The following is a 144,179-nucleotide window of genomic DNA, read 5'->3' on the forward strand; positions in this document are numbered from 1 at the left end:
CCAAAGCGCGTAAACATGGAGGGGGGCTTTTCCACTACTAAGCTTTTTACAATAGATGTCTATTATTCAAAATAAGGAAGGCAGTTTTATAAGGCCTGCGAGTGCACATTTCCCAGTCTGCTGCTTCTTAAATTACCAGGAATGCAAAAATAACCAATAGTTTGACCTCCTAAATCACAAATTGGATAGGCTTACCATTAACGGACGTTGTAAATGTGTTTCCCATTATTTAGTTCATTTGGTGTGTTCAGCAGTGAGCTTTTGGATGTTTTGGGGTTTTTTTGAATTCTTACAGAATTACAGAAATCATTTGATAACTTTCTTTCCTGGAGTTTGATTAGGTCCTCTGGACCTACAATAAGAGAAACTGAAGACTTTATAATGAAAGTTGGGTGGAGTTATAATCATAATCTGCTTGCTATAAAAACTAATGGGTGCATATTATAAAGTATGGGCATAAAGAATATAGTGACCTTCATAAATAAGACATATCCATCTTTTATAGTTGGTGACTGGAGACAAAGATTATACCAGCGAACTGTCCCAAATTGAGACGTGCTATATACAGTTTACCAGAGATTGCTTTTCTGCCTAGGAAGGAAATAATTTTCTGGGAAATGTCTGCAGAGGGTGGGATCTGTAAAAATTCTGCCTGTTGCTCTGATCTTGTTCCCATTTAAATCGATGATAACATTGTGCACTCTTTGTGGAAGACCTGTCTGAGCAACGTAAGCGTGTATCTTTTTTTATTGCATCTTGTAAAGTTCCTATTTGTCATCCTCGTATCTCTTCTCATTTTTTAATTTGTTGATTAAGTTTTATTTTTTAGTAGATCTTCATAACTCATGATTAGCTTTTTGAGAAGCAGAGGTCCATTCATTGCGGACATTTCAGTATAGAAGTAATGGAAGTGAGGGCAATGCTGTGGTTTTATGAAGTGTTTGTAAAAAGCTTTTTATAAGAACATTTACAAAATTTTTCTGTCTGATGCTGTGCTTGTTTGGGAATATTTTCATTCTTCATTATTTTTATCTTTTAAATATTTTTGCTACTTTTATTTAGAATTTTCCTATCTGCAACTGTAATAAATTGTAAATGGAACAGGAAGGAGTTTTACTGGAACAAGGAAGTTTCAAATATGTTATTAAAGCAAAATTCCTGTATTTCATTTCTGATGAATCAGGTTCTATATAAGGAGAGAAAATGTGTGTCCTCTAAGTCATATCTGTATTTGGGGTATGAGTCGGGAGAAATTGAGGGCGTGTTGTTCAAACCGTGGCAGGCTTGGTCCTACTGCCCGTAGGCAGACTGTGATCACATTTTGACTCTAACCAGCCAGGCTCTGTTCCTGCGAAAACTTGTCTTTGGTTAGTTACATGTGTGCCAAAGCATTTGCAGAGTTAGACCTGCTGTCATACTTGTCTTTCGTGTGCTTGTGTGTTGGTTGAGAGGGTGAGTCTGAGGTTCCCAACTGATGAGGACAGTCGCCTTCCTTACCGTTGCACCTCTCGTATGGAGGAGATGCGGTCAGCAGCTCTTCTGTGGCTGACAGCTTTGGAAGGAGATAGGTGGCTTCACCATAGCCATAACTATGCTTTAAATATATTTATCTCATATAGCCTGATTGCTACCCAGTTGGCTGAAGGGCGTCAGTGCAAAAGGTGACCTTCTGTTAGCTGACTGGGCTTTGAAAGTCCGGTGCATAGGAGTGTACGCAAAATTAAGTCCTGATCTCAAAGGGTGAGAACCGTTTACCTTTATTTTTCATCTGGGGGGCATATAAAGTGGCCTGCTGTCAGGCAGAGGAAATGAGAGAGAGATGAGATAGACAACTGGAAGGGCAGGTGGTTTTACTGCTTTTGTGACAAAACTGTCTTCTGCCTTTGATTCCTTTAAGGGGAGTATGTAATACGGCAAACCCCTACTTTATTTCAGTGCATGCAAAGGTAAAATGTGTTTCATTAGAATGAGCTTCTAAATGTGTTTCATTAAAATAAGATTTTGAAAAATATTTAGATGATGACGGCTAGATTCTCAAAGATAGTTTAAAGAAACATGCATAGCATTCTGCGAACAGATAAAACGTCATCTGTAATTCTTTGGATATATTGCCTGTAATATGCACTGTCATCCTCTGTTTAAAGTCTTATCAGTAAAGCATATAGAATAAAATTGTTATCAGTAACAGAACATTGTTCAAAAATGGCTTTGTCAAATGAAAGGCAGGACCAGAAACAGACAGTATTTAACTGTGCATCTGCTTTTAATGGAGATCTGCAAGGAAAATTCACATAATGAATGTTCCTAAAATTTTGTTGGGCTGTTTCTAACTTTTTTTAAGTGAACATATTTATAGAAGTTGAAGAGCAGATAAACCTAAAGGTTCAAGATTCCACTTTAAGTGGTTCCATTGGTTGAAAGGCTGCTGATGTAGCCTTGTCTCATGGAGTAGACAATTTCCATATAACCAGTCTGTGACCAGTTCAGTCTAAGATACTGGACAGAGGAGGCAAATCTCTGAGGTGCATTGAAGAAAGAAGCAGTTTATGTACATATACAACACAGATAAAGGTGTTTTGCTGTCACGTCCTTTTCACTGGGTTTTCTCCATGTGTATTTAGTGAAGTAATTTGAATTTTCTATTTATTAGTAATTTCTTTGGCTTGTACATCCTAGTTACTCAGTGTGTTCCCATTGCTTGAAGTACAGCAAAATGCAGAACAAAAAGACAGTCTATGACCCTAAGAATTTATCATCTTTGCGTATGATGAGGAAAAATGTATGTACACGGTAGAGGAGAGTAATAAAAGAATATTTGTCTACAGAACAGCAAGTGGTCTCAGCATGCAAGCAACTTAACCCTTGTCAGATTATTTTGGAAGAGCCATCTGTAAAAGAGGGATATGAGCCTTGTGATATGCATATACTGAAATCCTGTGTAAATACCAAGGTTTCAGTGCAGCCCGGCTATTCAGGCAATAAATCTTACTGGAACACCTTTTTTGGCCTGTAATAGCTCAGACAATGAGTAGAAGAGTTTGCTGGCAGCTGCTGAGGACAGGGTCTGTTGAAACTAATGACACGTGGTTAATTAATGCCACGTCTGTGCATTGATTCAAATTCATCACACAAGCCCATATGTGTATTTATATTCAGATGTATTTATTGTTTTGAAACTATTTTCTCTGGATAGGATCACTGTCTATGTGAGCTTGTGACATACCTGTCTGTACCCATTTATACCACATTCCAAGGAAGAAGAAAACTCATGCATCAGGGTCCTCACCAGGCTGGTTTCCACACTGAAAGAAAATGGTGAGCAATGGATAACCAAATGTGCATATGTTGTTAAAACAAAATCAGATTTCATTAAGGTATTGGCTAAATACCTACAGACATGTTTGTTTCTTTTAAAAAAAAAGCACTTGCAAAAAGAAGATGTAAGGTGGTAGGAGAAGGGCCAGGGCTGGAATTTACAGTGGGAAGCCCTAAATAAAGGTATCAGGAATTAGGTTATCGCAGTATCCAAAAGAAAAACAAATGGAAATGAGTTTTTAGGGTCACAACGGGTGAGCAGGCTGAGGGTTATCTGCTGAAGTAGTGAATTCCTGTTTCAGCCTGAGGAGATAATTTCTGATAATATCCCTGGTGACCTGTGAAGCTTCTCCGTCAGTGGAAATGACAGGAGGGGGTGAATGACCTATAGCATCACCTGCCTTTGCTTTCGGTAACAGATGCTAATACACACAGCATCTTGGTGGATAGAGGGAGGCGTAACTCACACTTTTGCCTTCCAAAGTGATTCCAGCCAAATGTCTGTCATTATCAATACAGCTGTCACGCTGATCCTTGAGGGTAAGAGCGAATGGTGGGTGTTCGTTTACTTTATGGAACTTGTGGGGGTTTTATTGCTATGTGTTTTTTTAAAGAAACTACTCAACAATTCCCTTTATAGCCAAGCAGCACATTAGTGCGTAGAATAATAGTGCAAACAAATGCTTCTACAAGGCAGAGGAAAGCAATGCTGCTTTTTTCTAGGAATTTAGCAGCATCCAGTAATCACAGTGATATATGCTAGGTTCATACGTTCTCCCAGGGAGAGAAAGCAAGGGAATAATAACAGATGCTAGGCTGGGTATCGGTCTCTTGTGATAATAAAAACAACATTGAAGGTTTCAAGTGGGGAAGGCCTAAATGCAGAAAGTGTTGGAAGATCTGGTTGAAGATTAGTCTTAAACCTCACGTGGGGGAAAGGGAGGCGAACTCTTTTCCATAAATCATCCAGATACTTAATTTGATATCAAACATGAACCTTAACATGTGTCATATAATCTAGTTTAATACACATGGGTCTTATTAAAATAGTGTGAGCCAAGGACTGTGCTGATTTACACAAGTTTGAGCAAGTCCTTTGCAAGGCAGAAAATGTACATTAATTTAGAGTGCTTTCATTTAGAGCTAGAACTTGAGCATGTTTTTAGCAGTTCTAGTAGTTTTCCTTATTAAGGAACTGATCCAGTGCCTGTTCGTGTCATTGGAAGGACTCCTGTTGCTTTGCAAAGGGACATTCATCCCCTGAGAGGTGGGTGGTTATCTGAGGCATGGTGTTTAGGCAGAGAGAGACGCCCGAGCAACCATGACTCTGAGTCCAAACCCGGAGCTGCTTCGGTCTGGGTTATAAAGCTGGGTGTTGTGAGCCTCTCTTTTTTTTTTTTTTTTTTTTCTTCTAATGACTAGTACCTCTTAGTGGGCTGACTGTTTCAGACCAGATGTGAAGTCTTCGGTTCTGAGCTTGGAGAAATAGTTCGTTTGGAGTAAGCACACCAGTTATGTTGTAGCTTTGTGACCGGTACCGAAAATCAGCAGGTTGAGTAGACCGCTGCCATTGAATGAGGCTTCCTCAGTCGCGATTATCAGCCTTGCTTCTCCCACTCGTGCACCGAGAGTGGGCTCCAGGCTCTGCCTCATCTCTACATCGTTAGTCGCCACTGGAAGTACACTCAAAAGATACCAGTAGTTACAGTGTGCTTAATAGGCTGACAGAGGGATGAAAATGCACAACAAAAGCAAGTAAAGGAGGCAGGCTGATTTCTTGAAAGACAATTCGGCAGCAAAGTATGATTTGAACCATCAGCTAACAGGCAAGCCTTAAAAAAGCAAGCAAAGTAACTAAATCAAAGTATACGAAGAGAGTCCATTTTTATCTAACTGAATTATATCGGTTTCACTGCAGTAATTTTGGTATCGTTATCCATGATTTATATGGTGTGAGTTAGGTCATACTCTACTCCATTGTGAGATGTGGTGTTTTGTGTTTTTTTCCAGTTAAACAGTTCAAAAGTGTATTTGGGAAACTAAAGAAATAAGTATGCAAGAAAATGTGAGAAACTTCTGAGATTGAGTGAAAGGAGGATTCAATCTGCAAAATATTCTGAAGACAAAATGCATGTAAAGTATTTGTGAAGATATATCAGTTCATAAAACAGTATCTGTAACAGCTTAAAAATGAAGTGAAATCAAGGAATACAGGAACTGCAGGAATCCCTGCAGGAAGAGAATTGCTGGTTGTGGTTGAAGTTAGGAATTTTCAAGCTGCCCTACTCCAGTCAAAGGACAGAAATAAACTTTTTTTATACTCTGACGTTTTACAGAATTCCTACAGGAATGTTCATTTAAACAAACAAAAAAAGAGATGATGATTCTGGCACAATGGCAACATCTTAATTTGACCTATGAGAAAAGATTCCTGCAGGAAGCTGGAAATGACAAAGATCTTAATTTAAATGCAGGAAAATTCCGAACTTCTGTGACCGAGGCACAGGGAACTCAACACTTTTGAAAACAATTTCTGTGTTAAAAATACGGATGATTTATTGCCATTGTTATACGCAAGGGAACTTTAATCTTCTGGGATACCAGATCAGTATTTCTGATTAATCAAAACAAATACAAAAAAAATTAAGGTTTTATCTGTATGATATACTTGATCAACAGTACCTTAGTCCTGTTTGAAGCTTCATTTTTTTATTTCACTTCTTGCATCTTGAAAGTATTTCAATCCTTTGTACAAATTCGTTGTGGCACTGAGAGTGCTCTGTTTCCCAAGTGTTAATCATAGTGAATAATTTGTCTTGTGACGGGATATGATCCAACATTTAACTGAGGGAAGAGGTACAATTTCGTTGAATTTAGCTCCAACTGAATCAGGCTCAAGGTGTTGCAAAATCGAACCTTCAGCAAACACTTCACAGTGGCTTTGAACTGAGAGAAAAATAAGAGCTATATTCTGATACCTTTCCTCCAGCAGAACACTTTTCTTTATTCCATAAAAAGTGACTTTAATGGGACTCTCCATAAAGTGAGGTATTAACATCAGGATTATAACAATGTCTCATAAATTTGATCAAAACTTACACACAAAACAAAGGGGGTTTTTTCAGAGTTATAACCAAGACAAAAGGGTTTGCAACTGCTTTAATCATATCACTTATTATTGGAGGGAATCTCGCAAACATAATTCACGGGACTTGTGGGCTAATAACATAGTGTGGTTCAAAAAAGCCTGAATGGTAGCATTTGGATGTAGCTAATTTTTAATAGTTTCTTTCTATTTAAGCATTTTCATTGAAGTTGTAACAAAAATAAGTGTATTGTACTTAGCTGGAAGGTCGCTACCCCAAATAGCTGATTAAACAGTCAGTATTCTCCATCAAAGAGACCGAAGATGAAAATGTCAGAATGTGAGCCTAATATATTAGGATGCAATAATTTTAGAAACTTCATTTCTTTTGAGTTAGTAAAAAAGTAGGAGGAATTACAAGTTCTCCTAAGTAAGAGAGAATATTCATATAGTAGATTGACCTTTGAAGCAACACTGATGATTTAAAACAAATATAGGATGCAGAGTTTCCTCAATTGAAGGAGAAATAAGACCTTTTTCCTTAGCTCTACAGCTCTTTCATTCAACATAGTGCACTGCCTGCTCTCTTTTTCTGTCTGCATTCTTCACACCCTGTCCAAAAGATGCACAACCTCATTCTCTTTAATTCCTTCTCAAATACTCTGTTCAACGTTACCATATGCCACACCCCCTCTAAATCAGTTTACCTCTGTGGCTTTGCAGACACCTTTTTTGGAGGGGTGGGACACGTGCCTGCATTTTTGGTTTAGACACTTAAATTTTCTGAAAATGCTTAATGCTTTTCCTTATCTGAAAGCAAAAATCATTACATGCAGCAAGATCAATAGCAGAACCTTGGTGAAAGCACAGAAAATACAAAACTTTGTGAAAAGTAGATTGAGAAGTCATAAGAATATTTAAAACTTACATAGAAGTTCTTTCTTTTTAATAGAGGATTTGCAGTACACATTATTTCCGATACCTCTAGTTCGGCTTCTGAGAGGTGTTTTTGGTTTTGGGAGGGGTGTTACGACTCTTTTAGTAATTATTATCCTTGTTGTATGAAGCTCAGCGACCGATGAAATCTTGTGTAGTGAAGATTATATATGAATAAGAAATTATATGATAGCTAACAGTTGTAATTAAGGGTCAGTATTTTTTTTTCCGCTTCCATTCTTCAGTTAAACAGAAAAAGAAAAAGATACGATGCTGAAGGTATTCTATTTTATGGTGGCTGTTACAGAACAACGAACCTTGCAAATTTCATTTCATGGTATGAGAAAAATTTAGTTGCACTAAACCCATGTACTTCAGTTGACTATAATTTTGAGCAGTCAGAAATATTGCTCAAAAATCCTTTATTTCAATATCTCACTGAAAACGTGATCTGTAGGAAAAGATTTTAACTATTTTCCATATGTGGTTTCTGTAAGTTCATTGCATTACAGCTGTTACTTGCCACCCTAAAACGGGCTGTTATGAAACTTGATAAAAGCAGAAGAGAACAAACAGTCCAGTCTTTAAAGATGTTCATTGTCATGAGTGGGAAGATTTTTTGTTTATAAATCCACACCATTACCTTTTTGTATTTATTTCACAACGATGCTAATTCACATATAAAACTTTCAGACCTTGCAATCCTTAGACAAAATGTCATTAGTTAAGAAATCTTTGGCTACAAAATACATTAAATACGAACACAAAACATAGGGTTATTTTTATAGAGATTTTTATTGCTTGCTTTTTTGACTCAATATGTATAGGTTTGTATTCTCAGGCATTCTTAAATCAATGTCTTCCTTACTGCACATTTGCCATGGATATATTAGAACTGTTCATATACTTTCATTTTTTATGTGTAAAAACTGCTACAAACACACACACTCATACAAAGAAAACAATGCACGATTTGGGTAGTCATACTGTAGAAGCTGTTCAAAAAATGTAGGTCCTCTTGGGAAAAAAAATCATGTACAAAATTTGCTAATAAATAAAGAAACTTACTCTGGAAGCATATGTTAAGGGAAGGGGGAGCAGAGGAATTGCTGCTTGTGGCTTTTTTTCTGAATTTGTATTCGAAGTGTTGAAATATTTATCAAGCATAAAATCTAGGTAACTCAGAAATTTTATAGCAGAGTAGTAATCTCATTGAATTTTTTTTAATAGTGTTTCTTACTAATGCTGAACTTAAGGCATCTTAATGTTGACTTAGTAAAATCCTGCATATGGCATTTTAACTGAGACAATACATGCTAAATACAAATCTAAATAATTTGGTTTATTTTAATAATTTTTGTTACACATAATCAAAATTTCTCCCCATAATTATACTCCTGAACAATTCTCCTCTTCTATATGCTTAAATGGTTGCTAGTTAGAGAGATTTAGATTTGTTACTTATACTCTACATGCTTTTTCTGAGTTGTTTGTCTAAATTATGTTAGATACAGTTTTACATTTTCAATGAGGTAAGCCATGGCATACATATATCATCAGTTCAGTAATGTTACTGCGTTCAAAATTGTTCGGTGTGCAGACTAGATTAATACACAATTTTACTGTGAACATGAGCAACTAAAGTCTTTATCACATGAATCCGTTGCAGACTTTTTGAGACAGTGCTTCAGTCTCTTTTCCCACTCCAGCAACAATTTTATTCCTGTTTCTAATCCTAAACGGAACCTCTGTTGATGACTCATCATTGATGGAATTTTCATTTTGCTTGAAATTATCATGTTGGGGGAATATTGTCAATTTACATAAGCTTAAGTTTTGACCTGTGGTTTATGTCCCAGTATTACCACTTTTGCTTGAGGCGCAGAGTTGAGGACTAGAAAGGCCTCAACTGGGGGAAGAAACCCATGCCTATGCTAATTTGGACAAATACCTTGCCTGTCTTTCTGCTTCTCTCATTTAACTTGCAAATATGTGATCGATGGCACTTGCCTATCTCAAACTTTTTTCGAATAGCACTGCGCCAGGGGAGGTTTAGACTGGATATTAGGAAAAATTTCTTTCCTGAGAGAGCGGTGAAGCATTGGAAGAGGCTGCCCAGGGAGGTGGTGGAGTCACCATCACTGGAGGTGTTCAAGGAACGTGTGGACGTGGCACTGTGGGACATGGTTTAGTGGGCATGGTGGGGTTGGGTTGATGGTTGGACTTGACTTGATGGTCTTAAAGGTCTTTTCCAACCTTAATGATTAGAACAGTAATTAAAAAAATGCAGCATTTAATCCCTTTGGTTTCTGGATGTAGACTCAGATAGCAGCTCTGCAGGCAAGACTTTGTTACGAAGCCTTCCTTTTATGTACGTTACGTTAAAGCACAAATGAGGCTTTGCATAATCATCCACTGGCATATAGAGAGAGCTCACAGCACAGAGCACTAAAATAATCATTTCTCTAAACTTGGTAGGGCAGTAAAAAATATTTTTCCTGTAGTTGCTTCTGCGTTGGAGGCGTTTGTAAATTTGGAATAAAAAGCTTCTTTAGGATTTGATCCAAACAGATAACAGATTATACTGTTGCTTAAAAAAACCAAAACCATTTATAACACAGTTGCCAAGTTTGAGAAAGAGCCCAGTTAAACCTATTTAAGTCCTCTCTCATATATCATTAGAGATTTCCCATTCAAAATCTCTCCATTAATGTTATTTATGGACCATTCAAAGTAATATTATTTTATGTTTGGGGGAAATAAAACTTTGGGGATTAAATATTTTACTTGTCAGTGTTCATTCCAGTAAATGTATTTTTCCCTAGCTAAATGCTAGAGTTCTTAAGATAATAGTTTGCACTTGTAAATACTTGTATTTGTGACCCTGATCTCTCTTTTCTCATCAAAAATGAAATAATTATGTTTCACAAATGGGTCAGCCAGCCAACCTTTCCTACATTGTCCCACCAGTTCTATTTTGGTTTTGCTGTAACCTGAAGCTGGTATTTTATAGTAAAATCAAGAACACAGCTACGAAGAATTGACTCCTGCTAGCAAGATGCTGGCTATGACTTTATGACAGCAGAGATAAATTAGGTTCAGTCACATGCCACTCACACTTGCCCAAATCCTGTTGGAGCACAGGTTCACTCATGGGTGGACTGGTAATACTGAACACAATTTCTCCTGGTCTTTGCAGATTTTAGAGCAACAGTGGCTGGCACAACGCCAGGAGTCATCATCCAGCTCAGTGTTCTTGTAGGGAAGATCAGTTCTTCCAGCTCCAGCCCTTTCAGTTACTGGCACCTCTGCTAAGGATTGAGTGACAGTTTTGGTTGTCATTTGTGTATCTGATGTACGTAAGAGTTATTGCAGATGCATGACACAGCCTTTGTACATGTACATCATCCCTGCAAGGTGGTTCTAATGAGCCCAACAAATCCAGCCTGGGACTGAGTCTCTTGGGTGCCATGTAGGGTTGATTTTGGTGTACCGAGGAAGCTTAGCACACCTGGTGTACGCTGCACTCCTCGCACGCTGCAGGTTACCTGCGCCTGAGCCGCAGTGCTGGTCTCTACCTGAGCAGTAGTGATTTCTTTAGGGCTGAGTCTGACAGCCAAGACCCAGTCAATCACCAGTGCGCCTCCAGTTTCAAGCTTTATTTTTTGTCCATTCCGTAGTACTACACATCTATCAAATAACAAGTAATGAATGGGTCAGAAAAGCATTTCCGTGCTGTATGTGTAAGCAGAGGAAGCTTCTGGCTGATACCCATGATTAATCATACAATGCAAAGAACCTGTGTTCAAAACCCAACAAATTGCAGGTTGCTTCACTGATGTGAAGTAGATCTTTGACAGTGCACAGTGCAGGAACAGAGAAATATAAATTCTAGATTGATTTTATATTGTGCAGGTTACTGGGAGGAAAAACTGTACTTGAGCTGGATAGGGATCTTTCATTTGTTATGTTACTATATATAAAAGACCTTTTTTTTTCCTTTGTATGATGTGAGTGTATTTTGCATCATGACATAATACATTTGTGTTGCTGTGGAAACACAATAATGTTATTTTCGTTGTCCTAGGAAACACAGAAACAACACCTGATAGCAGCTGTCATACCAGTTTGGATGGATGATTGTTTTCTCTTCTGTCCAACAAAAATCTTCCATTCCCCACTGTACCTGCAATCGCAGAGGTTCTTGTGATTATTATCATTATCTTTAAGTATCCATGCACACAAAATGGGACAGGCACTCCATGCATGAAAATATTCAGTCTCTGTGGTAAGGGCTTTTCAGTCTATGGCACTGGTCCAGCAAGTCACTTTTGCCCTTGCTTAACATCAAACCTGTGAGAAGTCCCACGGAAATCGAAGGGACTGCTCATGCGCTTAAAGAGAACTACATGCATAAGTGCTTTGCTGGACTGATGCCGAACTAAAAGTAAATGACCAGCCCGTGGTTCAGAATGAGCGTTTGAGAACTTTCTCAAGTTTGTGGCTATTGATTTTGGTTTTAAATACGGGAGAGGATGTATTAGCTATCTGTGAGTTTCCATGTTTCCAGCAACTCAGTTGCGAAGGAAAGTTTTACCATTTTGGGGAATAAAAGAGTTAGACAGTAAAGTTGAGGGGCAGTTGTACACAGGGGAACTGCGTACACCATGGGAACGTGTGTGTGTTTGTGGGGTGGTTGTGGCTGTTTGCTGGGTGTTTCAGCAAATGTTCAGCTTTTTGTCTCTTCTGCTGCTCTTCTGTGAAAAGGGAAGTAATGGGCTAACGTTATTATTAAGTTATTTTATTATCAGTGAAGCCCTGTATGTAATTTCTAGCTTTTTGACCATGTGCACAATTATAGAGAGAGCTTTGATTTTTGTCCCCTGTGTCTCCATAAAATCTGTTTTCACAGAATCCTATGGCTGAATAATTTTCTTTATTTTATAAAGAAACTTAGATTAATTTTATAATACTGCATGCGGATGTCAAATGTGTAAATATAACTTCTCAGTAAAATCAGGTTAATGCTCTGTTACACGTGGTTAGAAAAAAATCTCTTAGGCCATAGATTTGTGTCTTATACACTGTTGCTCATATGTCCATATATACTTACTCATGTTCATTCTCTTATGACCATATTTGAATGCCTGTGGCAAAAACAAAAGCCAAGCATTTCAGCATGTAAGAATATCTTTAGTCTATATTTATATGTGGGCCAAAGTTCCTGGAAGAAAAAGTTGATAGGTTCAAGCATGAGTCCAGTATAATGATAAATTTTGACTCCCTATAGATTGCTTAGTGCTGAAAGAAAAAATACCCTGGAATCCTGCTGGCCTTTTTCCCAAAGGGCCTGACCCCAGTTACTCCTAGTTACTGGCTTCATATAGTACTGTCAGTAAGAATAACTGCTCTTTTTTTCTGTGCAAAGCTTTGCAATTTACCTGAAGTATAGCGTATGTGTGTGTGTGTGAGATAGAAGCAGGGAGGGAGGGAGAGGGAGCAAAGAGGGAGCGGCTGGACTTGTACTTCGAGAAATGGTTTCTTTTTCTTTCTGGAAGTCACTTCTTCCCTTGCTATTGTTCTAGCATTCCTTTCTCCACAATAATTGTCATTTCTTGCTCACTCTAAGATGAGCCATATGCGAAAAAGAAGACAGACTATGCAGTAGCCCAAGTGTAATTCTTGGAAAAAAACGTTAAGTGCCTCTGAGACCAAATATTTTTCATTAGAAATGATGTTCTGTAGGGCCTTCATTCAGGTAAACAGGCTGACAGAGACGAAAGGAGAAAATGGAGAAAACAGTTAATAAAACCTGTAATTCTTACATGCTTTAGCTGGTGGAGGAAGGGCATAGTTGTCTAATTCTTCAGAGATGGCTTGGGTGTGGTGGACGTTTCTGGCTTTGTTCTCGGTGGACGCGGAGTTGGGTGTCAATAGCACGCAGAGCAGCACATCTGCATTTTCTGGCCTGGGATTGTTTATTTCATTACTACATCCGTTTGGGGGGAGTAGAGAGAGAGTGAATCTGCTCCTTAGGGAAGAAAATCCAATGAAACGCTTGTGCCAGAGTTGTTCCGTGCTCAGTGCACAAGCCATGTAACACTCGAACCGTATAATTGAGAGCTGACTGTAGTTCTCTTCCATATTAAATTAATTTATGTAGGTTTCTTCAATAATGCATTTTAATTTCATAGTGTGAGAGTGAGAAAGTAATCTGCAGAGGAAAAGTGAATGCATTTAGTAAAACCTGAGGATCCGCGTGATGCTCTGCTACCTCCGTGGCTGTGCAAAGGGCGTTCCAAGGACACGGTGGAGGGGCTCCCGAGCCTCGGTGCCGGTGCTTCCTGCAGAGCTGGGGGACCTGCCAGGGAATGATTCAGACCACCTGAATTAAGGGCTTAGCATCCTCCCAGGACTGTCAGGAGCCCAGCTTCCTAATGTAAGCACTTGGTTTAGATGCTTTGTAAGAAGCATGGATTCCTCTGATATTTCCGAGCTGAAGGTTTGTGTCTGAAACTGGTGGATCTACATGTGTCATAAATCAGCATAGCTCTGTATCAGGTTTGATTCTGGACGACGTTTCCTAGTGCGGACTGAGTAGTTTACCACCAAGGCTAAATTTATTGTTCGGCTTATGATGCATAGATGTAAGCAGAAATCCTGGCAGCACTGAATCTAAGAGCAAAATTATTAGGCTTCAGCCTACCCTTCAGTTTCACAGAGATTAATTTAATCTCCTGTTAACTTTGAGGGGCTTGAGGGCACACATCCCTCGAGAGTATTTACTCACTCTTCCCTGCTGACCTTCCTCCGTAACTTCTTTCTGATTTGTTTTCTCTCTTTCATAGCTTAACATCTCTACTGCGCCGTCCCACAGGATTCCTAGCACTTTCAATTTATCAAGCACCAAGGAGCTCTCTTTGTGTCCTTCAAACCTCTCCTTGAAATGACTTTCTTCTGTGCAAAACTTTCCCGGTAAAACTGTTTTCATCTGTGATATGCTCCTACTTCTTCAGGTTTTTTTCATATTTGTCTAGTGAGCAAGATGTGACAGTAGTTTAGATTTTAGTGTCTTGAATCATGTCTTTATCTTGCATTTTGGTGAAATACTAGATATCGTTACATTTCTCTACTCCTTTTATTTCTTGTTTCTTTGATTTTTCCATAAAAGAACCCCCAGTGTCAAATCATGATGAAAATGAACACATAGTCTATAAAGAAATAGTATCCTAAAAAAGGATTGATTCCCATTGCAATCAAAGGAAATCTTTAGCGTGGTGTATGGGCACAAATCAAGATCCAAAGATTTTTATGATCTATAACCTTCATAATAGTCATAGAAGGTGTCAAAAATATTGTTCGATATGATAAGGCCTAATCCTATGTATGACAGGTCCCTTTCTGCATTGTGTTCTTTTTTTAGAGACTTGATTGGGAAAAAAATATTGACCAACCAAAACAAGCTCAAGAACAAAGACCCAAAAAGCATGAGAGGAAGGAAGAAGAAATTTAGTCCCTAATAAAGAGGTGAGATTAAAATACATAAGGATTCAGTGATGATGAAAGGATGATATGCCTGTAGTCTACAGATTTTGAGGTGATGTAGCACAGAAAAGTGTAAGCAAGAACAAGGAAGAAAAGCTAAAAAAAGAAGCATATTGGGTAATCTGCTTTACAGGAAGATTCATTGATTCTATTGTAGAAAAGGGTAGAAGCACCTTACCCTATTTAAACATATACTGAAGAAACTATAGAAACAGGTGAGGGGTTAGCTGACTTAGAGGACTCTATCACAAAATCGAGTTGTCCTTACAGGTGTTGCCTATTTCTTTGAATAAGCAATAATGTGATACTGTCTTTTTTCCAATGTCAATGCTTCAAGTTATTTTTTGTGCACCATAAGCTACTGGTTAGTCTTGTCATTGCAGTGCATCAATAAGATTTCTTTTCTTCCTCGTTAAATTTGTTTCAGCAAACTGATTCTCCAAAGATTATTAAAAATGGGCAAACTATAGTCAATGACTACGGAATTACCATTTGATTACTTTATGTAATTTCCATTTGTGTGTAAAGCTTTCCTCTCTTATTCTCGGTACTTCTTGAAATAACACAACTGTCCCAACAGAACAATGCGTGTTTTGGTGGTCAATACTACTGTTGTAATAGTTGCAACCAAACACTACATAAGGTAGCGCATAAAATTTCTGCCCGTGTATTTCAAAGTCATTTAGTACAAACACTCTGGCTGTTCTCATCTGGCAAAACTCCCACTTACTTAATGGGGTTAGGATTTCATCCTCTATAACATTTTGCTTTTGTTTTTCTTTTCAAGCGGATGACAAAAATTATAACATTGAGAACAATGTAAGCATGAAGCTGAAAAAACAGAAGTGTCTTTTTTAATGGATCACCAAAACATGATACATAGTTTTGAGTTGCTGCTTAGGAGGTTTAAGTGGGAGAAGTTTGGTACTTGTATTTTGTTCACTGAAATTACTGCACATCTGTATCATACTGATATAGATGTATATATACATACAGTGCATGCTGATATTTTCTTTGGCTTCATGAAAAGGTGTGCTTCCTTTGTAGTTATGTCTTCGTCCTTGAAGTACTGCAAATAAACAGTGCCTCTTGGGTAAGTGATTTTAACCAAATTGTTATCTTAGTCCCTTGCAAGGTTTTTCTCTTCTCTGTTTCTTTCTACACTGCCAAGTAGTGTGTCCAGTAGGAGTGGACTTGTAGAACAAAATGGTGCGGAGGATCTGACAGCCACATTTTAGCGTGTGCAGAGTTACTTCGGAAAAGCTGTAATTTGCTCCTATAGACTGATTGCCCATTAGCTGTTGGAGTACCTCTGCTGCCTTAGTTTCATCCAAAGTGAGTCCAGGTTGTTCTCGAATGGGAACTGAAGCCACGGGTAAGTGCTTCAAAAGCCCACTCCTGAGCCAGAGCATGTAATGTTTGTGTGTATGAAGACTGTTCAGACACACCCCTTTTTGCCTTAGAGAAGTACTTTCTGGTAGGATTTCTTTACTTCTGCCTTGCCTTTCTTTTCTCATAAAGTTAGTCATCTTACTCTCTCCCCTCATAGTTTTTTCTTTGTGCTGTGATACCTTCTCTTTCCTGCTTCTGCATAATTCCTTCACTCGTCTTTCCTCAACCCATTTGAGTTAGAGCCTTATCCTTTATCATAAAGTAAAAAAGGAGGCATTTGTTTGTAACATATGGCAGAAGATACATGATCTGTTACATCGTTGTTGATCATGCAAACAAATATTTCTAGTCTGTAAATTGGTCTTCTCTATTACGGTTATTAGAAAAGCGTCTGTTTACGCTTTTACATGTTCACTGATTTTTTTATGATGAAGATCACAATTAATGTGTACCAGAACTTGATTAGGTATTATACTGATGAAATGCAACCAATTTACATGCGCCTAAGTCTCACTGGCAGTTGTTGAGGACCGGGTTTTGTTATTATGATAAAGAAGGTGGATGGGTTTGCTAGGTAAACAGGTATGAGTACAAGAGAGCCTAAAACTTTGTTGGGTATTTATTAAAATTTATGTAGTTTGATTAGTCTGTAGTTTAATGTAGCTTATTAAACTATAGTGTATTTTATGTAATTTATATAGTCTAAATGTGAGCATAATACACAGCAAAAGGCAGATCTGCAATAAAATTCGATGGTGGTAAGCAAAGGGACAAGTTAAAATGAAGGAAAACATTATGATTTGCACATATGAAGATGAAGTGATATGATCAATGATCAGAGAATATGAAGGACAACTTAGGAAAGAGCTGCTGCTGAAAGAAAATTTAAGCAAACCGATAGACCCCAGTGTCTCCAGCCTGAGACTTGACAGGAGAGCTGCAGATTGTCTTCAAGTGTTTTCTGGCTGTCTCTGTCTTCTATGAGCTCTTGTTGTCTTCCGCCCTTCCCACAAACTGGGAGTTAGTAAACAAAATCTAAACCAGTAATCTAAAATCTAAAATTTAGTAATCTAAAATGAAGAAGAGGGGAGCCTGAATGAATTAACAGTGATGAGCTGAAGGCACGGTACTTGCAGATGAGTTTAACAGTTGGGCTACTTAATAGCGTAGATGTGTATTTATAGCAATGCAGCTAGAGGCATGATCACCTGGGGATTTAATGGGTTTTTACTCATAGAGGTTTGCACTGACAATCGGTTGGTCTGGATCACATACCTGTCTTGCAGGTAATACAGACTGTCATGGGTAACTCATTAGAGTGACAGTGACCAGGCTTGCTAATTGGAGAGGAAGTTCAGAATACGGCGAGGTATGTGAAGGCACAGGTCTGCCATCCTCCCAGCTCAGCGTACCCATCTTCATGCTTTGTGGTACCTCACTGTGCTCCACCTAATAGCCAGGAAGCAGCTCTTCGCTTATCATTATAACTAAAATCAATATGGGATGAGAATAAACAATACACTGTGGGACTCATTATTTGTCTTCCAGATGCAGGGGGTGAAGAAAATATGGGAGTTACTGTTTACCTTACAGTACTCGTATTCTGATGGCCACAGTCCAGGCCCTGACTAATAGCTTTGAAATGTTGAGGATAGAAGTTAAACAGGCATCTAGATCCTGAACCCCACTAGGGAACCCCTGATTAGCGCGTGGAGGGCGAAAAGCAAGGGGAGTGCTGAGACTTGAAACCTGGCCAAGAGCATAAAACCCACACGGCTTGTGGCTATTGCAGGTAATAACAAAAGGACGGTGTCCATAGGAGGGTAAAAGAGACGGTTCAGGGAAGGGCAAGTCAAGAAACAAGAAGGCTGAGGAGGCAGATGGGGGGGTCTGGCATGAGAGGGTTTGCTGCACATTTCGGTCATGGCTTAGGGAAGGCATGGTGACTGAGTAACGGATCTGCACTGAGACTTGCCGATACAGGCGCCTCAGTCATTGCTGCGTAGGACCATGCAGAAGAATGATGGTCGGTGCAGACGGAAGCCCTGAAAAGCCATAAGTGCCTGTTCAGAAAGCTAATGGGTAAGAACATTACAAAACCTGGCAAACACTGCTGGGAGTTTGTTTTATAGCTTTATTGAAGGAAGTTTCCCAGGTTTCCAGGATGCTGTGCTCTTCTCATACTGTCTAATTTTTCATTATGCATCTTTCTTTTTTTTAACTTACAAACTAAACATAAACCAGAGATTTCTCCAACAATCTGTCAAACTCTGGTGACTTTGGAGCAAAAGCTCTGTAGCTTTCTAGTGATCTTTTACTTTACCCCACATATCTTAAAAAGTTGGTTTTTTTTAAGTTTCTGTAGTAGAAGTATATGCCGATAAGCATATACCTGGCACAGCTGAGATCATCTGAGGTGTTGCTATAATTACATTCCAAAGATTATCTGGATCTTGGTGTAATTATTCAGTTTAAAAACGCTGTTAGCAACAACACGCAGGAGTTTGGGACAAATGAAAGTCTAGGTTGTGTTCTATTTTTGGGGTTTGTAAGAAACCAAGTATTGTAGCTGTGTACTACCTGACTAGTAAGGAGAAACTCAAAGAGAAAATGGAAGCATCTTATTAGGCTATGAGTGAAGAATTATAGCCTGTGCTAGGAGTATAGACAGCTCTCCCATTTAAGTCAAATGACTAATGGTAGGAATTTTCTACATGGTGAGACCATGGTACTTTCTGCCGGAGTTCAGCTTGAGAAAATATCTCATCGCTATCAAACGTCCTTGGAGAGGAAGTTTCCTTGCTTTTGTTCTTGCAGAGGCTTTGCTGATTGTGTTATTTATGAGAGACCAACCAAAGCCAGGCACAGCTTGCTGGACACTGTACAAATGGTAGTGTAAAAGATAATCTCCCTCCCTTGAAGAGATAGTATATAAATAGACAAAATGGGAAGGGAATGGTAGGGAGAGGGGTAGTACATAGCTATCAATGTTGTGATGATAAATGACATGTTAATTCTCCCTTTTTGGCAGGGAATGTTATTCAGGGATTAGAAAGACAAGAAAAAGTGGAGATTTGTGGGAAACAATAGGGAAGGAGAGGAAGATAAGAAGGGCAGCTGTGGGGGACAGCAGAATTGAAGGGACTGAGATGAGAGTGGAACAAGCTTGGATCAAGCAGCCTGTTGTCAAGGGCAGTTTAAGTCCAGTCAGAATCGAGGAAATATTTTTGGTATCAGCAGTCCCTGCGTTAGCTTTTTCTACAGCTGCTCTGCTGGCTTCAGTGCCTGGTTGTTGCCTCCTTGCAGTTTCTTTTGGAAAGCTCGTGTGGCTTGAGTCGGAGGAGGTCACCTCTGTGGAACACACATTGCCTTTGATAGCAGGTTGTCCAAGCCCTTGGCATGGCATGCTGCGGGGCAGGGGAACGGGCCCTCTCCTTTTCTCCGGGCTGAGCCCTTGAGAAGCTGTTCTCCCAGCTTGAGTGAGAAAGTTCAAGGCTTTTAAATGTACAGAAAGTAACTTGCACTTGAGTAAAAAGTGTGGCGTGGTATGCAGGATTTGTAAGTGTAACAAAAGTAAATGGACTCTTTTTATATCCAGTGTATTAGAAGTTTATCAATAGGGTTTAAACTCAAATTGCAATTCTGAAAGTATGTCTGCTGATGATATGACAGGTGCAAGTGTTGCAACAGCAATGTAACAATTACAGCAGTCATAGGAAGAATTTATTTAATGAAAATTGTTGAAAAGTTCAACTCAAAAGCCAGGAAAATTGCTAAAAAGTCAGTGTCTCTGGAAATCTCACTTGATTTGTCCTCATTAGACATCTCAGTCAAATGACAAATCAAAAGTGCCCCCCATGTCAGGACTGGCAGCTTAGGGCTTCTGAACACACACCCCTAAATGAAGTGTTTTGTTTCTGCCAAGCACTTATCATGTAGAAACGAATACTGGGAAGTTTGCTTATTTTCCTGGAACTGTAAATTCAGTTAAATCATTGTGTTCAGTTAAATAATTTTGTCCATTTTAATGTGATCTCATTCAGAGGCAAGAAGATTAGTTCATCTTACTGCATATACAGGAAAAAATACAGTAGAAGTCTAGCCCTTGACATTTGATATATAAGGTTAAATTCATTTAAATGCTTAAAATTTTTTATTAAGTGCAAAATATGGATATTAGATTGTTGGATTTTTAGATTCTGGCTAAGAACATGCCTTGCTTGAGAACAGCTAAGTAGCGTAAAGATCTTTCTTCATCCTATGCAATGTCTAGTATATTCAAAAAACTTTTTTATGTATCATGTTAAAGTGGCTGTCTTTCCCTTCACTCCCTTCACCAATCAAAACCAATTCCAAAATATTGTTTCTCAATTTGTGTCACTAAATACAGATTTGTTTAAATTTGTCCTTGGTTTTCCTAGCTCAGGTGCGTTTGAAAAACAATGAAAAGGGCTCTAAGGGACAAAACTAATACAAGTAGAACTCTGGGTTTTTTTGTTAGAAATATGATGTGAATGTTTGAAAATCTTCAAAAGCAGTTGAAAATTGTTTAAATTATATAGAAGCATAGTTCTTAAGACCCTTTTTTTTTTTTTTGAGGGAAATGGGCTTGTTAACAGAAGCAAAGAGAAAAAAGGGAAAGTGGTTTTTAGGTTTTTCAGTGGAAAGAGTGATATAAAGAGACATATGATGGTACAGCTGATTAAAAAACAAAACAATGTTAATTCCAACATGATATTGTTATCTTGAGAACTGGGTGAATCACCTCAGGATTTGAAATGAGCTGTAGATTTTGTCCCTCTGTATATCTCTAGTGCTTTGGGGATTGTTTTGAAGACGGTGAAGGTAAGAGACATACAGCTTGGCTGCAAAAAGTAAGGGATGCTTCCAGATAAACTCTGAGTCATTGACCTCGTATTCCCCTGATGCATAGGCTTCTGCTAAGCGCCTTTAAAAAGGGAAAGTTTTGTAAACTTAGGAATAGATAAAGGATGATATGTAAAAGCTCAGTCTCCTGTTACAGCCCAAGTATAGCTGGGTCCAGTGTTTCTCCCAGAGCTCCAGGCTCGGTCAGTAAATACCAGCAAACAAAAGCCGGTGGGCAGATGCAGTCTGACTTCCTAGAAAACACCTGAAAGGCCCTTCCACCCCAGCATCGACCTTCCCGGTTCGTGAGTCTGAACACCCTTGCCCTTTCCACTGCAAAATCAACCAAACAGCAGAGAAAAAACTGTCATGAGGAAAAGCAACTTTCCAAAAACTAAAAATAAAGCAATTTCAAGGAATAAGATCCAAGAAATCCTGAGCAGAAGTCTTGCCCCTTCAGGGGAATGAGTAATGTGATAGTTTGGTGAGACTTCTCTGGTTTTAACCGTTTGGTATTGGAAAGGAAAGACTGATAGCATTAGGAAGACAGGAGGGAAGGAGGGAAGTTCTACTTAAAAAAAGCATGACAGTCATATATAGAAGATGTTTCCGTGTCCAACTCGCCTTTTTGAAGGCTGGTGTCATTTTATGGTCAAAAGCTATATAGTGTTCGCTTAATTGATGGGTGGCAAGTATTGGTTTCCTTTAGATCTCATTATATTTCATATAATGTAATGAGTTCCTGTATTGCATAGCTTATTTTGACTTATTTCTTTTTCCTGAGTTGGTAGATAAATGGCTCTTAATAACCACATGAATCAGCCTGGTGCACAGGGCACCAAACAGGTGTCGTAGCATTGGTCAACAGGGCCCAACGTGCCCAAACTCTGTGGGCTCACGCAGAATCACACCCGTATGGGTCTGTCAGTGTCAGAGTTGTCCCTTTGTCTGAGCAGGGATACACACATCCATAACCTCTTCTACCTATGGCAGGCGCTTGCTCTTCTCCTCCCAGGAGAAGTGGACAGCTCTACTGGACTGCACCACTCAGCTTATCCATCACGTCCTCTTGAGGGCTGCCTTGCGTTGGCTATGAATGAAATCACTCCACCTTTCCATGTGGTCAGGGTTTTTTATAAAACCACGGGTGCGCATGGCCTCTTCCTTTCCTGAGCAGACCCCTCCTCGTGGGCCATGAGGTGGCTGGTCTGTGTCACCTTCCTCAGCGTGGTGCGGCTCAAGCTGATGTCTGTGGCCCAACTCATGTGGCCACGCCAGTGTGTGAGCAGTTCCTTGGAGAGGCACCTGTCAGGAGGAAAGAAACAATGCGCCTCTCCAGCTTATTTTCACCTTGGGCCTCGTTATAACAAAACAAGGATTGCCAGTTGGACCAAAGTTGAGCCGAGCTGGGAACTCTACTTCTCTGGGAATAGATCCAAGACCACCAACCATGTGTGCAGAGCATTTTACCATCACATCATCAGGACAAGCTGGAGTTCCCTTGGTCATGGCTGGACTCGGACCAGGGTGCTTCAGGTGAAAGGTCTTGGGTTTTAAAATTGGCTTGACAAAGTGCCCTGTTCTTCCCCCCTTCCTAATTAATGGTCCTGTCTAGACCCTTCTCACAATCGACTCCTCCACCTCCTTAGCTGGCCAAAGCCTGCACCTGTCCCCGCTCCCCGTAGCAGGCTGTTTTTAATTCACAGCCCCAAAATCTCCCTTCCATCAGTCCAGGGTTAGGTTGCTGCATTTTGCAGACAATAGATAAAAAAAGTAAGATTGACAAATGAGTTTAGCATATGACTGTCATGCATCATTTATTTAAAAAAAAAAAAAAAGACTAACTGGAAGGTCCATCTACCGCTTGTTTGCCTTGCCCATCTGGGAAACGGAATTTAAATTACTGCATTGCTTTAGGAGCAGTTTTTAATCCCAGTATAGTGAAGTCATACGTTTTTTATGGGATGGGAACAGCAGATAATACGAGTTTCTGCAGTTCGCATGATACGGAGTGTGATGGGAAGATACACTTTAAAATAGTGTTGTCATAGATGGAAACGTACAGCCACAGAAACAGCAGTTCTGCCTTCCTGGGAGCAGACACACTGAAGCACTGCTATCAGCTTGCTTGCGTTTACAGGGTGTGTATCTTCCCAGACACCTGCGGCTTGATTCACATTCTCACTGAAAAGTGGGAATAACTTCCCAGAGCCTGTAACAGGCGCACGTTTATGCAGAGTATGAGGTTTTTCACTCTTGGTTTAGTACAGTATTTTTCTAGCCTCTTTTTGATTTGCAAACTCCTAATTTTTTTTCCAACTTACTGACACCAGGCGTTCTTTCTAGCTTAAGCTCTCTGAACATGGGGATTTCATGGACCCCAAGCTGAAAACTCTTGTAGTGTGAGGCAGGACAGTGCTGTGTTTTCATTTTGCCTTAGGAATTGTTAATAGAATAATCCCATCTGGTGTTTGTGTTTCCAATTATATATGGTAGTAAAAATAGTAAAGATCATAGACCTTTAGCTGTGAACTAGGATGCCATTGTGCTAAGCACAAAAAGTCAGTCCCAGCACCAAAGAGTTTAGACTTCAAGTACAGAGGGATGGCTGCAGGCTCAGGCGGGAATGGGTAAAACAAAGCAGCAAAGATGCTGCCAAAGATGCTTGTGGGTATCCTGGTTGTTTACAGGGACTCTTCCAGAAACAAAGGGTTAATGGGAGTGAAAACTCTGGTTGAAAATGTAATAAGCAGTCAATGAGGGGGGCATCAGCAGGCAGGGCTCTGGAGGCAGAGAGAGGGAGAGGTGCTCAGGAGGGCATGAGAGGTGTCCCTCGAGGGCCCGGGCAGCTCTGTACTCTGTTAGAGCTATGAAGAACAGAGTACAAGAACCAGATGCGATGAGAGGCAATTTATGAAGTTTTGACTAGAGGGGTACAAAAACTGCACCATGCTAGGGTTAGCGATGGGAATCTTAAATTATGGATAGTGATAGATCTTCCAATATTGATCTTATGCAGTATTTGACCCACTCTTCTCTTCCTGCCGTCTGTACACTGCTTAAACCCCTCCCTTCTGTGCACCAAGGGTACAAGTCATCTTCTCTGTCTTTACCCGTCTGAAAGCTATAGGTCTGATGTGAACTCAGAGTCAAAGCTCTGCATTTACTCAGTGGAGAAACAGAAGCAAGCAGCAGATGCTGATCTACAGGAGCAGGCTTTAATGTGGGGTAGGTGAATTATTTTCTCAGTGTCTCTTGTCTGTATGACTAATCTTGTCATGTCACCTAACCTTCAGACAGTTAAAATTAGCTGAAAGGAATCCTGTGCCAGGTCTCCTCTTTGACTAAATCCCTTATTAAGTACCTGTACATTTTTGAAGCATTAAAAATAACAACTTGAAAAATGTAGTAAACTTCAAGTTCCCAGGGATACGCAAAACTACTCTTTCTAGAGAGAATGTATTTTCTGACCCTTGTACCAAACAGAAGAAGGAAAGTTACAATCCATTTCCCATTGCTAATGTTACCCTCCTAAGAACAACTGGACACCACTTCTGTGATGGGAGCTTAGACAGGGAGGACTGGAGTCTACAGTTCTTGCTATGACCTGAGGAAATTTTCTAAATATCAATGTTGCAGTATTATTTTTTGCAAAAAAGATGCAGCACCGATAATCAACACATTGTTAGTATAAAATGTATTTTTATCTAGAGCTGAGCAACCATAAAAATCCATGATCAAAAATGTTTTCTACTCCCGAACGGAAGCACTGAAAGAAAATAATAAAAAAATCTTTGCCACTGGTTTTTTTACTAGCTGTAGTTCTGATGAGCTTTAAACTACAGCATTTATCTTAGTGTCTCCACAGGTACTAATTTAAATGTCAACAAAGCTGATATGAGCATTTAACTCCAGATCACTTTAGCAGTTACCGTGCTTGTCCCAAAATCCTAAACAGTCTCACCAGCTTCCCCAGATGCAAAAGCCTCAGATGTCCCCAGTACAGCTGTCAAAAACCTCCTGCTACCTCTCTTTGGTTATTCTATAATGCTAACATGTGCTTTCAGCAGAAAGGACCATGATACAAAGGCTGATAAGGAGATTGAAATGTGAGTGGCTTTCAGTGTGGAAGTAGCGTGGTGAGGAGAAATTAGTACATACTAGATGTCTCTTTCATCTGGCAGAAAAAAAAAAAAAATCCAAATAAAAACAAATGGGAATAAGCCAGATGTATTTAAATATGGGACAAGCCACCTCCTTTCTTGGTGACTTCAAATTGAGATGACTTTGAGGGAAATATTATTTGACATCATGTGCAAGTTGTGCTTTAGGAAAGTGTTTGTGACTGTGTTTAAAAGGGCCAAGTGGGTAAAATACAGTAGCTTACTATGCACAGGAGTATTATGATGACCTGCTGTTTCTTTCTGACATGAAGAATTTTAAATTCTTGGGTAAGGTTACCTTCTCTCAACCTCTCATTACTTTATAGCACTTCATCATCATCTTCACAGTAATTTTTTTTCTAAAATAGTCAATAAACCCTTGACCTCTGAACCAATCCTCCTTATTCTCCTCCATGAATCTTTTCCTTCCAACTGTTTTCCATTCCTGCGATATTGTTACTGCTGATCTCGGAAGTCTTTTCGGTTCTGCATTGAGTGTTTTCTGGTTTTGCTTTCATTTTTCAGGAAAGGTGACCTGTGCCACATGGTGACACAAGGACATTTGATAACATTACTGAAGTGCTGCACCTCAGCTGCTGCCGCTGACTTCTGTAGGACCTTCTGCCTATTGGATCATTGGTAAATCAACCTCGATGTGCTCAAAGTGCTTATGTTTCAGAGACGTATTTTAGGAAACACTTAGTCTGTACTGAAATAAACAGGAATTTTAAGTTATTTCATGCTGTTGCGAAGTTCATCTCGCGTTTCCTTGACAGTTTGTCTACTTGAGTTGTTTGTGCTCAGTAGATATTAGAAACAACTGTTCAGTTCTGCTTTCTTCTACATTTCATGCAAGTCATGATTTACATTCTGCAACTGGGCAGTTAGAGGAGGAATATTCCTGAAAGAGTCTGCAAATTCCAGGAGTCTATTTTTTTTAAAAGGCAGAAATGTGAATTAATAACCAAAAATAAAATCAGATTTGAACTCTTTAATGAAAACTAATTTCTTGTGTTGTTTCTAGGACATGTGAAATTACTCTGATAACACAGCTGGGGAGCTCATTAAATATACCTTTGGTCACGTACAAATGAACCTCTTTGTTCAGATGGGGAAGACAACGCTAGGGAAGTTGACCCTTATTAAAGGTAAGATGCAACTTAGGTAATTCCATCTTTTGTTAAAATGTTTGGATGCAAAGCAAGATATTTTCATATGAGTGTCTTCCTGTTCCCTTATTCAGAGAGGCTGTGTCACCAACGGTGATAACGACTGTCAATACATTAATTATATGGCCAGATTTATGTCACCGGGATGGGAATTGCCTGTTTATAACCAATTATTTTCAAGAAGTAATTACCACAACGCACCCAGGGTGAAATCCTATTGCTGTAAATGCTGAAAGGTCTACAGCGGTGCAATGTGTACCCTGATGACAATACTATAGTCTTGGTGTCACTCAAGCATTCAGGTGAGTTGTACTAAAGCACTTATGTATTTTTAGTTTGAATCGTTAAGATAGTCCCTGTACAATACAAGATGAAAGCTAAATGATTGCACTCTGTTGTGGGTGACTTTAGTATACAGCATTAAACTTTAGAGAGAAAATTTCTTCATTTGATTTCTTCTGCTTTTTGAAGATGTACTTATTGTGTGCATTGCACAATATGGTATGTAATTGCAATTGTATAACCACACATTTCTACCAGAGCTTTTAATAAGTGAATCTCAAAATGTTTGGAAGTTGGTACTTGAGTAAACATAAAGAATCCTGGATTCTGCTTCAAAGCTTCTGAACATTTTGAATATATGTTTTGAGCTTCAAATCTCATGAAAACAGGCTCTCCAATGGGAATTATTATTGTAAGATTCTATTTGTTGTCAGGCTGGATATACTATGAGAATTGTATTTTGGCATTTCCACATGTGACTATACCCGAACTAAAAATCCAGAGGTGCAGAGAAATGAAAATTAATCTGATAAAGTCATAGGTTTTGATGCATTTTGAGGTCTCACTGGATGCCGTGGTAGCAGAGGGAAGGCCTCTTGCTTCACAGTTATTTACAGTCATCCTGACGAATTTCTCATGGAGATCATTTAAGACTTGCAGACTGTTCCTCCCATAAACATTGATCTCCACACAGGTTAGAAGGAAGCTCCAGGATAAAGAGTACTAACTTTCAAGTAATTAAAAAGTTTTAATAACTTAATCCAGTAGTTCTCCAAACTTAACACAATATTGCCAGTTAACAATGTGCTGCGTTGTGAAAGGCAGTATCACCCTCTTCTGAACTTAATAGAAGAGTTAGTTAAATGTTATTTGAAACAGAAGAGTTAACTGTTCTTTGAGAGCACATACATGAGGATTTTCTTTTTATCATTCGTTGTCCTAAAGAAGCACTGCTACAATATCCATAACTGCTCAGATAGTGAAAGACATTGCCCATATGATTTTGAGGTGGATTTTTCTAAAGCTTTGGGTGGTCATTGGATTCATTAATGTGATGCATTCCAAAATTCCTGGCAAATTTCTTCCAGAACCATGTAATTCATTACTTTGTATGTAGCTATATACTTTGATGGCTCCATTAAAAATTACTGTCACTAAGGAAAGAAACAATAATGGTGAGCCCTATACTTTACAGTTGTACTGAATTATTGAATGTTTGATTAATAGTTGATTTTAAAAAGAAGTTTGCAAGACTATTGAGTGAATGTTAATGACTAACATACCCTCAGAAATAAAGAACAGCTTACGATGAGGAATAGAAAACAGGAATATACATGCCGCAGCAGCCACACAGGTATACATTTCTGATGTGTTGACTAGTCTTTGGCCAATTTAGTAATAGCTGTGGAGTATTACAGTATGAGTTTTGCCAAGGACTCAAAGACTAAGATTTGTGTTGGGAAATCTTTTTGTGTTAATTATGAATTTTTCCTCTTCTTTTTCTGAATAGTTTTTTCCTAAAAAGAAGAAAAAAAAAAAAAAGCCTGTGCTTCTTAAAATGTTAATTTCTGCTAAAAGATTATTTCCTCTGCTTCAGGAAGTTGGCATGCAGCAAACCACTTCTAAATCAAGCTGCAAGCCGGTACTGTAAAAAACAAAGAGTTTATTGGTACCAGACATTTGTAAATAAGTAATTGACACTCATGCTATAACAATAAGCAATTCCAAAAAAAACAGGGAGCTGCCAGAATAAACAAGTTTGCAATGAGCTCCATCCAATGCTGTATATCCATCAGGGTCAGTCCCATCAGTGGTGGTCAAAATAATAGCTCTGGGACCAGCTGGATTTCTGCAACGCAGCAGCCGTCTCCTGCTTTTGTCTCTTCCTTCCTTCTCCACAGTCTTCCAGTGGGATCCCTAGGCAAGGGCAGGCTGCGAACTATAGCGATGTTGTCTGAACAACGTGTCTGAGGGCTGGTGACAAATCCAAGCCTCTGGAATTACTGGGATTTGGATACACAGAGGACCCAGGTGAGAGGCATGCTGCTGCCAGAGGGACATAGACTCAACACTTCAGCTTTTGAGGGACCAGAATCACTCAATCAGACCTCCCCAGTTTGGGTCAGCGCTGTGGGGACGCGGCTCAGGAACACCCAGAGCACGTTTGCCCTTCCTCCGTTCTTGGTAATTGGGTGGGATACGATGATCATTCACGGTTTTTGCAATATCATCTACTGAAATTTTGAGGTAGATTCCCCGCCCTGTCCCCGCCATTTCAAGCTTCTAGTTGGCTCTCTCCAGCCCACCCTCCCCACCACCACTACCACCATTTTCTGGGCTTTCTCCTTACCTCCTGCATTGCTGCCTTAAGCAGGTGTGTAAAAAGCTGGCAGAGCAATAAGGTAAGAGGGGGCTGCAGCAGACATTTGCCACATTTCAGCAACTGATAACAGTTATATGAAGTTGAAGGCAAAACATAAGGTAAGAATGGGTATAGGGTCTGTGTGGAACTGCAAGCACTCTTTGGTAGTGGTGGGCACGTTAAAAACTATATTAGATAATAAGGCAATTGAGCAGAAACTTTCTGCTCATCTCAGTGAAACGTTATGACTTAAATGAGGGAGCACAGACCTCTAGACTAATTACTAATTAACTCTGTTCCTTTACTCCTGTAGAATGCAGCATCAGAAAGATGCCATACATCAGACTGGTGAGCTAGGTAAGAAAGCATAACTTTATTATTAGTGTGACTTAAAACCAAAATTAGCGATGGCTTTGTGGGGAGTGAACCTGTGCCTAGTGCAAAAAATAACTGCATTCTCTTTGTCAGGGACTACAGGTGAGGTTGGTTTGGCGGGGGTGGGTTCGTTGGTTGGTTTTTCCCCCTCACTGTGGACAGTTATTTTCAGAACACTCAACTGACAATCCAAAGAGCTAGATTTCTTCATTTTTTGTAAATGCGGGCTTATTGTCTATATAACTCTCTTAGCAATGAAGTTTTTGAAAGTTAGAGGATAGATCTCAAGACTCCTAAAAGCCTGAGCTTAGAGTATCCGCTATATGAGTTTCTGCTGGCTTTGGCCTGCAGGATATCTTTTTTTACTGGCTTTCCTAGAAGGAAAGGAAACTGGAAGGGATGAAAAATAAAAATTTTCTTTGATAGCATTTACCTTTCCTTTTAGGGGATGATGATGCAGGGCTCTGAAGCAAAAGCAGAGAGAGCTGGTGGGTTGGTGACAAGGACCAGTATAGGAATGTCTCTTCTCAGCCTCTGCCCAAGAAGTTCACGGTGTTTGGTGGGTGGGTTTTGGGGGTTTTTTGTTCTTTTGGATTTTTTTTTTTTTTTGCTGCTGTTGATACAATAAGCAGGAAAGTCAGAATATGCAGAAGATGGCTTGAATTCCAGTGAATTGTGGTTTAGGTGTCAGGTGCTAGATGTATGCTGTTGAAAGTGTTGTTATACAAGTAAGTGCATAAATCTACTTTAATTGCTTTCATTAAAAAAAAAGTGTTTAAAATCATAAATACTATAGGTTGCAAACAACAAAAGACAAAGCAAATACTACAGTAATAGATACACACCCACATTTGTACTGTAAATCAAATACACACAGCTATAGAGTAGAAATCCATTATTTTTAGGAAAGTTAATAAGTATTTCCAAAGAGATGTTGCATTGCTGAGGCTATTCTAGGCTAATAGGGAGAGTATTTGAATTGTTCAGCAATAATCTCTTTAGTACTTCTGTCATAACAGCAGATTTCTGAAATGTTACTGAGCCAAAGTCACTCTTAATTCCCTTGATGAGTGACACAGTGAGTGAGAGCAATTATCCCCAAATTTAGCTGTTCTTTCATTCTCAAACTGATGTATATTTCCCCAAAATATTAACTGAATGGCTTCTAAACAATCAAACTTCAGTCTTGTGAAACTGCTTGCATGCTATTCAGTTCAGTTATGTTGTTCAGTATTTGTGGTGTGCAACAAACTGCCTGTGCCTATTGTTTTTGTTCCCAGATTAAATCTCTGAAGGCTTTGGCAGTCTCAAGCTCTGTTGAAGTCATCGGGTTCTGAAGATGCTCACAACTTCATTCTGTTGCTGTTGAGAGTGTTACAATTTTCAAAGGCCTACCCACCAAATATTGCAAATAACAGTAGCAAAACTTTTGCATTTTGTACAAACACTAGTGCGACTTGGTGACCATTCCATCCTCCAAATGTACATCTGTTTGAGCAAAGGGTTACCAGAAACAAGTAACAAGGATATTGAGATCATTGCTCAATAACCACAGCCATTATTTTGCAATGTTTATTGAGCTCTGCAGGGGTTTTCCTGGGATCAGAACTTGGTTGGTTTTAGTAGCAACATTTTCAGTTGTGTCATATGGATTGTTTCATGTTATTAGAGCTGAATGCTGTTATCTGCCATTTCAGAATTGCTAGTTATAGATTTTGCAGCAATGCATTTGGATGCTGTAGCCTGTAGCAAAACGCCATGTAATTTAATTTGAATACCAGCCTCACCCACCGTGAGCCTCTCTGATATGTATCACCATTCAGGGAATGTGTCTGGGCACCTTTTCCTATTCAACCTGGTTGATTGAACATTATGCATCCAGGCACATTATTTTATTTTCAAAACTTATTCTTGAATGTTTAGGTGTAAACTGTCCCAAGAGAAGCAAATAGATAGTTGCCACTTAAACCAGTTTTGTAGAAATGATGCATTTTAAGATGACCTTCATGTGTTTTACCAACACCTCAGCCTACGTAGTGCTTTGAGACACAAGTACAATCAATCGGATGCTTTTTCTTGTACAGCTAAAATATATGTATTTTTTTTCCAATAGATTTGCATATCTTTCCAGAAAGAACTATTCTTCTTAAGCAGCAGGTAAGGAAAAAGAATATGGGTAAAATATTTGGGGAGGAGTGGGAAAGGACATTTAATATATTTAATCTTATTATACATTTTTCTACATTAAAGTCAACAGGCTGCAAATATATTCTGCTACAAAGCTTTGTGTAAGAAATATCTCTATAAGAAAATACATCTCATTAAACATTTCCTGTAAATAAATTATCCCAAATAACTATGTTTTGCAAGAGGAAAAGGGGGGTAGGCCAATGATAAGAAGAGCTAAAAATTGCTGAGAGCCCATTTCTGCAACCCCCTGCTCACTCCGGGTATCATTTTCTTTTAATATGTAGTCACAATGAAAGCAATAGAGTTCCTCTGCTGAGTATGTGCTGTGTCAGTGTAAATAACATTTGCAAATTGGTTCCTGTACTTTTTTAGTATCTTGAAATTATGCTATTTCTGAGCCTTATTCCTCTTTCAGTTGCACTGGAAAAGCTCTGAAATAAGCAGAGTTGCAATGCGAGGACTGCAAGATAAAACTCTGACTGAGACTATTAAAAACCAGAAAACCCTGTCTCTGAGCAGTCCCTCTAGGTCAATAAAAACTAACTCCAGTAGGGAGAAAGGCATGTGAAATACTCTTCTTGCTTAGACTCTTATGAAAGATAAAGGCAATGTAGCTGAGGTCTGTGTTCTAATTAGCTACACCGCCTGACTCAGACTTCCTAAGTTATAGCTTTAAAACAACCACTGGTGGAAAAAGGTGTCTTAGGTATGGGTGACGTGGTCTTCAAAGTTGAACTACATACTGGTGTACCCGCATTGTTCAGAACTGATTAAACAGAAAAGTCCCTTGTGTTACAAAACATGAAAATGGGTAATTATAAATGGGTAATTACAACTTAGCAGTAGGTCAATTATAGAATCAGACTTCTTTAAAGAAATATCAGTCTCTTTACCAATGTCTATACAAAGGAATACTTGCAAATAAGTAAAATGAAAAAAGTTTGAAAAGACCTGGGAGACAAGTCAAGGGATAGACTGTCCTTCTTTTAACCGGTACACAAACAATGTAGAGTTGTCAGCTGTTTCCACAGTCCACGTACTTCCATCATTCCTGGCAGAACAGTCCGGACTGAGAGGACATCAAGTTCAGGCTGAATACATGCTGGAGGCTGGTATGCCGTGACATCGCATGATGTTTAACAAGTCATTTGCGGTCATACCATCTTCTTACATCCTCTTCTACAGGAGAGGAGGTGCTCACAAAAGCCAACTCCTTTTTCTTTGCTGCCTCTAAGAAACAAATCCGTTATACTTCTGCAGAGTGCCAACAGTAGCCCGTTGCTACTAATAAAATGTAAAAATCTGAGTTTGTAGCCGTATGCTCTAAACAACTCAACAAACGTCTACATCATCTGTCATTACAGCAACAGTGACACGACTTCATAGCTCTTCATGTTAGGCACTTCAACACTCTGCTATTTCTTTTGGAAATGTCTATAATGCAAGTATGCTTAGGCAAAGAAAATATATTTAGCACTAATGAGCAACTGCCTGTATATAATTCTGGATTCAGCATGCACATATTTACTTCATCTGTTCAACCCAATGTATACTAGCAGTAAACTGAGGCAAATACAAGCGATTAAGAGCCATACTATGACATTGGACTACATAAAGCATTTCAATTTACCTATGTATAGGAAACAAAACCCTGTTTAAATGCCTCCTCTTAGAGAAACTGCTGCTCTCTTGAAATTGTGAGATGGCAAGTTTTCACCTCTTTCATGAGGGCCTGCAAAACACAGCACTCTTGTCCTGCAGGAGCGCTTTCTTTGCCCTAAATGACAAGGGCGTGTGGACATCCACAGTAACTTTATTTCCATTTCTCACACCTGCAATGTGGCCAATAATGTGTTGACAGATGAGTCTTCCTGGCATGCACTGCTTCCTATAGGAGTACAATGTATACAATTTAATTAGCAGTCATTACCACGCTGGAAACCCACTGTAGCCCTAACACGGAACCCCTGAAACATCACGGGACAACACAGCAAGGTAAGTGACATTAATTTCCACTGTACTTGTTTGCGTACTAGCATTTCCCACAAACTGTAGAAGTTATTTACAGAAGAGCTGCACGGTAGGACAACTCCAGCTGCACTTGTGTTTACCACCAGCTCAAAAAGAAATGCATTTGGTGTGACTTCTACTCCTACCCTAACTGTTACTTTAGCCATTCTGCTTTCATTTGCAGTCCTCATTTCCCACCACGCCCTAATGCATTAAATACATAAAGCCACAGTCACTTAATACTGTCTTCCCAATCCTCATTCAGATTTTCTGGCACACGTGAAGTCTTGATTTAGAAGAGGAGGTCGCATCTTTCCATACTTTGCAAGACAGCCCCTTGGCACAGTCACATCGTTGGAAAATCTCCAGTCCGTGGGACCCTTTCTTGCGCTGTTTGGTGCACACCTCCCCCTGATGCAACACAGGCTTGCAAATTTTGGTCCAGAAATGGCGAGCACAGCAGTGTCCCTCAATACAGTCTGATGACCGTAGGCAGGGATCGCCTTCATGTCCTAAAAAGAGCAACCAAACTATTTTACCTCATGGGAAAACGTGGAAGTACAGATTCAGTGCAGACTGATGCAAATGAAGCTCAGAAAGAGGAGAGAGGCTATTTCCATCTGTGGCTATTCGAAGGATGTAAACACAAGGGAAGATATGAATTAGGAAGGTTCAAGGGGGTAATTAATGAGACCTACCATAAGACTTAGTAAGGAGACATTCAGCTACAGGATTGTAAGCAGAATTACAAGTGCTTAATTCACATGCTTGCTACAAAATGAGGATGTGTGCAATCTTGCACAACTGAAAAATGGACTGTCAGTCCACCTCTCATACCAAGAAGAAAGCAGATGCTATTTCAATCATAGGAACTGCTGGTTGATGTTACATCACTTTCTGAGTCAAGCTGTGAATTAGCACAACAGACATTCACCCCCTGTGAAATTACTGCCTATTTCTGGTTTGTATTGCTGTATCTAAACAGCAATAACATGACTCATAACATGAAGGAACGACGCAGTGTAGTGTAAACGTAATCTTACCTTTTATGTGCGACAGCTTGGAGCGCGGCCTCCCTAGGTTTTGCCATCCCAAATCCTTGCTAGCATAATGACCATTCTTCTTGTTGCGTGGCCCTTCTAGAGCAGGGATGTGAGGTGTAAGGATGCTTTCGGTTACCGGTATGCAAATACCTGCGAGGAAAAGACAGTCAAAGATTTGAACAAGAGGAAAAGCAACCCAGATACACACACAGACCAGGATCAGGACCACGAAGGTGCTGGGGCTTGGCCTCAGTGATGCTTAGCTCTAATCACACCTCTGTCCCTGATCCCCGGCACCTAACTTCACCACGGCTCTGCTTCCCTCACTGCCAGACAGTCTTGCTGTCACTCTGGCTTTGTGGTCTGAGCACCAGGAGACTGCCCCATAGACATCTCTCTCCAGTCTCCAGAGGAGAGTATGGGAATGCAAACAGTACAGTTATAACCCCCCTAGGGAGAGCAGATCAAGGATCCATTAAGTCTCTTTTGCTTCCTTAAAAATTCCAGTGAATCCAACCACCCTGAACGTAGTGCTGTGATTTCAGTCAGCAGCAGCATTTTTGGGTTTCCCCAACCCCAAAACGGGAAAAAGGCTGGTAGTACACAAGCCTTAAACATAGAAATACTATTAAAGAAATTTAAGTGGAGTGGAATGAAGTAGAAAATGAAGTTTTCTTGGTTTAGAAAAAGCAGTACAGTCACCCAGAAAAAAATACTGTTGCTGGGAACAGTCAGAGAAATAGATGCTATCAAAATGCTGATTTTATGGAGGAAAACCAAGAAATGACTGATGTACCATTGTTGCAGCGGTTCCCAGGGCAGCACATGCCATCTCTGTGACAACGCTTCTTCTTCCTCCGGCATATCATGCACGCAGACGTTGCTTGATGAGGACTGTGACAGTATCGCCCAACTTCGCATTCCTTATCATTGGTACAAGGATAAGCCTGGTGGGTAAAAGAAAGGTTTACAGTGAAGCACTCCTTTGTACAAGCCATGTATGCAGCCCATTTAAAAAAAACCCAAAAGCCCAAATCCCCAAAAAACGCACACACACCCCCAAACAAACCAAGAAACCGACAGTTGAGGAGATGCCCTTCACTGGGGCCAGGTGATGCAGGTAGGGATGCTTCACCGTAACTATACAGCAATCTTGAAGCTCACGCTGCTGGTGAAGATGTATCTGCTTAAAGAATCAGGGAGATAAAACCAACTCCCTGGTGGTTTCATCTTTTCTTGCCTCAAACATATGTTGACACAACAGAACTCATATTTTTGTGGGTTCAGGCCTCTGATTCACAGACAAGAGCTTAAAACTCCATAGTGAAGAATAAAAAGAGCCATAAAACTCCTCTCAGTCAGTAAAAATCCTGAAACACGCCCTGCAATAGGTAACATTTTAATTTAAACTCCAAGGAGGCATTTTCCTCTCATAGTTGTCGAACACAGTGATGGATAATAAGTTCACTGTTCTCACAGTGAACATCTACACCACATTGGTACGAGCTCCTTTGCAATTGCACCCCTCCCCCCGGACCCACACCAGTTGGACTCATTGGAAGTGAACAAACATCACTGGTCAGCATTTCACTTTGACAACCTTTACTTCACTCATGGGCTTAGTATACTCCTTAAACTTGCCACCTGCTAAACAACACTCTATGGTATGCAGCATGGAATATATTACAGAGCACAAACTGTCCTGCACATATAATTCCCTGCAAGCAGAGACACACATATACAATTCTCCTATATGCATCAAAACCAGCATTATCTTACAGGAAAACTGACTTTTTAAAAAAAGGGTGTGAAAGCACTGTATTCTCCCATAAAGAGAGAGAAAGAAAAGTTTATTCCTACAAAAGGAAAAAACATGATGCTTTAAAGAGCCATAACAACACACACTGCTACATTCCAGGATCCTTTCTGCTGACTCCCACGCAGCTACAACTATGCTCTCTGTCTGCATCTAATTTCACTGCCTATTCAATTAATCATAGAATTTTCTCATTCCTCAAAATTGTACTTGAGGAATTTGTTTAGATAAAAAGATGAGAATAAAATTTGGGCACTTTCTGGAAAATTATGTTTACACTTCCTCAACTAATTTTTTCCAGTGTTGCTTTTCAAAATTACTCTTGCAATTAATTATTCACCACAAAGAAAAAGCCCAACTGACTAATTTTCAATGTAGGCTAATTACTTTTCTAATAATATTTTAAAATCAAGGCTTGATTATATTGTTCTCAGAAAAGAAAAACTTGGAGTCTGTTGAGAATTTGCTCTGAAAATTGTTCTGTTTGTTAGAGAACTTCTTGTTTCTCTGTCTTTGTGCCGTTCTGTTGAGAATCGCAGAAGAAACAAGAGGTCTGATAATAAAACCAAGCAAGTTTCTCTAGTGCTGTTAGTGGGAGGGGGAACCTTGCTATTTCCCATGTGATTTCATTAGTTGTTTTCTTTGTCAACATTTACTTTACAGTACCAAAAGTGCTGGCTGGATATTTCCCAAGTGCTGCTGCCCCATTACTTCTGCCCTCTGAGTATGTGTCTTTGAAGAATGATTCCAGAGTGCAGCTGTTTGGAGTAACCTGACGTATGTGTAAGTCTTTCTCCCTTAAGAATAAACATTTCCTTTTGAGTTTATCCTCGAGAGGATGAACATCAAAGAAGGCCAGATCTTCTAGCTAGAAGTAGCTAGCACTAAGAGACAAATGCAAGCACTCACCTGTTTGGTACTCTTGAGGCATAAGTGGATCCTACCTATTCTAGCAAAGCAGAACTAAAGTGTTCTCCCCTCAATCTTATCACTCCTTTCCCTCATTTTTCCAGAAAGAAATCATTAACACTGACTTACAGCTTATGATACAGTTACCGTAAAAGTAAGGCTTCCCTGACTTAAATGAGAACTTACTAAACTAAGGATCTTACAATGCAGAAAAGCAATTTTATGTAGACCTATGCATGATTATACTGAGTTTGGAAAATACTACCACTGCTAGCTGGGGGAAATGCAAATAAAAAACAGATGAACTAGCTAAAACCTGGAGATGAAGGCATTTTAGACCCTTGTCTGTCATCAAGACCTTCATAACCGCATCTTTTTTCCAATATGGGCATGTGGTATACACCTGCAACCTGTCAGCAAGAAGCCTACTTGCAGTTTTCTTTTGGTTCCTCAAATAGCTTTTAAAAAACAGAGTTCCCTGATCCTGAATGGTGCTAATGAATGCTCTCACATACCATATCTAGCGTCTGGTTTACTTTTGGCTTTTAGGCTGAGTGACATGTAAAAGATATTTTAAGATATGCATCTAATTGCCAACTCTCAGCTCCGTCTTTAAGAATGGTAAAAGTAAAAAAAGGCAATTTTGACATTAAAAATTGCCAAGGAAAGTGACATAACTCATCCTTTAGTCACACTCTAGAGCCCCATCCTAAATAAAGCCAAAACATTCACCTACCTAAGGCAAATTACTCCAGCACATCAAAAATAATTTTGTGTTACATGTAGCTCAGACAACAACTGACAACTCCATTCAAAACCCCAAAAGACCAGCTGCCAGCCAGCTCTATGAAAAACCTTCTTGCAAGCACTTGATGCCATCAATTGCCTTGATCTTTCTTCCAAAACCACCATCCATTTGATATCCTAGCTATCAATCACAGGGAGTTTGAAACAAAAATGCCTACATAGCCTTATGTCTGTCTCCTAGTCACTAGACATTAATTGGAATAACTCCTGCTCCCAGCAAAGTAATTTCTATCGCTGCGCAGCATTCAGTATTAAAACACAAAAATAAAACAAAATAATATAGCGTGTACGTAGCCTTGGCTAACAGGGAGGGGAACGTGTTCATAATTGTCCCATTGTTGGCAGTAGCTGAGCCAATCTATGTATAAATATATATATTTTTAAAAATACAGGATAAAGAAAACATACTTGTTAAAATATACATGCTGACAATTGTCTATGCATGAGTCAAGTTTTTCAAAATCTCCTACACCGCGGTGCCTGAAACACAGTCTTTACGTTTAGAGAATTGCAGAGAACATTTCCTATATACAACACAAAGACACAAATCAGTCCCAGATGGAGAGGGAAAAAAGCAAGCTGTAAACCAGCTCTACTTCCCCAGCAATGATAACTGATTCTACAAGGCACATCATCCCTTCACATTCTTCAGCTATACATATCATTTTCTGGTCGTAAATCTCTATCCACTAAACACAGCTTTGATATTATGGGAAACCAGATGAAACCGAGATAAAATATGTAGCACTCCCTGAAGCTGCATTTGAACAATCTTATTTAATTTTTTTAGCCCAGATTACAGGCGATCAAGTCACCCGTAGCATGACATAAACTAGATTTGCCTGTGGTAATGAGTCGCATTTTCAGAATATGTTGTCTGGTTAAGAGCATTGCTTGCTGAGATGTTTTCTCCTCAGTCATCCCGGTTACTTTATTATCCTTGTATAAAAGATACTGTTGAATGCATGTCCAAAAATGTACAGCAAAGATGTAATGGATTTTTTGCAATGTTGGAGGATTCAGGCTAGATAATTAACAGATGCTGCTCATGCTGTGCCAGGATGTGCCCTGCATCAGTCCACCAAGACTAACCTTTGCCAGCCAGGTCAGAGCAACATGTAAAAGCTAAACTTTTCTTTTTGAGAGAGAGAATATGAATCTCCATTCCTGCCGTTCCTGAATTTATATTCAAAATACCAAAAGCGCATGATAGAAATACTCAAGTAAAACATTGAAGATAGAGGAGAAAAGTTGGGGGTTTTTATTGTCAAACGAGTCCTTTCAGGAGTACTACTGAGGCTCCTCCTTTTGCATTAACTTCACAGTGAGGCTGAGGAAGGGACTGCCTATCTAGCTTTTGTGACTAAGAGGCTAACGCCAGTCCCTTGATTCGAAGAGCGTGCAGGAGTGAGGTTTACTTCTACCTTTGTCTTCCCCTTTTGGCGGAGGAGATCTAACTTAGCAACTTTTCTCGGTGAAATGAGGTTTTCTTTATAATTTTGCTGGAGTCGTTTACTATCCCACATATTTTATATGGTCATCCTGAACCACAGAGTTTCACTGCAAGCTGGAAGAATTCTAAGTGGCGGGACTGTTGTGCTATGGAGTCAGTCAGTCCAAGTCTCTCTGCCTGGCACTATAAAACATAATGGAGAAGCACTCCAGGGGGAGAGTAAGACAGATGCTGTAATGTGCTGAAGGGTGAGTAAGTAGACTGAGGGCAGGCATGCTTTATTGAGCTTTGGGAGGTAAGGGCTTGAATTGCAGCATGGCCTCCAGCAAATATTTGAAGACAACATTCCTGGCCAGTGTCTTAGTCACCAGGCTCTCATTTGCTTATATTATGATGTCTCACTTGGTTTTATGCTGAAGTTACTACTCCATGCTGTACTAGCTAACTATGTCAGAGAAAGGCAGGAAGAGCCACTGGCATTTTTACCTAGGCTGTGTCATCACTTACCCAGCACAAGCAGTCCTAGACACTGCTGCCTTCAGACCCACCTTCAATGCTGACAGGAGCTGTGCCTAAATAAGTGATTTGGTGAAACAGATATCAGTAGTGACTCCCCCAGAAGCAGTTAACTTTGGTTTTTGGTTTTTTTTAGACACATCATAAAGTCCAAGTGCAGAGTCAGTCCTGGCTGGAGATCATGGCTACTACCACTCCCAACAGAAGAAACTGCATGGAGGTTATTCATTACCCTTCTACTGTGGATGCTGAGCAGCATTCAAGAAGAGAACTGAAGTCTCATGTACCACATAAATGACAATATCACTGCGGTTACTGGACCGGAAACTCGGCCAGCTTTGATCTCACACAATCATCCCATGATGGTACTGGGGACTGAGCTGAAGAACAGGAGAAAAGCCACAGCCACTTGTACAGCTGGAAAGTAAGAGCACTGTAGAGCTACCAGGTCAATCCTTCATCACTCTCTCTCAACTGGCAAAGAGGCAGTAGCTATTGCAAAGGTGAGACAAATGGCTCAACAAAATGGACATATACATTATCCCAGGAACGGTCTTGCTTCCTAGGTACCAGTGTGTTAAAAATCAAATTTAGGCTACTACTCACAGTCTTGTACACACAGAATCCCTAGTTATTAATGCCCTATCCAAATACCTGTGCCACTAGGTTATGCTATCACATCCAGCAGAAATGTCTTTTTCTGCTGTCAAAAGACTTCTCTTTTGTATCACACCTATATAACCTTTTACATTCACACCATGCCTATGGGACAGCTTACCACAAATGAATTGGTACTGCAACTCAGCCTATTACTCACTTGTTACTTAAGGAAAAAAGGTTATCTTCTCTGTTTCAATTAAATATACTTTTATAAATTTTAAAATCATGCTGCAAAGGAGGTGGAAGCTGACCGCTCTACAGCTAGTGTGCTAACTAGATGATCAAAACTGGCCTGAACGATAGGCAAGAGGACAGAGTTTCCACCCTCCACATAAGAGATGAACAATAGATCTTGTCTGCCCTTTAGTCTCGGGACTGCGCATATTGCTTAATATTCCACAGCCATCAGGCACGATGAAGCAACCAACTGGCTCAGTCATGGTGAGAGCCTCTCCTTCCCGTCCTGCTTTGGACAGGACAGAACTATCTTTCTGAGCATGGACTTGGTCCCCACAGAGCAAACACATGAAATAGCCACAGGGGTGCCAGGTCTGCTTTTGCTCTTCTCTCTCTCTGAAGAATTAGTTAATCCAAAGTAAAAGCATGCCAATAAATTAGGAAATGGAAACATATGCTTTGACCAAATAGCCTGCTGTCAAGATTAATTACAAAGAATGAAAGTCATTGTTTGGCTCCTTGGTTGGGCCTGATTCTGAGTTGGGATCTGAAATTTGTTTTGGCTTTTAGCAGATCAGCGTTGGTGGGACAGTTGCATGCAACGTGTGGCCTGTAGAGCTAGATGAATACATCGCACGTGGGATTTGTCCCACTCGCTTCTTTGGAGATAGAATCCATCCTCTCTATGAAAGTCAAGGAGAAGATCTAACATCATCTCTCAGGACACAAATCTTTGTAACAATGGAAATAAGAACTCTTCATTCAGAACCACATAGATGTGATAAAGCAAAATGGAGGGGGGGAGGAGGAAAATCAAAGCTTTTTAACATATGAACAAACAAACCAAACAAACTCCCAACTCTTCGTGGGTTGGTTTTTTCCCTGCAAGGCAATTAAACTACTTGCTGATAGCTTCTCAAGTGTATTCAGACAAATCCATGCCTAACTGACAAACTTCAGCCTAGCTTTCTCCTAGCTGCTAAGCTAGGGGAAACATTAACATGTACATTAAGACATGGATGGGAAATGACTGTCATTTACTACTATTTTGTTTTTAATCCCAAATGAGAAAAGAGTTTATCAGCAGCCATCTGGAGCAATGCAGTTTTCCCACAGCACTGCTGATGTTGCTTTTTTCTATTCTTAGCTCAACACAAGCATAGATGATAGCGAGGGATCTCACTGTGCACAAGCAGAAAGCCGTGGTTAATTTATCCCACGGAGGAAATCATGCTGTGCTCTCAGACAGCTCCAGACATGGATCCTGTCTCAAACTGATCTCACCAGAAACTCTCAAGTCTCAGCAACTGCTGTGGCACAGACCGTTCCTGAAAGCAAAACTCACGGTAGTTGCAATGAAACAGATTTACTCTGTTCAGTTGCCATGACAAGTTTAACGATTCAATTTTTCTCAACGAGACTCCTTCTTGTTAAAATAATACATCTCTGACCCACTTCTCTGCCAGACCCAGAGGGAAACGCACCATCTTCAGCCTCTAGATTAAGCACAGTCACTTTCTTTTAGCAATAATTTATTTTTAACTCTTCAACTTAAAACAAGACTGCCGTTCATGAGGTTTGATTCACAGAGTGCTACATCATGGACACATATACTGCAGCCTCCAAAGATCATTCCTTCAAACTGTGTGGCTAATGGCCCCAGAAGTCTGCATTATTAGACAATAAATATTCATGTTTCAAAGTAATACTCAATCCACTGCTAGACCACCAGGGGAAGAACATTTCTAAAACACGCAGTAGTCCAGCTCTCATAATTTGCTAGAGCCAAAGAAAACTCAGGCCTTAACAACAAAGCGACAAACCTCACTGAGGTCCCCCTGAACCAACAAGGCTGCAGGACTCACGTGGGTCCTGACTCAGGCTTTCCTCGTCCCAGCAAAAATGTCACGGAAAACAACTTCCCGTTCTGCAAGTAGCAGGCAGTTGTGCGGGGAGCCGTGCTTAGGGGGAGCGTGTAGCTGCACCTGGCAGAAAGACAGTCAAACACCTTAAAATAAACACAGGAGCTGTGTTGCCCTGTCGCACGCAGAGCTAGCCAGCGTGAGGGGTGCCTCTTCCAGCGCAGACAGAAAACCTCCAAAGACTTTTCCCCGTATGAAATCTCACTCATACTGTGACCCTATGTGATCTCCTGGCCCATATGGTGGATTTCAATGAGCATTTTAGTTCTACGGCAGAACCTCTTATTCAACAGCTTACAATTCAATACCTTTTCTTACAGAACTGCCTACATTTTGTGTCCTACTGGGAGGAGGTAGTGTCTGTTTAGAACTGGCCTTGGCTTCAGGAAGACATACAGGGAAGGTAAACTGAAAGTCGGCAAGTGGATCAGTTAAATTCCTGGGTAGATACTATTATCTCAGTTAAATTGGCCTTAATTTAGTGCATTTTACATGCATTATGAAAGTATAAACTCAAAGGTTTAAGGCACTTAAAATAATCCACCTTCCAAGTTTATTCAACTTGATTCACCTTCAATTCCTCATCTAGGTAAAACCTAGAATGAGTTATATTTCCAAATGACTTCAAGAGCAGCACGCTATGCCCAAAATATGCACAGACGTATGTTGTTTATACCACAGAACAGCATAAAACTATCACCAGGCCGCAGCATATACATTGTAGTTCCTGAGGCAGCACAGCTATGGGTGTTCTATCTGTTCTATCACACCTCTAAGGCAAATTATCAGCCTTAGATCCGTATTGGTGTCACTCTGCTGAATCCTGCCATTTCAAAGGAAGCATCCTATGTTTCTTGCCCCACGCACACTGTGCATACACAAGTGCTCAAGTTTTCCCTCCCTACCTCATACTGTGACCATGGGATTACATAGCAGTGCTTCCTTCTCAACATTTGGAGAGACCGTGAGCCTCCTACGCCACTTCATTTTGAAGGAGGCTTTCTGCTCCATAGAACCAGTAACTTCTAGAAGGCATGATTAAAGAAGGTTCAAAAGTTTGGGGAACAGTCAGTTTGACCCCAAATTTTATGGACTTTGTCTCAATGTGTATGATTCATATTGTCTAGTGAACTACCAGCAGCAGCGTTACAACAGAGAGCATCAAAACAATGTTAGGTAATCTCTGAAGTCAACAATGTAGTACTAAATCAATGTGACAGGAAGCCTCTAGGTCTTGATTTTATGTCATTTTCAAATGCATCACCAAAGACTGCTTGAAGAATAAAGGTTCGTTAACACGCACTTTGTTCTATGTCCAGCCTTTTCAGCAGACTGTTCTTGCCCTTTTATCTCTGCCTTTTCCCCACCCCTTTTCTGATGGTTTAGCTTTTTAGTTTTGTCTCTAATTGGCTATTTATCATCTGTTCCAGAGTAAGATTCTTCTGGCTTTTTGATCAACATGTTTACTGTGATGGATGAACAGTGGGTTGCCAAAAACAGTTTTCCCTCTGGATCTATTAACTCTAGAAGTATGGAGTTCTTTTATTAATCTAAGAATACTAACCAGATGGAAACAGCTAGCAGATCCTATGGCTCACAAAGCACCAAGCATTAAACCACAGGTAGATACTCAGGTATTGTGGTTGGGAATAGAATAACACTGCTAGGAACTGGCATTAAGTTACTGTTCTAACACCTGGGTCTGAACATCCCCAAATCATGACGCACTTTCAAGGCGGAGCTTTTATTGGGGACCATCTCTGCCAGCATGTATACACAGCAAGAAAAATGAGATGACGGTTTTACCTTCTGTAGTATAGCTACTAAGGAAGTAAACTTCCTTTGGTTTTAAACATTCACAAAATCTAGAAAAAGCAAGGGGGAAACCCTGTCTTATTGAAGTCAGCGCAAAAACTCCCTTTGTCTGCTACAGCGCCTGGAGAGAGAATGCTTCCAGGTTATAAACATTTGTGCCGTGTCTGCAATCCTCACCCTGGAAACAACTCTTCGGTATTCCTTGCAGAATACGCTTTGCATTGCAGAACACAAAGCATTTAAGACACCGGTTTTCAAAATGTAGTTTCTCTGGCCCTCATGTTTAAAAGGACAGCCCTGAAAACATGAGTTCATGTCAGCTGGAGAGGCAGCCAGATGCCGTATGTCTGAGAAGGATGAACCGCAGTCTCCACCTCAGCAGACTGCTGACTGCAATCTAACATTGTTACTGAATGTCAGCATTATTGTTTGTCTCCCTGATGGTCATTTATGTGAGAACACCTGGCTCGTACGCCTCTTTCAATCCCCAGTTCTTTCTCTATGCATCAGAAACCACCACTGTCATCTGAGACTCAAAATACCTTCCCTCTTTTCCTGCTCTACACGAGCCCCTCTGCAACGTGATGGCTGTGACTGCTCCATTGCGAGGGGAACCGAGAGGGACCAAGTCCTTTGAACTGCAAAGCACCTACAGAGAATTGAAATCAGACATCAAAAATCAATCAACCCGGCTTTAATATCAGAACAAACAACCAACGCCGGGGCACCTGCACTAGCTCCCACTCTCCAGTCTTATGCACCACAGAATTCAGAGACGTGGCCACAGAAGTTCATGAGTTTTAAAGGCAGGGGAAGAAAAAAAAAAAGGGGGGGGGCAGAGGGAAGGGTGATATTTCTTCAGTTCTTACATTTGGTTTGCATGAGTGAGACTGAGAAATAGAACGAGTCAATAATGCAACTTGGGGCTTTCCCCTTCATAACAACAGGAAGAATTACAATACGAGAGCGTGGCTCCTCATCCTGCTTCGTTCTAGGAGCAGTTATGCTTGTATGAGGAGCCAGCAGTGCTCATGCAGGGGGACTACCTGCAAAAGGACAGCTGTCCTGGGAAAGGGCTTGGTCACAGCCCCGGCAGGCACAGGCAACCTCCGTCAAGTGGTTAGACTCATATTGCTGTTCAGCTGACTCCTCAGTAAGAGTAAAAGGAAAAATGATAATACTAGGCTATTAAGGCAAATTATCACACTTAACTCAAAGGAGGCCAAAGATGGCAGAAAAGGACAGGACCCCTAACAGCATCATTAAAAAAATCATTGTATTCTTATTAAACGATTAAGTTATTGCTGCCTACCCAACTTCAGCCTGTGGTAAATAACGTACCAATCGAGGTTTCAACGCTATTTACCCTTTTTTTGTTTTTCTTTTAAAATGGCCCTGGTTAATTTTGCACAAACAAGAAAACAGGAACAGCACAGCAAGGCAAGAATAACTTATGAGTAAAACCAGATGAACACTAACATATTTACATAGTGTAATGACTTCACTATTAATTCAAACAAACGCAGGCCCCAATTCTCAGAAGAACGAGCTGAGCACATGCAGTCCAGGAGGCAAGAAGAGGGTGGCTTCAGACTACATTTATGTCTGCAGCCCCTGAGTTAGTAGGGACTGCTCTTAGTTTCAGTCTGCAATAGCCACTAAGGGACCATCTTTCATTCCAGACGTTGTACTCTGACTACACCCTCTTCTCAATCTTATGGGCTCCTTTCCATTTTCAAGCAAGACTTCCTTCAGTGCTAGGGACCATTAACACAGAAGAGACAGGACAATAGGATTTCCAAAAATATCTAATTCATAGAAAAAACATCTACTGTCATAGAAATGAGAGAAAAAAGAGATTAAAAAAAAATAAATCCAGACACAGGTCTATTACCTACAGGGGACAGTACTTTCTTGATAAAGGTACCAAAAAAAAAAAAAGGTCCAAAGAAACAGGAATAATCCTATGCAATTTGTGAATCAAGCTAAAACAGACATTGTCCTATTCTAGTCATTGTCAGCAAGCAATTACCTAGGATTCATTTAACATTGAATGAACTATAAATCTGTTCTCCACCCTCAAAATAAGCTGTTCTGCAGCTGAGACTTGTATTTATCCTCTTCCCTGCTACATTTTAGCATATCTTCTGGACTTATGTTTTCAAGCACTCCCTTCTGGTCTGAAAATAATATTCTTTATGTGGAGTTACGGAATCTCTTCTTTATTCCTAGATGTCTTGGATGTTGATCAACAAAAAGCCATTAAAAAGTTTAATCCTCTATGCTTGGCACTGCATCAGTCTGAGAGCAGTTTCTTTGTAACAGCCTTTAGAATAAATATCCATTAAAGATATTTTTTGCCCTTATACTGGTCACCCACACTCTATAGTGGGTGGCCCTTTCGTTTATCCCGTTACTCTATTTCCGCTTCTAAAGCTAAGCCAGATGCAGCAACCTGATACTACTTTTTAGTTCACGCAACTTTATTGTAATGAAAACTTCCGTGTATATCTGATACTCGTTAGGAAAGCCAAAGAAACAGGAACCATGGTAATATTGCACCACCTTCTTGACAACTTTCATTCTGCATGAGTTGGATTCTCCAGGGTACTGCATGCTTCATTAGCAAGCATTTTTCGCATTTAGGTGACACAGAGTGCAAACACGGAGTCAACCCATATCAGAACTCCTCTTGTTGGCATTATTTGCATTACAACCATGCCCAGAGGCAGTGTCTAGGTGCTATGCTTTCTTATAATTGTGCATGATCAGTTATTTAACTGCTAGATAGTCTACATAAGCAAGACCAAACATCTTAGGCAACAGATTACTTCCCTAGTTGCATTGCAAGGAGGCAGAAAATATTTTAAGGGGTTTGGTTGCCTTTTTTTCTTCTTCTTCTTTCTTTTTCCTTTTAAACAGATGGACCCAAGGTAGAGGAGATGAAATAACTTGGCAATGCCAAGGTCACATAAGAATTCCACAGTACACAATTCATTTTCTTCAACCTCTATCCATTGGCCTGTATGATTCTTTCCTTTTTCTGAACTTGTACCCTTCCTTTCAGGGGTGCTAAATATAAATGACTCTCTTTAACAATTATCTCCTCTACACAGGGATACAAACACAAATCAAGGTAGCCGCATTTACCAGCCAAGTATGAAAAAATGCAGTCCTACTTTCTAGTGTTGCCCATGGAAGCATATTTTGCATAAATAAATTGATTACCTAAAGCATATTTTACAGTTGAACTTACTCAGCCTATTTAACAATGACCAAACGACTCTTAGAGCATGGATATGTGCAGAGCTCTCCTTAAACTCCATGCTGAAACCGACCAATGACCATGGCTATGGGATTATGGCAAAGGAAGATTTCCTTCCTTACCTTTTTGCTAGAGAGTTTGCTGGGAGATGTAAAGGAGATGTGATTTATTGTTTTCCCTGTACTTCACATGCCACTCCAGGGAAAAAAAAAAAAAAAAAAAGGAAAAAAAGGAAAAAGGAAGTTTTAATTAGGCAGATAAAAATATTTATAACTAAATCTTGGGTAGTTCAACCAGCAGCAGTGGAATTATTTAAATGCTTGATGTTATTTTTATGTTTATGCTTGTGAGAACATAAACATATTTGTAATAGTTTACTGTACACAAAACATGATTCACATCTTAGGCAACAGATTACTTCCCTAGTGGCATCGCAAGGAGGCAGAAAAGCAGACTAGGCGGACATGAATGAAAAGTACTTTATCACAGAAAAGTAATGAAGTAACGCTAGATGGCTTTCCTCAGTCATGAGAAGGGTATTTCCCAAGTCAACCAATTCCCTTTCATTTTCCTGCTCTTCAAATTCTCCAGGAGACAGGACTGCACAGAATACTTTGCACTCGAAACAAATGAGGCAGCACATTTCCCTGGCAAGGTGCCCTTTGCACCACGTCTTTAGCACTGTGCTCTGAAGAGCACTCAGGCTTGAGGATTCCTCTCCACCTGCGCCGAACCAACAGTTACGTCAGCAGTGGTTACACACCTACTCTGCTGAAAGAGCTGCACAAACCACTAGGCAGCTCTTTGTGCATCCGAGCGTCTAAATTCACCCCAGTGTTTGCATCTTTTGTGAAAACATGCAGGAAAAAAAGCAGAAGATGCGCCTTTTCCCACAGACCACTCACTCCCAGAACAGGGACCATTTCCCCTGGCTTCAGAAGTTTCTCCCAAGTAGGAAAATCGGCCCATAAAGTAACAAAGTATGACTGGTAAAATGGTAGAGTGTCTCCTAAATTTGGTGCATTTTCCTTGAAACCAGTTCAAAGGATCATATGAGATAGGAGCAAATGGCACTTTGCCTACTAAGAGGATCTCTCAAAACTGAGGCACTGGGACGTAGCCTTGCAGTGTCATTAATTCAGGAATTTAGCTTCCTGGGAGTCATGCAAAATGGCCACCAGAATACAGTGGAGAGGGGCTAAACATCAGGTTTTGCCATCATTTCCTAAGCCAGTCTCTTGCCGGCCTTCCTACATGCATAGGAAGGGAAGAGAGGAGAAAGTACAAGACCTCTGCAGTCCTTTGCTGCTACGACTTCGCATTTTGCCCCCTGTCCAGATGAACATCAGTAGAAACGCCCCTCTCTGGAAATGCTGGAATGCCATTTTCATTGCTATTTGTTTTCCCTGGTATCAGTGGCACCGCAGCTATCGGCTTGTACCGCAGCCTGCTTTACAGGTGCTAATGCTCCACATGCAGAGTGTGGATGCAAAGGTTAGAGGAAGGAGGAATGACTCCCTCTACCCCAATGTCTGCAGGGGAAGGAAGAGCTGCTACAGAGTCCCAGTTCCCGCTGTGGGAAGCTGCTGCTCTGAACACTCCCGTAAAGCCCCCTCCAAAGCCTGGGCTCTCTGAGGCCGTGCTAGAGTTACGCTGTTCCAAATTAAGGGTTTTTTGGACAAATATAGGCATGGTGCATAGCAAACACTGGTTTTATTCCTGAAAACCCATACTTGGTCCCTTTGGTGCACTGTTCTCATTTGAATCAACAAAACTTCATTTGAACATGACACTTCAGCACTTGGCCCAAAGGCAAGACAGTGTTCTAATTTAAAGGGTTGACAGCTGGGATATATACTCTAGAGAGGTAAGCTTTGTCACTAAAGGAAAGACATACGTTTTCATCAGTATAATTAAAACGATCAGTCAAACTTCTTGGTCTGAGGGTGTCAGGCTATCTTGAGTTTTAGACAGCACATAGCGTACTTAAAAAGATTTCATCTAATTTAAGTACCTTTATCCAGGTTTATTCACTTAAACCAATGCAATCACAAAGCCTACAGGTTGAATGTGTAAAAGAGCACTGGGATCACTGATATCAGTGTAGATACTGCGAGAAGTCCCTCATTAAGCCCTGTCATACAAGTACTGCTCATCAGTTAGACCTCTATACTTCAGAATATTACCTGAACATGCAAATACAACTACATTGCTATTTTGACATTTTTCTAGAACATTCTGAGAGAACATAATCACTCTGCTCAAAAACATTGTTTTCCAAACCTTTTCTCATTTTTCCTCATCTTCTATTAACAAGATTTACCATGCTTGATCATGAGATCTGGAAAAATAAAGGAAGAAGCACATGCTAATGCAATTAGCCCCTTTTTCTTTAATCAGAGGACAAAGTCTGTCTACATGCACACCTTTGCAATCATTGACCTCACTATTTCTCTCCTGTATTTCTAAGTCCTCGTAATAAAACTCAGTGAAGGGAAATCGAAGGTGCTGACAAATGCCAGCATTAGCAGCGGTGCAACGATCTCTCACACCAAGAAACCCCAGCTGTTTGTAGAGTAATGCCCAGCAGGGACTGCATGCTAGGAGCATAATAAAAATGCCTGGATCCTCCCCAGCACCTCTTCCAAACTTTTGCCGACCTTCTTTCCTCGTTTCTTTTCAGTGTCAGCTTCTTTTTACTCATGGCTAAGCCACAGTTGTTTACCATATACCAAAAAACTCAAGTTAATTATCTTCAAGTCAAAGTACATCTGGTTTGGAAATGAGAGTCTGTCTTAGGCCCGTCTTTCATGTAAATACACACAGGCACACATCTGAATGGAAAAACGCCTGCGTGTAACAGATTTGCTGAGGAACGTGCAGTAGTACGCTTATCATTCCTATCGGATGTAAGTCAAGAAAGACTTTTGAAAAGTTCAAAAGAAAAGCAGCAAACTGTTGTTTTAATGAGACTCCATTAGGCAGAACTCTGTTCATGACTCTCCCGAATCATTGTTTTCATTAGCAAGCTACATGAGTAACAGCAAAGCTATTTGTACAGCGCTCATTGCTCGGGTGCAGGCTCCCACTCTGCCAGAGTGCTGTCTTTTAGATGTTCAATCCAGCACTGCTGTTATCTGCTCTGTGAGAAAAAAAAACCGATGCAAGAGAATGGAAATTTTGTGGCTGGCCAACAAAGGGGCTTTCCCAGCCAAAATCAGAACAAAGGTTTTAATTTATTTAGGAAATCAAAAGGCTAAAAAGGCATGCTCTTGCAATCTCTCCCTAATGCGAGTAGTCCTTGCTGTGATACATAATCCCATGGTTTCGCTGGGCTTCACAATGGATTTACTCATTAAACACTTAGCACAACTAAGATTTGAAGAGCAGGTCATCAATACATGACAGCATAAAAATATTACGGAATGTAAATTATGTGTTAGTTGGAAGCATTCACTTTAAGTTATTTTAGAGCAACTTGGACAAACTCTTGAAAAGAGGCATACAAGTAGTCTGGTTTGTTCACAGAAAAGCTAAGACTGTGCGTGTGAATTTTTCTGAAACATCACATCCACTCATCTATGCACAGAGTAATGTCATGGTGTGACAACGTCCTCAAAAATCCATTTTGTTCATCTGAAATGAAACTCTTTCAAAGCTTAAATAACCTGCTCCTGTAGACTAACCAAGTCTATAAATATTTCAGTCATTAGACCCATTTGCAAATCTAAAAAGACTTTAAAAACCATTACTGCATTCAGAAAAAGCAGCCATAGAGCACTCCATAAATCTACTTTTTCTGCTTCCTCTGAGCAAAACCTGTTCCAATTTCAGAGTTAAGGCTCCAGTTCAATACTACAGAACAAACACATCTGAGAGCATAAACCAGATTACTTTTTGATCCTAAGCCTTTCTCCATTGGTAATTATGGCTAAGACAGCGCTTATATTTAGGCTGCTCTATACAGCCATCAAACCTGCTCTAGAAAATTACCTAAGTGCCCACAAAGTGTCTAGTACACGCAGGGCCCCATCGATTCTGACGGGATTACTGATTGAAGGTTTTGCCCTAAACGAGGGAGTAGAGGAGCTCTGTACTTTGAATATCAGGCTGCTTGTGTCAAAATAGAACAGACCCACAGGTCTGTAGTCAAGGCCCAGCTGAGAAGGGTGGTGGATCTCTACCATCTACTGTCAGCTCTAAATTCAGTGCGTGGTGTTGCTGCTGGTCCCCGCTGGATACCTTCCTACGGATCACACAGGAAGGCTGGACTACAAACTTTTTAGTTCTCCTGATTCTACCTACGTTATGTCCAAAAGAAGGGGCCTAAGATGACTGGTAAAACTTTTACCATTGTTTGGGAGGAGCTAAGCCTGTGCTTGTCCCCCGGCAGAGTGCCTGCCAGCAAGGGAGCTCTGGAGCTGCTCCAGAGCAGGGTGCCAGGGCGCAAGGCTACAGGCACGGGGCTCGCGCTGGCAGGTGGCACCTCCCAAGCATGCACACAGCAAACAAACACTGCTAATAACACCTCATTTCCCCAAAAGCACAAAGCTGTGGGTAAAGTACAGTGGCCCCCTTCCTTTGCTGCCTTTCAATTAACTGCTGAATCTTGTTTTCAAAATTCAGGGACTAAGACACTTCAGAAAACAAACATTATTTCAAAAAACCCCACCACTTTTTACCGGAGAGTTTGCAAGAAGCAGTACTACAGAAAGGCTACCAACGGTCTGATGTGGACTCTCAGAGGAGAATCAACAAGCAGCACAAGCAAGAAAAAACCTTTTTTTTAAAAAAAAAAAAGGTGCTTTTTTTGTAACAACCTTGGGAATAACATCGGCAAAAGGAAAAACCGCAACAAACAGTGCTAAGGAGCAGATTTGGGTACCATTTAGAGACTGGTCTGCATCCATAACCAGGACTAGTGACTACCATGAGCCAGGCTATCACAGATTCTATATGAATTCTACCACGTTCAGGATTTCAAGAGAAGGAGACATACGTATGCTTTCATAGTTGAAAAACATACCACCTACCTATACCACATGCACATGCTAAAACCTATACAGAGATGCATTGATGATTTCATTTTCAAAATCCCTTCACTTATCTAGATATATGTCACATGAATGTATAGCAGAGATACAACATGGGACCATGCTAGCATATGGCAAACAATAACAGAAAATAACACACAACTACATCATTTGCAAGTATTGTTGTAATAATGTTATATATTTTCTTTTTTTCTACTGAGAGGCAGCAGCGGAACCTCAGTTACAGACAAGACCTGCATTGTTCTAAGCAAAGTAGAAATAGGAATTCCAGTGTAAATGCCAGAAAGGTTCAAATCTAGCTCTGTAGCGGATTTACAAAGAGCTGAATGAGGTCCAAAGTCTTTTAGGATATGTCAACAAATCAAATTGAAAACACAGCTATTCCGACAAGGGGTCTGTACGTACTTACATACTGCATATTGGTATACCTGCCATGTAAGAATTGGGTTTAGTTAACATAGTTAGGAAACTCTTCATTTAAGTTTTATTTGCTTCTCCCTTTTGAAAACAGCTTACTATTTTCTTTTTTTCTTTTATGGGCCACCAAATTACATGTGACCAAATGTACCGATTTAGTGAAAATGGGTTCCATTAGTATGTAATCTTATCCTTGCATTGTTTTCTTCTGAAGAAAAATAATGGAGAACAGGTGGTGATGCTTAGCATCAGGCTCCTGTTTCTAGAATTACAATCTACTGGGAGCCACCAGCAATCTCTGAAAGCTGTCATAAGCGCTCAGGAACTAGTATGATCCAGAGCACACTCAATACATTAAAGCGTCTTTTTGAAAATTTAAGTAGGTGTGACAGGAGAAAACTGGCTGAATGGCGCAGGGATTCTAAAGTGTCCCTGCAAAGGGTCGTGATTTCCTTCTGCATCCCACAATAAATAACTCAAGCTGGCCTCCATTTCCACAGCAGAAATTAGACATTTAAAAAATTCAAATAGGTACCATATGTACTATAAACCTTTCTGGTTTAGCGTTCAAATGTAGCCGCATTCACGTTGTTGGAAAATATGGGATTTAAATTCTCCTAGAACATTAAAAAGCTGTTCCTTTACACTTATTTATTCTTTTCTCAGTGCCACAAAAAAACAGCAGTGTTGATAAATATCTCCTTGATGTAGTTTGAAAATCTACTGCTGTCACATCGCACAAATAGTTTTACCCAGTGAGTCACAACAGCACATGTCGAATAGACATTTCTTTGTCTTATCATCCCATCCTTACCTTACCAAGTAGGAAGATGTTTAGAAATAATTCCATATAACCGACAACTGTGTTTCCCAATACACTCTCATGATGAACGCAAGACAGAAACAACAGAAGCTAACAGACCTATAAAAGCAAACAAGCATTATAGCCATGTTTTAAAATTTGGCTCCAAAGCTGAGGAGTAGGACAAAGACAACACATACTTGCATGGCAATTTCAACTGACATACAATTTTACAAAACCAGACATGGAAGGCTGGCTGACATCCCTAACTACTGTTTTGTATCAGATATGCCAAGATACACACTTACATGAGGAAACAATTAATGCAGGTTTGTTTTGTGGCATTATAGTTCAAGCACGATAGGAATTAAAAGAAGATAAAGTTATTTGCAGGGTCAGATTTTCTACTGGTGGAAATTGGCAATCTCCCACTGATTTCCAGAGGAATACGTCAAGTTGCACCAAGTAGTTAGATTCTACTTCACATTCCAGATTTCTTGCATAGCTATACAAGAGCAATGTTAACTGTGGTTATTTCTTTTGGGAGACCTTAGTCAAAGTCAAAGCAGTCCCTACAAGTTGAAATCAGTTGACACTAGGCTAACTTCAAGAAGCTCTGGGGCAGAGTATATACGTTTTAGTTATCTTCAGTCTCACCTGTGTTAGCTTTCCTCTAAAATAACAGGCAGTGTGATGAGCTGCAATTCTATAGAAACCATATTCAACAGTGCTCAGGAAATTCTTTTACTGCTTCTGGTTTTCCTCAAATGCGGAGAGAATGCCCTGTTCTCCAATGAGTCCCATGTAAGTGTCTCTCCACTTGACACCCTGTGGCTACGGCAAAAGAAAATTAAAAGGTACCCATTGCTTTGAAGATAGTACAGGAGGAACTCCACCTTACAGAAGCAAGACAAGCCCAGTCCACAACACTGGGAGAGAAGGCAAGACAAAAGTATTCAGGGAAGAGAACAGCAAATATTATTTTTTCTTCTGGGCATCATGCTAACAACAAAGTTTTTCCAAGATGAAAAACACAACTGTTGTCACAGGTTTTTTTTAAATTGTCTCATCAGATCCATCTAGAACCAGCTGGTTTCTAAATTTCCTTAATACAGTAAATATTTCCCCCTATTTATCACTCCTGTTAGTCTGGATCTAGCTAAAGTAACTGAAATCTCTTCTAGCATGTGCATCACCAGCAAAATTCTTGACCAAAAGAATTTTGGTGATGAGTGAACCATGAAAAGCGCACAGCCTGATCCCAGGAAGGGTTTCATCTCCAACAGATAAACTCATCCTCATCCTGTTTGTGAACCGACTACATTTAACCATTGGAAAACAATACACACATGGAAGCGCACTACACCATTTTTAAAAAACCTGTTTCACCATAATTTTACTTTAGTTCCAAACTTCAAATTTATCTTCAAAAGATATTTAGAAAAGGAAATTTGCTATGCTTTGAGCAGTGAATAAGACTGAATAATGAAAATTAGAATCGTGAATAATTTAGTTTTGAAGAGACTTAATTTCTAGAAGGTTTTCCCCCCTAACAAGAACTGAAGGTTTTGTGTCTTTATCAAAACTCGAGAAAATGTTCTTTTATGACATTTTTCCTTTTCCTGGTACTAGAGATTGCAAAAGCAGTTCTAATAACATCAGAGTGTTGATAAAAAACAGAAAATAAATTATAACTTTCCTGCTTAATCCACGTACCATAAATAGTCTTAGTATATATAGGCATATGCGTGCAGATATATGTCAGATATAATGTAAAAAATAAAATACAGGTCCAAATTAGGATACGCTATTACAGTGAGAAAACCAGAGACGTTCTCCTTACTATACCATCCCTAAAATTATGCCCTTGGCTAAAATCCTGAAAGGATTTTAAAGGTAGAAATGCTTGAGTTACTTTCTGAAAATCTTTTTTCAGCCTGACTGATCACTTGCTAAGTCGACTGCAGCATGAATTCACCTTAGCCTAGAGCACAAAGATTTTGGTTTTAGCTCTTACAAATATCACAAACTTCCAAGTATTGTATTGCTGAAATTTCCTTTTTATTCAGAGGACTTGCACAGGTGGAACAAAATCAGTGCAATTCAGAGAGAATGAGGTTTTCCAAGTTATAATACCTTACAGTGATTTTTCTTTTCAGAAGAACCACCTTGAATTTCAAATACGCATGGCTGCTTGAAGAGGCAGCAGAGTTGCAACACTGCATTTCAATAGGATAACTGGCCATTAAGTCCCTACACTACTTTCCTTTCCTCCATGCTTGGATAACATACTACTACTACGACCAAACTTAGCTCCACGGTAGAAGCAAATTCTTTTCCTCATACAAGGAGACTAGAAAGGCAATAATGATTAATTTAGCCAAGGAACAACCATGTTAGAACAAAAGATAAACAGGGAACTGAATGCTTGATTTTCCCAAAAGGCTCATTTTGTGCTCTCTTTTTGTTGCCTTCCAGACATAATGATTTTTTACCATCTTTCTTCTAAGAACAGAAAGCTTAATTTTCAAAATGATGTGTTGCCAGATAAATCTCTCCTAAATTGTATCATTCTGAACTAGCTGGGAGATGGTACATATACATGAATTGTATATGTTACGTGAGGGATAGTGTTCATGGTCCCGTCATTTCAACAGTTCGCTGATAAACAACCTGTTTACTTTTTGCCCAGATTGCACTTCTCCATTAGCAGAACATTAGTACCTTGTGGCAACGCACTTTGTAGACAAACTGCATTGCCCTGCATTTGACACAGTTGTTCACCCTTCCCAGTTTGTAAAATCTGGATCCAATTTTCAAATGAAAGATCACTTTGCTGAACATTTATTTTTCCTGTGGAATTACTTTACCAATGTTTGGTGAACAGGCTCTTTTCAACCTTGGGGGTTATTTATTTAGATTTTTATTCTCTTCGAAACGTTGGTGGAAAATGTTTGTCTGCTGGAGGGGCACCGCATGCTTCTGATCTGAAGGCTGACTGACTTCTAGTGCCTAAAAAGCAACAAGTCAGCAAGTACAAATACAGACAGGAGGTTAAATGATTGTTAAGCATCTAAATGAACTGGGAATTACAGCCCCAGTTTCAAAAGTCTGTTAGATGAATTGAGTTCCAGTCTAATTCAGAGTCCTGGGAACTTAAGATTTCTACACACTTAAGAGTTTACTAAACTGAACAATATGATATCGCAAAGGGATGGATGAGCGAGCGTGAAAGCTGAGAAGGATGGAAAATGAATGCAGCAGTAACCTGCCGATTCAAGAGCAAATGCAGGTTCCCAAAGCAAATACTTTTCCTATCTGCAATAAATTGTGATATTCTTCTGCTTAAAATCTGTACAAATTGTGAATACAGCACATTTTTTTCATTGAAGGATTAAAAAGAAAAAAGCAGCTTTTTCTTCCAAGAATTTTTATGGGAAAATGGAGCAGTCCCAGTGAAATCTTGCAGTTTCCATCACATTTTTTTCTGTTTCCTCTTAAGCACTAAAAGCACTCACTAAGTTCTGACGTTTCCAGGAATTCTGAAACCAGAATATTTTGTCAAAAAATGGAGTTCCAAAAGTAGAAAATATGTTAGGTATGCACCTTTTTAAAACAAGGCAAGTTTTGAAAAACTACTGTTTAAAGGAATATTGATTTAAACCTGTATCATTTTCAACCTGTGTACTTCCTATTAAACTTTATGACACTTAACACCATTCTGTATCAATTGCATCTGTGTCTGTCTTCTCTGAAAACACTCTGCTTCCCATTGTGTAAATGTTTGGATTTAAGTTACCATCTTCCAAATGTTTTGAGTTCCTTAAAATATCATATAGTTGTTTCAGAGAGGAGCATTTCCCCATAATGGGGAAATTCGGATGGCAAACAATGACAAATTTTTGGAATCAGTGCCGTAAAAGTTTAGCATAACTGATGACTCAGCAGACCAAACAGCAGACTAAAAATGATAGGCCTCCACTCATGAGTGAATCAAAGGAGGGTTTTTAAAATTTTTTTTTAATACTAACAATATTCATTAAATCAGAGCTGGTAACTGGAGACTGCAGCTAGGGAGAGCAGCGGAGGGAACACAGTATTTCTAGACTGTGCAAATTCCCACTTTCGCCTGATGCTGAGGGAGATCTGGTGAAAGTGGGGAAAGACACCCCCCCCGCACTTGTAACACCATGACTTTTATTTAGGCTCCCTAAAATCCCCGGTCAAATAGATTTGAAAGATAAAGTAAGAGATTCTTGGGTTTGACTGTAATCCCAAGTTGCTCTTTCCCCTCAGCTGTCTGTATCTATCTGTAGATGGAGCCAACCAACCCTGCGCTTCCCGGGCGTGAGAGTAGTTTCCATCAAAACTGTAGCAACTCTAGAACTGTTAGACTTTCCAGAAAGCTGTAAGGTTGTTCTAACAGCAGAAATGATAACTAGAACTTGCAGTAGTGAAGTGTTCTATTAATGCATCACTGAAACACAGAGAATACTTAAAGGAGAAAAATCTCACTTTTGTCTTCCTGAGTTGTGTATTTTCATCAGCTTAGAAAACACTTCACCAAGAGGCAGGAGGAAGCATTGACTGCTTCTGCCATGAGCACCTGAGGAAGTAACACTTTGCTGTCGGGTCTAAGTTTGCTGACCTTGTCTATGGTGAACTCTGCCTTCAAAGATAACTGCGTATACAGAAGGGCTGAGAGATCTGAGCAGAAAAAAGAAGGTGGATTCTGAAGGCAAATTTAAGTCAATTCACTGAGTTATACAGAATTTACCATAGAAGCTCACTACAAAATTACAGGATGTATTTATGAAGTTTCTATAAAGTAGAACTCAGCCCTATGCATAATGATAATTTAGAAGGGAAGAATTTACTCATGAGCACAAAAGAGCTTGAGGAAGTAAGAAAAGAAAGCAAAAAGAACCCCCCAAAACAAAACCCTTCATTCTGAGTGATGAATGACCCTTTTGTGGAAGTATTTACTTCTGTAGCTGACTAAATGGTAGCAAAATTCTTTGAAAAGTCTCCCCCAACTTGTGCGTGCTACATACTTTGTAAATCTGTCCTAAGCCTCTTTGTCTATTTCTTCATTTTTCCATTTCCTTTTCATTATGGTCATGTTTTCCATTCGCCGCAGCAATCTCTTTGGAATACTTAACTTGTAGTCTAGAAGTCTCTCTGGATAACAAACCCACACTGAAGTTCGTGGGAGTATTCACACTGATTTCAATAGGCATTGGAGAGGATATGGAAACCAGTGCCCACTGTCATAGACCCAAAGATCGAGTCCAGCAAAGTATTTAAATATTTGCTTCACTAATATTTATACACACACATCCTAACTGAGGTAAACAAGACAACACGAATGCTTACATTGAACCACATATGCCTAAGTTTCCTGATAAATTGAGGTAACAAGCTGGGTTATTTATGATACTGACAAAATATAAGTTTATATTGATTTACTATGTTGAGAAAAATCATGAATTATTGATATACTACATAAGTATATAGAAGTTGCCATAATGTATCAGAGCAAAGTGGTCAGGATAGTGTCCTGGTAGTTGCAAATACTCCAAGGAGTAAGAAAATAGGCAAGTACAGAAGGATTTCTCCCAGATACATTCTGCCAGCTTCAGCCAACAGCAGCTTAGACACATCTGAAGCCAGAAGTTTTACCACGGTGTTTAGTACCTACCAGTGCAATCTCTCGTCTCTGCGTCTGTCTCATCTCCGTTTGAGCAGTTCCATATGGCTCCCACAGCACCATGTGCCAATGAGTTATTCAACATGAAAAAGTAGTGCCTGGCTGTCTGATAATTGCACACTGTCTGCTCTTGGCTCTTCTTCTAGGTCAAATACTGAGTGAGTGCTCCCCACTCACCTTTTCCTCACCCTTCATTATTTTCTCTCTCTGTCCTGTTCTCCCATGGGCATTCCTTTTCCAAACTGGGGCACTGTGTTCTATTTAATTTGTCCTTTGTTAAAGCAGTTCTGCTGCTCTGATCATCCCTGCTGTCTTCCTCCCCCATCTAATCCTGACTGCTTCAACATCCTTTTAACAGTTATTCAGCACCATGAACTTCGAAGTAGTGTAAAAATGCCCTCTGTTTTGTTATCCATTCCTGAGACTCTGCTTGGCTTTTTTTTTTTTGTTTTGTAATATTTAATTTTTGTCTCTCTCTGCTGCTGCTTCTCCATGAACTGATAGCTACAGTGACTCTAATTTAGAAGTTATCACTGTATGTGCCTAACTGCCATCACATTATGCCACGTACATTGCTTTATACCTATAGAAATGGAATTTCACCTGTGGGTTTTATTTCTCAGATGCTCAGTATACTGACATTTACTGCAATTCTTTGTGGTCCATTTAAGTTCTTACTGTTCTGAATACATTTCATTAAAAACTTCTGTGCCTCACTAATCCCCCATTTTCCAGGCAATTTACCAATAAGTTGAACAGCATCAGTCTCCAAAAGATTTGTGTGAAACTTTGCTTATAGCCTGCCTGCATTGTGAAAGCTGGCCGTTTAGTCCTGCTTGTTTTTTTCCTGTCTGTTGATCAGTTATTAGTTATTCTAATCAGTTATGAAATGGGTTATCCCTTGGCAATTCACTTTCTTTAAAGTTTTGTACTTGAGCAATAGCTCCATTCACACAAGTATTTGAAGAGCAGAGGTAAATTACTTGCTAGAAATGGTGTCGTTTGATTTTGATCTATCATTAACCTGGTGAGAGAGTGCTGTTTTGAAACATTAACCTTAATATTATCTTTACAAATACAATTAAGGCTGAGTATTAAGAGAATGTTTTGTGAGGCAGGCTGGAAGGAAGAGGGAAGCCTCAGCCTCGCACATGTTATCAGAACAGCAGAGCATTTGAGGTTTTTTGCTCTGGAAAATATTCAGGTGAAACATACTGTGAAAATAAACTTTAGAAGAAGCAAGTGTTCACAAAATGTCTTCTAGTAGCTACCGTTCAAATTAATTTCCTGCCAATAGGGTCATTTAGGACAGAAGGGGATCAAAAGTAAAAGCAGCGTGAAATTTTACTAACAAGTGGTCAAAGCATACAAGCACAAAGACTTCCAGTGAAGTCAACAGCACCAGGAGCAGCAGAGCTCCCCATCCTGCGGTAACACAGACACGTGTTGTACTACCAACAGCGCACGAACCGTGTTCGTGGCTGGTCTTGTCTGCTCATGCTATTTCAGCAGCATGGATCACGCTGGCTAAAATTCAGCCCTGTGCCACCTAAGCAGCCCATCAAGCACTCCAGCTGGTATCTCACAGAAACTGCTCTGCCCTTCAGTCAATAGGTAAAACTCAAATTTGAGTGCTACATCACAAAAGTCTTGCATTAAAAAAACAACAAAAAACCAACCCCCAAAACCCCAAACAAACACCCCCCCCACACACAAACTCTACAACTTGAGACCCAAAGAGTGACCAACAGCCAGAAGGAGCACTGGAGGTCAAACCAGGGAAAGAGAGGAAATCAAATCCAGAAACTGAGCATCAGTCTGTTGCGCAATCTGTTTTCACAGAATCGGCTAAATCTGAATTAGTGAATTCCACTTCAGCTTTTCCTCCTACCGCCACTATATCCACGGTATCTGGGAAATGACTTAGACACATCTCTGGAGAACAGCGTGGGTCCGGTGCTTGCAAAAGGCCGAAGTCAATACGTTCATGTGTCAGATACATGTGCCAGGGTAGCCGGCCCAGCTGCACAACACATGATGTGTCAACTGCTTTACATAGGGTGGGTCAGGAAAAGGCTCATTAAAGAGAAACGCTACAGCTCTGCTTGCAACATCTCTGCATCCTTGTCCAGTTTTACATGGAAAAAAAATTACGCTGCTTTAAGGAAAGAGTTATTCTGGATGGAGACCAAAACCCCTACAGAAGGGCCAGAGGAACTGTGTCTGGTACGTTAGACACAGATCCGTCACCAATCTTTCATATAATTATTTCATCATTGAGGGGACAATGTAAATTATTCTGATTTATCTTTTTCTGTAATAATGATTATAAAAAATTATTCTGATGACCAAATTCTGACTGTCTTACAGGTGATGAAAGACAAGAGAGCTCCTTCTCGCTGAGCATGCTTTGCAGCGAGGGAGTCTCAGCCAGATGATTTCCTCTGAGCTGAATATCTCTCCTGCATGGAAAGGGCCACGACCCCGCTCCCTAAAGGCATGCAGATCCTAATTCCCACTGAAAACATTCAGGGAATTAGGTACATAAATACCCTTCAAATTTTTCCTATCTATAAACAGGGCCTGACCTTTGAGACGGCTTTCTGCGCAGAAGCATGCTGCACCTCTGGGATAAGATGAGCAATGAGACAGCACGTTTTGCAGAGTAAGGAGTCGAAGTGTGGCATTTCTGGACAGCATGAGCTTGCATCTGTGGTCACATTTTTTTGGTGCATCTGCTGGGAAACAGTGCTGGAGGGGAGTGAGTTACATCACTTCTTTGGGTACTGAGTTGTCACCACCATTAGAGACGTTCCTCTCGGTGGACCTGAAAGCTATTCCTGAACAAGTGAAGATATCATCACGTGGCTGTTATAGAAGATAACAGGTTTCATCTCATTTTCCCCATCCTTGACCCTTCCATTCTGACCCTTTAGCTGTAAAATAGGCTTCAGTCCCACCAAATTCAAGAGTGACAACTGCACCCCAGACCTGGAACTCATACACAGCTGTCACACCTGTTCGTACAACATATACACTAGCTTCTGCTCATCTTAAACCTTTAAAGCAGAGTTAAGACAGTGTTATCCTACTCTTCATCTTTTTCTTCCTATCAGAGGGGGATTTTGTGGGTAACTCACTGAGACAAGAGCCTGAAAGTGGATTCCCCCTCCAGTGTGGAATGGTATCTCAGCTAGCCAGGCCTGTCTGTGGTACATGCCTGTCAGAAAAAGGAAAGATTTTCACAGTGGTAATCCCTGTTACACAGACAATCTGCAGCCCATTTGCTATTCCTTTTTGGCTTTATTTTTAACAGGGCCTTAAAACATATTTTTCCTTAAAATGACAACATTCTTTTCTGCCCTCTTTGTTCGTGGGGCTTTGTGTGCTCATAAACAGTTTAAGAGTTCCCTTCACACCTGCGATGCACATGTGTGCCTGTAATAAAGACTCTCTTATCTATCCTTCACTGATAACTTAGGACAGTGTTTAAGAAAAAGCACCCTCCCTGCAACTGTGATGAACAAAACCAAACCCAAATCCCAAACCTACAGCAGTGACAGTAAGGTCAGCATGCCTGGGGAAGGCTCATTAGAAATCTGCTTTCCCAGGGACTGAGGGGTGTCTCTAGTTTTGCTCTCTGATATTTAAACCCTCACTAACCTAAGTTCATTGATGTGTACCAATAACAGAAATCCCCGCTTGCAGTTTAAATGAACATCATCTGCCCATCAGGCACCTCCATGCATGAAGGTCTTGAAACATTTTGCAAATGTTTTTTTAATGAAGCCATCCAAAATCCCTGTCAAGAACCTCCTATTTCCAACGTAATAGAAGATGCACCTTCTTTCCCATTCTAGTCAATCCTTTGGAGAAATGAAGGGACACAGCCTTCCTGATGCTCCCTACTGGCCCCAGAGTTGGAGCAGAGAGGCTGAGGGGAAGGCAAGCAGACCTGCGACTCCTTTCCAGCTGGCAAACCCTGTTCAAAGACGCAAGGAAGCAGCCTATACCATCCCAAGATTTTGCTCCATCCTTCCTTGACCTCCCTGGACTCCGTGTTGCTTATTTGGAAAATCGTGCCAAAAAATACTTCCCAGTTAGCATAATCTGAGCTATGCTAAAGCTATGCTGCTACTCAAAACCAACTTGCTCAGAAAATGCCCCCCCGAGACTTGTTTACACAGCAGGGAATGGATCAGCACGCATTAGACTGCAGTGCCGTGACTTTTCTTCTCGGCTGCCTCGTGCTGGGTGCACTCCGCTTGCACTGACATCACTGGCCGGGCCCCGGCACCGAGGTCTGTGGAAGGAAAACCCTAAGTCGGCCTAACCACAGGACAGTTTGGGATCGGCAAGACTTTCCCAGCCTCTTTCAGCTTAAGCACTGGTACAAAGTCTGAGAGAAATTTCCCTCCACAGAGAAAACCTTAATCTTCTGGTTAGACAACACCACACGCTACAATTTGATACTTAATAAATTGTCACGAAGCTATAATACAAGTATTCACTTGGTCACTTATCCTTTTAGCAATAAAAAACAATTGGGACTGCGTTTCAGTTGCAATTTGTTGCAGCTGCTGTGGCAAGGACCCCTTCAGAAAGTAATTTCCAGAGGATTCTTCTTGTTAAAAAGCCATTTCCTTGGCGAGGAGTGGGATGTCTGGAAGATAGCAATGGGGACAAAACCAAGCACAGAGCTTTACAAGCATTCCTGAAGAGCATTTTAAAACGCCTGTATTTATTCAAACAATTACAAAAACATTTTATGCAGCTAAGCAGTTTAGTCCCTCCACCAAAATATAAAGTAGACTTTTAAGCCTAACTTTTGATAGTCAGTTTTCCTCATTACCCCTAAGACGACACATGAGGTGGCATTAACACTTGGCTCCACCCTGGAGAAGGTGGGGAGAGAGGATGGCAACCTCCTGGCTTCCCCGTCCTTCCACGGCTCCCAGGATTTCCATTCTTCAGTTCTGACCCACTCCCACTCTTTCTCCCCACCACAGGAGTTGGATGAACTACTTGGTTGTGAATAATATACATTGTAAATTTGGCTTTGTTGGGAGTAACAGAAACTGAGAGGGTCTGGAAGAACAACTTCCAGTCTTGCTAGGCAACCCCATAGTGTTCAGCTCACACATTATGGCATGTGGGTGGTTATGTGGGTCAGATGGTATCATTATTACTACCTGAGTGGATGACAAACTGCAATTTAAGAATGGCGAGTCTGGTAAAACTTTCAGGCTACGCTAAATACATGACACAGTCTTCACATTTACTTGGTGGCTCCCATCATCCCAGGGAGTTAATGAGATAATCCTGCAAAGAGAAGACTAATGATGCCACGCTGTTTATCTCCGTCAACACGCATGAATTTATCATCAGATAACACACCAGCCGTGACACCTTCTCCAGCCTGCCAAATGGTCACCCTGTTCCCTGATGCAAACACAGGATAGTAGCCAATTTTTTCTTCCCTTCTGCTTCTTCTATTATTATTATCCCTTCATGTTACTCACCATATGGTCTCTATGTGAAAGCTGTATGTTAACTATTTAATCACAATTTGTAACTCTTTCTTTGGTAAGCGATGTCATTGCCCTGTCTACCTCTAAAAGAGGAAATGGTCATTTGACATCTCTTCTCTCCTTCTCTCCCGCCTGAAGAATGACAGAGGAGACAATGTTTGAAAAACAAAGTATCCACCCAGCATTTCTCCTACCAAAGAGGAGAAGTACGAGACTCACAGCTCAGTCTCTGTGTCCTGGACAACCTAATGCCCCACAAGAGAGAGAGAAACAGAAACTTTTCTAAGTTTCTAAGACACGATCCTGAGTCTCTCAGGAAATTCACAATGAACTGGATGGGAGGCAGGCTCTGCTGTCTTGTTTTCAAGCCAAGAGGGAAGAAATATGGCAAGCTCTGCAGTCTGTACTAGCCCTGCCAGGTCAGGCCAACAGAAGCTTCATTTGGCCATTTTTCACTCAGCTGCTACTGAAGACACACTGCAAAGACAAACTGTCTGCCAAGCACAAGGCTCCCTAACACCATCTCTGGCTTGCAGCTCTATGTCATATTGGACAGAGGTTTTTCTCCTTTTAAACCCATGCTCTACAAAAACTCACCCTGAACAGAGACCATATAAGCCAAAGCACCTCTGTGTTATACTCCACCTGAACACACCCACAGTAAGAAAGTCAGGGAAAGCACTCAGGCACACCAGTAAATCTAGCTGTAAGAGCGGGTGGAGTCTTCCTTAGAACTTACAGCATTAGGAAGCCCAAAATCTGTTTTCAGTCGTGACTTCAGAAAACAACTGAAGCTATTTGAGATGGGACCCAAGCCCCAGCTAAACACAGGACCTAGATTTCTATGGCTTCTTTGAGTTGCCATGAAGACTTGACACTGGCCCCCCAGAGCACCCTGGCTGTACTTCATGGAACAATAGAGTTTTGCTGTAAAAAAAAAAAAAAAAAATACTAAAAGGTGGGGAGAAAGTCATATGAAAGCAAGGAGGTTAAATACAAGATAGTAGCACATCTGTCAGTACCTTTTTTTTTTGACACAGTCAAAATCTTTCTCATAGTTCTTAAAATGAATTGCAGTTCATTAAGTTAACGGCAACTAGATTAGTTGGGCTTAGCATTTTGCATTTCTGTTAGTGGTTTTACATACAGTTCTCTCCCCTGCTTCCAGATACCTTGTTTTACAGCTTTAGGATCTTTGCAGGCTGTCAAGAAGAGGTGCACCATTTTCTGTAGGAACGCACAGCAAAAGAAACAATGCTGGAAACTACCCCACTATCTGCAAAAGGAAAAATAAAGGAGCTTTTCCTCCATCAGATGCATTACTTTCCCTGATGCTGTTCTAGTTAAGAATGAGATTCCAAGAATAAAAGTTTCCGGCTGCAACATAAACATATTCTGGTTGCAATTCCTTTTAAGAGATCTCCGCTTTAGGCATTTCAGACTTACAGGGAAGAGATCACACTGACAGCAGGTCACTGCTTCACTCAACGCAAGCTGCCAAAGCGCGCAGAACCGAACCCTGTCCTCTCATTCAGTGGACCGATAAATATGCTTTTAAAAGCATGCACAGCCTGGTTCACACTTACATGATGCACAGAGAATGAGGCAGAGGGCTTGCAGAGTGAAGCAACACCTCATTCCCGAGCATGTGCAGAACAGTCCACCTTCGCTTACTACTAAAAATGCTAAACCAGTGCCATTTGCGCTACATATGTGCAACACGCATGTCTCCAAGATTCATTACTGTGCATATGAAAATTCAATCATATCAAAGCTTAGCTTTAAGAAAGTCCCAAGGGGCTGAACCGTGTGCTTATGCGCTTTGAGGGGGGAAAAAACCAACAACTCTTAAACTTTTTTTTCTTTTTTGTAGCATTGCCCCAGTCTTTTCTTTAGTAAGAATAGCTGCTAAATGAGCGAACCCCACATTCCCACTGTGTGTTTGTAGCCATTCATTTTCATAACCCAAGTTCTGTTTGTGTGAACAAAAATGTATAAATCATAGATGGATTTAGGGCCAATCCCAAGAAAACTGTAACTAAGATGAATAAAACTCATTATTTTATTTGAAAACTGCTGTGCTTTGGTTATTTAGTATGACCATATGTATCCTTTTACACCATCTCTCTCTCTCTAACACTACTTTCTGTAGTTCAATCTAGAGCAAAGGATTCTGCAATGAGCTTGGAAGTGTCACAAATTCACCTATTTTCACATTTCATTGCAATTTGAAAATTGCTTTGTGTTCATGAAATTTCCCATTAAAATAAATCTGCCCTTCAATGAAAAAGGGAAAAATTATACTGAAGAAAAGTGACGGTTTGGGAACACATATAGTCATTGCACATCCTATACTTGATCAAAAAAGAAGAGATGAATGTTCACGTTCTCTAATGAGAATAAAGACTTTTGCAGGCAAAATTAATTTTAAAAAGTAACAAAACAAACCTTCTGATCTTCTTGGTTTTTGTATGGGCCTTTCACATCCATGGATATGAAGCTCATAGAAGCTGTTTTCAACCTAAAGGTACCAGAAACACAGCCTAGAACATAGCACTGAAAGACAAGGATTTCCAAAGAATTATCCTCAGTCCTCTAAAAAAAAAATTAAAAAAATTTAAACAAGTCTAAATACGCTAGGAGTTTTACCGATGCAGGAAAAGCACAGAGGCGGCTTCTAGTTTCTGTAGCGTCACACAAACTTCAACTCCTCGAATCTATCATAAATGTCTAACGACTGCACTGCCGACACCGACACGAAGCTCTGCGGCGGGACATGGCGACAAGCTGCATGCCAACGATGGACAAAGCAGGGGCTGCCAGCTCCAAGTCTGGCCCACAGCCCCCTGACTCTTGCCAGCCACGACCAACGTGTGCATGTGGGGGTAGCATGAGCATGGCAGGGACTTCTGCGAGCCCAAGCATGAAGGGAAGGTCTCTGCTTTGAAGGTGTTCTCCAAATTAACATTTTTACATATATGTAAAACTTGTTTGGATATGCTTAAAAAAATTCTCAGATACACAAAACCTGAAGAGGAAAGCAAGGCTTGAAAAACTAAACAGAAGCAGAAGCTTCACGGGACTCCTCCTTTGCAGAGTTAAATTCCTCCTAAATGACATTTCCAGGGCGAGGCATTTGTAAGTACAACTGTAAGAGGACCAAAGGCTCAACTGACAAACCATGAGATATGAAGTGCTTGCAAGATACATCCGGTGTTGAGATAATTAAAATCAAAATTAAACTTGTGCTATATTTGCATCTGCAAAGCATCAGTTAATCAAACATAATGAGTTAATCAGACTCATTTTTCTGAGGGCAAAATGTAATCATGCTTCATCATCTTTTACGTTGTCCTTAGACTCTGACAGACTTTCCAGACAGAAACTAACTCTTCCTAAGTATTTGCACACTTGATAGCACATCGGAGTCCTGGAAGTTTTCGAGGCATGGTTGCAACATTAATAGGAAATAGTTGTAGTAAAGCCACTTTATAGGAGCTTTTGCTCTGTATTAAGAAGTCAAATAATAACAAATCGAAGGGGACACCAAGCATGACCCAAGAAGGAGACAATACTCTACATCCCATTTTTGCAAGCAAGAGACAAGCCACTTGGCTATTTAGCAAGACTGCTGCCAGTAAACCAGTATGTCTCCCAGATTCCTAACAGCAAACAGCAAGAGCAAAGAATACATTCTCTGATGACCTCTGCAGATGTAGCAATTCTGTGTTTATTTTTTTTATTAAAAAAAAAAAAAAAGCTGTTGCTGGATGTAATTTCTAGGTATTGTAATTAATTTATTTTTAATCCCATGGAGAAATAATTTATACTGTCTTGGTTGCTAGCTATTCAAGATATTGTGGTTACATTTTTGGTGTCTTTGGTACATTTTATTGTAACATTCTCAGGACACTGCAGTCAATTACTACATCTCATGCTGTTTTACTTGTTACAAGGCATCATCCAAGCATTTTCTAGCAAGTCCTTGTGGGTAACTGCGTCCTGTTCAAGAAACACATGTATGTCCATGCGCTGATAGGTATGAGATCAGTGTCAGCTTAGCCATTTGGATTAATGCCTTCTTGGTTTGGCTTTTGTGGTCTCAAGCTTCTTAGCTCAAGCTGTGATAGAGTTTAAAAAAAAATAAATACACTTTTAAAATTAAACAGAGTACATTTAGAATATAAAGTCTTAGCTGATACTGGTCTATCATGCCTCTGAAGTGTTAAAACTTGTCCCAGCGTTTCACTCACTCCTCTCTACCTTTTTCCAGACCTCGTTATCTCTTATTCAGCCCCACAGTTGTGCCGGTCCCCTCTCTTGGCCATCCCAGTTCTCTCCTTCATTGCTGCTGTTCCTGTCCTGTGCCTGGGGGACATGGGAGGGATAGTCCCAGGGGAAGCACAAACCCAACCAGCTACGCAGCAGCATAGGGAATGAGAGACACGACTTTCTGGGGAAAAGAGCTGGAAGAATGGCTTTTGGTCAGGACATGGAAAGGGCAGAAGATAATAGTGCCCTATAAAGAAGGAAAACAGCTGGAAATAACAGTTAGTAGGTCTCAGCCTACCAGATCATTAAAGGTAGTTGAGTGCAAAGGAGTGAAAACCCCAGCACTGATGGAGGGAACAAGCCTCAGAGGAGAGACGGGACTATAACCCAGAGGCAAGAAGTCAAAAAGATGGTGAAGTGAATTAAAGAGGCCACAGAGCCATCACCCAGGAATCTATGGAACGGCTATGCCTTTCAATCACCGCTACGATACACAGGATTTTCCCTTTCAAATTGCATCCCTATAGTTGAGCAAGACTGCTCACACGGGAGAGCTCGCCCTAACACAGTGGAAGCTATATCTAACACGCAGAAAAACTAATCCACCATTGTTGCTAATCTGGCCTTTTTCATTTGTGACTCATTTCACTGTATTGTATTCATTGAGAGATATGTCCAGCACAATTTCCTAGAGAGGCTACGGTACTGAGGTGTAGCTGTTCCTAGAAGCCATTTCTCTAAATCAAGTTTTAAAAGGAAATTGATAGCAGACAGTATATAGTACTGACCCCCCCAAAAGTAACATTGTCTAACGTGCACTGTATGGTCCTATTTCTGAGCATAGTTTTCCCTTGTGCAAATGCTGTAGATACTTTCCGATTTTCTGTGAAATTGGGAAAACATTAACAGTTTGCAGAAAGGCGAAAACAGGAGTGGCAGTGAAGAACAGTGAAATCTCATCAATTTAGCATGTCAGTGCTGCTCATTCTCTGCTGATCCAAGGCAGTAAAGGGAATAAGAACAGAAAATAAATAACATTCCTCAGAAAGACATAAAAATGTAAGTCCTCCTAGAATCCACATTTGCCCCGCCAGTCCCTCCAGCAAGCTGGATCAGCTTGCTTTGCTCATGTAAGTATTTTCATTAATTTGAACTGGAACTTTGCCTGAGAAAAGAGTGCCGGATCTTCCCTTTCTGGGCAGGAGCACTGTAACTACCAACTGAAATACATCAACACTCCGGATAAGCCATGAACTATTGTATGCATTGATTTATTGCTGATTAAAGACTCCGAAGTTGCTCCTAGCCCTGAGAATTAACATAATTGAAAAAGTTACATTAACATATTAAAGAAACGTTACAAAAGTGCATTAGTCTACCAAGCTGAGTAAGTAAATAGGTTGCTGGCTAATGGTCCTTCCATCAGTTTTGGTGAGAATTCTCCGATTTCCACTATGCGTATATGCAGAGAGTTGAATGCACTGTCACAACTGCAAAAGCAAAATTCTATTCGTTTTCGTTTAAGCTGCATATCGTTGGTCCTTACTAAAACTATTTCCTAGTTGTAGACAAGACACTCAACTAACCATTTAATGTTACCAAGATATAAAAGGTACTGCTACTTTTGACACATTATAAATTCCACTAATGCAACTGATTGTTTTAAAAAAGAAAAGCATAGGCCTGTTCTTTTAGCCAATGACATGCAAAACTTCAGCACAAAGTCCCATAACCTAAGCAAATCAAGCACTAACCTAATAAGAGAGTACTTTAAAAAAAATTATGAAAATGTCATGTCTTAATTGGTTGAGATGTGTGACACCACTGTTAAAAAATGCAGTGGCTTACCAACCCTGCAACTGGAAGTATCGCCAAAAATAAAGCATTATCACAAAAGTAACTTTTTTTTTTCTTGTCTTCTTTTTACTGCAATTCTGTGTTAACCGTGTTGCTTCAGGCAGATGGCCGAAAGTAACATCTCCAATTATTGGTAGCAAATCTGAGTCATTTTCAGACTACATCGGCGTGAGACGGCGCAGGAGCTGGGGATGGAGTCCCAGGGAGAGAGGGTGAAATCAGCACCGACAGCCCTTGACGGGAGGTCAGGCTTTGCTCCCTGGGAGCCAAAGTCACTGATTCTCCAGGGGTCTTTGCTTGTGCTACAAACAGGACATCTTAATATGCGTGCCACCTCCTCTGCCTTCACAGATACTTACAGTGTTGTCTCTGACTTGAAGCGTACCTTGTGACTTCATGCCAGTAACTAGAAGTCTCCAGCAAAGAATCCAGCTTGGCAAGTAAGGGGCAAATCTCGCAAATGCAACCGGTGGGCAGTGCTACTTCTTTTCCAGGAACCGGGTCAATTATAATCAATCATTCTCAACATTGCGCTGAATACACATTGAAGTGCCAAGGATGTTGTACATAGGGAAAGGTGGCAAGACTTCCCCAAAAGGCAAAAATTATATATCGTGTTTGGGGCTGTACAGCGCAGCCCCACAAGTACCCGCACTGAAACTCATGAGACTGAGCTAACACGCAGTGGGAAAACAAGTCCTGTATACTGACTTTTTGTGAATGCACAGAAAACAAAAGAAAACCCAAGGAGAACATATAAGAAAGCGCATCATGCTCCTGTATTTCCTCAAGATGATTTAACATAGTAATTATTACAACGTGCACTAGGAAAGAGCACAGTACTTCAGTAATATGAAACTTCAGCACAGCATCTGTTACTAAACTTTGGTCAGAGGTAAGGAGAGGCGACCAAATTCTGGGTAAATTATAAAACAATTGAGTGGCTAGGGCAAGAAAGCTTGGAGGAGTTTAAAAACAAATTTCTTGCACGCAAAAACCAAAACTACCACCACTATTATTACGCCTGCACAGAAAACCAAATTATAACATTCAATTATTAGGAAGCTGATGTGAAACACTTTAGCAAATTCAGGGGATTGCTTGGATTTGCAGCTTCTCTGCTGCTTTAAGGAATATGTAGGCAAGATACAGACCCTTCAGGCATTGAGTATTTTGCCTTTTTAGTGCTGAATGTTGGCAGCTCCCTTGCTGCTGCACTGTTTGTTGCTTATGAAAAGCAGCTGTATTTGGAGGTACTAATAATACCCAATAGTGTAAAACCTATATTTTCTGAAGAAGCCTACCTCCTTCAACATCACAATGCGCAACATTCTTACCATCCAAGTTGAGACTTGATAGGGAAGTAGAGGACTGATGGCTTAACATGCTGCTTTATAGTTTACCGCAAAGATAGTTGAACAAAGATAATTTCCTATCAGACTTCCAAGTTTCCAAGCAGGGTAGAGAGGAAAGAAGACTGCAAAGGAAAGTCAGGGGCTTTTTTTTTTTTTTTTTTCAATAAAGTTTCTATAACCTTTTCTTAATTCCTTACACTCAAACTTCATATTCGGGGCTGTTACTCCCTGCTTATCTCAACTGGGCATAACCAAACAACCACTGGAGCGTATTCTGGACAAGAAACCTAGACTTTATTTTCTGTCATATCAAGGAAATGAATGTGCCTTAAGCTATAGCACTGGGACAGCATGCTTTTTTATTCTCACCATGCAGAAAGACATCAGGGACCAACTTGTTGGGTGTGATTTTTTAAACCACGTTTGTTTCACTGCTGCAAACACAATTTTCACTTCATGCTCAAATTTTCCTCACCTATTCAAATTCAATTCATTTACTGTCTGAGAGCAAACAAGAAATTTCTTCCTTTACTTCTAGCAGCCTTTTGAAGGAGTCAAATAAAGAAATGCTGAAGATGATAATTTTTTAGATTACCCTTTCTTCCATCAGTTATTAATCCTACAGAGAAAAATGAAAGGTTTAAAGCCTTCCAACTCCCACTTGCACAGTTCATAACACCAATTACAAGATTATATTGTCCCAGACAACCCCGATGAAGTAACAACTAATTTAACACAGTAAAGGTTTGAAAACAATGTGAGGGGAGGACTAGCAATTGTTTGCATATAGCACGCAGACGGACAGACACTCGAGCAATGAAGCGATGTCCTACCTCTCCTTGCCGGTGATAATGCTTGGGAGCTTTTCCCATCTGCTCTAGCATTTTGCCCTTCTTACTGCTAGCAAGCGTCAGTCCCTGGTGGATGCCTGCAGATCTGTTGGTTGCCTGAGTTGGAGCCTCCCCCATCAGGATGGACTTGATGGAGTTCACCTTGGAGCTGGAGCTGTCTAGCTGGGAGCTCTCCACGATCAGGACCGCGGCTAGTAAGAGGAGACAGCAGGAGCACTTATTCCACATCAGCACGATCATCTCCCCTCCCCCCAAAAGGACTATCTTTTTTTTTTTTTAAGGCAAAGAAAACAAGAGAGAGGAAAAAAAAAAGTTTTAAAAAATATCTCCCAAAGTTGTTAAGAAAGCAATGGATTTCAAACACACTCAAGGAACTGCTGTTCTGAGAGACACGGGAGAAAAACAATAAAAAAAAAGAATCCCCTAGCAAAAAACGTGTCAAGTCTAGAGGCACTGAGCAACTATCAGGTCTGTGAGGTGACGGCTTTTTCCTCCAGGTCCCCGAGGAGTCCAGGCAATTCTTTAGTAACTGAGCACAATAAGCTACGAGGCAACTGCACCCAGGGCAGCTCCCCACCGCTGCGGCACCAGCACGTTTGCTTCAGCTTCAGAGGAAGAGTGAGCGAGTTACTTCCCCCCACTCCTCCTCTCCGCCTGCACAAGCCAGCAGAGAGGAAACTCAAACCAGATCCAATCCAAGCAGCACCGGCAAAAGCTGGGCTTAGTTTTCTTTCACTCTCTCTCCCCCCCTCTCTTTACTTTTGATTCCCCTCCTCCTTTTTCTGCCTTTCGCCTCAGCCTCTGCAGCCAGCAGGAGCGAAAGCCCGGTCTCCTCCTCCTCCTCCTCCTCCTCCAGCCCGGCCGGCGCGGGGCGAGGGGCTCCGGGCAGCCGGCGGCGGGGCGGGGGGCAGGCGGGCAGGGGCAGCCCCGGGGCTGCCCCCCACCCGCGCCGGGACACGGGCAGAGGGGCGGCCCCCCCGGCAGTGGGGGCTCTGGGCCAGCCTCTCGCTGCCCCCCGTATTCCTGTAGCCGCCGGCTGCGGGTGTCCCTCCCCTCCGCCAGCAGCCCAGCGAGGGCCACGCGTGGCCACGCACAGCCCCGCACACGGGTGCGGCGCCGGCGGTGGGCCCGGGGCGGAGGTTGGGTCTCGCCGAAGGGGACGGGTGCGGGCAGACTTTCCCCAGGGGCTCCCCGAAGAGCGCTGCCAAACTGTCAAGGTGCTCCAGCTCCCCGAAAGGCGTAGAGGAGCAAAGGGCGTTAGTCCCGCAGCGCTGTGGAAGCGTGGGGCTGGCACACCGACCCTGCCAAATCTTACGCCCGAGCCTGCGAAGTCGGCTGCCTAGGTAAAGAGCACGGCCAGCCGCTAACGCTGCGCCGAGCTGCTAAACGTGACACTCCTCAGGGCCACAGTGGCACCAGCAACCCGAGAGACTTGTATTCATCGTCTCCATTTCCTTGGCGTGAGTGGACATCCCATCGCTGCGAAACATCCAGGTGCTACCAACTGCACCCACACGCTCCAAGGCACTCGCACCTCCCTGCCGCAGCACCAAAACACCGGGTGCCAGAGAAAAGGGAAGGTAAACAGGGACACAGTGCACAAAATTAGCAGAACTGGGGCAAACCCAGCTCTTCTCTTTTCCCTGTTACCTGCAAAAGATTTAGTGCAGAGAATTAACACCACGGGACACTGCTACAAGCCCTTGCCTTTCCCCTGGAGATGTGAAAGTGGGGTGGAGGGACCAAAAGAGGGCGAGAGCAGCAGCCCTCTTGCTGTCCCACACGTTCACGTACGAACGGTACCACATCTGGGAGCAGCACAGAGAATTTTCATCTTTTCCCCTCTCCTGAGTGGTCCCCTCCTCTAACCTATCAATCCTTTCCAGTTACTCTACCTCTTTACACGGCAGAAGGGGTGAAGAAGAAATGCACACCTGAAATTTCATTTCTTCTAAATTAACAGCTGTGCAAAAGGAAGTTGCTAAGGCAAGAAATACCGGGGAGGAGCGAGGCACTCTCTCGGCCCCCGCTGCTCCTAGGGAGCAGAAGCCCAGAGCATCTTCTAACAGGTAGATTAACTGAAATCTTTTTTCACAGCTCAAACCTTACAATTGTTTGGGAGGATTTAATCCCATCTCACAGGGAAGGTTGGGGTTTTTTTACAGTAACAACTGAAATGACGTATCGACCTCCAAGACTGGATTTTAAACTGTTCTACAGAGCATGGCATTTGCTCTGACCCAGGCTTCAGATGAGCTCATGTTTACTGGTTTTGAAGTTGGAAGCGGCTTTATTAGCACTTGATTTCAGAAAATTAGGTTCAGAAAAAAAAAACAAACCAAAAAAACAGCGTTTGCCTTCTTCACAGTATTTTCTTTTTCCATCCTTATGCAGCTTTAAATAAATTAAAATTATGTTTCTGCCTTCATCCCTGATAATTCCTGAAGACATTTGTAAGGAAATGTTTCTAAAAGATCAGAAAGCAATCTCAAACTTCACAAGAAACTGATAAAAGCCAGTCTTTTTCTATTGTTCTGGACACCCAGCCCTTCTGGTGTTTCACCCCTCCCAAACCCAAAAGCAAACAGCTATCAGGCCACAGGAAAAGCTCTAATAGATCATTTCATAGAAAGTTGGCAGATAGCCATAGAAACGCCGCACACACACACACACAAAATGGGTAAAATCACAGCCACAGAGAAACACGCAATCCGCTCAGACGTACGCATGCAGCTTACATACACGCATGCATAGGCAGCCTCACACACAAACACGGGAGCGCTGACGTCCATCCACCCATTCACGCAGGACCAAGCTGAGATGGAGAAACACAAACTGGTAACAGCTCCCTGATTTCTAATAACAAGTTAATCCCGCGTTTCCTCTTCCTATTACCATGGACTGCCCTAGTCACATTTTGTTTCCGTGCTGGGGATAAATACGCTGCAGAGAACACTTAAGCAACAACTCGCATCTCTCTTCCTGGAATTCTCTATATATGCCACTACGGAGCCTTAGCCCTGATCTGTCCTGCCTCATGGATGGTACCAAAGTCGTAAAAATATCAAGTCAGTAGGTTTTGCAAGATTACCACAAAAAATTGGATGAGCAAAATGTCATTTTTTTACCCCTAAGACATTTGATAAAATTATAGGTGAGTCTAGACTATTGATCAAAATATTTGGGAGGCTGTGTTAATTCCTACTTCAAACAGCCCCCTTGTCCAAAATGCTTTATAAAACTCAGAATTTCTCATATATTTAACTGAATCTATTAACTGACTTGTTTGTTGACTTTGGTGACAGCGATAGCAGTCCCCCTCAAATGATAACTTTTTTGGATGTTGCCTCTTGTGTGCACTCAGGAAATACCTCCACCCACTTGTCTTTTGCTTCACTGAAGGCTCTAAGATGGCGTATTGTGTTAGTATTCGGCTGTGACAGATACTCTTTAAAGAAAAAAAAAAACCACAAAAAATATCCACCTGTGTTTCTCTTACCCAGGAAGGAACAGAGATTTACAAGTCATTGGTGGAGTATTCTCCACCAGAGTTGCTTTCAATAAGGGAGGGTTACAAAGAGAACAAAATAAACCGAGGAGACACGCAAAGAGAATCCACGACAATAAAAAACACAGTATGATGACCTCATGCGAGTACCATTCAGCTCTTCTTGAAATAAATGGACATGCGTGGTATTAAAAAGAGGCACGCAGCACCTAAAGGATCAGACTGTAAGTAGACTCTAAATTAATTAAATATATATATTAATATCGTATTAAAATTATTACCTAAATTAGTAAGTGTAAAAAGCAAGCCACATTCCAAGTCCTTTGAAGTGAATAACAAAGTCCCCCTATATTCATAACCTCTAGAAATTTGAAGAAAACTAGGGAGGAATGCTCAAAGCTTTTCAGGTATTTAGGAACAGGAGCCCAAACTCATTTTTTCAAATCAGCCCAGATTCAGCTAAGTATGAAGGTAATCAATCAGCTGGATTCAACTGTTTCCAGACAGTAATTTAAATTTAGTGGGAATGGAAGAGGGTATCTTTCCCACGGGGCAAGACCCATCTCGTAACTCACTGCTCTGAAGGGAAGATGGTCTGCAGCACCTCTGAGGAACTGGAAAGAGGTTTTGCTTTGCTACCCTGGCAGATGGTTTCCTCCAGAGGAAGCAACAACCCACTTCAATGCGGGGCAACGGCTGCCAGACCAACACGCCGCTCCAGACCAAAGAAACCAGAAGTAGATGGACAGGACACTAAACTGGTGTTGGAGGGAGCTTTTTTTTTTTTTTTTTTAACAAAAGCATGAAGGTAACTACAAGATCTTGGTTTGCTGTAACAGTTCTTGTGCAGATAGTACTTGCAAAGAAACCAGCATTTGGGGTTTTTTTTCCACTTTTAACCAGCGTCCAGCCCACGCCTTTGGAGGCTGGTCAAATACAGACTTTCAAACCTAGTCATGGATTTCCTATGCTCCTCATTGCGGCAGCTCTTACGTCCTTTAAAGACCCAGATTTATTTCACAGTACCTACTTAAGTAAGATAGCATGGAGGCAAAAATACGAAGAAGCAACTCCATTTTTCAGATTTAGGACTGTGCCCCTACAATCTAGGTTTTGAGAGACACCAGGAACTTCTAAAACTCTGAAGTGCCATGGTGGGGTCTACCAGAGGAACCAGCTACAAAACCCAGTGGTTGTTAAGTGCGTGAAGTGCACTACGCAGAGGCTGTCGCGCTGCTGAAGATCAGGCAGAAAGAGAGTTTACCACTAAGGTCAGATGCCGAGTTGGGAGAAGCTAAGACCCCCATACTTGGCATGTGTGGGCAGGGTTAGTCAAATATTTTAGAGCAATACACTCTTCTGCTGAAAATGTTTTACAGCTAACTGTGTATTGCAGAGACCGAACCTGCTCCTTTGCCATTGCGTCCATAACCACGCATCTTCCTGGGATCCTTCTGAGGTGGCACTTAATGCCCTAACTCAGGAGGCAGACTGTTTGAAGACCCCCACGCTCAGCTTCAGCTGCTGATTCCTCCTGCGGGTTTCCAGTAGGCAGAAGGAGAGGCTGTGCTGGCTACAACCCACCCACCCACAGCGCACCTGTCAAGAGGGCAAATGTTCCTTAAACATCAGCGAGACCTCCGGCTGAAAACACCGAGAACTACATCAGTGAGCCACAAGTACTCGGTTCTCATTTAATGTTTAAAAAAATACATATTTCAATAGAGAAATACGCATTTAGATCTCTTTGGGTCGAAATTAGCATGCTTTGTGTAGGAAAAGTAGGTTTTCCTTTTGTCTTATTTGCACCCATAAAGAGGAGACACACAACAGAGTAAAGCTTGTATTTATTTCTAAATCAAATATTTACCGCCTGAATAAATGTTGGAGGTTTAAATGTTCCAAACATTTTCTGTTTTACAAATGCTTTGGTGTTTCTTTTAATTACATTTGTTTATAAATTTAATGAAAAAAGTTGAGTGGCCTTACACAAACAGAGGTTTTTGGAGAATTTTTCCGGTTTCACTGCTTTTCCTTGCCAAAACAAAAAATGGCAAAAAAAAAAAAAATTCAAATTGTTAATATTTTCATTGAAAAATATCAACATTTTAATTGCTTTTCTACTATCTCTTTGTTTTTCTGTATGAACTCCCCCCCTTATATTCTTTGCCAGGGACTTCCATTAGATTCATTCTAGCCCTTTTTTCATTTTTTTTGGAGGAGAGGGGATTTTGTGGGGGCAGGAACAGCATAGAGGAGTGACCTTTTTTGCTTTTTTCCTCTTGCTTTTTTTCCCCCCTTTTGTCTCTGAAACTTTTTTAAAGAGGAAATGTTTGGAAAAGCCAGAATCTATCAGAAATCAAGACAAAAGGAAGAAATAAAGGAACACAAGAAATTAATATGTTCAATTTAAGAACAAAAAGGAAATACAATGAAAATGGGGAGATCCTTTACCTGTCCTTCCCCAATAGGCCAAAATTACATACTGTAAATGCAAAATATTATGGGCCAGATGATAATCCTGTGTATTTTACAGCATCTGTATTTTGAGCCACTTGCCTTCATTTGAACCATTTTTGATTTATACCAGCTTTAGTTCAGTCTAACGTCCTATGTTTTTCTTTCCCTTAAATAAACAAAATTACCTGTTCTTCAAATTAAATCTGTTTTTAATTCTATATAAAGCATTTTGGGATACTTGTTGTATGAAAGACATTCTATAACACAGAGGTGTATTGTTTTTTGTTAATATTTTTTAAGTTCACCAGCTGCACTGAATTTCCATTGCCCCTTACAGCAACTCTCACAACTTGGATATGGCCAAATCTCCCTTAGCACTGCCCCTGGGGCCTACTCTGTCTTTTATTTAATTTCTGACTAAAAAATCCAATCAGGACCTTCAAGCAATACCTAGTTTTGCTAAGGCTGCAGCTCAACAATACAACATTTTCTTTTTAAAAAGTGCATTTAAGGAGTTCCTTCCTCCCCTGTGTCCTCCAGCTCTCTATGGGGATGCATTCTGGGTTTGGTTCTTTCCTTTTTCACCATTTTTGTGTTCAGCTCACAACCAAACCCCTTCAACCAATTCCCCCCCGCACACACACACAGAGAAGGCTTTGCAAGGCAAAGAGAGCAGGCACTGGTTGCAGGACAGGGACAAAAGACAAGGGGCTCCCCTCACTCCAGCATTTCCACCCAGTGCTTCATGTCCTGGGACTGTGGCCCCAGCAAAGCACCCACAGGACAAGTTGGGGTGTGCAATACCCAAAACTATGACAGGTCTGTGTCAGCTCCAGAAATCCACACTAACGCAGTCTACGGCCACCGCAAAACTCTTCTCCAGGGGTATTATTTCTATATTAGAATCAGGGGAACCACTCGTTAGAGCTTATGCTGCGTTTCTATCAGCATTGAAGCCCATAGGTGTGACCACTGCCAGAAGAGCCGGCCCGCTCCTCCTCCTCTATCCCTCTTGACAGAGGAGATGTGAAAGCCGCAGCCCTACCCCTGCGACCCAAAAGTGCCAGGGAGTCCCTTCTGCAGCCACTGGGACAGGCTGCCAGGTGGGTAAAAGTTCTTCCTCCTCCTCAGCCTTCATCCCTGACCGCTCTGCGCTGCGGGACACGCTGCCAGCGCAGTGTGGGGACGGCGTAGCGAGGTGCTGGCAGCAGCAGTGTGGCATTGCTGCTCGGGACCGCCAGCATACCCAGCAATTAGAGCAAGCCAACGCAGCACTCGCTGGGCTGCCGCCACAAACAACCCCTGGCAGGGGTCTGACGCCGGCTGCAGAGCACCCACGTGCTGACGTCGCACCCGCCTAGCCAGGCCACATCAAGAGGTCCCGGCTCACCTCTCCCTCTGAAGGTTACCCTCTCCCCAAAACTGTCAGCAAGCGCAGCCGCTGGTGTAATTGCTGCTTGGCCCAGCTGAGCCGCTGCAGCCGGCGCAGGAGGCACAACCGCAGCCCAGAGAGAGGCAGGCTCACAGCGTGCAACCCCGGTCACGGAAACAGGAGAAGAAATATCACATCCTTTGATTTCTGTATTTTTGGGTCTAATTCCTAATGCCATGCTCCTCATGAGCAGGAAGGCAAATGATGCAATAAAACTGTTTTGAAATCCATATTTATGATTTTTCTCCTGCTGATTTTTTTTTTTCCAAAAAGATGAGTACTGAATGTTACTGTTATTCCTCATAAATAACTCCTTTTCCTGATTAAAACAGTCAGGATGGTGTCACAGTTAATTAACGACACAGCGTGCTGCGACTGGCTTGGTTGCTCACAGTTCAGGATTTGAATCAGCCCCTCTGACAACCATTAACCCTTCGGAGTGGAAATCACCAATTTCTCGGGAGGACGACGAAAGCAAAAGGAAACACTCCCAGCCCACCAAAATTAATAACCATTGACAAATGTTCCATCAAAAGCCAAATGCAATAACCAGTCAATTTAAATTATTTTAAGTCACTTCATTATTTTCTCCAAAACATCTTCACTGTGTCACTGAAAGGAACTCAGCGTGACCACGCTCCCAAAGCAGTATACGTTTTCACTGTTAATCAGAGAAAGAAGTACTTTCCAATAGGAAAGGTTTCAGCAAAACGTAGCAAAGGTGTGGCTCTCACGCCTGGGAGGCCACAAGTTAAATCCCGTGGGTCTCCCTGACAGGAGCGAGCCATACGTGCAGAGCGAGAGGAGCAGCAACGGTCAGGCGGTATTTTCTTGTCCTCCTCCCATGGCCGCATGCAGGTTGGCTGCTGCCCCCCCCGAGCGCTCCCCAGCACGAAGCACCGCACGGAAGATGTATGCGAGATACGCCGTGTATGCACAGCACGTGGTTTTCCAGAGGATCATAACGCACCAACCAAAACACGAATCCGCGGTAGCCCAGAAAGACGGTTGACTTGATATGGAAAGAGCTGAAATCTCAACCTCCCTCCCCCAGCTGCATATGTTGAAGCATTGTTAAAACAATAAAAATACTTATAATTAGCAAGCCTACATACACCCATTTTCTTTGCAATATTCTTGGCAATATTGGAGCCAAGTTACTCAAACTTTCCAAAGAAAAATAACCGTAAGGAAAATTCCCTTCTCAGGAATGAAAGCAGCAGAAAGTTATGAGGCTGAAAAGGGAGTTAGAATGGAAACCATTGTGCAACCTTAGCTGTAATAAGCACTGAAAAAACTGATTGCTGTTTATTACATTTATCTCGTCTTTTCTGATAAATGCAGTCACATCTGAAGACTGTATAAACCAGCAAATGTAAAAATATTTTCAAACATTTGCTTTGGCTTGCAAACCTGCCTTAAACAAATGTTTTTGGAGCTAGGATGGTGTATCTACAGGGTGTAATAAATAACCCACTCTCAGAGAAAGAGTAGAGCCTCTGCTTCGCAAAAAGGGAGTTAGGGAGGTTGCTTCCTTCACTGTGTGATTGCTCAAGTTTACTCCCCATCTTTATTTAAGAAAACAGCTAAAGGATAAAGAGATGTCTTCTGGAACATAAACCCCCACGCAGGTTTTTTTTTAGCACAAGTATATAGCCGTAGAATCTGGAGATAACATGACATGGCAAAAATTCCTTATCCGCAACATAAGAATTTATGCTGAATGGTTAGTTCATTAAATAGGGTCAAAGTCTGTCCTACTAACAGGCAAATATGACTGCATTTGATAAAATAAGAATCTGGTATTGAACACTTAGGAGCTGCCTCTCCAATTGGGTTATGTTCTAAAAAAATGTAGACTTTATAAACAATTGCCCAAAATAAGGGACATCTCACTTCTCTTCTTCATGAAATAATGTTTTAAATGTCATTCCTGATCAACCTAGTCCTTTCATTCCAATATGCTTGCAATAATTTGCAATATATAAATAAAGTAAACGATGAAATAAAAAGTAATTTTGAAAAAAAAAGGAACATTGTTTTGCAAATGGATTTAACTTCTGGAATTTTAAAAAATTCGGATTTGTTTCAGTTGAAAGAGTTTTTTGGTTGAAAAGCCAACTTAATGACTGCTGTCTGACCACCTACAAAGGTGTGCTTTGCAGGGGACATGATGTTTTTTGTGGAAGAAGAAAAATAACATTCCATACGCAATTTTCACAAAAGTGGGAAAAGAACAAATTAGTATCCCACTCTTGCATAGCAGAGCAAAAGAACCTCAAGCTAGCACTGAAGATACCCCATCTCTTTGCTCTATCTGTTGTTGAAAGTGGACAGAAAAAAAAGAGGTTCAATCCATACCTTTTTAAAGACGATGCCTATATGGCTGCTAAATAAAGCAGCAGCAAAATCCAGAATTATGTGACTTTTTTCCCCCCTAGAATCTTTGAAGAGGGTAAAATTAAGATAGCCATTCAATGAACTATGCAGGCTGCATTCCTGCCTACTTGCATAGGTGATGGAGAGCAATTCTGAAGCTCAATAGTTACAGGTGAGAATATGTTGCACTTTTCCTCTGTTTATACTCCCCTCCCCGGTTGCAGTCGTTTCCCCGTTTTTCTCTCAGTGTAAGACGACGACAGAAATGATCAGAAGTGGAGGGAAGGGGAGCCTCTTCTCTCTGGTGTGCAGCCAGCGTGATAGAGAGAAGGGAGTTTGCTTCACTGCTCAAAATGCAAATTCCCCAGGGAGCATCTAAATTTACTCCCCTTCTGGCGTTTGGTAACTCAGCCCCACTCTGGCCTTTGGTAATTCAAAGACAATAACTATGTAAACCTCAGCCTAGGCTTCCTTCCCAAAGCTTGGCTCTTCCTAGCACTGTGCTCCAGGGCCTGCTCTGTCCCACAGTTTTCCAGCTGAAAGAGTTAATCGGACCTTTTTGCCAGCCTTACTCAGCATAACTTTTCTGGGAAGAAGTTAGCACTTGAACCTCGAGTGGTGACTCGAAGACCCCTGCCAAATGAATTCCTGGGTTAAGTCCATTGATACCGATGGAGTTACAAGAGGAACAGAACTGGTCCTTCGCCTTTTTTGCTATTATCCACAATAGGCAGCTCTATTTTTCTGCATAACAAGTACCAGAATACTGAATGTACCGGCTGCCAAGAAACGCAGAACAAACAGACTTACATGTTTTTCCCTTTATTTCCATCATCTGACCTTTGCTTTTTATGTCTTAGGAGCAAGCTGCAACTTTATTTACATGTATAATCTAGATGAAATGCTAGTTTGTGTGTAGAAACCTATGTGGACTTTGATCTTTGAATTTGATTTTCCATTTTTTTCAAAGCAAAACATAATGAATTAATGGAAATGTTAGGTTTTAGAATGATTCTCATTTCATGTTTCTGATTCTTTCAGCCCCAGCTAGATCTTTTAGGCTTCCCTAGAGGCTTGAAGCGTTAGTTCATAGTCCAAAATATTAACTTGTATCTGACATAGTAGGTACTACAGTCACTCACATTGCCCAGTTCAGTAATGATAGATTTTGAATCCCCATAGAAGTACTTGACTGCAACAAAAGGTGCTACTAGCCACCTCGAAATTGTAGAACGCGCCAGTAGTGAGAGAATGAATGACTAAATTATTAAAACAGTGGAATTCAAATTACAAGGAAGAGAGCAAAAACTAATAGGGAAAGGGAACAAGTACTAAGAGAGTCAACAGGAAGAAGTAAATCAGGTAATAATTTAGGAATGTTTTATGGTTTTTTTTTTTCATAGGTTTTAACCCAAGGTTTCAAACCTGCAGTTCACTACATTGACTCTTTTTTCATTCGCTAGTCTGATCAATTTTGGATATTTCATTTATATTTTAAAATCTCAAATTTTTTTACTTCTGTGTATCTGCCTAGACTTGGCTCTGATTGACAATGTGCAAAGAATACCTCACTTCTACCCCATACTTTATGGCTGGGCCATGCAATCTTCCTAATTTTACATACCAAATAAAAATAAGTTGTTACTGATACATGCTAAATCTTAATCTTTCTTGGTCAGGAATTTTTCACAAAATAACAGTAAATAGTCTGCAATATTGAAATGGGCGGGACTGAAGAAGAAAAATAATATGCAAACTTCTACGTATGCCTTCTTATTAAAGCAAAGCATCAATTCTGATGCTAATTTTAAAATTCTGTATAAATTTACTGAACAAATCTTTTACATCCATGTCTCCATGCCTCACAAGCATACTATTATGATAAAACCATAATACTTTATCTAAAACTCTGAGTGAGAGAAGGTTCTTCACTGGAATTCTGTAAGTAATCAAAGAGAAATTAATACGGGTTTACTGTTACAATATCTGTTTTATTAATTTTTTTTAGCATACATATTGTCTAACTACATGTCTTTTTTGTTATCTCTGTCCCCACTGGCTTACAGATGATCATCAACAGCATCACTGGGGCAGGAGTGGGGAGTATCTTTGTGGCAATAACCCCCTCCCAAGTTGCATGGTACTATTTTGTGACTCAGTTAAAGACTGAGAGACTATTCTTTTTATTTGCTACCACACACAACCCACATTGTCACTAACAAACCACCAAAGCAATCCAGATGGTTACTATCAGGGCTAGGTATTCTTCGGAAAGAAAGGAAAAAAGAGGAGTGAGAACCTAGGGCACTTTTCAGAGGACACCATCTACAACTCCGGAGTTTCTCACTGGAAAATGGTGAAATTAATGGGAAGGCAAATGCCCAAACCCAGGGTGGCTGGGAGGTGGAGCTCTGCTGCTTCAGTGAAAGCCGCTGCCTGTTACCATTCATTCATTATCAGAGAGAGAAAATTCCACCCCCCCCAAAAAAAAAAGATCAAGACAATTAGAAGCTCACACGCACAGACACACTTTCTCTCTCTCTCACTCTGACTTTAATATTATAGAAACTACTGCTCGGTTACTAACCATTGAATTTACAGATGACCAGCCAATTACAGCAGCATTTGGTAGCTTTTTCATTCTGCAGCAACATGGATGCCACATGGCTTCAACTTGGAGGTTGTATTCTTTTTTGATCGTGTTGATTAAACTGAGAATATACTTAGTCTACTCTAGTCCTAATTCTTCATATGATCTTAGGAAACAGGACTACTTTGTCAATACTATGTTTAAAATTAGTTTTAGAGGACGTACAGTCCTATATGTCCATTGCTCTTCTCAAGGTGGGGAAGGTGATTAATGCTTCCAGAAGACAAGTGCGGTAGCTGGCTACGTGGTACAGCAAACTCAGTTAAACTGAGTTCAACTCAATTAAACTCTGCAGTTCAGAAATTAACTTGTTTTTCAAAACGCTCCTGGGATGAGGAGAGCAGTCTCAAAAAAGCAGCTCCCTCTGAAAACTGAAGGAGAGGAAGGTATACCCCTGCATCTTTTAAAACCTCTCAGAATTGTTGAATAGACCTCCTGTCAGATACCGAGCTTCCCGAGACAAATGAAACTCTCTCACTTGCACAGGACTTGTAAAGCAAGAATGTATGTAACCTGCTTTCTCAAAACACACGTGCCGCAAATAAAGATATCAAGTGCACTGACATTTCTGCATTACAGCTTAAAATAACATCCTGTGCGATGCCTATGTGCTGTGCTGTTAGCTCAGTTTTGGATTTTCTCAACACTGGGTTTGCTTTCAAAGAATAACGCTCCAGTTCCTGTACAATACATGAGTATATTGGCTCTTCAGCTGGGAAAAAAAGTTAAGAATGTGTGGGCTTTGGCTTCAAAATTAACCATGCTTTAGTAATCTAGTATACTAAACTGTTTCTTATTAATGTATCATGCAAATACTCTCCAGTCCTCCCACAAGTCTGACACTTTCCCAACATATCAATAGCAAATGTTCTGTGAAATGCAACTTTTCTGATGTAGGCCACCCTGACTTTCAGTGTGATCTCAACCCACCATCCAAATCTTCATGGCAGATGCAGAATGGGGTTCTTCTTGAATAAGGGAAACAATATTGAAAGAAAATGTTTCTTGCTAGTTTGATACATGGAGTTTCGTTTTCTTCAGTAACGAGCCAGCTGCTTTTTTTTTGTTTTCCTGATTATGCCTGAACAGAGTTAAGTTTGTTGTGCTTATTGCATCAGAATGTAAGGTAATTTAGGGGAATGGTTGTTATCAGTCCCTCATTAATGCAACTATTTGACTTAAAATACAATTTTGAAGTGCGTCAGCTTAACCCCAGCTGTTTTCCGTCTTAATGCAGATGAGATGGAGAATGCACCCAGGGACTTTTGTTACATGACAAATGAGCTTCGCAGAGGCTCTGTGACAAACGTCCCCATCTCCCAGAGCAGATTTTTATTTAATGTTGCTGTTGCTCTGTCACCTGGCAGCACCGGCCAGGTTCGCTCCCTTCTCTGGATGGTGGATGTGACTAAGTGAACGCACAGTAGCGTCATATCAAGCTACGAGAGCTATTTTTAAGCACGTTGGCTGGCTGTTGGCTGCAGAAGAGAGCAGGTGAACCTGCCCTGCTATTCAGGTGGTTTTGTGGTTTGCCCTGGGCTGCCAGCACCAGACTGACGCTCACGCTCGCTGTTTCAAAGCCACCTCGGCACGCGGGACTGCAGCCTGCAGCGCAGGCATCGCCATAGGTTCTGGCCCAAACAGGAGATCATTTAAAACTACTTATGAAGGGTATGGGAGGAATAGAGTCATTTATGTTTAGTTTTCATATACTTATGTTTTACATCTTTTGCACTTAATTAAAGCCAAAGTGTTATCTAGTCTCCTCTGTGCCTCAGCCATATTGTCTTCCAGAGGCTTTTTATAGGCACAGTTGCAAAAAAACCTCGAGGAATTATTAAGGAGGATAAGTTACTTTAATTTTTAGCTATTGCATGTCCAAAGTGCAGCTTCTTATCTCTCCTCTCTTTTTAAATTTATCAGCACAAATGCACTATCATTTTTCCCCCATAAAATGTACAGTTATCAGTTCTCAAAGGGAATACTAACAGTGCAGGAGAGAAAAGCCATGTGAACTGTGTGAAGGCAGATCCAGGGTGACTCAGTGGCTGAGCAGAGGAGCAAGCTCAGAGAAGTAAGAGTGCACACGTCGGGTGGGAGGCAAAGGGAGGAGCTTTGGAAGCTCAGGTGGGGCTGGATGCTGACCAGACACTGGTACCCAGAGCACGCAAATGAAAAACTGAGAGAGAGCAATGCTATGATCAGTGACATGGGTCAGGGAGAACAATTTAGCAGATGTGTTTCAACTGAATTGCATGCCAGGGAGGAGCTGACAGGTTCCAGCGGCCACTTGCGGACGACACAAACATTTCACCTCTTGCCTCTTTAGACATGGATGGGAGATGCAACAAACAACCCTCAGCAAACAGGGAAGTTACAGAATCGCTCTGCAGGGCTCTTCACTGCCAAGTCCAAGAGAATTCCTCGACTTTTTTTTCCATTTTATTTACTTTCTCTCAGATGTAGCTCTTGGAGCTATGAGATGATGAACGATGCTTTGGAAAAACACAGGCTACTGCTGAACCAAGTTCTGTTTGTACCAGTAAGAGTTTGAACTGAAACAAAACCTAAGTGAAGTAGTCCTGAATTTGGCCCAGGACTCCCAAAGCAATGTCTTCTGCCATATTTCATTCATCATCTGTTCTTAACCAATCGGTACTATACTCGTGTCCTCTCATTCCAGCAAATACAAAGTTGTTACAGTTGTAAATTACATAAATGGCTTTGCACTCAGGCATAATATGAGACAAAACAGAAAAATGAGGGGGAAATCGGTTCTGCTAGACTTATTTGGATCATGCCTTTTTTTAACCCCAAAATTGAAAGCAACTGGAAATACTTAGGATATTCAGGAGATTTAGGGGTTGTTTATATAGCAGATGAAAACAACTGACCGGAATGCCTCTATATTTTAAAGCTCCAAGGTAGGGGAATAGTTTATATATTAAAAATAACCAGGTTCTCTAGGTTCTATTGCCTACAGAAAACTTAAATCGAAAATAATTGTTTTTAAAAATTGATTTCCTTTAACATGTGTACAAGATTAAGTGGTTACAAATAGAAATGCTAGATATTCTGAAATATTTATAGTGAATATCTGAGTTGCTTATTCTGGCAGCTTCCATAAGAAGGGATCAGTATGGTATCTACATTTTTTTTCCAGAGAAACATCAGGAAAAAACAGTAAGAACAAAGACGTGGATGAAATTAATTCAGAGTAAATTGCAGAGCATACCTCTGGCCTCAGTTCCCTGGTAAAGAAAAGGCACTATATGCATACTACAAGACTAATCTAAACCTCCTTTCCAGACAATGTACTCGAATGAGCAACTGAAATAAGTCTAACATTTTCTATTTGCAATGCAGCTATATCTGACTTACACTTTTTTTCCCCCTCTCTTAAATCAGAATTTCTTTATCTTCGGGATTTTAAAGTACGGTCACATGCCCTCTAGTGAGCTACACAGCAACTGCATCTTGCTAGGTGGAGAATTGTCATCTCATTTAAGAGATGCTTCTCTACTATGTGCTATTTTTCTCTCAAAGGTGTTCAACGTGTTTTGAGCTCAAGCCTTCTGAATCATGTAGTTCATGTCCTTTTGAGGGCAGGAAATGAAACGTCCTGAATTAGGGAACACAAATGCTCAGTCCAGCAAGCAACATTTAAAGCAAAGCTAGACTTTGGAACTACAGAAGTCCTGTTGCTCCAGCTAAGTACCAAAGGCTCAGTGTATCAAGAACGTTTTCGTAAGAGTTTTCACATTGCTTGGGGAAAAAAATAATTCCTAACCTGAGAAATAAATGCCTGGGATGTTACTGATTCAGAAGCTGCAATAATTGTACTAATACACCCACTACTGTTATGGCTTGGATGTGCTTTTCTGTGATTTGGAAATAAGCTCTCTCTACCTGCACACCACTGAGTGAAGCAGACTGAGGCACATCTCTGAACGTCTCCTAGCATGAGGGCCTGGGCAAGGATCTTCTGTATCATGCCCTTTTGGACTGGATCATCTGTCCACCTTCAGGCAGCAGCCATTTGGAAATGGATCACTGCGGGTGCCGAGGAAACAGCACTTGCAGGAGGTTTATACCATGCTACTACTGCTTGGCCGGTGGGTATTTAGCCTCCTCTCATTAAACACATCAAGATGTTTCACGGACCACATGTGCCTTCTATGCCACAGGCTGGCATCTCCTGCTTCAAAGCAATGCTCTCATTCCAACTAGATAATTCAGGTCTGAATCAGCAGCTTCACCATTCACACAAGTAAAGTTGAACATGTGCTTAAAAGTTTACAGGATTGGATCAAAACACAGAAACACAGGATTACCCAAAGCTTGCCACAGGTCCTTTTTGCTCATTTGTGCCCCCCCACCAATGCCTCATTACCCACATCCTTGAAGAGTCTTACTCTGTCATAATACATAATATTTGGCCTGATACTAATAAAGCCTGATTCATATGAAAAGAATAAGAATGGCTGTTGCTATTGCCAATGGTAATAACGAAGCATCCTCTTCACTTTGTACAAGTTACAGACGCACAGAACATGTGATTCCCGTTTTATGATAATGATTATCATTCTCCATAATCAATAAAAATTGCACTATAATTATTCTGAAAGCAACAACAAGAAAGATAGAGGGAAGTTTAGTATTAATCCTGTTTGTCTAGATATGCTCAGAAAATGACATAATACATCAGGAAAATTAGCTGCTGACAGAGAGATTAAATATTACATTTGGAATGTCAATCTCATCTGAAAAATATAAAATGTCTTTTTGAAATGTTAATTGAATTTCTTTGTGACAAATGAGGAACTGTTGTATCCAAGTTATGCAGTACAAGTAACTGTCACTCACTACTTTGCCATGTTACCAGCTTTGTACCAAAAAGCAGCATAGCAAATGTATTTTCCAATTCTTAGGCTTTGGCATATTTTCCAATTCTTAGGCTTTGGCATATTTTCCAACCAGTAACTCTTGACCCATACAGGTCCATTAAGTCCTTCTTCAGCTATGCTAGGTTCAGCTGTGCACTTAGCCAGTGGCTTAAACGTATTTCAGCCTGGTTTTATGGGCTCACCTACCTAGAGAGATGCCTCAGTCCCAAAATCCCCTTTCCATAGGGAATAGTTGCAGATTGTAATATGTTTTTAATGTAAGTCTATCTCCTCTATGCAGGATTTACTACTGCTGTCTGAAACCTCATCATCCCAACTGGAGTAGTAGTTGGAATTTCTCCATGTTGGGCAACAACAAATGATCTTCATATGAAGATGGTTAGCTGGATGCAGCAAGGTAGTTATTCCAGGGGAAATTATGGCTGACGGCATAACAGAGTCTGGTTAGTAATCCAAGTGACATCTTGGAATATGTAAAAGATTAAGTAATAATGTCTGGACTGGACCAGATCAAGACAAATCAGAGTCCGGTGGGAACTTTAGTGACTAAAAGAGCACTAAATAATCTCAGGAATCCATCTAAAGATTCAAATGAAAACAACCCCATTCCTTTGCTTATATCCCCTTGGACTGGTTCACAGTTTTGTCGTTGGTGGATGCCTATCTCTTTAGCCAATGTCTAGCCTGGCTCTTTAGCCAATACTTTATAGCAATAAAACACATTATTTGTATGAATAAAATCTATTTGTTAGCAACAAAGTTTGATTCTTACCAAATATGGTCTCCTTTCTTTGTGTAGCCCATCATGGGCCATAACCAAAGGAAAAAACCCACAAAGTTTTACTATTCACACTAGAAGCCTTCATAATGGATGAATGTTTATTTCCAAAGCTTTCACCCAGAAGTAGTGATCAGAACATGTTCGGGGGGAGGTACAGCTACATTTATACTTGAGAGGAAGGAAGACCTTATCTTCTGTATTGACAATGGTCTGCTGAATTTCCCTACCTACCACGTATCCCTACCAAACTAGAAGTTCATGATTCTAAGATAACTCAGTGCACTTGGAAATCTTGCCAAAAGAGCCTTGACCTGGCGTATGCACACATCATTTTTACAAATATGGATTTATTTTTAATATCAGTCCTGCTGTCTCACCTTCCCACCTAAGTGCGAAGCAGAGCTTTAGAATTTGTCACTGTCTCCTTGTTAACTCTGTGTGAAAATTTTCCTCCCATGCTCTTAAGGCTTTACTCAAGACAACAATCTCACCTAAACCTGCAAACAGGCAACATAATATGGCCAAAGAATTATTTATAAACTGCTAAATAAAGCAGCACAGCAACTACCATTCATCTGTCCCCCATCTAAAACCTTGTGTCCCAGCCCTTCTCATTAACTTAATGTTTAGTAGTCTGCTTGCACCATCTCCCCACTGTTATAAAACACTTTTAGGGATGCAAATTATCAAAATACCCTGAGCCCAGTAAGCATAATCATCTTGGTAACTAAAGATAACTTGGACTCAACTTTCAAGAAAAAAAAATAAGCTAGACAGTTTTCTCTGAATGATTGTGGTATTTTTGGAATTCTTTTTGTTTGTCCCTGCCCCAACTTAAAGAATTGTGCATGTAGGTTCAGAGCTACTGAGCCCCTGCAGCTCACCCTGCCTTCAAGAAGGTCTTTCTCCGACAAACACACTGGAAAAGAACAATAATAATAGCAAACCTGAGTTAAGGTTACATTTGGAGTCCCAGTAGAAGATACAACTTACAGCTCATTCTCTCAGCTCCTGAGATGACTAAATTATGTCACCCCCTGCCTTCAAGTCTGTATGTATTTTAACTGCTTGAAGGTAGATAGGGGTTTGGGGGTCTTATGGACCATCACCTGGTCCATAAAAAAAAGACATTTTCTGAAAATTAAAAGCAATGTTAGAACCTTTGTCCCCTCCATCAACTCTTTCAGGAGCTGTTGTGCTGATTAGAGATGATGCTGGCACAGGCTCACACGCTGGCCTCTAGAGAAGAGAGATCATAAGGGCAGATCCTGTGCATCTCCATATTAGGTCTCAATAGCAGTCCTACCTAAGTCTTATGGTATAGGACAGGAAAGTCTCTGAAAACACCCTCCCAGGCAATAAATGATAATCAAACGTGCTTCAGAAGTTAAGCAGAGCTCTGAAGACAGAACAAGAAAGCAGTCTACGTACACAAAACTTGTACTGTCATAAATCTAATCTATGTCTCTTATCCAGAATTAACTGCCATGCTCTCGCTCTAATGAAGTACAAGGCCAACGTATTCTACCCACCTTCACTGAAAGCCAGTAATAAAGCTGTATGTGTCTCTGTGCAGCATCAAAACAGATTTCACATGATTGTTTTAAATAGCAAGAGGACTGCATGGAAAGATGTCTGTATTTTCTTAATAGCTGTAACCACACTACATAGCACATGTCAAAATTCCGAAAAGAGAACAGATTCTCAATGCTTTGTACAATGTATATAGTTTCTTTGCTTTGATGTCTCTGCTTCTTTATTGTATTAAATTATCTAGATTAAAAAAGACAAAAAAAGAAGGTTGTCTTTTGTCTTATTACTGAACTGTCAAACATTATTTGAGCTAAGAGAACAGCCAGGGCCTCCAGAACAATTGGGGAAGTGGAGAAAGGAAGAAGGAAAGTTGTTAAGTATCCTGCCTATTTGCACAGTTAGGTATTTCAGCCACAGAGATTGCAGGAGGACCACATTGTTCTAAAAATTACTCTAAGTGGCTTTTAAAACTTACATAAAAATGGATCTACCCTATCACTCCTTAGGGGAGTCCTGCATCCCTCTCCCACTGCCTTTTTCTGCAGTTCTCCTACGTTCCCCAGAGGGGCTTTTGCACTGCAGAATGGAGCGATGATGGCAAGTGTCTCTGGCCACTGCTCTGGGGATGAGGGTGAGATTTCTTGCATGCTTTTTCTTCTAGCAAACAAGCATGACTGAGAGGAAAGATCCATTTCTCTTTTTTTAATATCTAGGGAAAAATGCCTGCCAACAGGAATTATATCCCTTCCACTGACTTTTTTTTTTTTTCTTTTTACCTGGAGCATCTTTAAAATCAATACCAGCTGTTGTGGGGAAGGATTTTGGTGCCCTAAACAGATTTATGACTTCAGGAGAAGGAATAAGCAAGAGGAGCACAGAAACCTCATAGAGAAAAGATTCTGCTGCCATGGCAGAGCACTGTACATCAAATAGACCCGTCTCTGCAGAGGAGCTGAAAAAGTTCTTCTTCAAATCACTCATGCAATTGCAGACCTGGATAAAAAGTGTGGCCCTTTGAAGTCAAAGGCAAAACTCCAGATGACTTTAGCCTGGCCACAGTTTCGGCTTTGGACTCAAATTTGAATGCAAATTTAACAAAACACCAGGCATAATATGGTTCAAGTTATTATAAAATAGTCATGGGAGAGAGATCTTACTGTGCCGGATCAGCATCCTGTGTGCTGGAGCAGAGGCCTCCCTCGCCCTTCGCTCTGGCTTATTCAGTGGGAGTTTCCCCATGCTCTGCTTGCTACGCAGCTCAATAGAGGCACAAATTTCAGCCTGTAACCCTGAAAATAGAGTCGGCTTTCATTGAACTGAATGATCCCTTTTGTAAAAAATAGTCCTTAAAATTCACATTCAAGGATCTGGGAGACTGGGATCTGCTGACCTGGCTTGAGATCATCTAGGCCCTGGACATTCACAAATCTCTGTCTGTAACATCAGAAATGTTCAAATGCTAGCAGACTGTGCTAAATTACCATTTTGAGGTCACAAGAGGGAGAATAAAGAGTTCAAATGGAAAAATATTAGTGGAAGTGATGTGAACTTACAGGTCTGCGATTGATCATACTTAATAAATGTTGCTTACATATTTCTTGATCTAGAGCCAATGGCTAATACAAGCATGAAGAAATGTAAGCTCCTCCACCCTCCACGTGCTGCTTCTGAGCCATAAACAAAGCCTGACAAAGAGCCGAAATGGATAAGGTCAGTATTTAGTCCTGTAGTAAAAGCTAAGCATAGGGTATAGGCAGGAGAGTGCAAATTTCTTGGGGCAGCGCAGGGTACATCAGCTCCTGGAAGGCTCCACGCAGCAATGGTTAGACCGCTTCTTATAGCTCAGGTATGTTCTGCTGCTGTCCTTAGTGCAGACAAAGCATACATTTGTTTTCTAGTTTCTTACGTAAAATCATTGATCTGTAAAATAAATAGAACTGGAAAGATGACCGCTAGAACACATAATATGCAGGAAGCTCTAAAGACAGGGAATTCACATATAAAAAGTCGTAAGAATGTGAACCAATTTTATGTTTTATACGTGCTACTTTAAGAAGTCTACAAACACAGTAGCAATGTCATTAGTAACACTAGGAAATAAGCTCAGATTGCACATGAGATAGGGGAAGTCACTGAACATGGGTGGGACAAAGCAGGAACAAGGAAATTGGCTTTGTCACCAAAGCCAATGTGCTATAGACCTATACACCAAAGCTCCAGTTTGAGCCTTTCGTTTGTTAGCACCACAGCCAGCTTGGGCAACTCTTTCCTTTCCTCTTGCTCCCAACTTCCCATGCCACCTCTCAGCTAAGCTGGTTCAGCTAACCATAGGACCACGTGGAAAACCAGAGGAAGCAATTAATCTTACACAGACATAAACGTGCACAAATGTTTACAAAAATAATCTTAAACTAATGAGAGCAAAAAGGGTTATTTTAACCCAGGGTGGGCCAATGATCTCATTTGCCATGCCACACGACAGCAGCATCGGCAGTACTGCGGGCCAGCGTGGGACTGGAACAAACTGCTGGAGTCAGAAGGACAAGCAATGGATGGCACAGGGAAGGCTGGCTGCAATCACGGGCTCTCAGCAAGATTCATACTTGTTTCCCATTGATAAGTCAATGCATACCACTGGAAGCAGGGCTGGGAGCACTGTGAAGGTCTGATATTTAGCACTGCTTAGGAAAAACTCAGGATACCTTGAAAGATGAAAATTCACAGCTCTAACTTTTAAGAGGTGATGGTCAGTGATGGTTTCTCACCCTGGTAGCAAGTCTGATTACACCTAATTACATGCTTTGCTGTATCAGATCCCAGTCATAGCTGCATGTATAGACCAATGCTACATTTAATCCATTACAGAAGAAAAAAAAAAACCAAGGCATGAAAAAGGTTTAAATGTGTTTCTTAAGGTATGTTAGACTGGCACCAGAACTGACCATAGCTGAATGCTATCATTTGCCAGGTTGGCATTATGAACACTTGTGGAGCCTGCTGTAGTGTAGGAACAATTTCACCAACAGTAAGCACATTATTAAAGTACTGAGCATTAATTTTTTTTTTTTTTTTTACTTGGCTACTAAAATAGAATTACTTGACTAGAATTCCTTCTAATGAGGCCAAGAATTATATAATTTCTCTTAGTAATAAGCTTACTTAAACAGAGGCTTGAAAAAAGGTGCAGGTTTCTTCTAATCATCTTTAAAATTCTTTTGCCTTCTTACTTGAAAGAATTTAACACTGAAGCCTCTATAATCTAATGAGAAAAGGTCTGTTTCCATGCGAAAACTAACACTTGAGAGGTCTTGACTTTATTTGGTATCGGAATAAAGCCACCAATAGATTCATTCACATTAACAAGTCATGTAAATACTGCCTCATAACTCCATGTGTAACTTCATTCTAACAGAGGCACTTGTGGTTTAACAAGCATTTTATTTGCCATGGAAAATTGAAGGATAGTGTACGGCAGCTCACACAGAGTGTCTTACTCTCCTGAAGATACACGTGACACAAAAAACTATTGGCAAAAGCCAACAAAGCAAGCAGTGGTTCAGCAATCAAATTGTGGTGCATCATTTCAATGTCATGAAGCTGAGTTTACAGCAGCAGCGTTCACCATTTAAAGTCAGCCCTTAACAAAAGCAGTTGCTGAGACAAACACTTTTTTTCTGCCAGACTTAGGAGATGGACACAAGAGCCATGGGGAAATTCCAAGCTGCAAAATCACCCTTGGTGGTTTTGGCCTCAGCCACATCCTGCTCCAAGGTATAGGATGGGAGCTGAGCGCTCTTGTAGAGAGGAAAGCAGGAGACAGCTGGGGAACATACTGTCTTTCCTACCAGGGAGGAGGAAAACCAGAAGCAACACCACATGGCATGTTCTACCATGCATGTAGGTAAACTGGTTGGTTTTTAATATACAAACAGAAAAACAGCACAGCAACTGCCTCTGTGATTTCAAATATCAGAAAAGAAACCAAAAATGAATTCTATTTGTCTCATGATTTGTGAAATTGCAACACTAGCAATACCAGAATTTTGCCCAGAGCTTAGCCCCAGCTCATGACAGGATGTACGCAACTGTGGGAACTCATCTCTTCAGCAATTGGAGGTAAAATGCATGAGCCAAACAAAGCAACACATGGCATGTTCCCTTCCTACCATCCCTCCCCAAACTCAGTAACCTCAAAATCTAACACTCTAGCATAATGGGGAGAGAAACAAGGAACACATTTGTTTACTTTTTAAAACATCTCGGGTATCGAGTGATGCCCCATGCTTAATGTCTGAAACGAGAAGATTACTCTCGGCTGTAGACTGGAGAACTGCAAGGGAAAATTTGAATTCCATTTACTGAAGTGATGAATTAAAATCTTATTAACCCTCACCAAATCTGATGTCTACAAGAGCTCCCTCTTCCCGGCAGGATCCACCAATGAATGCTTTCTGCCTACCTCAGGGACCTTTTAGGAGAGGGGTTTTGCCTTTTTAACTCACCTGTTTTTTCCTACTTCTTTGGTGATAAGTTCAGCACGGAAAACCTTCACTGAGGCAATATTATTTAAAGCAACCTCTAACTTGCATCTCTTACTTGAAATCTCCTTTCTTTACAGAAAACACGTAGGCTACTCTGCAGTAAGGATCTCCACATGGTAAATGTCTGTCCTATTACTGCTCAGTCATTTCCACTCCCATTGTTCATGCTCTGCTATCCTTTTAAATAAATACCTCCATCAGATATGGATAAAATGTATACATTCTTTTTCAAAGTCAAGTGAGAACAGAGATCATCGTATGAAGAGTGCACACTGAAGTCTTTCCTGCCCAGATATTTTATAGTTTTATGCTTTGCTTTGCCTCTTCCTACCTATTTGACTCTGTCTGCAGTTGTACTCCTTGAAACAGCATTAGTGTCCTGACTTGTGTTTCTTCTACTCCATCACAGCTCATCTGCAAAACACGTCTCTCTGGGATATCTTAACACTCATTTAGGGCACTCAGAGAGCTACCTTTCCCCCAACATTTTCCTATATCTTGCTCTGAGCTTCTATCTCTTACTGTGACTGTGTTTTCATGCAGCATGATGGAGAAATATGAGCTAAAATATGAAAGCCAATGTGACAAATTTTCCTTCAGAATAAAAAACTCCAGTCTTAATTATGCCATGTAGATTAAAATCTAATTCTTGGGACTGTGCACATGTTTAGTAACAGGACCTTACATAGGAGCTATGCCCCAAAAAGAGGGCATGCATTGCTAGCATCAAACCCTGGATTGCCTGGATTTCGCAGATTTATGTGGCAGGTTTCAGGTAATCACAAAAATTCAAATATACACCTGCAGTTTAGCTCAACACACTTTCAGAACTGCCTGGGAACATCACATTCTGAAACCAAGGTATTTCTATAAAGTTAGGACTCGACAGCTGAGCATTTGTAGAGCTGTTTTCAATTATAACATTAAGTCCAACAGTTTAAAGCCAAGACTCCTAATTTACAACAGTACTTGTTAATTTACAACACTGAGCTTGTATAACGTTTAAGTAAACACTGCACTTCTGGATGACAGAAAGCTAAACAATGAAATAAAACTTCAGAAACATATCTACTCCTGCAGTTTTCAAAGAGCTTCCAGTTCTCCAAAAACAAACAGCTCCCAGCTGCCCAGCTTTTATACTTGGGCATCCTGTACTGCTAAATATGTAGAGAGAAAGGGACCAACAGCCTAAACATTTTTCATTCAGAAGACCCTTCCATCAAATCAGATTTTAAAGGTAAATTCTGCTTTCATCCACTGTATTTAGTTTTGTTTTGTGAAGGGAGGGAAAGGCGGAGGAGAAAATAAACACTAAGAATGAACATGAAATGTACTTTGTTTTCACCACTGAAGAGCTAACGCAGTCCTCAAGTCTTTCTTCCAATTAAGCTAAACCGTAGTCTTTTTAACAAGCGTTCCAGCTGAAGATGGCTCCCTCACGTTTCAGCCCTCTGCGGCTGAAACAAGTCAAATTGCAAGCTCTTCTCCCTAACCATCCATTGCCTCACCTCTGCTCCCACTAATAAAAGCGTTTCAGCTACCCAATTTTTTTTTCTTTCTAAAATGCCACTCTCCTTTTCTCACTCTTGCCAAGACCTCAATACTAGGGCTGATCAAATAAGTAGAAGCTGTGCAGAATGCCAATTTTACAGAAAAATATATTAATGTATTTGTCTAAAAGCCCAAAATAAGATGGCACTGGTATTGTCACAAGATGCATACGCTTCACTTAAAACAACCACTTAACTGAAAATCTGTTTTTTGACTAAGCCATCCCAAAAGCCTGCTGTTTCAAAAACTCTGCAGATGATGATCCCCTTTAAGGTCCTACTTGGTTTTCCCCTTGAGTCTATAAAATCAGAGCTTTCAGAACTTTTGAGCTTTATACTCAAATAAAGCGGTTTGGAGAACATTTCAATATGGAAGCCCTCGAAGGGGCAAGAATGCAGAAAATGTGTTTCACAACAGTCTTCCATGGTACAGAGTATGAAGAAAGGACTCGGAGACTGGAAAAGCTGAGGCATGTTCAAAGAAGTTGAGAGCCTGAGGGCAGGTTTTGCAAAGCCTAAATAATGACTTGAATAACACTGGTGAGCCACGGAATAGGACCAAGAGCATCAAAGGCCTCTTAGGGAAAAATGGGACAGGACAGTGGCTTCACAACTGTTTTGTGAATATGCACTACTCAGGATCTATAACACCATAACAAATTAAAAAGGGTTTAATAGGCATTATTCCTGGGGGGGGCGGGGTACGTGTCATGTTTCTAACAACATTTAGTCCTTTGGAAATATTCTGCATATTTGTGAGCAAAACGTTGTGTAACCTCCTAGGAAAATGCCCTCCAGACTTTTTGCCAGGTCTCTGGAGCAATCCAGCAAGAAACATATACAGCCTAGTCCAGAGAAAGGCCGAGAGCGACAATTCCCTCTCAATTAATGGGATTTTTGAGTGTTCAGCATCCCACAACTGGCCAAGCCCTTTATGTAGCAGTAATTGCAGACAGCTCTCTGACTTGGGCAGGGAGAGAAACTTGGGGTTGATAACCTGAATAGCACTCTGCCCAAGTACCCATTCAGCTACTGTCTTAAGACAGAAATCCTTACATTAATTGCTTCTTCATTTTTGAAGGCAAAATTCTCAGGGACACCAGTGGGATTCTGCCTATGTTAGCAAGGACTTCAGGTTTTGAATTATTACTGATAAAGACATTAAAAAAATAACAGGGATACTCTCCAGCAAGATCCAATATCACATGTATAGCTTTAAATTTTGAGAGTTTTGTCTTTTTTTAGGGTCTAGAACAAAGATGAAGATATATCGCATTGAGGTCACCTCACAAAGAGCTGAAACTCATACTCAAGTATAACTCTGCAAGTAATAAATGCTTTCCACATACTAACATGAGACAAAGTCAATCCCTACCAAAAAAAAAACCAAACAAAAACACCCCACAACCCAGAAACACGATAGCGAGAATATTCTCTCATCACAATACTTGAACAGGAATGAAAAGCAAGCGCTGAGAGCTAAAACAAAGACTGAGAGACGGGAAGTTTGAAGCAGAAAGCTTAACATGATATGGAGAAAGGAGGGATGTAATGCTACTAAATGGAAAGGTCAGTATTTTACAGAAATAAATTAAATTAGACTAGAAGATAAGTACAAGTTACATCAAACCAACCTGCTCTGCTGTAACAGGATACATGCCTAGTGGTTAGTAGCAATGCAATAAATGTCATATGGTTTGAGCAGAGCAAGTCTTTCAATACTGTCTCCCTTGACATTTTCATAAGCCACCAAGGGAGACACAGACTAGATGAAACACTGTATTCAAGGAGTTCTTATTAATGGTTCACTAACTGGAAATACATATATATATATGTGTATATATAGATGTTCCCAAGGAGCCTGTCCTCAGTTAGGTATTTCCAGTATTTTTAATAATGGCTTGAATTATAACACTATCCAGGGAATTAAATAAATGTTCTAAGTGGAAAAGGGCTACAAGACAATGAAGACAACAATTATTTTTCATAATAATACTGATAACATTGAGAAATAATCCATATTTAAAAAAAAAACCCCAAACAAACCAACAGCCATGCGGGGTTGTGACTAAAGAGTACAAAATGCATATTAATATGCCTTTTTTTCATTTAGCAGAAGTAGAAGGCACGTGAAAGAACATCCAGCTGATAAAGTCTACCCACAGTTAGACCACACAATGTAAGGAGCCTAAAAAGAATTGCCAAAAAAAAATATATCATTGTTTTAATTACTGAGAACTTGTAACAACCCATGGGGCTTCAAGAAGGACTAGAGAAACACAAACATGAAAGCATAAATCACAGCTAAAATTATATAAATAAAACAGGCATAAACCAGATATCTGTGTTCTCTTTGTTGCCTCCTTGTTTTTAAGCTTGTTTTTATGTCTTGCAAGTTCAGGAAGAAACCGTATCATTCAGTTCCAGTAACATTTCACCCAGGATTGCCCCCAGGTCACACGAAAGGTGGTGGTGTTGGCAAAGGGTTGGGAAGAGATGATATAACATTGTGTAGGGATACCACCAGCAAAACAGAGAAGAGGCTTGGCATGAGAGTGTGGCACAGCAAATTCCACCACTCCTACCTCCCGCAGGGAAGAAGGTTTCCATAGGCCCAGCCTCTCTCCTCATTTGCCCTCCCCTGGGCTCCAAATGCCCTGTCAGTATGCACATTCCACATTCCTCTGGCCTATCAAAGATATATTAATACATTCCTAGCATGGCATTTGGGGGAAAAAGTATGCCCAAGAGATGCAATTATACTCCCAACTCTCGCAAAGTGAAATACAGTCCATTGCTATCAGGAGATAGAGGCAACACATAGGAAGAAACATATACACAGGGAATAAAGACAAGGTGTGGCTCATGAAACTGGAATTGAGCATGGTTTGTTTGAATGGCTGTTTTTAATTTACACCTCCTGAAAGCACCAATAAGCTTTGGAGATAGGCACCAGTGCCGAATCCCATGGATGTCGATGGGACTGCAAGCGAGTACAGGGCTCACCCAGGCTGCATGCTCAGAGATAAAAGCACGCCTTAAGTGTCTGGCTGGATCAAGCACCTATGGACCTTTAACTTATACTAATTGACAGAAGAATGTCCTCTTGCATTAAATCAAAAGGGGGTTTGTATCACTTTGTGGATAACTTGGTTATCAAGTATTGGACACAGGCCCAGATGTTGCACTGAGAGCTAAGTAGTGCAAGGGTATGTCATCACACTTTTCAGTGAAGCCATAAATCTGCTGAATTGCTGTGTGACTCATAACACCAAACCGAAGTGAACTGCATATCCTAGCAAAATAAAACATTTCATGTACATTACTTTTACAGTGTGTTGCCTTACATTACCATTTGCACAATAAATATCATATTTTGCTGTTCCATAAAGTCGTGTAGGAAGGTTTGAGGTCATACACAGAAATGCATAAAAACTGGTTTAAGGAAGAGGATTCATCCCCACAGGCTATGAAATAAGGCTCTGATATGGTGCCTTCAAAATCTGTTGCAGTTTTGCTATTGAACACAATACAAATAGGATTTGGGCTCGAATGAGGGGATTTTCTACATCACCTGTGGATGTTTTTAATTCCTGCAATACATGTTAGACTACATCTGGCAGTGGTGAGAGGATTGTTCCTTTCCTGCCTCTCTAGTTTCTTTGGTAGTAACTGCTGGATCACCTGATTTTCCATTTGTATTTCCAGATTACACAGTATGATAGAGGTTCCCAGATCAGACACCTCAGGCACCTTTCCCATTTCATCTAAAAGAGGTTTCTTCTAGACTGCAATAATAGCGTTTTCTTAATAGAATGTAATCTGTTTCTTAGAAAACACAGAAACAGAAAATGACTTGAAAAGTGCAGTATAAAAAAACATTACAAGGATTAATAAAACTGATGCAACTACAGCATATCTTTTCATGTTTCAATATTCCATTCATAACTGATTGGAAAAGCCTGCTCATTAAGAGCAGTTGTTCTAAAAACACACAGTATTTGTGAGTTACAAGCACACGAGCGAAGGAACTAGAGATCTTTACAAGCAAGCTTTTGACTTTGTGGATTCCTTAGCGGTTTTCCAACATCAAAAAAGGAATAATAAAATCTACTGAGCACTTGTTAACTCTTTAAAGACAAGTAATAGTATTCAAACCACATAAATGCAATATTCATCTCATCTATCAAAACATACTCCAGATATATTCCATATCAAAATATACTCTAGTATATACTCCAACATACACTGTATGAAGGCACAGCTGCTTGTTCCATGTTATGAATTCTGCGTAAATGTTAAGAAGATAACGGGGAAAGGGGGAAAAAGACACAGAGAGCCAATGGAGAAAGTAGGCATGTATGATATGACACTAGTCCCCTCATTTCTTTAATGCATCCCAGCCTGCATGAGAAAAGCCTTCTGAGGCTCCACAATCAAAACTTTGCGTGATTTCTCACTCGGAAAACCCTAGCGCAACAAAATAAGCCTTGCAATGTGACCCAAAGGACAACAAAGAAAGTTCCTGGCAAAATGATAAAAGATTCAATTTCCATAGCTATGGCCCTGTTAAAGGAGTAAGTCCCTTTTTGATTAAACCAACTATGAGATCATCTCCAGCACAGAGCAAACAACTGCTATACTATCATGACAGGAGTATGTTGCTATTTGCATTAAGGCAGGAAGACTTTCTACTTAACACTTAATTTGTTTTTATTTAAACATTACATAGCTGTAACATAAACCAACAAGAACCTGGTGCTGACGGGTGCGATGATCTCCGCGCTCCTCCGCTCCATATCCAAAATGGCTTTTGGTCTTTTCAGACATACGTAACAAACATGGTCACTCCACTGAAGGAATGAGGTGATTTCTGAGGCAACATACTCCCAAAGTATTCAAAACTAGTTGCAGACAAAATTTGCACTTAGTTCCCAAAATCAATTTCTTTTATATAGCATATTTTTTGAAGTTTTCTTGCTTTCTGCTAAGAGACTGCCATAGGAGGTAGTGTAACAGTCATTAAAGAAATCACCAATCAAAGCCAGTTTTATAGACGTAAGGAAGAATGTGCTTCACAATCAAAAATACAGCTAGGTGAGTAGGGAGAAGCTAAGCAAAATCTTGAAGTCTTAAACTGAATAGAAGATACAATATGAATGTACCTGGACCAGACTTATTCTCCTATATTCTTCCAGTGCTGCATACAGATCAGCAAATCATGTGTGGTATGATTTAAGAAACATAATAACCATTTTTCCTACTGTTGATTTCCAAGAAATAGTGCTACTGGTTCAGAAAATCAGCCACAGGTCAGCAGCAATAATCCAAACACATAGTTTTACATTTAAAACTCTATCATTTCTTGACTTGGTATCTGCTATTAGATCCAAATTTTACAAAAGAGCTAGAGAATCTCTGTTTAATGCTATTGTTTTTTCATCAATTTTCATCTCAGGTCTTAAATATTCTTGTCCCCATCAAAGTGTGTTTCAAGTGAAGGCAGAGGCATCTATGAGAGGTAATGTAATAAATGTTTCCAGCTAATATTATCAGAGTTGCTACCCACTAGCACTATTGCAAACTTGTGTGAATGGAAATGGATTTAGCAATTTGCATTAATAGACATCTGCACACTTATTACGGATAAAGGGATACGAAGGATATTTGTCTCCTTCCATAATCTTTTTTTCTTAAGCTTGCTGTAATCATCAGCTATCCCTCTATTGTGCAAGAAATGCAACTTCGATTAAAAACGAACTGCAAATGAGAACCTGGAGGAGTATGCAAATTGCTGAACCTCTTATACCTCAGCTTCTACGAGATTTAAATTTGGAAATTTAAAGCCATGACACCCTTCAATTTGAAGAAGAACACACCAATATTAAGATTCTGTTCAGGCGCACAAAGTGTCCTACAGCTGTAAAAACTCAGTTCATGATCCAATTACAAGAGGGGAATAAAAGATGTCGCAATTTGCCCAACTCAGCAGAACAGGAATGCAGCAGTATTGAAATAGCTTCCAGGCCGTGATCAGGCACTATATCGTGAGCAGTTAATGTCAGGTACCCCACAGAAAGGTTTGATTGCCTAAGAGTGACTGACAGGGCTTTGATGACTTGAAATATATGCTGCCTCATCAGCATTTAATACCATTTCCAAATAATAAAGCAAAGGAGGAGAATCAAAGCTGACAGGGGAATTGAAAGGGGACCAGGGATGATGTCAGTGTTGCTAACTATTCTTTTTATTTGATCCCTTTCCCATAAGTAATCTGGGCTGGCATAGAAAAGCTTTGTGGTATTTCAAGTTGTGATACTTCAAAGCTCTGTGCAGTAGCAACAGGAGAGCATAAAAACATTAGCTTGGATCAGCAGCTTGAGCTCAGGATGACAAAGCTGGTCACTAGCAACGTGCATCAACAGGGACTCACCCTAGTAACTGCCTTCACCCTTGCTTGGAAAGTCCTTTCCCAATGGCCTGACCGCCTGCAGAAGATATCCTTTAGAAATCTCTGGATCCTATCCTTTAGAAATTCAGGATGAAAACTGGTTCTAATTCTTGTTCTAATGGTGCTTTTTCTTGCAGATTACCTGGTCTCTGTGAGAAGACATTAATCTAATTATTCTACTTACCACCCTCCTTTGGATTGACCACTGCATTAATCACATACAAATTTTAATTACAATTGCTAAAGCAAAAGCGAAGGATGGAAGTCTTCAATCAAAGCCTCACAAATCAGTAAAAGAAATGAGAAAACAAAAAAGTTCAGTTGCAAATATTCCTTTTCCAAGTGTGAGCTGTAACTAATTTAAAGTGCATGTTAGAAAGAAATGTATCATCTTGTTTACTAAGAGCTCAAAGACCCGGGCAAATAAATGGCTCCCGGGAGGGTAATACTCAGAGATAGCCAGTAATTCCCTGTTTTAATCCATCACAATCAATGACAAGAGATGTATCAGAATAGTCAGCTCTCCCTTTCACTCATTACTTTTCATTAACTGGATTAAGCAGCTTAACCCAAACGTTGTGCTGGTTCACATTAGCAAACTGAAAACATATCTAAGGATGTTCTCTGCATAAGATTTTATAGCTAATTACAATTGATTCGATATGATATTTGGCAAGTATCTTTGGGTTTTGAAATTAGGCCTATTTTGCTTTCAGAAAAAGACTGTAAGACAAATATTCAATATGCCCTTAAGCTAGTCCTATAAATTAATGAATGACAATTTTGAGCTGTTTTTGAAAGCTTGGACCTGTGGACATTTGTTCTGAAGGGTAGCGGGGTGTCAGGAGATTGCCTGTGTAAAACTCCTGCGTGATAATGCTCCCACCCAGCTGCAGCTACTGCTCCAAGCTATGGTTTCCATCCTATACCATTCCTACATAAACAACTTTGAGGCATCACAACATGAAATATCATGTTACATTTTATACCACCCCGGATTACTTATGGGAAAGAAACCGAATAAAATTGGCTCTTCTACACATAGCCCGTGTGCTTTCTATGAATGCTTTATAACCATAGCTGTCTTTTTTTTTTAATCCCCCCTGCTGACGAGAGTAACTTGTCGCAGAGGCACCTAGCCTGAGCTGGGACTTTGCACATTTCATATTATTGGCCTTCAGGAAGAGCAAAGAAGAAAATCCCTTCCTCATCTGTTTTGTGCTGCAACGATGCAACTATAATCTGATTTTTTTTAAATCTATATTATTTCCAGTAACAATATTAACAAAAAAGACAGTGATTTTTTTTTTTTTTTTTAAAGAGGCCCAAAGCTAATATGCAAAGGAGCTGTACCATTTTGCATCTAACTTGGCATGGAATATGCCTACCAAAATATACAGGAATGGATCACGAGTTAAAAAGATGGATGAAAACCTTTGAGAAAAACGCATGTCCACAGTTTGCTACAATTAAAGTGTGAAAAGTCTTTCTTCTCAATAGAAATAGATTTTTGCCAGGTCACAGTGAGAAACAGGTATTAATGTATTTTTCTAAAGCAAATAGTAAGTTAACCACCTCCATGGTTAAGTTCTACTTCTAGTCAAGAAAGAACAGGCACCAGAAGTCATCATAAACTACATGTTATTAATAAAAAGATTCCTAGAGCAAGGATTTTGCTGAAACAATGCCATGAATTTTTGCACAGTGTAAATAATTTTTCACCTATAAAATAAAGGAAATGTGAAAATCCAAACTTCACCTGTCGGCTCCACATCATATATTGAAATTCAATGTATTTGGTCCCAAACTGGCTTGAAGGAGCAGATTCATGCAAAGCCAGACACACACACTCCTCATGGATAAAACATAACACCTTTCAGGCATCCAGGCTAAAGATAATTGACATTTAATACATTTACACCTTTTTTCCCCTAAATAATTATTTTCACATCAAATTTACAATTTTACTTCACTCAAAGAAAGCAAACACCTCTAACTTAGGGGGAACAGACCCTTAATTTCCCCAATAGCATCTTCATTCCACAATTTTATTTGTGGGGTTTTAGTTCTTTAAATAGGAATGCATTATACAAGCCAGTGGGTTTGTTTTAATTTTGGCACCTCGAGGACTGCAAAGCTCTCTTGCAGCCCTTGCATGTCTCTCATTGGGTCTGGATTACCTTACTTTGGCCTATCTGCCAAGTGATCAGCATGCCAGACACCTTCCCCGGTTCTCCCCAAACCTTCTCCTGCACTGGGGAAGCAGCCACGATCCTGACATTACCAGTGGCTCTCATTGACTTCATTTGATGAGGACGTAGCCCTCCAATTTTCCCACTCTGCAGAAGGGCAGAGGGATGCTGCCTGCTCTTAACACATCAGAGGGAGGCTATTCTTATTCCGTGTTTCATCAGAAGATCTCACCTTGATCACCACAGTAGGTCCAAATCCTCATCCAAAACAAGAGGAACCAACTTTTTAACACCATGAAGCTCCTGTGGGAGCCTGGGTGTTTTCCAGCCAGCTGCTGGCCTGGGTGCACTAGTACTCGCGTACAGTAAACACTGGCATCTGGTGGCAGCCGGGCGAATCACAGCTCTACCTTCCCACAGGCATAGCAGGGACCAGAAATACAATGATTTCTTGAAAGATATTAACATATGCATGAATTCATAGTAGCATATGCATGAATTCATACCCAGTGGAAAGATGATCAAACCTCCGATTGTGACCATCAGCTGTATCAACAGCCTTGCAAGCCCCTCGTGATAATGTATTTATATCCCTGGTGGGAAACTTGAGTCAGTTCAGCAAGTTTCTAGTGCAAATCTGATACGAATGGTTGACGTGAACTCCAGGGGAAAAGCTCGAAAGATAGTACAGGTAGACAGGGCTTCTGCATGTGGAAAACTGGATGCTGGAATTTGGATGCTGCTGCAATTTGTCCTAGATTAGTTTTAGACCAAAGCCAAGTCATTTGACTGACTTCGTATCATCAGTATAAAGCTATTTTGTTGACACAGATTTAGGCTGTAAACAAGCGCTCACAGATTAGTATGTGCCTTGTCAATGAATTCCTAGTGCTTAAACCAACTCTTCGTTTCTATTTCAATCTTCTGTCAGCGTAGGGCCCAGCCTTGCAAGACGTTATGTAGTCTCAAATGCTGTTAGTGAACACAGACGGGACTCAAACCTTGCACAATAGGGCCTCCTCTCCTCATTAAAAAAAAAAAAAAAAAACAAGAAGAAGGTTTGTCTATGCAACTGTTTCCCATATATTTTGTTGTCCATTTCAGTATCCTCGATTGCATCTCTGCTGCAACGTCAGGGAGCTTTTCTCATGCAGAGTCTAGACGGATACTGCATATTTGAAATAGCATGAGTCGTTTGGAATGAGGTCTGTTTATGAGTCTGGAGTTTCATGTCCTTATCTGAACCAAACTGCTCATGCTTCTGAGCATCACGCATTGTTGCTCATCAGAAAGTTGTCCCTCCAGACAAGGCACATTGCTCCCAATTTAGAAAAGTGAACAAACACATTTGAAGCATAACAAAATTGGAAGGGTCTAACAAAACAAGTACAAGCATAATTCAAGGTCTCATTTAAATTCAGTTCATTTGCTTTCTTCAGAAGAAAGATGAGAGGAGTAGATTGATGTTCTTGCATGCCTGTCTAAGAAGAAGAGGAGGAGACTAATAAAGGCTATTGAAACTAAGCAGATAAAATAGAAGATCCAGTGGCTGAATCTGTAAAAATTCCGATTAGAAATCAGAAGTGTATTTTCATTGAGTGAAGGTTAACCATTCAACCAGCCAATACACAGCTATCACTGACTGTCCATCACTTGAAGCCTTTAATTCAAGATTGGATATACTTCAGAAATACATATTCTGTCCCAGACAGCTCCTGAAGCACTGTAGAAAGCATGGATTACAAGCCTGAATCGTGCAAAGAGCCTGACTAGATGATTTTAACAACTTTTGGCCTTCAAAATTTGTAAATACTTGGTATCAAATTGAGCTTGTGAATAATTCCTTCTCCATTTGCTAATTTCAGTGACTTCAACAGGACAACTGAATGGCTTAAATTTGAGCATGGGATTAAGTATAATGCTGACACAAGACCACGATTAGCATCTGTAGGAGGTTACAGATGTCTCTCTAAGTAAAGTTGATCATACAGCAACTAAAAATCCTATAGCATTCTCAAGAATAGGGAACATTGCCCAGTTCTCACTGACATTTCTTTTTCCTCTTAGGAAAACCTCTTTAGAGATTTGGATCTGCTTAACAGCTGAGAGTCAACTACTCTTTACAGAATCTGTTAGAATCAGACATTTAAAATACTTTGAAAAGTAAAAGAAACTTGGAAAGTTAAATTATGTTTCCATTCATCTGACTTCATTCCAAGTCTGTAATGTCTATTACACATCAGCTGGGTTACATTTGAGACGCATTTTAAGTAGTAAGCAATGTTCTGGAGGTCAGTGTAATTTCTGACCTGGTGCATCACAAAAGGTAGATTTATAAACAATATTGACTAGCTCATACCTAAGACGTCACATCAAAACTATGCCATGCTCTTTCTCAAGTTCTTTTTTGCTTTCTTCAAGTCTTTAAAAGGGTACGTCATTTTATGCTACATAAGTCTCTCATTAAGAGCCTTAGAGCCTTTTACATGTTTTCTGGATTCTCCACAAATTTCACCCATAAGTAGGAACTAATCTGCCCTAGGCTGGAGTCTGAGTACCGCATTTTAGAGCCCACATCTTGTAGGTGAGTCCCACAGCTGCTACAATGACTTTCTGTGTATGCTACCAAAATCTGAATTGCCTGTCCTTTTAAGACACTGCGCACTGTATGAAATGTGAAATGACCTGCTACTGCAAAAAAAAAAAAAAAAGCTACTGCAAAGCTAAATAAATCCAAGCACATACTTAGAAGTCAATTCATCGAGAAAACACAGTTTTCCAACCTGTACTTTTGTTATTTTAAATACTTTCCTACGCAGTTTATAGCACCTTCCAGGTGGTACAGGAACAGCAGGAAGGCAAGACAGTGAATATGGTGGGTGTGCGCATGTATTTAAATACATAAAAGCCCCACACCAAAAATCTCAGGAAGGCTGAGATGGAAGGCCTGAGGAAGAGAAGCGTGGAGAAAAGACTCCAGTCACCTTGTAGAAAGATCATGCCTAGTAGTGCAGTATCTGAGGTGGATTTCACATTCAAAGCAAGAATTCAAATTCTTTGCCTTATATATATATTTATGTATGTATATATATGCATGTGATGCGTGTGCATGTATAACACATGTGCATCACGTGTGTGCTTCGTTTGCACTCATGGGGCATTCTGCATGGATTTTCTGCTGTCCTTGCCTGAAAGCTGACGAGGTACCTGGGAGCCTCTATGTTGACCTCAGCAAAGTTTGCTTGGGCCTCTCAAAAAGCACCAGGGGACAACCTGAATTCCAGAATTATGTTGCTTCAAGTCGTTTCCAAGAAAGCAAACAAGAAACTGGGGTTTTTTTTCCTGATCACAGAGCCTTCTGAACCTTTTGGGGAAGCCTTTGAACTTCCATTAAACGTGATCTGTTTAATGTTTGGATCTGTCAAAGGAGAGGCGGTCAGATAAAACTGGGCCAATGTTGAAATTACTTGCTTCCAACACCTCTACAGTTCAATCACATCTCCCTGAGCACCTCTGTAGATAATTATTGAATTAGACATTCAAAGAGATGACTGACAAATAGGAATAAGGCAAATAAAGATAATCTATCCTTTTTCTAGGCATCGAAAGGGATGCAGACCTACAACAAAGGAGCTTTATGTGTTCCACTGCCTACCATAAGCATTAAACTCTTCATGGCTGACATGTCTTTGGAGCTGAAAAGAATTGGCAAAACATTTCTTGTTTTTGTCTCAGTCTAGGAAAATGAGATACTGTTTCTGTATTAAAGCACTCTGAAATGAGTCACCTACAGCAGCATAACCTGCCATATCCATTTGGTAACAATAGAACAGACATCAATTTTCAATCTTATCAGAAGTCACCAAGTCCATAAGTATTAGTGGCGCCTACTGAATTTTATCCAGGGACCTAACAGAAAACATCTGTTCTTTTACTTCACAGCAAATCAATAGATTAAATCAACGTTCTCTTTTCTCCCTTATTCTGTTCATTAAAGGCATAGGTTTTCTTTCATTTTTCTTCTATTTCTTTTAATAACTCGCTTCTTGCAAGTCAAATCCTAGTATATTAGAGAGATTTCTATGTCTCTTTCTGGGCTTACTTGGGGAGACATATCTATACTCTAGCAAAAGACAAGCAGAAGTAATTATTTTTGAGGCACATTTTACAAAGAGCTTGGTAAAATTATACCTAATATTTGGACTGAAGCCCAGCAATACTAAAAAATAGAATAGGTACTAAACTAAAAACATACCAGGACAAATAATGTTTATTGCTTTTTTTCCAAGTCTATAACGCATGCTACAAAATATGATGCTATTACTAAAAAAATCCACCTCTAACCTCATACATTTCACCAATGTGCTAGAATATCACAAGTGTCAAGTATGATGTTCTTTGCGTAGCCACTCACATTACGACGCTTATTTAGATAATTCATTACTAGATTCAAAACCGAACTATGTTTGTACATATTGTATCACCCCACCAATACTGTACAGTAAGTTTGCACCAGGACATACTAAACGATACAGCCTAATATCCAGCCTAATATGTTTATAAATGTAGAAATGTTTATAAATAGTAGAAAACACAAGGCACTTCTGGACTAAGAGGACGAGAGATTAAAGTAGAAGTGATCAAAAAACAGAGGCAGAAACTGTCATTCTGCTGTAAACAGCAGAATTAGTATTAAAAATTATCACCAAGATAGCAGAACTGAGATTTTTCTTTACTTGCACTGATGTTAAATATGTCTAAATACAGCCTGAGTATTACATTTTTTTCCCTGAAATGACAGCTCCAGATAGGGATCTTTAATATTAAACTGAGAATAAATTTATGTCCACAGTTTGCAACTTTTCTTCTACCTGTGGAGATTCCACATTGCTTATGCAGTGTCATATGAAGCCAAAATATGACGAAGCGGAAGTTAACATACCTACTTTTCCCCCGATAGGTAGATGTAAATAAAACACAGGAGGGGTATGTTTAACTTGAGTTGAACTTATGTTATACTAACGATATGCATTGCAAAGGTGTTATGAGAAGCATATGATAGTTTTATTTCCTTATGTATGAGAAGTTGATAAATACAAAAAGAGCTAGTCTATAATAAGGCAATATATACAAGTATATAAAATGCTTTAAATCATCCAGCAAAGATAAATCACTGCCTGATCTAGATAACAAAAGTCCTGCTAGAACACTTCATAGTACATTGCATATGTACAACCTGGCAGAAGCTCCTACATAAAACCAGTAACACAGGAACAGGATAGTATAGCATCCACTGCCTTACAACGATTTGGATCGCAGCTTTTGCCCCACATCATGACTGACTTAAGCCACAGTAAATCAAAACCCATTTTTGGCTCTGTGACTTTGAAACACATAATATAGTGACCCCAGAACCATGTCATCTGAGATTTTACTGTCAATTTAGTACAGCACCACGACAGCCTTGCCACTGGGACTATTATCCGTCCGTGACCTAAAGCTTGAGGGAACTTCTCCTTGCAGCTTGATGTGAGGATTAGGAGAATTTTGATTGGGGAAAAGAAAGTTATTACTGGAAAATAATTGAATATGGTGTCAAGGCAAAAAAAGACAGAAATACAGAAACATCTCTTCGGACAAGAGAAGAAGCAGAGGGAGGAAAAAAATTAGCTAAGTGGCAATCCACAGCCAAGCAAATATTAGTCTGAGAGGGTGCAATGGCTGAGCACCCCAGACTTGGGATATCTTGTCAGCCAGGAAGGGAACCGATTTAACTGTCATCTGATGAATGACAGAACAGCAAAGTCAGTCTAAAAGTGGGATATTGTCGCTTTCTATCTCAGTTCCCATGAACAAAGCAGATTTTTTTCATTTGCAATTTCTCTTTGTTAGCTATTAAAACAATGATGCCTCACTTGCTACTGAATAAAAACAATAAGAAACGGGAGGACCCAAGACAACTGAAACAAAACTCCATAAAATAATTAAACCTCAGACCTACCCAAACGCTGACATCAAATGTGTAAAAGTCATTGATAGTTCTCTGTCTCATTATGGGAAACAGAGATTGATGAAACACAGCTGTGTTCACAGCAATTGATGGCATACATCATCATTTCCACAGCATTCACATTAAATTACTTAGCAGCTATAGTGCCAGTATAGATTATGGGATAACCCAGCCCTTTCTTTTAATCTCAGGCATCTGGAATTTCAGGGTCAGATGAACCTTTTTCCTTCCCCGTATTTTTTTTTTAGGCAAGACAGACAAAGTAGTAATACCAAAAGTATGAGCATACCAAGTCTCCTCTAAGGAACATGTATTCACATCACACTCAAAAATAACTTTTAAAGTAATTCCTACATTTTAAAATACATTAATATCCAACCGCAGGAGCACAGGAAAAGGGAGAGAGGCTTACACTAACAAGAAGTTCAAAAAACATCCTGTAAAAGTATTGGCAATGCAGCATCCTTCTGTATGAACCACAGCTGTGTGACTTGCCTATTTTCATTGCATTAGATGAACTAGGAGCATCATACCCTCAGCTGAAGTGACAGAAGGTCCAAATGACCCCTTCTAACCAGAACTAGATGGTACTTAAATGCAAGACCATTCTGGACCATATTAAGTTGCTCCTGGAATCACAACTGAGATGCTTAAACACAGGAACTTTAAACACTGAGAGATTCAGCTGAAATCCAGCTGATGTGATTAAAACTGGGCAAGTGCTTTACTTGCCAGTTCGAGGACTCAAAGGCAGGTTATGTATCTAAAGTAACTTTTATTTTGAAAGCAGACTGTACAACTAATAAGCACTGTGATTCTACTGTGTTAAAAAAAAAGGCAGCAACTGAACATGCGTTTAAACAGGAGGCCAGACTAATAAAAAGAAAACCTTGTATTTGCAGGTTATTGTTCTCAAAAATTAAACTCACCATGATATCTAATAGAGTAATAACATAAGGAAGCAGAAACACAGTAAAAAGAATGTCTTCTAAAACTGGCAAGGGGCAGTTTAGTCTAAACCGCAGTGTAAAGTGTGAATAATAAAAACAGGAAACTTGGGACATCCGGTGGACTAATCTCTATAAAATAGCAATAGCCCCAGGAAACCATAAGAGTAAAGCCACTTGACCATGTTATTGATTTTATGAAAATACGTTCCAGAAAACCCCCAACTCAGACATGTACACATTTCCATGCCATAAAGATGCTTTATGTTCCACAAAATTCAAGTTTCCCACCATTTCATTTTACTAAACTTTAAGGTGATTGTTATATTACAGCTTTTTTTCCTGGTGTGGGTTTCTGGGTTTTTTTGCTTGTTATCAGCTCCATTTACAATCCCATTTTTGTAAACTTTTTGGGAAAGGTCATAAAACCCCTAGTTTAACTACTAGCAGATTTAGTAATAAAGGAGGTAAACAATTTCACCTGAAGCGAGTGAAAATTATGAAGGTCATTAAAGATGCTTAGCACTCAAAGCAGATTCTGGTTTGTTGTTTGGTCACTGTTATTTGTGTAAAGGCAGTTCACATTTATGTGATTCATCACACTATCTTAATAAACTACAACTCAGCTGTCCTGAGCCTAGCAGTTTTAAAACATTTCATATGAAATAGTTAAATATTTTGAAGTGCCATTCAGCATCACATGTTTAATACCCTCAGTCACTTGAACAAAAAACCAGAAGATATCCTATTTCTTGAAAACTTTTTACTGTTGTTAATGACACCAAAGGGCTGTGGCCTAACTGGTTACAGGTTGTGTTATATTTATTTCCACAAAAAATAAAAAACTGTGCATACCACAGCTACAATTTTAATCTGAGATCTGCCAGCACTGCCAGCCTCCTCTGTCTGCACAACATCCTACCCCGATTTTCATTCTGAACTGAGAGCACTTTGGTGCTCCAGTACATCACTTTGGAAGCTGCAATAATTAATCCAACACAAGGGGATGATATTCCACCTCAGAGCATATCCCAACAAACACCCCTTCCAGCCTGCTGGAAAGAGATGGTCAGATTATACCTTCTTTGCAGAGGTCATCACCTCCCGTAGTAACTCTGCTTGTAACAAGACAGAACCAGGCAGCAAATAATAGAGGTCGAGGAGCAAGTATCCAACATTGTCTTCTGGGATATCTCAGAGAGAAATTAATACAACTATCGAGCACATGTCATTTATTCCCCTTAGTCAACGTTGCATAGCAACCTACTGTGAAAGGGCAGGACTACTGAGGGAGAAAAGAAGCAATTCTTCCAAGCTGGTTGAGATGTTCTCCATGCAGGAAGACATTGCCTACCTGGATTCGTTACCTACCCTGAATGCTTTTTTTCCAGTCTTAAACACTTAAACATAATCATATGCTGCAACTAAAACTCAAGGCAATGCTTCATCCACCTTAGCCTACATCTTAATCGTCCCAGGACATTCATGAACCCAAATGATCTAGAGGAGCCAAAACACACTATTGAGCAGATCATTCCATCATTTCTTGAGAACTAAATAGACTTATTAACCTATTGTATGGATTTGTACACATACAAAAATACAGCTGTGCACAACTTTCCTCAGAGAGAGGAGAAGCAGCCTGGACCATTTTCCAGGCTGGGTGGTAAGGTTTCACACTCCCCAGTTTTGGCAGGTTGTTACATGTCACAATGACATTTCTGTTTTCTGTCAAGGCCAGATGCTTTTTTCTTTTTCTTCTTAATTTTCTATGTTTGGCAAAACACCTCTCTGTCCTGGGAACTTTGTCTGCAAATATTTCCCCACCTGAAATATTTGTCCTACCTGAAAAGGCGCTTTGCAAGTCCCTAAATCCCCATTCTAATCGGGGGTCCCAAAGTTTGATTTATGCAAGCAGTAACTGAGCCATACTGCACTGTGATAAAGCCATTCAGTAGTCGTACAACTCTGTAGCAGCCTAGTATACAGCTGTTTTTAAGTGTGATTGCTTGTTCCGTTGGTCAGATGCAATTGCAGGGCCTGGGGAACAGTGATGTATAGCAGTAGACTATATTTTAATTTTTGCTTCATTTTTGATCCTCGGGTGAACTGTAGCAAATTGTGTATTTGCTGCTTTAGCTAGGCTGGGCTGGAATCTAACCTCAGACATATTGATGAGGAAGGGCAAATTCCATCTTGCATCCATTTTTGCTGCGCTCCCACGTGCTGTTGAGAACAACAGAATAAAAATGCAGTATAATTGGCTGATGTATTATGCCTCAGAGTAATTTCTCCATGCCTTGCATCTTCACTGCTGTTATTCCAAGGACTGAAGTCACCGCAACCAATTCAACTTATGTTTGACCACCCTGGCAGAAAACTCCTTTAAAGATCTGCGCAAAAAGCACCAGGCAAATTATGAAGACCTTTCCTCTCGTAGCATCAATCACAGTGCCTTTCCATGCTCTCCAGGATCATGTACTTCTGAAAGCGGTTACTGTATTTCTTAAACAGCTACATCTTTAGCTCTATCTGCCTGTGTTATATACCTACATGCCTCAGATGAGTATGTGACTCATAACACCTCCTCACCTCTTGCTGTCCACAACTTGCTCAACCACAGAGCATGAAAAAGGGATGCCCGCTTGTTGATCACCATTGCTATGAGTGACCACGAGTAGCAAGTATTGTCTCCTGACCCCATACTCTTGCATACCCTAAGCTACGTCTTTGAGAAGTGAGCCATTCAGTGTTTTAATCTATTTTATTCTTCCTTCTTAAAAAGTGCTCTCTCGGTGTGGAAGCAGGTGACATCCTACAAGAGTATTTTTGATATGCAAACGTCTGCAGGGGCAGCTCTCTGGGTGGGCTGTCTCCAAGATGGGAAAATCCCCAAGACTAGCTCCGCAGAGGCCAGCAGCGCTTACACAGGGAGCAAGACAGCAGCAATGGATATTACAGTAACTGTGCTGGAAAATTCCTCCCTCCTCCCCTGAGCATCTGTTCTACATGTGTTGAACAGATCTTCTTTGTCTCTTGTCCAGCAACATGCAAGTGAACCCGAGTTCCCCCAGGGAATGGAGGGATACAAGAAAAGTCAGCATAAAGATTTGTGCTGGAAGGATAAAAGATAACAGCCTGTCAAACTGCAGACCTTTAAAGCTTAACACTTTCTTTCAAATTTGCTCTCACACTGCTATCCACTGCCAAAATATAACAAGTTTGCGACCCCAACTTACGTTTACTGCTTCTTATCAAGACATTTCAGAGGAAGAAAAAAATTGGAGAAAAAGTACACTGTATAAACAGAAAAATCTAATTGGTAACTATTTGTATCTTAAAATTATGGTGAGATCTGTTCAACTTTTAGCAATCACAACTGTGAAAGACAGCGTACAGGCTCAGGCAAACATTTTCTTTGGTCATTTCTTTCAAAGTGACTTTACTTCACACACAAAGTGACTTTACTTTACACACACACACCTTCCTTCAGCCCCCTCAAAAAGTTTCAATTCACAGTTTAACCCTGATAAATTCAAAATGCCAAGACATCAGATCTTGTGTAGTTGAATGTCCAAGCCACCTAAATAATGTGAATTTAATACAATTTCATGTAGAATCACAGAGTAATCCAAGCTCACCCGAAAAAGCATGAAGTAAAATGTTGGGGTTTTTTTAGCTTAGGGTGTCCCATGAAAGCACCGTGCAAAGGTTCCCAAGCTCCCTGCAACAGAGATGGCTTCAGGAAAGTACAGTTATGTCAGAGCAGGACAGTCCCTGAAAAAAAGTAGTTCTGTTGACAACTAAAACATACTAGCACAGTACGATAACAAGACCATGTTGTTTTCAGGCCCCAAGTCCCTAGTAAGATATTTAGTTGGTAGCATTTGTCTATGCTGGTCCTCCTGGAGTCAGTCCCATGCTTCAAATTCACAGAGTAGACAAATTTACCTCATTATCAGACTGCAGCACATGTTAAAGCACTAGTACTTCAGACTTTGCTTTGAGTAATTCACACAGTTTCTGTAAATAACTTGCATTAGAGGAAGAAAAAATGGCCTGAAAACCATTCTTTTGTCGCTCCCTGAACAGAAAGACTGCAAATGCACATCCTGAGGGATATAAACCATGTACTGAGGTGAAAATCTTCAGCTACTTCACAAAAGAGTTGGGAAAACTAATAGACATGCCTGATGCGTAAAAATGGTGGCCCAAATTTTTAACATTATCAACTAATGGAATTAATGAATATTTTGAATTTTACTCTGTAGTACTGCCGTATTAAAATGCTGGCCTACTCTCTTCTCAGGAGGCAACTTAAACAACCATGAGACAGGATAAACATTATTTTAGAGCCTGAGAGGCATCTCACGTCGATATTTTGAAATGGTATTTATTTAGAGGTAAAGCAAATGATCAGTACAAGAAGCACTCATGAAAAAAGTAAAAAAGGGAGGGGAAGTGGAGATAAAGGGGGAATTTGGGACAAAGACCATTTGGAGAGCTGAGATGGCAGGTCCTGCTTCCACAGAGAGGTGGGAAGTGGAAGCTGTACCTGACTGCTGCACCAAGGAAGTGCTGCACTCTCTATAGCCCTATTTCTAGCTGCCTCCTGCATGCTCTGGCATCACCCTCAGGGTTTCCATGGGCATGGTGTAGGCAAATAAAACTCACTGGAGCTGCTGAAGGTCATCCCTCTGCTTGCCTTCTCTGCACTGGGAGCCAGCCCTACACAAGCTGTATGAGAGACAAGAAGGTCGGCTGCTTCCTCAAATGCCCATTCCTGGCAAGGAGGGGTGTAGTACAGCACTACCGGTTCCTACAAAACCCCCTGCGACCCCCAGGGTCCACCGACGGAAGAGCATGCAGCATGTGTCTGAGATCACCTGGATCCTCCATCCCTCAACCTGGGTGTTTGCTCATTGCAACTCTCCTCTCACAAAGGCCACCCAGCCGCTGACTAACAGGAAAATCCATTAGCTGCTGTTCACCTGGTCTAAATTTTAAAAGGTGAACAAGAGGGTCCATATCCTATTATGAATCCCCTGTGCTCTCCAGTCCCACAGATTAGTCCGTTATTGCATTTCTTGTTGAGTACAGATCCACATTTTGATATTGTACATGATGGAAATTCTCTTGGTTTTCTGGAATTCATTACAACCTTGATCCACTCCAAGCATACTGGAAAGCATGAAACAATAGAAAGAGTCTTCCAACTGTCACCTTGGATTTGTCATCAAATGTGGAATATTATGGGAAAACTTTCAAGAGGTGAAACATATACCTTCCAAACTGGCAAAATAAGTGAAATAACACTTCATCATGTTTAACTGGCTCCCAGGTGTCTCCCTATACCATTTAGCTGTCACTGACTTGAAGTTAGCTACAGTAATCCCATCAGATGGGTTTTAAGCTTTATCAAGGGTCAAAATCATGCACACAAAAATTCTAATAATTTCAATATTTTTACAGTGTGATAAAATATATATTTTAGCAGTAAGACTGTACTGCCTGTGTATATGCCATACTTAGCCCACAGTGCATCTTCTAATACAGTGTAGTTAAAGTTACCGAACTGTATCAGCTCATTTCTAAGATACCAGTTCACTGCAAGCCATCAATGAAATCTGCACAACGGAACTTCTCGGGTCCGTTATGCCATCTATGCAAAAAAACTAGTGTATTTCATCTACAGTAATATCAAGACCACTCTCTGAAAACTTGACACACAGCCATTGGCTTCTGGTCTGAAGTAAAACATAGGCGTTGCTGTAACTTAAAATGTGTTAGTTATAATATTTTCTTCTACGTTTTAATGGAGTGGAGTGTGTGTTGGCTGAAACCCAGCAGGGGATTTTTGACAACTTCTGCACAGCTAGAATCACCAAAACAATATTAAGTGACCTGTATGGTCAGTTGAATAAAATTTGTAATACAGTAGCTATATAAAAATAGTCAATAATTGATTCAGCAATTATTCCTCCTGTATGTTTGTTATTTTAAAAAACATAAGAAAATTAATGCTGCAAGCTTTCTGCTGTTGGCTATTTTTCCTTGGTATAGAAGCACTAAAATCAATAGCCTCTGCCTCTCAGTAGTAAAAGTATAGGCCTATGTATCCACATATTAATGCTGTAACATTTGAAGATGCTGAATCTTGGCTAAAATGAGTCCATCTGTTGTGCTCCGAGTAAGATATTCCCATAAAATACAGATGCAATAAGAGATGTACACTTGCAGTTTCATGCTTTGGAGTTTAGGAAAAAAGCTAAACCTTCTGTCTTGAAGAAAAAAATATCTAAGGCAAACCAACTAAGCACAAATGGCTTCATCTTTTGATGTTGCTGGATCAAGCATTCTTTGCTGGCATGTTCAGAATCAAAAGAAACATCCTGATAATGAGACATAGTGTTTTTGTGATCTTTTTTGATTTCCTGTATTAACATTAATGAAATAAAGAAGGCAACATCTGAAGTCTAAGGTCTTCATTCTTGCATAGCACATTAAAAAAAAAAAAAGTCCTTTGTGGCCAAAAGAGAATAAAAAAAAAGTTACTTACACATCCCTTAGACAAAAACCATATAAATTTGCTTTGTGATATGCAAACCTATTTCTCATTAAGTTTAGTGTTCTCTACTTCCCTCATCTGTTTGCTCATGCTCCATTTATGTGAAAATTCACATAAATGTTCAGGCCATTTACATTGCTTATATCCCCAAAACAGGGTTTACCCAAAGCTAACATGACACATAGGTACATACTGGCCTATACACAACATGTATTTCACCTGTTGCTTTTATATTTATGATCCTTCTATAGAAGGAAGTCTTCTTAACAACCCTCTCACTCCCTGACCTCCCAGAAAAATTGTTTTGGGAAAAATAAAATCAAATTAGGTATCTATAAACAGATATGTTTTTCTTTTCCTGAGGATCAACAGTGAAAATCATCTTCCCTCAAGTAAAATAGAGTTGGAATACAACTTTGGCAAGTCCCACTGCTCTGCATATCACCTCTGAACTAATTTCAGAGAAGTCTCTACTTCTGGGTTTTGTTCATTCCTGCCATGATGAAAATACAACAGTTCCAATTTCAAGTACAGAAACTAAACACCAGCAATTTGAAAACTGTTCCAACTAAATGTTTTTAGAAATATTTAAAGTTTTCAGTTCACTGAGGCACTTAAACATGTGCATAACTTTTAAGGATATGAGTTGATTGTATTGGCTTCTAACACGATAATCCCCAAACTGGACTTTTAGGTATATACAGCTTTACTCTGCTGTTAGTTAGAAAAACACCTTCTTTGACTCCGATTTAATAAGGTACAGCAAATACATGCTTAAGGATGATACCTTCTCAGTCAGCAAAAGAAAGTAAAGTCAGCCATAGCGCAGAAGTGCTCCCCATTGTTTAAACCACTTATCTACACTGTTTTGTATGCGGCTTTAAGAAAAAGTCTTGAGTGCTACCCTGTACTGTAGAAAGAGTGTTTGTGAGCCTCCCATTAGCCATCCAGGATGCCACAGAGAAAATAGGGCCACGGGCAGTTTTCCCTCTCTCTCTCTCTCTCTGAACACACAAGTAGGGCTCAAAGAGTCAGTAATAATAGGCCCAAAGAACCTGTGATCTCCATGCTTCCCCATAGGACATCTGAACGGTTATACACAGATGTGTCGTAGTCTCTTACTTTCAGTACCAGATCCACAAAATAATATTTGGTACAACAGTACAAACTTGATCTACCACCAACGTGGACAAAAAATTGCATTTCTCTCAAGTCAGCCAGAGCCCAAGTTACACGCACTTCGAGATGGCTACTGAAGGACAGAGGACACCTATCCTGCCAGGAAATTAAACCCACCAGGGCAAAGTTACCCTCTCCAAACACATTTCAACTAGCAAAATGATTCCGGATCAGTTTGATCCAGTACAGTGCTTACCAATGACATATTTGAGCCTGTACTGGGCACCCTAAAATTGATTTGCCATCTTATTTAACCACTCCCCATTTTCACTCCTCCCTGGTCTCCTATCTACCTCAAGTTTGCAGCCAGATATGATTCTGAGCAGAGTACAGTCTTTGTAATGCTCAAATTGGAAGAAAGTTCCCCTTGCGTTTGTTTTATGATTATACAAAAAGTTACTCTCACATAGGTTTTTATATTGAAGCGTAAGAGGAATGAGGTATGAGAATAGATGTTAGTTACAATTACTTCACTGAACTTAAAAAATAAGACAAAGCACTTTTAAAGAATCTGCAATTTTTTGATGTTACATTCTCTAAAAAAAGTATCCTTCACTTAGATATCAAAATAGTTATAGTAGTAATAAATGTTATACGACCACTGACTGGACCAGAACATGCTGAAAAAGAGCATCATTCTTTGGACTTTCAGTTTAGTTACTTCATCATTCCTATTAAAGCCTTATTTTTGGGTATCTAATTTCTCAAAGCTTATGCCTGCATAAACATTTAAGCTTCTTATTAATATAGCTGAGCTTATTTCTTTTTATCTTAATATATTCAGTACCTCAGAAGGCGCCACAGCTGGAATGCAGCTCTTGGATACGATCAGAAGTGCTTCAAAGGGAATGGGAGAGGTCAGCATGCCTGAAAGAAAAGATATTGCCACTGCCAAGGACCAAAGAGATTGTGACAAGATGGGAATACAGAAGTTAATATAGAAAAGGAAAGATAGCTAACAAAACCAGGGCCAGAACCAGTGAGGTTCTAGTGGTAGGAAAGTTAAAATTCTTTGCTTTCTGAAAAACAACCACGGAGCAAATTCAACAAACAGAAAAAGCCTTCACAAAAGGCAAGTGAAGGCTGATAACCCAGTGCAGGGCTACAACAAAGAGATTCCTTACAGAAACGTGAATCAACTTAGTTAAAACAAAAGCGCTTTATAAATCTATATTATTTCTGAGAAACAGCCCACACTGTTTTTGTCAAGTTAAAGCATTGTGAGGTTTTGACATATTTTAATAGTTAATTGGGCTGTTTGTGTATGTGCGTACACACACACATCTTTAATTGTTGGCTTTCAGCCATACTGGAAGTAGTGAAGTACCGTAGGAAAATGCTTCTTGCAAAAGAAACATAATGTATCAGTTGTGTTCAAAGTAATATTAGTAAATCAGTGTAAATGAAATCAGCATTTGCCCCCAGTTGGCTCAGAGGGAACAAAGTTCTGAACTTATTAAGAAACTTCAAAGGAAATATGAAAAGGAAAAGGTCTAATGAAAAGGAACATTTATATCGAGTTTCGAGTAGTTTGTGCCCATATACAAATATTTGTTCAGGGATTATTGTTAATGAAAATTCTCCTTATTGAGTTCAGCCTTTGTAACATCTTTCAATTTTCCTAAAGTTAGCCACATACAGCAAAACAAGCACTCCAGATGTTGTAGTGTTTTAACGATGCAGACATGTCTTATAGGTAAGGTCACCTCAACCATTTCAGTTGTGTATGTTTCAAGCCACACTGTTCTTGTCCCAGTTGTTTCCCTACACACAAGAAGCTGAGCTCCTTTCAGGTAAACACTAAAAAGCGATGAAGAAAAAGCCAGATTTCACACATTCATACTTTACATGGTCCAAATACCCAAGGCACTCCCACATTAACTCACTGTCCCCAGCATGTGCAACAACAGCTCTCATACCTCTGTGACCACGTAACAAATGCTACCTTTGATAGTCAAGTGCAATGACAAGCTGACAAAGATTGGTGAAGGACAGACAAGACAGAAGAGTCATTTTGTCCACTGAATGAATCAAGATAAGATCTTATCAGTCAAGAGGGCTTAGCACACGGAGGAACCTGCAACTGATACCATCAATGGCCCCGAGTCAACTATAAATTTAATTGTTTTTATAAAAAAACATTAAGCTTTGGGAGAAATAGGGTAGAGACTACAATTCTGGAAGACCAAATAGTCTACTTTCCCCATTGTCGCACTAGTGTAGTCTTTAAATGGATTTAGGTATGTCATCCTCCAACTACAGATTTATATCCCTTGGCCCTTGTACTCAAGCCCATCCAAGTTTATTCATATCCGCCTGGATACTAGATTGAGTATATGTCATTCTTCTGCTTGTCAGCATCCTCTGAAGTACAGATATGTTTGACATTATAAAGGAAGACACATTAATATTGAAAATGGACCTTCTAAAAAAGCCTATGTAAATACAATCACTGTATTAATTTCAGACACTTGGAAATTTGACAAAACTGCATTTAAAAAAAAAAAATACCAAAAAGGCTGTGTCTAGTCAGAAATTGTGCTCACAAGTAAAGTTATGCTAGCAATGTTAAAGAAATATACAGAAGACCAAAACACAAACCAATTTGCTAGCCTATGTTATTACGTATGAAAATAAAAATCCGCAACTGAAAAAAAAAACCACACAAAAACTTCTTGTTTAAAAAAAAGCTTCACTGTTGTTCTACATTAAATTTTCCATTGATTTCATCCAGATTGGCAACTGCAGCTACAGATTCCTTGGGTTAAAGGCCCTCAATAAAAATCTATATGCTCAAACCATCTTTTTTACAACAGGCCTTAATAGCTGTCAAATACTATATACTTAGGGATGCCCATCTCCAATAGCGATGCATCAGGGGTAAAGCAGTCCAACCCATAATCCACATTCAGAACAACTCCAAAATTTCTGGCAAAGTTCTTTGCCTCATGACAAATCAATACGTGCTACTCACATCATGACTCCAGAGATACTGAATGGACATACTCGTTTACCCTTTATTCTGCTAAGAGAGAGTAACTGAAATCTGCGCAAATCCCAGACACAGCCAAGTGGTAAATGAAGACTACAAAGCATCCCATCATAGATAATGTAGATATTACCAGCAATGGTTACTCATGCCTCATTGCGCCTCGGAGAGGATGGTAACTATTGGGACAAGCACTGAACCTTCACAGAACAGATGAAGCCTGGAGACAGCTTCATCAGTAAGCTTTGTGAGCCCATGCAGATCCCTTTCCTGCACATAATTTCTGGGGGCAGAATTTTCCAAGGGCTGCAGGTTCATGGGCCAGATCCCTCTGAACTGTGCGATTTTTAAAATGAATCTGATTCTTCACCATAGCACATTTAATTTCTTTTTCTAGGTTTTGAAGCTGAAGATAACTGGAAAATGCAAGTGGCAATTTTCATTTATGCCATAGACTGAATTTTTTGTACACCATATCTTGAATTGTCCTTTTAAAAAGCAACTACAAAGACTGAGTATCACTAAATGTCACAGAATTTAGCATAAAAATGGCAAGGGTTACCAATCCTTGTTTTGATTTAATTTGGACAAAGTCATTTAGGTTTGGTGTTACAGTTTTTACAGGTTTGGTGTTACAGTTTTTACATGCTCTTAAACAAAAATCTGTAAAGCAACAGTTTTAGTTGTTTTTTTTTTTTTTCAATTAATTGCAACCTAGAAGTCTACAGTAATTTGGAAGGTCCCACAAACAGCAAAACCCCTCCAAGACTCCAATTCTCACACTGAGAATCAATGCGTCTATGCTTTTTCCCGACTTACATCAGAACTCTCTGGCTATCATATTACAATTACTATCATAGTTTTGAAACCAGCTTTAGCAAATAAGAAAGGCTGCTGCATACAAACTTGCGTCCTCCAGTTATAAGCACTAAAGTTGCTTCACGAAAGGAAGAGCCCTTGACAGCAGAACGCCTTCTAACAAAAGTTGAGTAACAGATGGTCTACTGTCCTCTACTGATTCATTAGAAACATTTTTTGCAATGTTTGCGTTTTCCTTGATGACTTTTCACCTGAGTATTGATCACAGTTGACTCCACTTAGTTCTTAGGAGGCTGATCATATCACGCGCTCAAACTGTCCCTCTGCTGGTCTGCAGTGGAACACATAGAACGATAACCTATTTGAATCGACGATTCCTTTGTAAATGAAGCAAAACCACAAGATCAGAACACTGTGATTGCATAGAAGGGCAATGAGTGACATGGGTTATTTACTGATTGATACTTCCCTGTAGTAACAACACAAGCTTCTATTGGAGAACATCTGGAAACATTACAGTGCAATAGTTCTTTAAAAATAATGAGGTCTATCAATCATTCGTATGACCACTGAATATGAAAGAGCTTCATGTTGTCTATAAAACAACCAGACTTGATGCTACTCACTCATGACTGGTGATTTCACTTTGGCCAGGACAAATAGGTATCTGCAGAGCAGCTGCTGTAGTCATAGAGTATCTTCTTTGAATGGATTCATGTGCCAAGACTAGGGAGTGCATGATGTAGAAAATAGCTCACCAAAGAAAAGAACAAAGCCACAACTACAAAGGTAAATAAGACAAAGAGACTTAGCTCAATAAGATTTATAAGAGTTATCAGATCTTGAGTATGACTTCAACCATCCAAATGCTAACAAAAATCAGAGTCATTGGTTGTTTACTTTTTTTTTTAACTAGGCCACTTCAAAGAATACAGGTAAGTCATGGTATTATTAATTCTCTCTCAGTATAAACTAGGTAAGAGTAATGTGTAAGAAGGAAATGTTACCATACAGGGTAAGCAAAGGCAGACCTGGAAAAATAGAGGTGGGATTCAGTTTTGCTGCCATTGCTCACTAGTGGCAGCACGGTTTCAGAAAAGCAAGCCCAACTGCTTACATGAGTGACCTGCACCATTCATTATAATATCACGTAGTTCTGCAAAGAGAAGCAAGCTGAGCTGTCAAGTCTTCCCAGCTGTTTCCACTCTCCAGTGTTGCACAACTGGTCAGTCCCACATCTCCTGCTCACTGCACACATTGCAATGCATTCTGGTGAGCATGAGCAGTGCATGAATGAGAAACTGGAGAACAGGAAGAGAAGAGGAAACGGTGCAGATGACAAGGGGGACAAAATAACAGTGAGGCATTCTTAAAGTTGCAGAGAGGGACAAAAGAACGAGAAAGTTTGATGTAGTAGCTTAAGAGGCTCTGCGTTGCTTGGGGCAAGTAGAATACACTTGGGTATTTTAGTTTGAGAATTTTCTAATGTCTGCCAAAAAACTGGGATTCAGTCTCAGATTTCACAGATCAAATCCTTGATCCAATATATTCAGACTTGGGCAACTAACATTAGACGCCTCTAGCCACATGAAGGTATCAAATCAAAGGTCTGAATTTCCTTTGCAGATCCTACCAAGTGGAATTATTTCAAATTGCTGGGATTAAATGTATAAGGAAAAGCAGTTACTTGGATCCCAAATATGACCGACCACCTCTTTCCACACATTTTTCCAGAAAAACTGAAATAAGGCAAGTAATTCTCATTTACTATCCAAAATGCCATTTCAGGAGAACCTTTTGCCTGGAACCCTGAGTTCAGGCAACTTTCAAGTTTGGTGCAAAGCCCTCTACTATTTCAATAGTATCTCCTCCACTGTTCAGCCTCTACTTTTCTCACTAGCTTTTCCTGTCTTTGTTTTCATCTCTTTGTCTAGGTGGAGAGGAAAGAATTGGCTAGCCAGTCACATTTCCAAAATAAAGGTAACAGAAGCAACTTTGGAGTAGAGAAGTCAAAACTAGGGGAGAATTGCACTGACTTCTCCTATCAGGCACCAATCTACTCTTTCAGCAACATCGCTGTAACACTCCTTCCCTCACTATCCCAATCATTTAGTCCTTTCTTTTAAAAAGTTATTCTGAGAGGGCCATAGAAGAAAATGAAAGAGAACAGTGCAAAGTACAAGTGCTCAGTGAAAATGTGGAGAATACAGAAACCTCCCAGGCATGCAGAAGGCCAATGAATTACCCAGGCCACTAGAAGTAAACAAAGTCTGATTGTCAATTTGCCTATTTTTTTTCACACAATTTTTGGGTGAAAGAAAGATCTGCTATCATGCATTTATACTAATATATAACACTACCACATCGCCTTAGGGAAATCCAGCCAGGACCCTGACATGATGTGTCTTCTGATACAGAACAAGCAGCACTTGTGAGGCATAGCCTGGCTTGCACAAAGCCAGCTCTGGACAAGGTACAGCAATCACAGAGCAAGAGCAGCCCAGAAGGCAGAGTTTGACTTTTTGAGTTACAGCATTTCCTGGCTACTGTCAAGCAACACAAGGCTTCATTGCCATTAGCCAAAGCCTATGCTTTCTGAAGACTTTAGCTCTGAGAGTCTCTTTCTGGGAAACCTTGATGTAATATATGCCCTCTTGTATTAGCCGGAGCATGCTCACTCTCCCCTTTTACTTCAGTCAGAGCAGAAGTGGCACTAAAAGGACTCTCATTTGACACCAGCTGAACTTGCCTCAAGACTCATGCTCATACCACAACGTGGAAGACTCAGCTACCCTAATAACCAGCAAACAAGGGCAACAACAAGAGTTTGCAAAAGAAGAACTGGTAATAAATCTGTTTCTCAAGCAAGTACCTGCTATACAAGTACATGCACTACAACTCAGTACTTGGAAAGTAGCTATTTATAAGCAGAGAGGTGAATTAGGCTCATTTTTCACATTCAGTACAAGACAGTTTCTCAAGATCAGACTGATGAAAAGGGTGAATGCCGAGTCTGAGGCCAGATGGAATATTGCCCTCTTAGATCAATGTAGAAAAATGGTCTTTTGCCAAACAAATAAACAGAGGGGAAAAAAAGAAAGCAAGCCTAATTATACTAACCTTTCTAAGAAACATTTCCAAAAATACTTATTGGCCTTATCCAGAGTGGAAAGTTTCAGGAGAAGCACCAGAGGTGTTTTATTTTAGCTTGGCATGAGTAGGGAAATTATAGGAATGATTTCTAAGTGTGGCAAATGCAGCTGCTTCTCAAAGACACAGTTTAAGGGTTCTACGTAAAGCCATAAAACCCTTGAGAGACTTGTAAAGAGCTGGCATGCTTTCATTTGAATTTAAGAATTTTTTGTTGTTTTTTTTAAAGAGCCAGTTGGATTCTGTTGTAACAGAGCTCAAGGCAACACCATTAAGACAATAGTGGGAATACAGAGATGAATTGCTCCAAAGCATCACCATGTTCAAGGCTAGGCCCTCTAAAACTCCAACTAAAGTGACACCAATCCAAAGACTTCAAATAATGAGAGGAGAAAACTTGCCAAGGATTATAGCCTCCCTTAGTTTTAGCAAATCACAGTTACTGTACCGAAACTCGTGTTGTGACTACAGGAAACATTCCTGTTGTGTGTGAACTTTGGTTGGGGAGAGAAAGATACAAATGCTGGTGGGTAGTTGCAGAGAGAGCTTTGGACTAGGCAGAGGTAACCTTTCGCTTTAGGGGGGTCATACCGGCCAGTGCAGGGATAGGAGAAAATGCTAATACACAAGCAGAAAGTTTCTCAGATTTCAGCATGGAATTCTTCATAAAATATAAACAAAAATATTGCTGAAAATATTTTGGTCATTTGTGATGCTGACACAACCAAAGACTGCTCCAGGCAGTACAATAATATACCAGTTTCCTATGAAAGCTGGGTTTTGACTGGATAAACCACAAACTCATGTCCTGTAGGTGGAAAGCTTTGCAAGTTTGTCCTCTGCATTTTTGAAAGGCAGAGATTTTCTAGCAAAAGATGATTTGACCAAAATACTTTTACAAACAAGACCCAGGTTGGAAGGCAGCAGTAAGGTTACGGGGGTTGGTCTGGCTTTGCGGGTAGGCGCTGGGAGCGTTAGCTGAACGGATGCCAAGTACGTTTTAGACTCACACTCAGGAAATCCAAGCTCCTTTGGACTCTTTGGTTCACCTCATGGCTCACACCAACCATTCACACAACTTCTTTTACTTTCTCCTTCATATGCTTTCTTTCCACTGCCTCACAGGAAAGCAGAAAGACTGTTACGAGTTTGTTCAGGTCTATTCTGCAGATCTAGAGAACATTTGCATCTAGGGTAACGGATGAGTATTTAACATTTGAGAGACTGATGATGAAGACAGGACTTTCCCAAGGTTCATTCAGCATTCATCTCACACGCATCAAAAATCCCAATTCCTCTGCTTTAAAATTTCCAGCATATATTTTAAATTTCATTTCCAGTGCACACATACACCACATTTGTGATTTACTAGGAAAATTCCAACATGGCATTCAGTAAGAATACCAATTTTTGTTGTATTTATCATTCTTTTAAAACCTTGCTGACTTTAATTGCAGTTTCCAAGAGTGCAGGAACTATTTAATACAGTGCTAATCTAAAGCTACAAATACAGTTTATCAAGAAAACATAAAAGGAGGTTCTGTACGTTTCAGAGATTTATCCCAAGCCAGTGCTCCTGCATAATGCAGTAGAACCATTCATCCTAGTATTTCATAGAAAGATGAAAGATTGCGGTTTCCGCAAAGTGCAAATGTCAACAAATGTCATCCCTGTCAAGCAGGAAGGAAATCATAGCTCCCAGGCATAAGATATTTCATAGAAAATACTCTCCCCTATATAAAGCAAGGATATTTTAGTTCAAATGCGTCAAACAAGCACTGAAATTGTTGCATTTTTGCACAAGGTGTGTGAGATGGCCAATAAAATCAAGCCACTTTCATCCAGTATAGATTAAATGAAGCACTTCAGACAAGATGGCATTCAGAAACAAATTATGAAATAAGCAGAGCATGCGGAAGCAGAGCTTTTATCAGTAGCAAACGTCATCAAGGTGAAGAATGAATATTTTACAGCTATATTTTCAGGTACATTTCAAGCGTGCCTCACTTTGCATCAGGTCTTTAGGCAAGGAGCTTGCTGTTCTAACAACAGATTCACAACATTGCTCATCAGCTGATTTTGAATATAAGGAGTTTGATTCTTCACATGTGATAATAAAAGAACAGAAAATAAATATTCTTAGAGTACTATAACTGCCATCTCCCACTATTTGCAGTTCTTCCTTTGGTTTCAGCAAGCACCGAAGCTGTCTTGAAGTTATGGGGAGTCACCAACTATCCTTTATTTTGAGAAAGACTAGAATTTCCTTACTCTACAGCAACACAACACTATATAATAATCAAAAGAATAATCTGCATGCCACTTCATTTTTTCTTAAAAGCAGAGAGAACAAGAGAAATTAATTAACAATTAATAAATTTTAAAGCATATATTTCATTCTGAGTGTCCCTTCAGTGGTAAGGATGATGATTAACTCGGATTAGGCATATCAACTGCTAAACTTGTCTACTGTTACCCCAATGGGCATGCTGAGCCTTTTACTTCTAATAACACGTATGTGGTTTTCCCCTTAAAATTATGTTTCTTCAGACAGAGGACAAGCAGTCCAGCTATATTTTATGCTAACACTCAATCCCCAAGTCACTGGTTTTATTTTCAGCCGATTGATTAGAGAAGTAACCCTCTCCTATTTTTCTTCAGAACAGGTAATAAGTAACTGTTCATACAATGGTAGTAATGATAACCAATTTCTCAGGCTCTGCCAAAATGAAATATGTCTGCAATTTCCTATTTTCTGGGTCCTCTTTTTCTCCTGTCTATCCAAAGCATCAGCCTCAGCTTTCTTCACTGCTTTGTTTCACAGTTGAGGCTCTGCCAAGATTCATCATTTCCTGCTTACACAGCAATCTAAACCAGACCTTTTAATCAGATTCTCTATTGTGAGTCTCTTTCCTTTTCACTTTTACCTAAGAATCACGAGCCCTGAGAATTAGAGAAGTGATGGTTTGTTTCCATCTTCTCCTCTCATTTCCTTTCTTTTATCACATATTCAAACATGATTTAAAGGTGAATATACACAAAACCACAGAAATTGTATCTGAACTCATACCATTTTTTATGCTAGCTGAGGGCACTGACTAAATTTAAGTCCATTTCTATCCACAAATTTCTAGGCAAGGATCAGTTCAAGCCACCAGCTTGATATAGAACCTATCAGCTACAGATCCCAAACCAAAAGACCAATATTTCACATACATATATTTTAAAAACTGGGCCCACACTTTTTAGAGAGCATTTTGCCCAAATTATTATTCCTTTGCAATTAAAAAGAGACTAAGAGAGACTAAGGAGTGTTATTTCCTCATAATTTCATTATTACAAGAATTATCAAGATAGGAAACTAAATTTAGTTATTCCAAGCCCCAAGCATCAGATTTTCTTATAATATTAATTCTTGGGCACGGGAGAGAAGGAAAGAAATTTTCTGTATTCAACATACAGCAGTATTAATAAAAAAAAAATCATTGCAATAAACCCCCCTATTTCTATGTAGGTTCATGTTATCCTCAGTAAAACACGGTAACAGTTTTACTGACAGTTTATGTCTTACATTGCTGGTTACTAAATATATATTAAAATAAGCTTGTTAATACTACACATATCACAGCAGTGGATTCTTTAATAAGCACAAACTGGTATACCTGTCATTAGCCCAACAGGAACGGTAGGTGTGATTTTTTACCACTAGGATGTTAGTCCACAAGTTTATAAGTAGCCATTTCCGTAACTGCAGGCAACATGGGGTTAACAGAAAAGAAGTCCTCTAACACTGTTCATCTTCTACAGTTACATGTTGGCAACTCCATCTCCTACTAACTTCCAAAAATTAGCAATAATTTCAAAGCTTGTTTCATTAATGATAGTAGTGATTGAATGGCTTAGGGAACTGGCTAGAGCTCAGCGTATAGGCCCTTCAATTCAGAACAACCCTACCTCGTCACACAGAGTAATAGTTATCTGAAAGTTAACTTCCATGTGGCATAGTTTGCTGGACTCAAAGACCTAGCACGAAATGGGCTGAGAGCAAATACATACTACATTCAAGATCAGATGACATTCCATATACAGATTACCAAACTAACTAATACACACTCTTACAGCTGCATAGCCAGCAGCAGGATGCTAGCCCCAACCAAGAAGCTGGGCAAACAGTTTGGAGATAAGTCTCAGACTGCTACATGGGTAAGTGATGAGCTCACAGGTTCTTTACCCTTTGTCATAAAGCAAAACTATTCAATTCCTTACATATTTTACCCTTGTTAATACAATTGCTGCTGTTCCTATTAACTGTGTAAATGTTTCATGCTTCTCTCTATCATTTTAAGAATACGATGTCCCTATCCTTCACTTGCTAGTTTCACAGATACTTTTTTCAACTTTGCTTTTAGAGCAACTCCACAGTCAAGAGACAAGCTTTTGAAAGAGGCTGGAGCCTAAATGATTTGTACGCCTCTCACAGCTCAGGTTTCTGGAGGAAGCTTGGAAGAGGTGGCACTTGTTAAATACTAAATGTTACAGAGAAGGCTTCTAGGACTCTCTCTCACTGGCATCATAGCAATTTCTGAACACAGAAAATCCTTGTGTATCACAGACTCAATTCTCTATTTTCATAGTTCGCTCTCTAGCTCACCAAAGAAAGAAAACAAGATAATAATTGTACATTTTCAAAACCAATTTTGCTGAATACCTTCATTGTGCCTGTATGAATAAGCAACAGTTTTTGCATTGAAACATCTCAAGCTTATGTTCTGTGTCTACTGAATGCTGTTTGAACTATGGTCTTCTTGTTCATAATAATTTTGGAAAAGCACAAAAATACTAACCTTGGGTTTTCTCCTCACCCCATTCCCCACAGATTTTTAGCAATTAGTATTTTAAACAATTCACATTTCTATGGCATGTTGTAGAAGCATTCCACATCTGACCCCATAATACAATGCACAGTAGGTAGTATGTTACCAGGGGCCTGGCAGGGACATGAGACCAAGAAACGAAAGGGCTTGTCACTGAAAGGCTGATAAATATACTAGCAAGCATCATAAAAATACACAAACTGTATTGATTTAGAGCTCTTCTCAAGAGTGCATAGTCCCTTGCTCTTTTAAAAACACCCAAACTCCTCAAGACTTGCTTACAAGTCCTTTTCCAAGAAGTCTGGCTTTCCCAGCTGTTTGAATTGAATTGTCGGTTTCTGCTGCTCATTCGCGACATCGCAAATGGAAAAGCACTACTTTGAAAGAAATAATAAAGCAATAGGACATAAGCAGTTAAACTAGAAGTTCTTATCTGCATCTAAATATGACTTTTACAAGAGAAAGGAGATTGCAAAATATTATTGCCAAACTGAATTCTTTTTCCACGTTTCCTTTTAAGTGACAGAGACCTTTTTAAGGTGGTTAAAGTATTAAATCATTCAACACCTAAGACTGGTGTCAGGATGTATTGTTTATTATAAAGAAAAGTATCACATAGTAAATATACCAAATTGGTATAAAACGGTGAATGGTTCTTAAAAGTATCTTTTCTTTTTCATATCAAAGTCCAAATAAATGCCTGAAAAAACATTTGCATCTTCTGCAAAGTGTGTGAGAAAAACATTCATTGCTGAAAACCCAGTTCTCTCGCGTGTAAAAAGTGGAGCATTCACACAGTTCAATACATTAATATCAGCTGGCAAAAGCTGTTTTCACATTACAATCTGCATAAATCCACAGAAGTCCCACGGATACTACAACTTTACCAGGGAATGATTTAGCCCAGATTCATTCACTTGCTAGATACAGTAGTGATTATACCGAGAGATATGCCATTATATTGGTCTTTTAGTCTTCATTAAGCATTCTCACAGCTGTTAATTTGAAAATGTTTACTGGGTTAATGTCAGAAGTTTCTGAAGCTATCTTATTTTGGAAATTTCTAGAAAAACAAATTACTCGGTCGCAAGTTAATTATACAAGCATATTTTATCCACCTGATGAAAAGGTTTGGCCTATAGACATGCATTACTCTGATAGAGTTAGTTTAACATGTCAAAGTAAAATGTCTTGCAAGATCTGCAGGGCCTAGAGTAGATGTTATCTGCTTGCAATTCCAAAATGACATTGTGATCCCTAAAGAATTATCTAAAATTTGTACTCAGTGATGAAACAGTTTAAATTTGCTTCCACAGTTCTAACCCTGTTGTCAGCTTGGACTGGAGGTGGAAGATCTTAGTCATACTGTGCTGATCTCTTGCTATGTCCTGAATGTAAGCATTTTTCTATAGAAGCAATGTAGAATTGACGGTGCTACAACCTACATGATGTTAGGCAGATCACCAAGTTGCATACAGCTCCCAAAGAGACTAACACAGGTCAAAAATTGGTCACACAACTACATTTTCTTTAGCCTACAAGAAGCCCCATAAAAGACGTGATAAGAGAGGCTGACCAGTAGTTGCCTGCAGAGAAACTGGATAAATCATTTGATTAGGTATTAATAACTGCTAAAGAAAAGTACAGAAAGCCAAAGAAAGTTCAGTACCTCTGGGAAAAGCACAACCTGAATCTCTTCTACCTTGATGAATGTGGAGCTCATAGGCTCCCAGAATTATGACTTCTTAGTCATATTATAAATAGCTCAATGTGAACGTGTTGCATGTATGAACAGCAGCAATTACATTGGAAGCTGATACTTGAATTCCTTAAAAAAATAAGGCATTAAAGAAATAAGGCTGCAAGAGTACCTAGGCTTTGACAGGCTCCCACATTGCAGTCCTCCTCTAACTCCTGTGGGAACAATACACATTCAAAGTAATGCTCTCCAACATAAGTGATTCAAATTAGGAAAGATTAAGGAGCAAGTGGAAGATCTAGAAATGTATTTGTGATACTAAGCAGTATGGCAAAGCTAAGCTGTAGGCAAAACTCTAGTCCTTATTAAATGACAAATATTTCTGTGGCATGGATTCTCTTCCGAGATCTCATCTGAGGAAGGTCCTTGAGATAACCTCATCATTTTAGCGAACTTTCTTCCAGAACCCTATGCCTGTGGAAGAATCTGAATTATTTTCCTCTGGGCCATTTAGTTCTCTGGAGGGCGTTGCATGCGTAACCAGCCAAACATACAAACTGGCTTCAGGATTCAAACGCCATTTGTCTTTACTTACTATGCTGCAGTATTTTTGAGAAAGTCCCTAGAGGATGTGAAACAGTCTCAAATACTCTGGGATTTGTTCTCAGAGAGTTGTTTCAGCCCAGCATAGCTCACTGTCTTTGACCTTGGTCAACAGAACCACCTCCCATCATATAAGCATGCCTGTATCTTCTCTCCTCCTGCTGAAAGTATTTTTTGAATCTCCTCTAGTCCCTCTTACAACATCTGGCTTCTTTGTTCTGCCTTTATTAATTTTCCACTACTTCAAACCTCCTGCCTGCAGATAGGAAGAAAAAACCCCTGGCTTTCACAGCCCATTGTCACAAGCTATTTCCATCTCAAGAACTAACTTCCACAAGGTATCCCTGGTCTGCAAGGAATATGGTGTAGCCCCAGTCAGCAGCATCAGAAACATGTTTGAAAGAGATTTTTTTAAAAAATTAAAAAAGTCTCATAACTCCATGAAGTCAACCAGAACACACCAGCCACACACAGATTCTGCGAAGTTATCAAAATCATAAATACTCCTATGTGGGAGTGCTTGCACACCCTTGTGAAATGCCACGGATTTCCTTCCCAAAGTTTATGGAAGCTTTATCCATGTGGGCATGAATTAACACTAATTCATAAATAATGAATAGTGAAAGACAATTTAAATAAATAATTTGCAAACAACTTACAAGCCAAAAGCTTTTGCTTGAAATGTTCTCTCAGCAATTTTGAAACAAGGAACAAATTCATAAAAATCTAAGTCTTGCACTTAAATAGACTGCAAACTGAAAAAGGGCAACATTTGCATATATTATTTACTACAAATGGACCACCCTTCTCCTGACGAAACTCTTGAAAGGCTTAGGGTAAACTGACCTCTCGTGCCTTTTCAGCTTCTTCCTCCATTTTACAGAACAAGGGAACATTTGTATATGCTTTAAACAAAAAATACTAAGGACCAGATTCCAAAAGGAATGCTGAAAAAAAATCAGGCTGTGTGCATACAGGCAAAATAAGTCCACGCAGCACGTTTTTAAGGTAGGCCGCGCAACAGTCAACTAAGTAGAAACAGATACACGTCTGTAGGTACACACCTGTGTTAATGCCAGTATGACATCAAACTAGATATAGATGCACCTCACTCAGTTTCAGCGTAGTATAGCTATAGGAAACAGCCAAATCAGGCACATGTGCCTGGCCGTGACACTGGAATGTGGACAGTGATGAATCCTGATGTATAGAGTGTCCATTCAGCTCCTCAAATATGCATGTGGAAGAAATATGTATTTTTAATGTAATATATTATTGTTGTATATTAAAAACATATTTCCAGAATTTACAATATATTGTAACTATAATGAATCTGCCACCTTTAAATAATATGAATAATGTATGGACAATGCTGTACGGCACATGTGCTTCCTATAGATGAAAATAAAATATATTTGACAAACAGTCTTAACTGTCTTCCTATTCTCTCAATACCTGGCCAAGTAATGACTGAAATTGGTGGAACAGGATCGGGCCAAAAAACAGCAGTACGTAGGTAATGGTACGTAGGTATATGTAGGTAATACCATTAAAAAACAGAGCAGCACATACATCCTTTGTTGCCAGTTAAGAATTACATGGGTACTCAATAATATTAATGTAATTGTCAAAATGTATGACTACATACATATATTCTCACCATCTCTAGAATGCTTCACTATTGACAGTATATAAATTTTAACAAAAGGAGACTCTGAAACAAAAATTTCTGTGCTTTTCAAAAAAATCCCCTAAAAATACAAATCTCTAGAAATGTGATATTCTTATTTTTTCTCTTCGGAGAGAAAAAGACAACCCCCCAGAAAAAAAGCTATATTTTTTTCTGGAATAGCGGGTAAACTATTTGGGGCAGAGCCCACTTTTATAAAGATTAATGAAAGAGTGGAGAATGAAGTGTAAAACAGATTAAATGTTTTATAAGGAATGTAAGGCAGACAAAAGAATATGCTTTGAATGATAAAGACCATACAGTCCACCACCACTTCTTTTGGTGTTGAGAGAATATTTGAAGAAGCAAAGACCGGTAATCATATGATTGGAGTGGTAAACTACACCTCATACTCCACATTATGAAGCAACGATTAAAAATAAATGAGAAGAGTGAGAGCTGAGCAGCAGTTACGATGCACTATTTACACATACATCTCTGTAAGCTCCGTGGCTGGTTGTTTATAAAGGAACTGTTTCCTTTTAGGAACCAGCTGCAGCTGGTTGCTTAAAAAAGTAAGAACAATAAAAATGAACTGCTAAATAACTCTTGTTCTTCCTCCTTCTGAAAAGACATGATTTTCTGATTGTCAACATCTTTTTTATGTGCCAGGTTTTATATCATTGAGATTTCTGATGGTTTTTTGCCTTGCTACCTACTCAATGATCTAAAGTGACAATGTAAAAAAAAAATAACAACCGTATAACAAAAAAAAACCCCCAAAACCAGAAACAAAGCACTGAAATGGATGAAAAATGGAATACAGGCAAACAGTGAAAAAGAGCGGACTTGATGTATTTTAGGGGAGATGAGAAAGAATGAGCACTGTTGGTGAGATATGATTAAATAAAAAAGTACAATCCCTGCTCCACTTTCCCCATCTTGGAACATACCGCTTTCTTCATTAACATTAAATTTGAAAAACAAAGCCAAAATGAACTGGATAATAAGCTCATCAAAAAGAAAGCATTACGTTCTGAATATTCTGTACCAAAGAGTAAAGTTTTGGCATGGGCTTTTTTTCCCGTACTTGATTTCCTGCCGAGCTGGTGAACAATTAGAAACTCTGAAATCTGACTACAAATCTTGGACACAAGCTCACCCACACTGCTCTTGACGAACCTACAATGCGCTCTTTACCAAAGTGCAGAGCCTGACAACATACAGCTAATCTGCACAGATAGACACGTAAGTCCATATGAAGGCATTTGACATATAATGTGCAACAGGATTGTCCGAATAAAACATCTTAAGTTTTGCATTTCATTTCTTCACAGGAATATGGTCCTAAGATTATGTGTTACCATACATGACTGCGTAACTGCTACATTGTTGTACCAATTACACTATGTCAATGCTATTTTTCATATAAACAGCATTGACAGAAACATATACTGCAGCCCTGAGGCTGTAGAAACGTGCAAACTCCCAAATGGAGCTTTTATTTTATCCACGTTGCTGTTTGATAAATCTGCTGTTTGGTTCTTTTTGTTCTCTGTCTCTAGCCTGTATTAGTGTTCAAAGTACAGCCCTGGCCATTAAGGAATACTGTTATATGAGAAAATTATCAGCTCAGGGAGGAAGGTGATTATATAAAAGACATCATTGTTGTAAATGGAAGTGTTTGATTGGAGGTATTGTATAGCTAGGGGTTATAATTTTCATAGCTTAAAGCTAACTTTAAAAAATAAATAAATCTTCTAGGAAAATGTAACAAGAAAACACAATCTCAATTCATCTTCTTTTCGCTGTTGTCTTGTCTGTGATGCAGGAAGCCTAACAAGCAAATGTCTATTGAACTCGTTCAGCTCTGTAATCGCTTTTGTGTTTCCATGAGATTGAAAAATGTTAATTTGGAAAATGTTAGTATAGTTTCTTCTCATTCCTGTAGACTTAGGTCCTGCAACTATCTCTGAAATCAAAGAAAGACTGCCAGTAAGTACATTGAAAGTTGGATCAGATCCCATATCAAGGACTTCACCTTATTTTGATTTAGATTAAGAGGAAACAATTGGTTTATGACTTTGGTTTCATATGTAGTTTCGGTGTCATAGTATATGAACATCAAAATGCTAAATTCAGTTATATTGCAGTATATACTTAGCAGATGACTTTGGAATGAAGGATCGGTCCCAAAATCCAGCAGGTCAGTATCCTAACATTTACAGTCACCCGCACCTGATAGAGCAGAGTGGTCCAAAGCCCTGATGAAAGTACATAGGCGATAACTATCTGCACATGAGACAGGCCAGCTCAGATAAAGGCTCTGGACACCCAAAGGTCGTATACTGCAGCATCACCTCCTTTCAGTCTCAGCCCTAAGACAGAATCCAAACTCAGGAGTTATACAGGACAGATTGTTTACACTCTAATTTTTTTGCTTCCTCTCTTAGACTCAGATATCTGAATCAAGAGTAGAGAGGCCTTTCATCCACAAAACCTAAAGCCCACTCCTGCTGCAAAAGATACGGTTTTAGAGAATTTAACAGATTAAAAATAGTTTCTACTAAAGAGGAGTGTTATCTACCTACCAAAAGAAAGCAAAGAGGTTAAAGCAGTTACCAAGAGTGGGGAAACCTTCCTTAAATCCACTCATTAGACTAAGAGGATTCAGACTTATACTTCCCACCTCCCAACAAAGTGTCCTAACACCTAAGTCGGGAGCCACTGGGATAAAAAGTGCCATCCACCCATCCTTTTGAAGCTAGAACTCTGTCTAGTACAGAGCGCACCCAGAAGGTTGGCATACAAAAAGAAAAAAGAATAGCTGAGCATATAGATAGCAGTGCTGTGTCCCAGTCAAGGTTCATGCTTCCAGGATTTTTTCCAACCATTTACTATTTCATACAAATTTGTAAATAATCTTTGGAACAGGGAACAGAACTCTTACAGTCACTAAAATCAGTTCAGCTAATCCTAAGTAATTTTGTTTTCTATATAAAACATCCCATTCCTTTTTGACTCTCACTCAATTCCTGCCTTCCACGACTTATTATGGTGGAGTTCCCAGTCCAACCACACATTCTCTTGGTATTTCTTTTCATCAGTTTTGAATTTGCTTCCTTGAAAATTCATGAATGCGCCCTTGTTGCACTACCCTCTCTGAAACCTTTTTTTATTGTTTTATTGCAGCTCTTTCCCTCTTGTCTAAGGGAAACAATTCTAGCCTTTTCATTTTAATTTCTTTTATTCACACGAGTAATTTTCCAAAGGATAACTAGCACAAAGCATTATTCTAAATGATACAGCATAATACGTTTCTATAAAGGCATTTAATATTTTCCATATGATCCTTCACCCTTATACATTCTAGTGTAGAGCTTACATTTTCAAACAGCTGCACACTAAACTGTCTATAGTGACATCCCTAGACCAATCAACACAAGCTATTAATACATACATTGAATGCAGCTACACCATCTTGTAATTCTTTGGAGAATAGGAAATACCCAGTATTTTATCAGAATCATTAATTAATCCATTCATGCCTAAATTTCTTACATTTTTCAGGTTTTCTTCATCTGTTCAGGAATTAATTTTTACCACTCTGTATGGTACCACTACGCTCTGCCTACTGATCTCAGTCATCAAATTCAATCAGAAAAACATACTATCCGCTTACTATATTGAATATAAATCCATAAGGAGGTGTAAATGGAAAGGGAAGGACAGTCATTTAATCCTCTTCCATGTTTAGATTACTTTTAATCAGAAATTTGCTACGGAATAAAGTTGCTCCAGAAAACAGAATAGCTGAATCACAGAAGTAATAGAACTGTGTTCCTTTTGCACTGGAAACACACAGATTAGGAGCACTCGAGGGATGAAAGAGAATGGTTTGTGTCACTCGGGAATTATTCCATCAAAGAAATTCCTCAGGAGCCATTGCCATTGTGTTTGCAGACCCTCTGCGACAGGGCAACTAAACAAAGAATCAGGCTAATAAATTATGTAAAACACATTCAGCTGAAATTGCATGTTCAAAAATATAGGAAACACACAGACTCGCATATTCAATGGAAAATGGTGTATGACGTGAAATCCAGTACAAACAGGGAAGACGCACTTGTTCCTCAGCCACTATTACCTGACACAAGTTCTTGGAAAAGGGGTTCTGATCTAATATCTAGGAGGTGTCAAATAAGGATATATTCCTAGAGTTCAGAAAAAAGAAGCAGAAAAAACTAGTGTTGAGTCTACCCTTCAGAGTCATGGACCACCATGCAATAAAAGCCTTGTATAAAGTTCAAAATGAGCCCTGCATTGCACTCCCAGCTATGTTCGTCGGTGGTGATCCATGAGAGTTCTGGGTTGAATTTGGTGACTGTGAAATAACTGTATTATTGCAACAGCTAGTTTTACAAACGTTTGAGGAAAAATTTAGAAGAAAGCGAGGGATCTGTATGTCTCAGTCCAGCTGCTAACACCAGTTCTCACAAAACACCAGCTGGCTGGAGCCAGAATGTTACAGAGGATGTACCAATTCTGGCTGGATCCAGAATTTTACAGAGGATGTACCAATTCTGGCTGGATCCAGAATTTTATGGAGTGATCTTTAGCAATCGCTCCTATAACCATGCATACTATTTTAATATGCTCTCAAAAACAAATGTACTTTTTGTTTGCAACTAATTTTTGCAACTATACTGCAGTCAAAACAGTGCCCAAAAATTTTTCTATAATTAGAAGAGCCATCATACATGAGAATTTTCTAAACTCTGTCTTCAGGATGAAGTGCTTGATACATTCCCAACCTACCGGAAGAATTGTGAGCTCTCTGAAAATTTATGGGAAAGATGTGTAGAAGAAAAGTAGATAGCCAACTGGTGGAATTTACAGACCCATAAATGCTATTTAACTTAGTAAAATGAAAACCTCAAGCAGCTACACTTCAGAATAGTACAAGTGCTGTTTTGGATCCTAAAGAAGTCAATGATACAGAATAAGATTAACAATGAGAACCTTTTGGAAACACATTACTTGGGTAGATTGCTAAAAAGATTCTACCTGAGTTATTTTATATGTGACATGGTTAGTCATCTGACGTACAGATAAGCTATTCTACAAATTAATAAATGAAACTACCAAAAAATATAAATGTAAGAAAAACAAGTCTAAGGTGCCCAAGAAGATGAGCTGAAGAGAATGCACTCAGATAAATGCGTAGACATGGCGCAAGACCACGTTCAATTTTGACTGAGCAACTCAATAACAATCCAGACTAGTCTAAAACCATAATCAGGCAAGACAACAGGTTTAGGTTTACAAGCTATACTGCTGATGCTTTGGTCCTGAGCTACCATAAT

General features: G+C 40.0%; 1 protein-coding gene across 2 annotated transcripts; it reads right to left on the minus strand.

The window, feature by feature from the left end:
* Positions 1–33,780: 33,780 nt before the first annotated feature.
* Positions 33,781–74,162, minus strand: DKK2 (dickkopf WNT signaling pathway inhibitor 2). 2 transcript variants are annotated; one of them, XM_009819677.2, is made up of 4 exons: positions 73,935–74,162; positions 35,530–35,680; positions 34,734–34,883; positions 33,781–34,202 (listed from the first exon to the last, which is right to left on the minus strand). In XM_009819677.2, exons 1-4 carry the CDS (start codon positions 74,160–74,162, stop codon positions 33,952–33,954), a joined length of 780 nt encoding a protein of 259 aa, XP_009817979.1. In that variant the 3' UTR covers positions 33,781–33,951. The 2 variants fall into 2 exon arrangements, with proteins under 2 accessions (XP_009817979.1, XP_059673962.1); XM_059817979.1 differs by having other exon boundaries at positions 73,905–74,162.
* Positions 74,163–144,179: the final 70,017 nt, after the last annotated feature.

The sequence above is a fragment of the Gavia stellata genome, chromosome 5 (genome assembly GCF_030936135.1).
Source record: "Gavia stellata isolate bGavSte3 chromosome 5, bGavSte3.hap2, whole genome shotgun sequence".
Taxonomy (NCBI): Eukaryota; Metazoa; Chordata; class Aves; order Gaviiformes; family Gaviidae; genus Gavia; species Gavia stellata.

Excerpts from the sequence above, each read along its gene's own strand:
- DKK2 (XM_059817979.1), bottom strand. The coding sequence starts at position 74,162 with ATGATCGTGCTGATGTGGAATAAGTGCTCCTGCTGTCTCCTCTTACTA. Across the intron at positions 35,681-73,904 it reads ATTATCACCGGCAAGGAGAG|GCTTATCCTTGTACCAATGA; the intron begins GTAGGACATCGC and ends TTTACCCACCAG. Across the intron at positions 34,884-35,529 it reads TGGGAACCGCTGCAACAATG|GTATTTGCATACCGGTAACC; the intron begins GTACATCAGTCA and ends TTTTCCTCGCAG.